Source organism: Sceloporus occidentalis, unplaced genomic scaffold (genome assembly GCF_023333645.1).
Source record: "Sceloporus occidentalis isolate IW3139 unplaced genomic scaffold, rSceOcc1.0.p SCAF_6, whole genome shotgun sequence".
In the NCBI taxonomy this organism is placed as follows: domain Eukaryota; kingdom Metazoa; phylum Chordata; class Lepidosauria; order Squamata; family Phrynosomatidae; genus Sceloporus; species Sceloporus occidentalis.
The window spans coordinates 136,571,091-136,715,269 of record NW_028316986.1 but is presented as its reverse complement, the minus strand read 5'-3'; the positions used below and the strand labels follow the sequence as shown (position 1 = coordinate 136,715,269).

At 41.0% G+C, this 144,179-nt stretch overlaps 3 protein-coding genes across 6 annotated transcripts; 1 reads left to right on the top strand and 2 right to left on the bottom strand.

Annotated features, from left to right (window-relative positions):
* Positions 1-53,448: 53,448 nt before the first annotated feature.
* Positions 53,449-94,223, bottom strand: LOC149311435 (SH3 domain-containing YSC84-like protein 1). 2 transcript variants are annotated; one of them, XM_089528573.1, is made up of 11 exons: positions 94,127-94,223; positions 85,336-85,446; positions 82,129-82,242; positions 80,832-80,896; positions 74,689-74,801; positions 73,483-73,611; positions 70,894-71,059; positions 67,297-67,357; positions 65,695-65,751; positions 54,485-54,582; positions 53,449-53,529 (listed from the first exon to the last, which is right to left on the bottom strand). In XM_089528573.1, coding segments are annotated over exons 1-11 (969 nt in total). In that variant the 5' UTR covers positions 94,128-94,223; the 3' UTR covers positions 53,449-53,475. The 2 variants fall into 2 exon arrangements, with proteins under 2 accessions (XP_089384699.1, XP_089384700.1); XM_089528574.1 differs by lacking the exons at positions 53,449-53,529; positions 82,129-82,242; positions 85,336-85,446; positions 94,127-94,223 and adding an exon at positions 81,414-81,521 and having other exon boundaries at positions 53,785-54,582.
* A 346-nt stretch (positions 94,224-94,569) lies between these two features.
* On the top strand, positions 94,570-135,954 carry LOC149311434 (low molecular weight phosphotyrosine protein phosphatase). Of its 3 annotated transcripts, XM_089531053.1 has the most exons (7): positions 94,570-94,714; positions 112,381-112,454; positions 112,529-112,642; positions 114,507-114,568; positions 118,284-118,389; positions 119,031-119,153; positions 135,713-135,954. In XM_089531053.1, exons 1-6 carry the CDS (start codon positions 94,672-94,674, stop codon positions 119,106-119,108), a joined length of 477 nt encoding a protein of 158 aa, XP_089387179.1. In that variant the 5' UTR covers positions 94,570-94,671; the 3' UTR covers positions 119,109-119,153; positions 135,713-135,954. The 3 variants fall into 3 exon arrangements, with proteins under 3 accessions (XP_089387179.1, XP_089387180.1, XP_089387178.1); XM_089531054.1 differs by lacking the exons at positions 112,529-112,642; positions 135,713-135,954 and adding an exon at positions 112,693-112,806 and having other exon boundaries at positions 119,031-119,333; XM_089531052.1 differs by lacking the exon at positions 135,713-135,954 and having other exon boundaries at positions 119,031-119,333.
* On the bottom strand, positions 125,555-141,212 carry ALKAL2 (ALK and LTK ligand 2). The gene is made up of 6 exons (XM_089531055.1): positions 140,972-141,212; positions 138,222-138,537; positions 130,616-130,669; positions 130,445-130,525; positions 127,152-127,217; positions 125,555-126,081 (listed from the first exon to the last, which is right to left on the bottom strand). The coding sequence occupies exons 2-5, from the start codon at positions 138,478-138,480 to the stop codon at positions 127,153-127,155; spliced, it is 459 nt and encodes a 152-aa protein (XP_089387181.1). The 5' UTR covers positions 138,481-138,537; positions 140,972-141,212; the 3' UTR covers positions 125,555-126,081; position 127,152.
* Positions 141,213-144,179: the final 2,967 nt, after the last annotated feature.

The following is a 144,179-nucleotide window of genomic DNA, read 5'->3' as shown; positions in this document are numbered from 1 at the left end:
TATAGACTGTTAAGGCAAGAAAGTATGAAACTTCTGGTGTGCTCTGTGTGTTGTATGTGAATGTCAGCAATGTGAACTGGAATACAGAAAATAACCATTCAAAACATTTACTGTACATTCTAGCCTTGAGCTTGGAATAGTTATGTTTTCTACTACAAGGCTCATGTCAGCTGAAAGGTTCTGGGAGTTACTGTTTTGGGAAGCGGTAGCCATGTTTAGTCAGTTACAGAGAAAACAACCAAAAGTCTTGTGCCATCTGAAAGATTATCATGTTTTATTTGGCAAAAAACTTTCACAAATTATAGCCCGTTTCATTGGACGCCTGGAGTTTAGTCTCACCTGGCAAATATTGATGCATATACTGTGGCCAAGGGAAGAGAATGTGGAAGAATGTAAATGCAAAAGTTGTTTTTCATGGTGGTTCCTGCTCCCCCCCCCAAAAAAAAAAGCTGTCTTAGGACTCTATCACAGAGCCAAAAGTGATGGGAGCAAAGTGGGATGCCTCCGTCACTATCGTTCAATTGCGTGAAAATTATCAGACGACGTTGTGTGACATCTCCATAATTACATCATTATCCGACAAATACAGAGTAATTCTAGCACCACTTTTCATTCACGGGAAAGTCCCATGAATGAAAAGTGGTGGTAGAATGACTCTTTATTCGCTGGATAATGACAAAATTATGGTGATGTTGTGTGACGTCCTCTGATATTCTTCGCACAATTTCGCAATAGTGATGGGAGCATCCCCCTATGTTCCCGTCACTTTTGGCTGTGTGATAAAGTCCTTGGACAGTTTGTGTGCATGTTATCAGTAGCTTAAGCAAAAATTAATATAGAGTGAAATTTGGAAACAGAGTAAGAGATCAGCAATTGAAACAGAAGGTTCACCATCAAGGCTCTCTTTACTGCTGTAGTAGAAACCACCAACCACTGTCAGTTTCTACCGACGTTGGGACAACTGCTACACTAAGTCTGGCACAGATTCCCTTCATTCTAAAACCTCCCAAGGGCTGTTCTGTAAAGCCTCCATCTTTGAAACAACCATTCTTTTCCTCAGACAGTAGGAATCCCCAACATAAAACCACTGCATTCTGTGGTCTCTTTACAAGATGCAGACCTCAAGCTGGTTATCTGAAGAATGGGTAACAGGTTTTCACAGAACTGAAGATTTTACTTTATTATATTCTTGAATAGCAAAAAGCAGCTCTCTGGAATCAATTTAATAATCTTGGCTTGTGTGCCCTAGTCTCTTAGTTGTTTTTACCACACCAGAATATCCTTTGCCATAGTTGAAGAGCTTTAGCTGATGTATTGAACAATCTCCACCCAATATAATGTTAGTTCAGGTACCAGCTTGGAGCCCATGTCTCTATTCATTCATCCTCAATTTGGGTGTGTTGTATTTTATTTTATTGTATTTTCCCTACCTAATCTCTCCTGTTTTTTAAAACCTAATCCCACAATAATTTGAGGAATACAAAATGTTGCCTACTATTTCCTGCTATCTTGAGGGTTGGCCATCCAGTGTGTATGTGTGTGTGTGATTGTGTGTGCGTCATATGGGCAGAATAAAGGGGAATTGCACATGCACGGCTTTCTACTGCACTATCACTGATGATTATGTGAATTCTGTTTATTCTTATTATTTTCAGGTGGTTGAAGGTTACAGTTTAGACAATTTATGTTTTGCTGCCTTGAGTCTCTGTACCAGGAGGAAGGTGGGATATAAATAAATTTGCAAGGTTTATAAACTCTTATTCTCTCTATGTTCTATTCTTCCTTTCTCTCTCCTCCTCCCTTTCTCTCTCTCCATTTACCACCTCTCTCCCAAATTCTCTCTCTCTCCAACAGACAATGAGATGGGATGTAAGGCACACTGAATAATAGTGGTAGGTGACACACTTGTCTAATGTACATTTAGCAGGAGATTCTTTACATTACTTGTCATAACCTTGTGAATTCTCACTTCATTAGTTTTAGAGACACTTGAGTGAGACAACACAAATGGTTGATGGCTCATCTAGACCCCTGCTGGGAATGACTGTTAAGTCTGGGACACTTACTTACTGACAGAGATAGTGAGTCTTTGTACAAATAATTAGCAGTTTTCACTTCTAAAAACACAGCAGTTACATATATAAAAACATTACAAACACACAACCTGTGAGTAGATACCCTGAGATAGTTTCTGAAATGTTATTAATAAATGTAACCCTAGCTGATTAAATACATCGGCATGGCCTTTTATAGCAAACTCCAGGGGGGGGGGGGGAACCATTGTTAGAAACAAAAGCAATTCCTTTCCAATGTCACCCAATGGGTTTCCATGATTGAGCAAAGAGTCAAACCCTGGTAGTTCAACACTTAAACCACTGTGTCATGCTAGTTCTCTTTTGCCTAAGTACAGTATATATTTGACTGTACAGTGTGATTATACCAACATCTGGATTCAAGTTAATAAGTGTCTTTTATCACCATGAGCAGGAATAGGCAAACTTGTTGGGACTGCAGCTTCAGTCCACCCTAGCCAACATCACCAATGCTGGGAGTTGCAGTCCAACATAATTTGAAGGAACATAATTTGCCTGACCTAGAGAGAAAGACTGATATAATGTTTGTAATTTTTGAACAAATCATTACATTATGAAAGCTATACAGGCTCAAGGATGGGATTTTCTATACTAGGACTGATGTGTCAAACATAATTGCCATTCATAATTCATGCAGGCTGGGGAATTCTGAGAATTATAGCCCAATTTTCTATGATTCTGGAGACCAGGGTTTGAATCCTGACTTGGCCATGTAAACCCAATGGGTCACCTTGGACAATTCACATACTTTCAGCCTCAGAGGATGGCAATGGCAAACTCCCTCTGAAGAAACTTGCCAAGAAAATCCTGTGGTAGGTTTCCCTTAGGGCATAAGTTGTAAATAACTTAAAGGCACACAACAACAACAAAACCACAGCAGTTACATATATAAAAACTGTGTGCTTGAGTCTTCCCAAGTCAAGGCAGCAAGATATGCATAGCGTGACAGACTATTTTGACCATTATGCCCATTGTAATGAATATTACATTCAAAGCCTCATATTCTCTGTGTTGCCTTTGCTAATGCAAAAATCATGTTACAGGCTTCAGGGAAAGCAATATATTTCTAAAGCCCATTCTATTACTTATGAATGATCATTCTGAAAAAAGCAGGGTCACCAAAAACGTAACACACACACACACACACACTCCAGTCTAAACTTTGTAACTGAATAAATGAAGCTCCTAAAATGCCAGTTGCCAATTTTTTTTAGAAAGCAAGCATATGAAATATTTAGATAAGTTCACTAAGCTCTGCTAACTGTTGGTCATGAACTTTTTCTATAATTTAAAATTTTGCGAACATGTTAATTATTAACAAAATTTAAAATGATGACCCAACTTCTAAAATTTCTGTTTGGGTGATGATGGTTTTGTTTGGTGAAAGAAGGTATAATTATTACTGTAGCACTTAGTCAACTGGAATGAAAACAGCTCATGCATCTTCAGGTACTGTATATTAGAAGCTGCCATGTACCAGGTCAGACTAATTGCCTCCCTATGAGACAGGTCTTGATATGTACACTCATGTTGTATTACCTATTTATTTATGAATACACAAACAGACTAGAAAAGAAAAGTGGGCACAAGGTCCACACAGAATAAATCTCTGCAAATATGCTCTGTGTTGAAAGAGAGAGCAAAAGAGAGAGAGAAAGGGAGAGAGAGAGGCTGTGTACAAGAGCTCCAGTTCAGTTCCTCAGTCTTATTTTATCTACATATTCCTATAAAATTAGGAGAAATAGTAGATGTTAAAGAAGGGATAAATCCTACCCACGTTAAGACAGGAGTTTTGTATGGAGTTTTGTGCTGGGCATCTGAAAATTTGCTGCTGTTCAAAAAAGCAAAAGCAGTTTTTAAATGCTGTTTGTTGGCTGTTCATTTCACACTGCTTTTGTCCTGAGCATCACTCAGTAAAATCTGTTAAAGTTTAGCATAGTTTAACATATGATAATGATAGTGATGACAGCATACATGAAGAGAGGATGATTTTTATTTTAATCTACCAGCAAAGCAATTGGTAGGATTCAGTGATGCAGCATAAGGAAGTAGGAGGGTGATGAGAGCATGCTTTCTTTATCATGACCTGCAGTCCAAGTACTGAAATTTCTCTCATGATCTTGTAGTTCCCCTTTAAGGCATTTGGTGATCTGGGCTAATTCCATCCCACCCTCCCATACTTGCCTATGTTAGCATCAGGACAAAGTGAGTCTGACTGCTGCTGCCATCACTTTTTGTTCCTGCCTTATGGGTCTTGCCCCTGTTGTCTGGCTGCCTTGATTTTTCTTTTCTTTTTGCCTTGAATAAGATTGCTTGGTGCTGTCTCTCAAGGTATTGCAACAGGCTCCTGGTGTTGTTCACCCAGGCTTATTTATGCCTATATTGAAGACAGATAACAATCATAAGAGCCTCTCTCAACTCAAAATGGTCCCTGAAAACACTCTGCTTTTCTTGGTGACTCAGACTGCCTGCTTTCCATCTAACACCTAAGTTATTGTTGTTGTTAGCTGCCCTTGAGTCAACCTCAACTCATGGCACCCAGTGGATGAGACATCTCCAGGAATCTCTATCCTCCACTTCCTTGCCTAGGTCCAGCAAGTCCTTGCCCATAGCCCCCTGATTGAGTCTATCCAGCTTGTCTGTGGTCTTCCTCTCATTCTTCTACCTTCTACCTTTCCTAGCATTACTGCTTTTTCTAGTGATCGTGCCTTCTCATTATGTAGCCAAAGTATGATAGTCTCAGTTTGATCATCTTTGTTTCCAAGGAGAGGTCTGGTTTGATTTGTTTGTCTTCCTGGCTGTCCACAGTATCCTAAGTACTCTTCTCTAGCACATCTCAAATGAGTTTATTTTCTTTCTGTCTGCTTCCTTTACTGTCCAGCTCTCACATCCATAGATTGTAATTGGGAATACAATGGCCTAAGTATAACAAAAACCAGTGACAACCGAAGTGGAGGAAAGAAGAGAGAATAAATTTTGCTACCTAAAACATACACAGACCAATTGAACTGATAATTTAACAAGAAAGCCAAACAGAAAATTAAGTTAGACTATTTAACAAAACAAAAGGAAATGAAAAGATTCAGGAAAACCAACTCAGTGACCACTAGCAACAACCCATCCTTCACCACAGTTCTTTCACTATCTGCTACTGACATCTAAATAATGATAATTGATTATATAAATTCAGTTATCTCACATAAACTTTCTCTATTAAGCTCTGTGATTATAGTGTGCTGTCCCAGTTCCCCTCCTTTCTACCCACATCATGCCACTTTGCTGTCTTCTCTATAAGGTCCAGTTAGAGACACACTCTTGCTTTTTACTGCTCATTTTTGGTGTCCAGATTTGCAGATTTGTCTAGGGTACTTTGGACTCTGCTATTCAATTCCAGAACCAAATCGGGCCAATACAATTTTCTCCAGAACTAGTATAAATTGGTCTGAATCAGTGCAATTCACTGGATATGACTGAAGCAACTGCACAGCCAAATTAAAATATACCAGAAACAGGAAATGACTTTGCATTGTATTTCTAGGGGAGCTGTTAAAAAATTTCACACATAATGTAATCCCCCCCCCCCCTTGTCAATGCATGATGTCAATCCATTGGGAACCTGGCCATACATAGTTTGGCAAAGTCATATTTGTTGAAGTTATGTTGGCTACAGAACTAAGTCTATCTTGGACTTCTGAGCCAACTCTGTATTGGATATTACAGAAAATCGCCTTGTGGCAGGTAAAAGAAGGGGATTAGCATATTTGAGCAAGGTGCTTAGCTGAGCATGCCAGGTGATTACATTACAGCTTGTTGGTGGAGTTTTGGGTTTTTTCCTTCATCCTTTGAATTAATATTCCCAATTTTTATATTCAAGAACCATGTGGTTCACGAACAAGCCAGGTGGTCTTGTAAAAGATAGCTGAGGAAGGATGCAGAAAAACACCATGATGAGGATTCTTCTCTGTTCACTTTCCAGCAAGACCAGGTGCTAGAGGGAAAACATGACATGAAGCTGCAATATTGTGAGGGGAAATGCCCAAGAATAGACCATAAATGATGGAACAAAGAAGATCTTGTATTACTCAGTAGGACTTGGTTTGAACCAGGGCATGGCTAGATTATGTTAACATTCAAACATCCATATCTTGTAATAGTGACAAAATCCCCCCCCCCCAGTAAACCTTGATTTTGCCAGGTTCTATAAGGGACACCATTTTACTATGCTATTGTATATAATAGGGTTTGACCATCCATAGATGTTTGTATTCATGGGGGTCCTGAAACCAAACCTCAGTGGATACTAAGGACCCATTGCATAATGATATATTATCATTATAATATTTTGACATATTTTCACTTTAGAGTGCCTTTGAATTCAGAATGCATTTCTTTACTTGCTAAGGAACCATGCCAATGCCAATGCCAGTATATGAATTGAGACCTGGCAACACCACTTGGCTTACTAAAAGTGAAAGGGGAATGGAGCCTGCCAGCTTCATGCAGTCCCTAGACCCTATCCTCACACCCTCCAGGTTCAAGCTCCCCAACCTTTCCCTGTTTAATTTTTTGGCCTATTTTTTGGGCAATACTATTCAGAAAGCATGCCAAAATACCCCAAATGCAAGTAAATGTGCAAAGGCATTTTCAACCCACCCTCTCAAATATCTCAATTTCCTCTACACTATGGTGACCAGAAGTGACAGAACATCATTTCCCATTGCCATTTGGGAGGCAATTGAGATATCTGGTAGTGTTCAGGGATCTGTGTGGTCCATGCAAAGATGTTGGAGTGGAAAATTGGACCCTGGCTCCAAGCAGCTGCCCAGCTCAGCATACTGGGATATTTACCAGGCACTATGCACCCTGAGAGGGATCATACCTCTACATATCTATCCGCCATTTTCTATCACCATTTGGGTCCCATAACTAGAGTATGGTTGCAGGCCACAGCCTTGTCCTTGTGAGCAATCTCATCTGGATATCTTGTCGTAGTGGCCCAGGATGCACACAGTCATCGACTCCCAGTTTGGAGCCTATTGGATGCCATATTTTACCAACCACAAAGTTGGTCCATTATAGCACCACTGTTTGGTTAGCTGACTCATTGTGGCAGCTACAACCCCACAAAGTGGCCTATGTATCCGAGAAAACAAATCTCACTGAAAATATACAAAAAGAAATACAATCTAGTTAATTGATTGTAACTGTGGCCCAATAATACCCAGAAACAGGGCAAACAATAATGGATCTGTGCAAGCAGAGTAACTGAATGACAAGGCAGGAGCTGGACAACAACCAGTCCTACACTGTCCCCCCCCCCCCCTTTCATGTCTAGCAATCTTTATTCATCTGTATGGGTCCATCTTTCTGGAGGAAATGAGGAGGGAAGAAAGGAAAGTTGGCACATCAGTATCTTGGGAAAGAATTAAAATATATTTTTCACGTATGTATACTTTTATGCAGGTAATAGAGAAAGAAATGGTGAAGGAAAATGGGAGACCAAGAAAAAAAGAAGCCTACATAGTACAGGAGGGGGAATGGTGGCAGGGTGTGTGTGTCTATGAAATAAACAATCATAAGTTACTATATTTATGGTGACTTTGTGCCTAAACTGCTGGAGGCTAACACAGAAAATGAACCTCTAGTCAGTACAGGCATACAATGCCTGCCAAACTCCAATAAAGTTCTAGAAGAACAGAGTGTTGAGCTCTGGGTAGAATCAAATGTGCAGAACCTGCTCAGGACCCCCCCCCCTCCCCCCAAAAAATCTGGAGGCAAGTCTCCATTAATCTCAGTGGGACTGAACAGGTATATGCTGGATTGCACTGAAAAGACAATACAGTATTTGCTATATATGTGATGCAGCATCCAGACAAGTCAAACCCTGTCCCTAATTTGTTTAAAAAGTAGTACTGTCATTTGGGAAAGTGAACTGAGAAGGAAATGTTAAAGAATTTCATAAAGGCTAGTCCAATAATTCTCATTTTACTAAGTAAGCACTTCCTTTTTATTGATTTCATGCTTGAGGAAGTTGATATTTGTGAATCGGGGACCTGACCTGACCTGATGCAGACCTCCTGAACTGAATGTGTCTACCAGAATGTAATTGTCTGTCAACATTTGCATTTCTTGAATGATCTGGTGCAATCCATAGAGTGTTTTTTTTTTAAAAAGGGTTTGGAAATGAGTTTTTAACTGAAAATGAATTTTTAAAATGATGGTTGGAATTCACTAAGGCAGTTATGAAAGTGTAACCCCGGGGTATGCACTCATGACTGGTTTGTATTCATCATCCATACGTATTTCCTACTGGATGCTGTGATCAGTGGCTGACTATGTTTTTGTTGTTGTGTGCCTTCAAGTCATTTCCAACTTACAGTGACTCTAAAGCAAAGCTATCACAAATGGGGTGGGGTTAGGGTTGCCATAAGTCAGGACCTCCAAACCGGGACAAATGTAGGAAAACATTTTCAAATGTAGGACACATTTTTTAAAATTGGAGGACACATGAAAAAAATTGATGATTTTTAAAAAATGTTAATATAAATGCATGTTTCTTAGGCATGATCAAAATGGAGGACATTTTGGCATTATTTCTAGACAGATAAAAATAATATAAAATAAAAAAGGTTATTTTTAATAATAAAAATAAATATAAAATATAAAGGAAGGGTTGTTTATTTTTAAGAATAAAAAATAATTAAAAAATAAAAGAAATAAGGCAGAGCCGAAGTGGCCACTCACCTCTCCACTTCCTCCTCCCCAGCGCCATTTGGAAATGGCGCTCTCCCCTCCCCCTGGCCCAGAGGCCTACCCTCATTGGTCCTCCTCTCTGCCTCCTCCTCCTCCTCCTCCTTGTCCTCCTCCTCCAAAGCTCTTTGGCACTGGCCAATGGCACACTGGGGCTGGAAACAGCCCCGCCCCTGCTCTTCAGCCATTGGCCAGCCAGCCAAAGGGGACGAGCTCCCCCTTTCCAGCCCCTTGCGCGGGCGCGCTAGCAGGGAAGCGTGTGCTGTTGCAGCCGCGCAGGGCTAGAAAAGAGGAGCTTGTCCCCTTTGGCTGACTGGCTGGCTGGCTGGCCAAAGAGGACTAGCTCCTCTTTTCTAGCCCCGCGCACAGGCGCGCTAGCGGGGCAAGCGCACGTTGTTGCCAGCCCAGGCAAGTGCCACGTGGCACTGTCAGGCAGAGGAGGGTGGCGCTGCCGAGGAGGAGGAGGTGGGTGGCTGCCAGCCGCACACATTAGCGGTTGCGGCAATGGCCGCACGCATTAGCGGTCGCGGCAATGGCACAAAGCCAGGATTTTGGCCAAACCGGGCCAGGGCGGGGCGGGGTCCTCCAAAAGCGGGATTGTCCCGGGGGCCGCCGGGATATGGCATCCCTAGGTGGGGTAGGGAGGTGAACAAATTCACTAGGGCCCAAACCACTTCTGGCAACCTTGGCTAGACTTCAAAGTAGTAATTTTTCTAAATTCTGGATGGTTCTCAACTTTCCCAGTTGCCAAGCTTGTGCTCCTATTTCCTCACGTAAGTGCCAGATCTTGAGCATGGGAAACTGATTTCTGGAGGCATCTGTCACACATGTGTATATGCACATTCTCTTTTGGGCCCTCAGGATTCAGATAAATAATCACTGAACCTTCATCTGCTTGGCCTGAAAAAAATTCCCAGTCCAAGGGTAAAATCAGTTAAGAGTTTGGAAAAGAGATGGTTCATCTCTGTGAGGTGAGCTGTTTTATTGCAAAAACAAACTTCAAAGCTACCCAGGGAAAGACGGAGAAAGCTTTGAGCAGCTCCATGTGTGTCCCTGACAAATGCTTCATGTTCTGGCAGCTTTTGTACCTTGTACCCCTCAAGGGATTAGCATTGTGTATCTACATGCTTCTGATGCTTTCTTTTGTTAAAGTTAGGCAATATATAGAGAGGGGAGGGTTGGGGAGAGGGCAAATACACCTTTCCTCAATTTTGTGACATGTAAGATATTTCCCAGCTCTGCATTTCTAAAGAATCTGGGCTGAGCAATCCTCTGCAGGTCCATTCAGAAGTCTTTGATACTGCATTCAATGAGACTTCCTCTCAAAAAAGGGTATTTCACCAACTGCAGCTTTAGCGTATGTCAACAATTCATTTTAGACCCCTCTGTTCAGCATGGATTAAAAATAACATCAGGGCAAGTTGGTTATTTTCAGTCAGGATATTTGGCAGCCCTAACTTTAATTAATGTGCAATTGATTATCTATCACATGATTTGGCTCTACATTGCCACAATGTCTTTGACACTGTTCTACATAATGTATTACATAAGAGACTCTAAAGGGCATATTTAAAGGAGCATTGTAAAGAAATATTCAGTCATAGAGATTAAAGTCTGTGACACAGATATTCAGTGTGTGTGTGTATGTGCGCATGCACATGCACCAGTGCAAATGCGAAAGTGGGCCATTCATAGAATCATAGAATCATAGAATCGTAGAGTTGGAAGAGACCACAAGGGCCATCCAATCCAACCCCCTGCCATGCAGGAAATCTCAATCAAAGCTTCCCTGACAGATGGCCATCCAGCCTCTGCTTAAAGACCTCCAAAAGACAGAGACCCCACTACACTCCGAGGAAGAAGTGTGTTCTACTGTCGGACAGCCCTTACTGTCAGGAAGTTCCTCCTAATGTTGAGGTGGAATCTCTTTTCCTGTAGCTTGCATCCATTGCTCCGGGTCCTAGTCTCTGGAGCAGCAGAAAACAAGTTTGCTCCCTCCTCAATATGACATCCCTTCAAATATTTAAACAGAGCTATCATATCACCTCTTAACCTTCTTTTCTCCAGGTTCTTCTTTTCAACAGCTCCCTAAGGTGTTCCTCATAGGGCGTGGTTTCCAGACCCTTCACCATTTTAGTCGCCCTCCTTTGGACACGCTCTATTTTCTCAATGTCCTTTTTGAATTGTGGTGCCCAGAACTGGACACAGTATTCCAGGTGGGGCCTGACCAGAACAGAACAGAGTGGCACTATTACTTCCTTTGATTTAGACACTATACTTCTATTGATGCAGCCTAAAATCGCATTGGCCTTGTTATCTGCCACATCGAACTGTTGACTCATGTTCAACTTGTGGTCTACTTGAACTCCTAGATCCCTTTCACATGTAGTTTCATTCAGCCAGGTGTCCCCCATCCTATATCTGTGCATTTCCTTTTTTCACCCTAAGTGCAGTACCTTACATTTCTCCCTGTTAAAGTTCATTTTGTTAGCTGTGGCCCAACTTTCTAGTTTATTCAGGTCATTCTGAATTTTGATCCTGTCATCTGGAGTATTAGCTCACATACAAACTACTATAAGCAATAAACCCCGTGAGATGCAATGCCAGTTTACAAATGGGGACTGAGGTAGAGCTTGGAATAGTACTTTAAAGAAATAATTAGATAAACCAAAAGCACATAAAGCTGTCTGACAAGTTAAAACAAGACATCGAAGATCAGTTAAATCAGTTAAAACAATTTAGAGCTGTAATATACGTGCAGATTTGGATAAAATCAATTATGCCCCAAAGGCTGTAATAAAAAGCCATGTTTTGACTTGGCACTGGAATGACACCAGCATTGGTGCTAATCAGGCCTCTAAGAAGAAGGCATTATTCCACAACCAGGATGCTATGCCAAAGAAGGCCTGCTTTCATGCCTTCTCAAAGTGTGTTGTAGCCACTGGTGGGACACAGAAACTTCAGTCAGCATCTTAGTCAAGTATATACTATAGGAAGAGGTGTTCCTTCAAGGACTGAAGGTCCAAGCTATTTAGAGTGTTGACTGTCATCACCAGCACATTGAATTCAGACTGAAAGAAGATTGTCAGCCAGTGAAGCTCCTTTAAAGTTTGATGTTAATGCCATACAGCATGGTGTAGTGATTTCCGCACTGGACTACGACTCTGGAGATCAGGGTTTGATTCCCTGCATGGAAACCCACTGGGTGACCTTGAGCAAGTCACACACTCTCAGCCTCATAGAAAGGCAAAGGCAAACCTCATCTGAACAAATCTTGCCAATAAAACCAAAGGCAAATCCCCAATGATAGGTTTGCCTTAGTGTCGATGTAAGTAGAAAACAGTTTGAAGGCACAAAACAACAACAAGAACATATGGTCTCCATATGATGTTCTGGTCAATAATTTACCTACTGTGGTTTGCATTAGCTACAGCTTATTGGAGAAAACTAATATTCAAAAATATTCAAAACATGGTAAAAAAACAACAACATAAACACCATTTTTTTCAAGTGTTGATAAACCCTTACAAGAAGACTCCTTCATTGACAAGAATCTTCACATTTTTGGGGCTTAGGCTGTATCTGCACTGCAAAATTAATGCAGTTTGACACAGTTTTAACTGTCATGGCTCCATCTTCTGGAATCTTGGGATTTGTAGTTTGTTGTGGCACCAGAGCTCTCTGACAGAGAAAGCTAAAGATCTCACAAAACTACAGATCCCAGGATTATAAAGAATTGAGCCATGGCAGCTAAAGCGCTGTGAAACTACACTAATTCTGCAGTGTAGCTGCAGCCCCAGTCACCTTCAGGTGCATTTCTACATAGATTGCCTTACAATAGTAGCTTAAAAAGAAGGTTACCAATGCATGGACTTCTGTGGTAAATTATGCTTGTCCAGGAAAGGCCATAACTGTTTATAATGATACTTTCATTGCTGGAAAATGTAATAAATTACATAACATAGTAATTGTAAGTTTATTCTTCATTAAAAGATGTTTTCCAAGTCCTGGACTCTAGATATCCCCTTTGGTTCAGGGGAAATACCTTTTCAATCCCATGGGAAGAGGGAGACTATATGGGGACAATTTGGAGGGGAAAACATTGCTGGAGAGGGAAGCAATACTCTTCTTTGGCTTTGCCTCAATCTTTTTGCTTTGAATTGTTGGTTGTTGTTGTTGTGTACCTTCAAGTCATTTCTGAGTTATGGCAAGCCTATCATAGAATTTTCTTGGTAAGATTTGCTCAGGTCTGCCATTGCCTTACCCTGAGACTGAGTGTATGTGATGTGCCCAAAGTCACCCAGTGGATTTTATGGACAAGCTGGGAATCGAACCCTGGTCTCCAGAGTCGTAGTCCAGGACTCAACACACTACACATGCTGGCTCTCTCTGCTTTGAATTACTGCTTCTGAAAACAGATTTACTCTGTAAAACACCAACAACAACTCATCATCCAAGCAGGGACTGATTCCACAGAACCCCATTTTGGCATGGCCTGGGCTGTGCCACCCCTGGGCATCCGTAGGCTTTTATATGCATTAATGAAAAACATAGAGCTCACCTCTAAGATGTAGCACAGGGGTAAGCAACCACAGCAACCAGGGTGAGGATCAATTCTCAACCTGTCTTCCCACAATACTCATTCCATCTGCTTCCAGTTTTGACTTGCCTTTTTGGCCGATTTTCAGCTGTTTTCAGGTGTTAGTGGGGCAGGAGTGTCTGAGAGCATTCAGGGATATCCAAGAGATATATGTAGGTAATATGGAGTGGTTTCTCCTGGAATTTTTTTTTTAATGGGTTTCCAGAAGCTTTAAGGATAAGCTGGTTGGAAGGGGCAAAAGGGGAAATGAGGTCCACAGGCCACCCACACTTTCCCTACTCCATTATAGCAATTTACACCTTATTCCAACAACTATTCTAACAAATATTATGCAGACAGAGGAAAAAGAAGGCTTTGACTTTGGGGAAGTCACACTCTCTCAGCTGCAGAAGAGGACAATGGCAACCCCCCTTCTGAAAAAAATGTGCCAAGAAAGCCCCATGACAGTTCATCTTAGGGTCACCAAAAGTTGGAAACGAAGGCACACAACAACAACAGCAGCAGCAGCAGCGGCAACAACAACAACAACACAACAGGTAGGGAGAAAGCTAATATCAAATGGCATGGGGAAACAAAACCAACATCTGTGTAGAATCCACACCTATGGACTGTATCCTGGGAACTGGAGGCAGGAGAGAAAATCGTGAAAAATGTTGAAAAGTTTCATGAGAAGTTTACTAGATATGTAAACCTTTGCTTATTATGATCTCTTTGCTGCCGTAATGAAAAATGTCAAATGATGTCATCCTGGTGGGCTTTGTTTTTTTATTTTTCTATGATTCTTCACAATTTCAAACTCTTTTGAGAAAGTTTCATGGGTTGTGTATATATGCAGACATGCAAACAAACTTTAGGCACAAACATTTTTACTGCAGCATCTACTGCTGACTGGAAAAGATATGCTGGACTTTTTGTATCCATGCAGGAGTGAAAAAAGAAAAAAAGAACTCCACTGGCACTGAGATGAGAGGACAGGCTGTCTTGGCATGGCAAGATACTGTTTCTCATCAAAAATGAGAACATTTGTGAGTATACTTTACATTCCTAATTTAAACCATTAACAATAGTCTTACAGTAATTTAAAATGCAAGACATACACAGAAAATTTTACACACACACACAGAGAAAGAGAAAGAGAGAAAGAGAGACAGACAAAATACTGGGAGGCAGTTAAAATCAAAAGCATAATTAAGGCCTGAAAACACCGTGCTGGCACTGAAATTAGGGTTCCAGGGTGCGTGGCAACTGCACGCTCTGGAACCCTAATACATATGGATGGCACCATCATTACATGGCACTGTCCATACATGGCGCGCATGCGTGATGCAAGCACAGCACCGCATCTGCACTGCCAGGCACCGTGCTTGCGTCTTGGACATGTCACAGTGTGGCAATGGCGCACTGGTGATGTCATCCCGGTGCGCCAAAAAGTTTGGCTGCTGTGGTGTCCCTCCAGAGAGAAACTGGGCGCCTCCAGCCCGTCCCTTTGGGTGGTCTGGATTGCCCCTAAAATAGCTTAAATGGCACATAAAGTGGTGTTTATCAAGTGACACATGAAAGAGCTAGGATTTAGTTCTGGTTGAGCATCTTTGGGGAGAGAATACCACAATTGTAGCACTACCATAAAAAAAACTCATTTCCTAACTTGCCACGCAATTTTCTAAACAGAGCTAGGAAAAGCTAATTTTAAAGTCTACAACCCCAATAATACCCCTAGGCAACATGGCTAGTGGTGATTTGGGCTCAGGGAATCTTGAAATTCTAGTCCACAGAGTAACTTTACCAAGCACTGCCCTACCCAGCAAAGGGCCTCTGTCCTCCATATTTGGACATAATCACACAATAGTGACTGATACTTACCTGTCTCCCAAGACATGTGCAGCTTTAAAAATAGATGTACTTGACAGTGGAGCAGCATCAGCTAGTGATTCTGCTTGGGAATAGACAAGATGTTTTCAATTATACCAGTCTTGGGGGTGCATTCACACTGGAAAATTGTAGCTTTTTGAGATCACTAACTTCCATACCTGGATCTCACAGAAACCTAGGATTTGTAGTTTGGTGAGTTCTTAGAATTCTACAATGCACTCCCTTGAACTACATCATCAGTGTTCTCTGGCAGAAAATTCTAAGACCTCACGAAACTACAAATTCCATGAGTCTGTAGAATAGAACCATGGCAATTAAAATAGTATGAAAGTGGTATATTGGTTAGTATAGATATACCCTTGGTCAACTTGTTGTCCTCCAACCATATTCAACCATTAACTCCCATAATCTCAAATGACAAATATATTGAGGGGGTACCAAATTGAGAATGATGACTTAATAGGTGTAGTTTTAGCCAAATGAATCATATTAGTAAGCTTCAAAGGCAGTCCCAATTACAGTGGACCCTTGGTACCTGCCGGGGTTTGGTTCCATAGGTTCCGGCCCCCTCTCCCCCCCCCACTCGGATACCAAAATCTGTGGATGCTCAAGTCTCATTAAATAAAGTGGAGTAGTAAAATGGTGGTTTTTTTTTTTTTAACATAAAATGGCAAAATCAAGGTTTGCTTTTTGTTTTTGTTGTAATAAAAATTCAAGCCATTAATGGTTGAATCTGTGGATGCAAAATCCGTGGATACAGAGGGCTGACTGTACAATGAGCCTCATTCATTTCTATAGTGATTCAGGACTTTACCTGTGGTTTAAACAAGTGCTTCTGCAATAATTTGTGGGAAAGCTCTGCCTAAGAAATAAATGCTGTTTACAAAACTAATAATAACCATTCTCTAAGACAGAGTACCTCTTGTCGACAACTGTGCAGTATTTGCTGGAAAGAAGGGTGACTGTTGTAAAATAAGAAAACAATGTTGTATTAGTTCAAGCCAAAATACTCCACTATGCAGTAAATGCTATGACAGACCAACTCTACTGTGCAATTGGGAGAGGAATTCCACCCTTGTTCATGCCTCTGAGAGACATGTTGTATTCTGTGTGTGTCATATGGAAGCTGTTGAGGGAGAGATGACACCACTGTTTTCATAGTGGCTTCTGGCAATGACTTTAGACTTCTTGTCAGCCTCTGTCTTGACATTTTGTTCCAAAGTAGTTGACTTTGGTTCTCTTCATTTTTCTTCATTTCCTCTTCCATTGTGGCCTACTCAATTTATGAGAATCCCGAAGCAAGAAGGAACATATAGTGCCTTCTTTTCCTTGGAAGCTTTCCTTTGTCAGTTGTGAGCATGGCTGGCAAACTGTCACTGAGCTGGTGAGACTTTCTTGGCATATCCTGAGTAACAGTTTAAAATCTCACGAGTGAAATAACACAGGCCTCTGAAATAAAACAGGATGGCTTTGGATAGATTTTAGGTAAAGAGAATGTCTGGGGCATTGTGAAAAGCTTGGCAGAGTATCATGAAGTAATCTATTTTAATTCATAAGGAAAGTGTCTATTTCTATGACTCCACTGTGATCCTATGCAGAGTGATCTGCAGCCCAAGCCAGAGTTTCCAGTCTAGTGACAACAAGGTGCAGGGCATGGGTGAAGGATCCCATTTGCACTTCTTAGATGATAGAGAGGAAATGAGGCAGCCTCAGAAAGTGACATCCCCATATCTTGAATACTATGATTACACCAGATCCCATTTGATCTTGGAAATTAAGGACTTTTATTACACCAGCCTTTTAGCTTGAAGGAATCACTTTGTTTATGGAAACAGAAACATACTGGTATGGAAACAACCAGGGAGCCAGTGTGGCACTGTGGTTTGAGTGTTGAACTACAGCTCTGGAGACCAGGGTTCAATTTCTAGCTTGGCCATGAAACCCACAGGGTGACTTTGGGCAAATCACATGCTCTCAACAGCAGGGGAAGACAATGGCAAACCACCTCTGAAGAAATCTTGCCAAGAAAACCCCATGATAACCCATCATCATTTGGAAACAACTTGAAGACACACAACACGCACACGCATGGAAACAATCCCAATCACACTTCTTTGCAATTGCATTATAGTGCCACTTTGCTTTGGTGATGCATGGTTGCACTGTCAGCCTTCTGCACGGCCTTGCTGACCCCACCTTCCTACCCATGACTGCCCTACTTAGTGCATGTGCTGTTTATTTTTTTATTGGACTGGCATTGCTTTTGTTATTATTATTTATTTATTATTATTTTTTAAAAAACAGAGCCATCGTTGAAACACAATACTCTTGTAAGAGAATAAGAATCAGCTTCATAAAACAATACCCTGCCACTTGAAAGGGAGGGAAGCTTGGGGAAGGGGCAGTGTGGAGAAACACTGATGGGTGGAATGGAGGACTGAGGGGGAAAGAGGCCTATTAGCTGCCTCTCTCATGATGTTCTAGGGAGCAGAAGCACAGCTTGGAGAAAACAACTTTTTGGAGGACTGCACCTCTCAGAATCCCCCAGCCAGTTGTAGCCCCCTCCAGTCACTTCCCCCATGCTCTCATGAGAAGTGTGCTAGTGCCCTTGATTTGCCTGCCCAGACCTTTGTAGCTATAGTCCAATGAACATGTTGCAGGGAGTCAGTCTGGTATCTGTAAGAGTTACTACTTTAAAAGAGATGAATGTATGATTGGGTCATGCCTATGTTGCTGTCATTTATAGGAAAGGCCTTTCATTCTAGGATTGCACAGCCCAGGTAAGCCTGTTGGAAAATTCACAAAGATGTTGTTGCTGTGACTCACCTAAGGTCACCCAGTGGCTTTCATAGCTGAGGGAAGAATCGAACCCTGGTCTCCAGGGTTGTAGTCCAACATTCAAACCACTGAACCACACTGGCTTATCCTGCTGCAATTGTAATTTACCAACCTGGTGTAATAAAGTCCTAAACAAAGTCAGGCCTGGTTAGTCATTTGATGGAGAAGCACAGAGGAATACCAGGTGCTGTTGTCTCTATTTCAAAGGAAGGAACTGGCAAAACTACTTCTGAGTATTCCTTGCCTCCGAAACCTGTATCAATTTAATGAGCTCACAATAAATCAACAGGCAGCTTGAAGGTATACACAAAGACACACACTCACATGTCATTAATCCCCTTAAATTGTGACTAATTATTGCATTACTTACAATACAATAAGGTGTTGTAGGGATAGGGTGTCAACAGTCATCCAGAAGTTGATGAACCACCATTTCCATCATTTGTCCCCATTGGCCAGACTGGTTGGGGCTTGTGGGAACAGAGGTTTAGCATCATTTGGAAGGCCAGTGCTCTCCCACCCAGAGACGTAGCCAGGATTTTAGGAAGGGGGGTCCAGACTAAGTGCCACCATTATAATGGGGCTTGAGCGCGGTGGTGCAGCAGCACGCACCATTCATTTTTCTAATGGAAGGGGTGTCTGGACCCCAAGAACCCCCCCCCTTGGCTACATCCCTGTCCCACCCCTGGCTTACTACTACATGTTGTGACTTACTTCACTTACCTATTTCATTGGTTGGCTCTGATAGAGGGGGAAATTTCAGGTGATATATAGGGGAAAAATCTTACACAGAGGCAGAACAAGGATCCAGTTTTAAGCAGTGGCCCATGTCTCATAATATATCATTCAACCCTTGCCCTAAAAAGCAAGGAAAGGGCCTAAATAAAGGCACCAGGTCCTGTCTGTTCTTGGGGGCTAAGCAGGTTCACCCCTGGTTAGTAATAGGATGGGAGATTGCTGACAAATACCAGCTGTTGTAGGCTACATTTCAGAGCAAGGAATGGACAAATCCACCTCTGAATATTTCTTGCCTAAGAAAACCTTATGAAATTCATGGGGACACCATAAGTCAACAAGTGATTTGAAGGCACACACACACACACACACACACACACACACAGATTGTCACTGGTCTTATTCACATGACAAATTTTGCCTTATTACCAACCAAGAAATAATTTACTGTGGTTCTCTTACCTTTTAATCAAACCTGCCAAAAACAATTGATTATGTTCTATGTTAACCCAAGAGTTTCCAAAGCTGGGAAGACAGAATCCAGTTGATTGTCCTCTCATAAATAAAGATGGAAACACATAATTATTTCATATTTTTAAGATTGAAATATTAAACACAGTTGTTGTTGTGTGCCTTTAAGTTATTTCATTTTATGGCAACCCTAAAGTGAAGCTATCATGGGATTTTCTTGGCAAGATTTGTTCATAGGGGTTTTTCCATTGCCTTCTCCTGAGGAGGTTGAGACAGTATGACTTTCCTAAGGTCACCCAGTGGGTTTCCATGGTTGAGCAGGAATTCAAACCTTGGTCTCCAGAGTTGTAGTCCAAGGCTCAAACAATTATACCACACTGTCTCTGAAATGCTGTTACTGGAAAGTAGGTCTGACTGAATGCAGCTGGACTCACTTCTGAGTAAACATGCTGAACTGTAAAAGCAACAACTTGAGGGGAACACAAATACAAAATATAGTTTTTCATATGACTTGTACTTAAAGAAATGCTGCATAGTTAATTCAGACAGTTGACCCACTGGATACAAATGCAACACTGGCCAGGCTCTGCCCAGCCCATATCCCTTAGACTAGAAAAGCCTTCCCCAGCCTGCTGCCTTCCAGATGTGTCATACAACATACAACAACCCCATCATCCACAGCCAACCTGACCATTGTCTTTGTCAGTTGGTGATGACAGAAGCTGCCCTTGAAGATTTTTGCCTAGCAAGCAGTGGATTTTGCATAAAATACAGTTTTATGCACAAAATGTTGGATTTTTGCACAAACCAACTTCCCCCCACAAACTGAATTTCTTACAAGCAGCAGTTATCCATTTTCTCTGAAACACTCTTTCTCATCAAGAATGGCAAATGTTTCATCTTTTATCCTTTATGGTCATCAACAACTGGGTGAAAACTGAATGAGACATTGAAGTCAACAGACTTCTTAGTTTCAGCCTACTTATTATTTCAGCACTGTGAATGCTACACCAAGCTGCTAACTCAAAAGGCTCTTTTACAAAGGAAAGTTGATTGAGGGTGCCACATTATGCCTGTTGGAACTTATATTCATCTGGGATGGATTCCTTTAATTTCTTTTAATTTTCCCTATCCCCAGCCCATTTTTCTATAGTCTGATCTTGCAAGGCCGCTTGTTGCCCTTGGAAATTAACAGTTGGATTATTAAGATTCACTTCTAAAAGCTTTAGTACTTTCCAGTACCTTACTGTGTGTAGGCAGCACGTATGCTCTTTGTTGAGTCTCTTTAAGATGTTAAGGTCTAGCAAATGTATTTATTTTGGGCTGGATTACTGTTTTAAATCAAAGATGGAGAAATTAGAAAAAGCGGTGTGAGATAATGCAGTTGCAGCAACTGTTGTGGAACAGAGTAAACAGAAAGGGAGGATATTTTTTTCCCCAGAGAAAGAAAGATTTCCACTTCTCAGAATTTAAATATCAGGCACAAGGTGTAAATCTACAGCACTATATAAATAAAATATAATAATAATAATAATAATAATAATAATAATGGTGGTGGCTGTGAAACCTTCATAACATATGTGGATGGCTGGAAGATTATCCTCACCCTCAAAATGAGGGATTTGTTCACATCTTCCACAATATGCTTCAGAGTTTCTTGTTAATATTTAAGTGTCTTGCATAATGACTTACTGTACGTTGTAATCTTTATAAACAAAGCCATTACTAGAACACATGTACACTAGTACACAAAAATGGATGTATGCTGACATGTATTCTGATATCAATGGGTCTTAATGTGCTTCAGTTCAGCTGGACTGTTGAAAACTAGTATTATGATAAAGACTTCTCCTGCTTTGCTTTGGTCTCCCCCCCCCTCTCCCTCAGCTATCTACTTTCTTTGTGCTGATTAATAACAACACAGTGTTAAGATCTCTGAAGAATTTGGAAAGCAGAGTCTCTTCATTCTTACTTTTAAATATGTCTGGTCTGTATGATAGCAAAGGTAAGTTTGAAAGCTGTTGTCACTTTTGGGAAACGGTATTTAGAAGAGCAAACTAGATAGTACAAGACTTTGTGCAGGAAAAGTGGGCAGGGAAAACACCCAGTTCACTATCTCATCTCATCTTGAAGTTGGTCAAGAAAATGTTGCACAAGTAAATACTGGACATGCCTTTGCACAATTGTGCTGTAATTTCTTATACTTGTGTAACTGCTGGCTACACAAACATAGGCCACAAAGAGGATTTTGGCCTCTTACTGTTGTTCCCTAGCTCCCTGCTGCTTGTGGTGACTGCCTTCTCTTGCATAACAGTAGTTTGTTGTTATTGTTAAGTGCCATGAAGTCTACTGCGACTTATGGTGACTTTATGAATGAGAGACCTCCAAGTCAACCCTGCTCAGGTCTTGCAGACTCAGGGCTTCATTGATCTGAAATGCCATCTTCTTCCTTTCCTTCTGCCTTCTACCTAGCCAGCCATTATTGACTATTCTAGTAAGTCATCTCAAGATATGGCCAAAGTATGACAGCCTCAGGTTAGTCATCTTGGCTTCTAGGGAGTTCAAATTGGGTTAGCTCTAGGAACCATTTGTTTGTCTTTTTAGCACTCCAGGGTATTCACAGAAGTCTGCTCCAGCACCCGATTTCAAATGCTTCATTTTTCTTCCTGTCAGCCTTTTGCACTGTTCACCTTTCACAATCATATGTAGATCTTAGAATTACAGTGGTATGGACAATCTTGACTTTGGTATTCAATGATATATTTTTACACCTCAGGATACAAATTCTTAAACTTAAGTTAACTATGTGTAGACATAGCTATTTACCTCAGCAGAATATTGGGATTGTTAATGGGATTAAACATCTGAGAGCTTTTACATACATAGATCAGAGAAGAAGACCAGAGGGAACAACGACCAGCACATTAAGCTGATGCAGATTCTTGGCAGTGAGCAAGGTAAAGTGAGGTGGAGTAGGGGGAAATTTTAAGTGGTATGATAAACAGGCTGAATAGACTTTTAAAAATGCATGTTTTAATAACCTAGCTTCTTGTCAGCAACTTATAAATCCCCTACTCAGGACAACCTTGAAATAGGCTGAGTGAATATAGTTTTGCAAAGCAAGCTGCATTGGAGATAGCCTTTCCTTTTTCTGGGCATTTGCAGGAAGATTTCTCTTAAAGTTATCATTCCAGCCTGACTCTGGAACTACATCTAGTGGTCTTCCTTGAATATTGCCACATGTCATGGAAGCCTGATCACTAGCAAAAAGAAAAGAAAAAGTACCCTTCAAGTCCTGGATCTGGAAAGGTATTTATCCCTTACACACATATCACACACACACACAAATGTGGTAAGGTATGAGCTTCAATGTATGTGCAAGTACATAAAATTTAGAACATTTGTTTCAAATTTTAGGAGATTCTTTAGCTGCACATGGATTTACTGGATTTATACCCCGACTTTACACTGCATAAAAATGTACCCTAATAATAACAATAAATCATTAAATAGTCTACATCAGCTACTTGGGTGTGTATGTGTAACTAAGTAACTTCTCTTGGCTTGGCCTTTCCAGCCCACCTTAACAGCCAACAGTCACATCAGTTGAATGAAATCTGTTCAGCAGGCAATTGGAGTGCAAGGAGGATGGTGCCTCCATCCCTTTCCCACCACCTAGCTCTGGTGCAATGAGGAATTGCAACAGAGGCCCTGCTTCTGATTGTCGCAGCCTTGCTTGCTGGTGGGAGGCAGTAGCATCACTGGGGGGGTGCTGTCTGCACCAGGTGACATCCTGGAAAGGGGTGACACCACCTGGTCAGCCTCCCCACCACCACCCCTGCTCCATTCAGCATGTGCACCACTTCTTCCCCTGCTTGTGCATGCTGCTCCATCCCCACCACATCACTCCATCCCCCCTGCATGTGCTATGCTAGTGTTGAGATGGCATAGCGCAGTGCTACTTGGAGTGGTGGGCCATGAGCTGTTGGCTGCTGGTTTGTGAAAAGGAAGTAACAGGATAGCAATAGTTGTAGTCTATGGGTGCAAATATGGTGCTGGTACCTGGCACATGGGGGGAGGAACCATGACTGTCCCTCACATCAGATAGCTTAAGAAACACTGGTGAAGTGGGGGGGGGGGAGATACACTCCATCCACTTCCACAATCCTCCCTTCTGGTAAGCTGTCAGTGGGAGTCTGCTTCTGCATATAGATGTTAGCCATCAAAGCAGTTCTGCTGGAAAATTTTTCTGTAAGCAGATCTCTTAAATCAGTCATTCCAAGGGGGTTCTTCTGGCAAAAAGATTTGTGCCTAATCCTAATGCCCTACACCTGGTACATCTTTAAATTAGGGTTATACTATCTGCTCCAAAAGTAATGCAATAAAAACTATGAATTTATTTGTGAAATTACATTTCATTCTGAAATAGTATAGGATTTATTTTAAAATGCCCCCCTGATGGAAGTAAACCAATAATATGAAGCAATTAGTTTTGCATTATTGGAGAATTTATGAACTATAGAAAATGTATTTTAATGGCAGAATATAGGTCAAGCATGTGCATGTTCCAGTGAACTTTGGAAAGAGAGATTATATAGACTTAAAAAAAAAAAACCCAACCCAAATCATGCAACCAGGCCTCTGGTTATGAGACACTTGGGACAATTTCAAATGGACTTTCTTTCTTTCTTTCTTTCTTTCTTTCTTTCTTTCTTCCGATGGATTTTTCATAGTGAAAAACAGAGGGGATGGAAGCATGGGGAAAATAAGGAAGGGCTATGAATGGAGGACAATGGTACCCAGAGGCCACAGAATGAAGTGGGGTAATGTAAAATAAAATAAAATCAAAATCTAGAACAGTTTTGTTTTTTTGAAGTCTGTTTAGGAGGGTCCTGACTGGTGACTTGAAGGAATTGGTTTTAGCTGCAGCCATACACACAGTGGTTGGTATTAGTTCCACTCATGTAACTATGGAATTTATACAGGGGGAAAGTGGGGAAAAGCCAAGATTAAAAAAGTATTTTCCTGGCAAATTCCCAAAATCATGGTGAAGATTTTCAGATGATGACATGATTACAGAGGATTTATGCCAGGAATAACCAGGGAATAACCAGAAACAAATCATTCAGGGGGAAATGCTTCTCCCAGCTGTGTCAGTCCCAGGAGAGACCTTTTTTCAAGCCAGGAAATAAAATGGAAGATAACTTCTGCTTTACTTCCTAGTTTAGAAAAAGCTTCTAGGCCTAAAACAGCCTTGCCCTGGTGTGTATGTGTTGTGCCTTCATGTTGTTTCCAATATATGGTGACCCTAAGGTGAACCTATCACAGGGTTTTCTTGGCAAGTTTCTTCAGAGGGAAGTTGTCAATGCCATCCTCAGGCTGAGAGAGTGTGACTTGGCCAAGGTTACCCAGTGTGTCTTCATGGCCGAGTGGAGATTCAAAGCCTGCTCTCCAGAGTCACAGTCTAACGCTTAGACCACTACATTCCCTTTCCAGAAAACATGGTGAAATTGCCCCCTAGATAGAATGAGTAGCACTTTTTGTGTTTGTTGTTTTGTGTTGCTTTTTAAATTCAGGATGGTGTGAGCCATAGGATCCCCCAAAATCATAGAATCATAGAATCATAGAGTTGGAAGAGACCGCAAGGGCCATCCAGTCTAACCCCCTGCCATGCAGGAAATCCAAATCAAAGCATCCCCGAGATATGACCTTATGGAAGACAGACCTCCAAGTCACTCTGTTTGCAAGACCCAACTCAGGCCTTGAGGGTCTGCATTCAGCTTTTGTGCTGTTCTTTGCCCACCCCTGCCCTAAAGGGTGGGCCCTTGATATCATCTGGGGTTTGGTTCCAGGACCCAAATTGAGGACAATGACCTAATTCCCAAAATTAAACAAATTCCATCTTTTGAATGCAAATAGTTCATCATGGCCACAGGTGATCAGGCTGCATGCATGACATATTTGAGTAGAACAAGATATTCTTAGAGATGAGTCAAGACAGATGTAGAGATAATTTCTTTTGTTGTATCTCCAAGATACTAAAATTTGTAGCATGTTTGAACTTGTGGCATTGGAGCTGAGGTCATACAGCACTCACTTCTTGAGAATATTAATGGATTTGCAAGCTAGAAGCCAAAGGATGTATATAAATGATAGATCGAGTCCTTAGCTGAGGATGTATATATGAACAAAACATGTATGTAGGTTTACAAACAGCATCTCCCTTGGGAAATTATAAACCAATCTAGAAAGAGAAATAATACTTGACTATTTTATATTTCTTACAAAAAAGCAACAAGTAGAGTGTAAGCATCTTTCTTGGATATGAATAATTATTCTCTGTGGAAAAGCAGGGAAAAAACATTCACCATTAGCAATTGAATGTATTACCTTTTTCTTAATATCTCTAATATTTCTAAAATTGTTTGAACTTCACTAATTGTATCGTATTATATAACGCAGTACTCAAGTGATAGCTCTTTTTCTACTGCCTCTATAACCCCCTGAAAACCTTCCCATAAATGTCAGTGCCCATCCTGAAAAACAGTGGGATGTATTCATTGGGACTGTAGTGCAAAAGAACCTATATTCAGCTGTTTTTGTTGCATGTGAACTCAACATACAAGAGAGGGAGCAAGGATGACTGTATGAGGACTTCAGCATGATTCTAATCACCACCTATAAGTGGGGAAAAGGGACTTTAAAAGCTCAAGGAGACCTTCCAAAAACAGAGGACCTCACCTTCTAGGTATAAAATGGTGAAGGAGGTAGCAGAACTGGATATTGTTCTATGCCTGCAAGCCTTTTTTGGCTTAGGACAACTCTGAGGTTGCTGCCCCACTGCAGAATTAATACACTTTGATACTGCTTTAACTGTCATGGCTCTGTCCTATGGAATCCTGGAATTTGTTGTGAGAGGAGGTTAAATATCTCAGATCCCAGAACCCATAGGATTGATCCATGGCAGTGAATGTGGTGTCAAACTGTATCGATTCTGCAATGCAGATATAGCCAAATGTGAACTTATCATGGATTTGTTTTATTGTTGTTGTTGTTGTTTTGGTAAAGTCTATTAAAAGAGGTTTGCCATTGAGTTCCTTTAAGTCTGAGAGAGTGAGGCTTACTTAAGGTTATTATTCTTACTCCACTCTCATTCGTCTAAGACTCTCACATTTTTAGTTTTTAAGGTGATGATATACTACAGAGTTGCTCTAGTAGTAGTACTAGTAGTGGTAGTGGTGAAACTACTACTGCTATTACTATTAATTAGTGTGGTAAGATAATTTAGTATAAGAATAGAAAAGGGTGGGGAACAGCTATCAGCCCTACAAAGCATAGCTAAAGGTGAAGAATGATTGGGACTCCAGTCCAGCAATATATAGAGGACTGTGCATTCTCCATCCCTGGTACATAAAGTTATGTTAGTCCTTAACAATTCCATAGCAAAGAATTTCTACCAGCTGCATATTATTTTTGGCTCAATCAGATATTGATCAATGAGATTTAAATGAAGGTTTGTATTTCAAAAGAGGAAGTTTGTAATTTTCTTTCCTCCATTGAGTCATGAAACTCTGCATGACTCAGAAGACCAAATTTGTGTGTGGGGGGGGGGGGGGCAGATTTTACTTTTAAACAAGCTAGTTTCACTGTTTATTGTTAATACATAATAGAGTTTTAAAAGTCTGCACTAGATACTACTAACTGGGGTGCATCTACACTGTAGAACTAATGCAGTTTGAGACTACTTCAACTGCCTTGGCTTCATCCTACAGAATTCTTGGATTTGTAGTTTGTCAAGCACCAGCATTCTTTGGCAAAGAAGGCTAAATACCTTGGAAAAGTACAAATCCCAGGATTTCATAGGATGGAGCTGAAGCATTTAAAGTGGCATCAAACTGCATTAGTTCTACACTATATGGAGCCTTAAGATTTCACAAGGGAAGATCCTTCCTTCCTTCCTTAACTATAGAATTAGCACATGTGAGTTACTTCTTGGCAGTATTTTGAAATTCAGTTCTTAGATTCTCTTCAGACATCCTGAAAGCTTGTCTTCCAGTTTAGAACAACTTGGATTGTCTACTCCTGTTGCAATGGTCATTAGTATTATCCTGCACTATGTCAGTCTATTCTAGTCTGACAAAGGAGTCGGTTTTATTTATATTTCCTTCCCAGAAGCTATGATGAGTTACTGCCATTTCTACATCAGTAGCCCACACTGCAGCTGCAAGACATTTTGTGTTCAAGCAGGTTTCCTGTTTGCGCTTTAGGTTTTAAACACTAATGCCTTTACTCCCCTAGGTCCAAGGTAAAGTTTACTTTTAAGATAATGATCACACCTCTATCCATCAATAAATGACGCAGTTATATGCAAAGAGATAGTAGGTATGGTATGGTACGAGTTTCATTTCCCACCCACTCCTTTGTGTGTTTCTTCTACTCATTCATCATGTTGGCCTGAGAAGATTCTGTTAAATTGATGACCCTGAATCTGGTATAATCCACTATCCTTAATAAATCTGGAGTTGTCTTTTGCAAATTCTCTCAGACTGTTCCCAGGTTGCCACTTACCTATTCCACAATCTTTGTGCATTAATATGGCATTCAGACAAAAGCAGTCTCTATTTTGCATCATGTGGCTATAGATGTATGTGGAGAAAGAGGAGGGCAAAAAGGAAGGTGAAAAAATGAGAAAGAGATTCATGGCTACAATCCTGGGACAGACACTGAGAAAACAATCCTATGTAGACATTCCAGAGATTGGAAAAGTTATTTATGGGCCATGATTGGGCATACTGCCTGTGGGATTCTGGGATTAACAGTACTAAAAATAAATTTCAACTTGCACTCAGATATCATCATCATCATCATCCATCATGAATCATCGTTTTCTTATATCCCGCCTTTCTCCCAATACAGGGACTCAAGGGGGCATAAATCACCTAGGACCAGTTTACACAAGGATAATTTCAATCAGGCCTCCTTCACATCTCTCTGCCATTTTGAATTGCAAATTAGGTGCAAGGATCACTTCTACAAATGGAAGTCATTAAATCTATCAGTCACATCCTTGCCAAGTCACAACCCCCCCCCCTCATTCTTGCATAACACTCAAGATAATTACACATACAGTCCATGGATTATTGAGTCAAAACATTACCAAATTTGCAGATGATATAAAAATCAATGAACAGACTGATATTCACAAGAGTCTGAAAAATATATTTGAAAAACAAATCTAATCAGGGTTTTTTTTTTTTTTAGAAATAGCAATTGATTACGATTTGTTGATAGCATTGTTCAGCTAAGTTTCCTAACAATTACTTCAATTTCCAGGCCATGGAAGTTCACTTTGTTTCAGTAAAAAGAAAAGGAGATCACACAATGCCCCTGTTGAAACAGCTCCACTAGTTGTCAGTTTGTTTCCGGGCTCAAGTCAAAGTGCTCATTATGACCCATAAAGCCCTATATGGCTCAGGTCCATGCTATTTGGTAGACCGTATCTCCCTGTATGAACCAGCCTGGGCTCTGAGATCCTCTGGAGAGGCCCTTCTCTCCATCTCACCACCATCACAAGCACGGTTGGTGGGGATGCGAGAGAGGGCCTTCTTGGTGGCTGCCCCTAGACTCTGAAACTCCCTTCGCAAGTAGACCAGAATGGCTCCCTCTTTGTTGGCCTTCTGCTGGCAGACTAAAACCTACCTGTTCAGACAGGCTTTTAAAATGGAATGTTTGTAAAGGACTGGCTTGGGATGTTGTTTCATTTTAAAGTGTTTTATACAGTTTTATCTTTTTAAAATGTATTTTAATTTTTTAATAGCTATCTATTTTAACATTGTAATAATTTACTTCCTTTTTAATGCACCTCTTTTCTATGTTTTTAATTGCATTGTTCTTTTAATATTGTGAAGCCACTCTGAGTCCCAGTTCTCGGGCAAGAGCTGGATACAAATAAATAAATATAACAACAACAATAATCATCATCATAATCCATGGATGTTTGAACCTGTGGAAAAAGCTGTGGATATGGAGGGCTGACTGTATACTGTACAGTGGATTAGATCCAGAGAAATAATAAGGTTATCGCATGGGGGCAAAACCGTCCCCCGATGTGTTCTAACGAGCACGAGCGCGGGCGCACACGGAGCGTGATGGGAACCCGATGGGAACCAGAACGCTAGTTTACCGCACGGTGGAACGCTGCTGCTGCCTCCGGCGTTCCCATTGGGTTCCCGATGTGTTCCAGGAGGCGCCATTTCTGGGAACAGTGCGTTCCCAGAAATGGCGCCTCCTGGAACACATCGGGAACCCGATGGGAACGCCGGTAGCAGCGGCGGCGTTCCACCATGCGTTCTGGTTCCCATCGGGTTCCCATCACGCTCCATGTGCGCCCGCGCTCGTGCTCGTTAGAACACATCGGGGGACGGTTTTGCCCCCATGCGATAACCTTCATAGTGAAAGCATCAGTGGAACCTTCCCACCTCCTGTTCCTCCTTCCATTCCCAGCACCATTTTCCAATGGTTAAAGGATCTATTGAAATAGGGCTATTGTGCACATACTCTCCAACATTTCACAGATGAAAAACAGGATATGTGTGGCCAAGAAACATCAAGTGTGGTCAAGATGACAAAATGTATTCATGAGAAAAAACAGACAAGCTTGGAGAGGCTGCAGCAGAATGCTTTTGTCTGAGCATACTGGGAAGGCCAAGACTGCCCTGTCCTCTGCTCTCTCCCTGTGAACTACTTTTGCACTTTAAACCCAGTTTCCATCGGTTAATAGAGCCAAGTACAAAGGGGAAAGTGGGAGGAGGAGAAAGAAACGGGAGATTTTAAAAGCATCTGAAGAAGAGAGATGACAGAGAAGTAGCTGGGACTGCCCCTGCCAAATTAGGTTGTACTGAGGGTGAAGACGATATCTCTGAAAACTGGTTGGCAGCACCCACTATCTTGAGGAATATGGGAGAAGGAACATAATTTTCATCCATCCATTCTGCTGACATTTATCTGGAATCAGCCCATTGATTTTTCACCAGCCATAGTTTGCAAGTGAAAATAGAGTTTTAAAAAATCCAGAAAATGTTTTTTATTCGAAGGTGGTAACACTGGTGAATAATTTGTGTCTCCTGACATGGCATTGACTGGAAGCATAGTAGGGTGAGAGTGATTTGGTTTACATGGTGGGAAACTGTTTAATGTTCACTGAAATGTGCTTTTATCTTGATTCAGGTGATTATTATATAGCGGTGTGAAGCAAACACATATCCCAGAAGGGCATTAAATGCACTTAGTATCTCTCCATCACTACTGCAAAGAGTTTAATCTGCTGAGTTCTAAGTAAAGACAATGATAGAAGAGGTCCTGTGGTACACACAAATTAAAGCTAATTAACAAATGACAGAGAACACAGAATAACGGTCTCCATCTCAGATTTAAAATATCTGATTGTTATGTACCCATAAATATCGTTATTTATTTATTTATATCAATATTGTTATTGAGAGTGTCTGCAGTTGGTTCTACTCATAGACACCAGAACGGGGGGGAGGGGGGAGGGGGGAGGAGAGTGCTTGAAACCCAAGACAAAACAAAGAAATGATCCCTGAAATGATCAGGCAACATTGGAATCCTTAGGATGGTCTCACCTCAGTTTTGTGAGTGATCTCCAGGGTGACAGGTAGAAACAGAATCCATGTTGCAATTCCCCCTCACACCAAAGATTGCTAGCTTGAGAGAATGGGGTGGGACAGTCAGCTATCTACTTTCTGATCGCCAGAGGACCCCCCCACCACAGTGGCTGCTTCCCATTAAGTGAAGATTAGGGGATTTTCACAATACCTACATAACCTCTGAACTAGGGACTATGTAGGGATTGTGAATAGAAAACAGTCACAAGAGCGTAACTAGTTACACAGTCATAACTGCCCAACAGAATTCTGGCCAAAGACTGCTATTATAGTTGAGCCCTCCCAGGAGAAAGGCCATAAAATAAAATTAAAATTAAACTATATTCTCCTAAGATTAACTAATGAAGAGAAGCTGCACCTGTTTGTTTTGGAGGAGCAGAAACACAAGAGAACATGAGCGCATGAGGCAATACAGGGACCCACAGCTCTTCACGGATAAGTGGAACTGCAAATAATGATACCACATATAATGCTATCTTAGTTTTTGTATTACAAAGATTTTTAAAACAGGAGGCAAAACCAGCTATATAGGAAAAGGTTGCTGCGGTGGCCTCGGAATATAATTTTTCTGCAGTCTTTAAGGTTTGAGTTTGCTATGTCCTGTTCATCCCAGCTTTAACAAAAGTATTTGAATCAATTTATAGAACAAGAACCAACACTTTATCATTTCTTGCATGCTTAAAAATGAGCAAAGTTTTATTCTGAAGATTAACATTATTGTGTTGACAAGGTAGCTCTGACAGATATTGTCCTGAATAATAATAATAATAATAATAATAATAATAATAATAATAATAAATTTTATTTTTATATCGCTATTCCAAAGATCACAGCGGTGAACAGCAAGAATAAAAACAGTTTGTTGATGTTCCTTCAGAAACAATACAGAAAAGAAGTGACAGCAAGAATCAAGATCAAGCCTAAACAGAAAATTATTTCAAAGCTATTTTGTTATGTCTTAGTGCTTACAATACTCCCTCTGCTGCATGTCTGGCCTTGGCTGATGTATGATTGGCTACAATTCAGAATATACTTATGAAATCAATGCCATTTGGAAATGCTAAGAAAATACACATTTCCTCCCTTAACCAGAACAGATTTTGTCCCATGAATGTTCAGGTACTTCCATCATATGGAATCCTGGGATTTGCAGTTTTGTTATGGAACCATAGCTCTCTGACATAGAAAGCTAATGATCTCACAAAAGTACAAATCCCAGAATTTCATAGGATAGAGCCATGGCAGATAGAGTGGTGTCACACTGCATTTATTCGGCATCCCCAGTCTTGTGAAAAACATGGAGTGAAAATAAAGAGATGGAAGCTAGACAGACAGACAGACAGACAGACAGACATGGGTTTAGACATTTTAGTCAAAAAATTGACCCAAAAAACATAGTTGACTTATCCATGGGTCAATGTAAGTAGTGTGCCTTGATTCTTATTTAAAAAGGAATCATTCCCTGGTGAAGGGCAAGAGTGCAATCTGTTCTGGAAGCACTGACACCCTCTACACAAACAGTTATGCCTGCTGGGATTTTTAAGTTCTTTGGCATTGCTTTCCTTTCCTTCATCCTTTAGATCCTTTGTTACATGCCCCTAAGTTTTAGCAACAACATTTACATTTCTATACTGTTTGTCAATGAACTCAGCACTCTCTAAGTGATTTACAATCTGTAAGCCAATTGCCCTCAACAAGCTGGGTACTCATTTTACTGACCTACAAAAGGATAGAAGGCCAAGTCAAGATGGGATCAAACTCACAATCTTGTGGCTGGCATTTAACCACTGCGCCACCAGGGCCCAAGTTTTACTCTTGACATCCATTTTGGCCCCCAAATCTGCCCTCGACTTATACATGAGGTCAACTTATAGTTGAGTATATACAGTAGATAGATAGATAGATAGATAGATAGATAGATAGATAGATAGATAGATAGATAGATACCAAATAATTTGGCAGTTTTTTCTTACTTTAACAATGACCAGTGTACCGTGCCCACACTGCCAAACCTCAGCAGACTAGTTTAGGGATGCAGGATAGATTGTGACATACACATCTCTGACTTTGAAGAGAGGCATGACTGGAAGGACGGCTGCAAATATGCCCCCAATACCTGGGATCTGCTGTTCCTCTATGCCTAATGGTAGGGCTGGCCTTGGGACAGGGATTGGGGTGCAACATTTCAAGGCAAAATAGCACAAAAGGAAGGGGGAAAGGCTCCACTCACCATCTACCCTGGCTTTGAAATCTTCCCCTGCCCCATCATTATATGGATTCAGTTTCTGACCAGGTTGAGCATATGTTGCCTGCTGCCTGTCACATCTACTTTGGCCTTTTCCTACACTGTTCTCCTGCATGAATAACTCTGGCCCAAGGCCTTAGGAAAACAAGTGTACATTCAGGTATTGTGACACAGTTTTCCACTTGAGAAGTTACAAGGTGACCTTGTTCTGCAACAATTGGTTTTCTGCCAGAGGAAACCAACAGTTTGACAAATACTACCTCTTCTTCCTTGTGCCCCCCCTCCCTTTTAACATATTGTGCTTTCTAGAGGCACAAAACATAGCAGATGATTGTTTGTTTCTTTTAAAAAATATTCCTAGGATTGTTGATTCTCCAGAGAGAAGAGTTGTTAATATTTTTATGTATTTTTTTAAAACCACACAAATAGCCGTCAGGCTAACACAGTAGGTGGCATTTCCAGAACATACTTCCAAACTTCCCTCCAGAGGATTGCTTTCATGACCTAGCTGGATTTTAAATCTGGGTTTATACATTACGATTTAGAAGTACCTAATGAACCCTGTAACAAATGTTCACTTTAAGCTCTATTTGTGATAAAGTATATAAAATTAAAATGAGACGATAATTCTGAAATGTCTTTGATATACCATGATGAAAGATAAAAGCAGAGGGACAAAACATTCCAAAGTAGCTTTGGAAAATTTGCATAAGACACAAACCTTTGTGATTATTCACAAAGGCATCACATTTCTCCACTCTGTCTGATGGCAAGTAAGCCGTGATAGTGACAGAACTTCACATGGAAGCATAGCCAATGCAATGTAGTATGAGAGAACTCTTAAGCTTTGGTTTCTGATTCATTTTTTAAATGTGTGTGTATGTTTTAAAACTGTGTGTACACCAACATGGTGTAGTGATTTGAGTTTACGACTAAGACTCTGAGGACCAGGATATGAACCCCTGCTCACCCACGGAAACCCATTGGATGACCTTGGGCCATCACACTCACTAAGCCTTAGAGCAAAGTAAAGGTAAACCATCTCTGAACAAATCTTGTCAAGAAAAGCCTGTGATAGGTCTCTTTAGGGTCTCCATAAATTGGAAATGACCTGAAGGCACAAAGCAACAAATTTTTAAATATATATTTCAGCACATTATAACATTAGAAAAAATATTAATGGTCATCCATTAAAATATTAATGGTTATCCTTCAGGGCTAGAGAAGACTCCTATGTTGAGTTATATTGAGATGTACACGATTTCTCTCCTAGGAAATTGTACTGTCCTGCTTCCTCTCATTTGTAGAAACATTTTCATATGAGGGCAGCATGGCATTAGGAGCACAGAAAAGCAACACATCACCTACCTGTTCCATATTTTAGGCAAATGCTTGCTACTTGATTTCCCTGTATGGGAAGCTACTACCATACATTTCAGAATAACATAGAGGGGGTCAGTTATAGAGAAAGTGGGGAGAAATGAAGTTCACCATCTCTTCTCATACCAGAAGAATCTTCTGCTAGATCCCAACGTTATTAGTATTCAGCTATTAGTATCACTTCTTGTGACCAATGACGCCATTATTACCTAGTCTGTTTCTGATGACCATATACAAGTTGAGTCTCTCTTATCCAGAATTCTGAAACCCCAAAACTAAAACTTTTTTCATGGGTGGCTGAGATAGTGATGCTTTCTGATGGTTCAATGTACAAATTTTTTTTTAAATGTATACAATTACCTTCAGACTATGTATATAAGATGTACATGAAACATACATGAATTTTAAGTTTAGACTTGGGTTCTCCATCTCCAAGATATTATTATTAACCTTTATTTATAAAGCGCTGTAAATTTACACAGCACTGTACATGCAATCTTTTTAACTGGACGGTTCCCTGCCCTCAGGCTTACAATCTAGAAAGACACGACACGAGATATCTCATTATGTATGTATATGCACATACAAGCATTTCAAAATCCAGAAAAATCCCAAATACTTCTGATCCTAGACATTTTGGGTAAGGGATACTCAACCTGTACAGTATTCCTGTCCAAAATGGCTTCCTCAGTACTACAGTCATAATAATCCTCAGTGTATCCAGTTTGTCTGGCTATTGTGCAACTGAAGTTGATTTAAGTATTTTTCTAACTGTATGACTTTGCATTCATTGCAGTGTGTGTGTGAGTGCATGTGCATGTGCCTGTGCGTGTTACTTAGAAACGAGAGCAGCTTTTCTGACAAGTTGGAAATGAAAGAGTGCTTCTTGAAGACTGAGTTGTAATTATTTCATGCTGAAGCCAGCCATGGTATTCAGTGACATCTAGGGACTAACATGCGATACTGCATTCTCAAACAACATTGAACAATGTAGTGGAACTCAGAAGAAACAAAGGCTTGAACCCAAGTCCATAACCAATATTAAATAGGATGTCAGATGGGTTTTGCTTGTAAGTACCTTAGGCTGCGTCTACACTACAGAATTAGTGCAGTTTGAAACCGCTTTAACTGCCATAGCTCACTATAGGATTCTGAAATCTGTAGTTTTGTGAGATATTTAGCCTTTTCTGTCAGAGAGCTCTGGTATCACAACAAACCACAAATGATTCCTGGGTGGAGGCTGCATAGGATGGAGCCATGACAATGAAAGCACTATCAAAATGTATTAATCCTGCAGCGTCTCTTCTTGGTGATTGAGAAACAGGCTAGAGCATACAGAATGGGAAAATAGATATCAATGAATATAAAAATAAATTATGCCTCAGGGCATATGTTACCAACAGAGTTCTAGAGCCTATGGGTCTATTTTAGTATTTAGCGTGAGCCCTTGCTTACAATACAATTGCTATCTTTATCAAAACAACAATGAGAAATACTAGCTACCAGCAATCACACCTCTTTAAGTGTTGCTCCTAATGCAGCCAAACTAGTATCATCCAGGCACAAGAGGAACATAGCAACAGGCACAGAAAAAGAAGCAGATTTTTTATATATAGAAAAAAAATGGGGGGAGTCATTACTGCTACGGATGGGGAGAGGTACTTGTGGGATTTTCTGCCTCATGTGCCAAGACAATTTGGCTGGCAGCTGTCATTTGTTAATCTACATTATTGCATTTCCTCTCTTCATCTCCTTGGCTTAGCAATGAAGAGAAGGCAGTAGTGTAGTAGCAAGAGAGAAAGGACCAAAAAATGAAATGTGTGTGTGGGGAAGAAAGATTATGGTAAGAGTAGCATCCAGTTCATTTGCATGCACATCTGACAGTGCAGTTGTGGTGGCAGGCACTTGGGCAGCATTGTACATTGTGTCAACATTCTGTGTTTCCTCTTTTGTTGCAACATCTGCCAAATTCAGCCTTACCATTCCACCTCCCACATCCCATCCCCAACATCAGTATATATGCGTTTAACTTTCAGGACAGTTGATTGTTGAAATAATTTACAAAACAGCTAAGAGTGCTTCAGTAACCATTCGAAAATTCCAGGTTATATACAAGCATGTTCCGATAACACACTTCAGTCATCAATTTAAAACGTTACAGCTTGCCCATAAACTTAATTCAATATTCCAACCTAAGGATCCTGGTTGCCTTTGTCCAGGACTTCAATTTATAAACAGCAGTTCCATTGTTCATGCTATCATTACAAGCCTCTGGAGGAACCAGAGTATGGGAAATATTGTCTTTTGAACTGTCGTTTCCGGAATCCCCTAGCCATCATGGCCACTGGCTGAGGTATTATGAAAATTGTGGTCCAGTCAGTAATCATTTCCCAAGTTCTGAGAGGAATATGCAGGTTAGATCAACTGCTAATTGTATGAAGTTGACATACAGCAACACAGATGGTTGGTTTGTCTAGCCAAGTGTATACTCTGGCAATGGCTCTCCTATCTCCTGCTGGTCTTTCTAGGCCTAATAGCTGAGATTCTTTTAATTAGATATGACTGGAGATTCAATGTGATGCTGTCAAGGCAGGTGATCTATCACTGAATTTTGGTGTATCCAAGGTGGGTTGAAAACTTTGATAGGAAAGTGTTAGGCAGGTAGTAAACAGGGATGGTTGAGAACCTCAGAAAGGTTTATCCAGTGGGATGGTTTGTACTACTCGGCAAAGCCAGAAGAAAAGTGTTCTTAATGCTAGTTACAATATTTTTGTGATTCTAACATTGGTTATCTTGTTTAATAACAAAGAAGGGTGCACCCTGCACTTATTTCTGGGTGCAGGAGATAGGAGTCAAAGTCAGGAAAATGATTTGCTTCACTTGGAGTCTGTTCAGTGTGCCAAGCTCTCATTCATCACTCTAAGGATGTGCAAAACATTTTCTCTTGCACTTCTTCAAAATCACACAGGGTTTAAACATAAAACATATCTATCTTTATTTAGTCAACTGCTACTGTGTTTATAACTGTTCCCCCAAAGTTTTCCTTTCTGACCTTTCCATGCATAACTCTTAGACTTGACATACATTTATATTAGGATTCTCCTGTTTTTACTTGGAAGTAAAGTTGGTCGATGAACTTACTTGCATTGCAGTATATGTAGTATGGCAGCCAAACACAAACTCGAAAGCTATAAAAGGTGTTTAATATATCATTCACTCTCATGTGTGCGCATGTGTGTGTAGGAATGACAGACACACAAAAAGAGGCAATCCCACTGCAATCTTGGCAGAACATTTTACTGGCTAAGTGATTTACATGTTCAGATAACCAAGAAAGATATGCAAGAGTGGTGTTGAATTCCTGCTTTTGAAAGGAAGTAACTCCAAAATGAGGCATCTGTCTAAAGAGTTATTAGAATCAAATAATTTAATTATAGAATCTTAGAGCTGGAAGGTCCCACAAGGGCCATCCAGTCCGAGTCTCTGTTATGCAGATCCCTAAAGCACTCAGGAGTATTCACCACCCTCACAGGCAGTCTATTTCCACTGCTGATCAGTTCTTACAACAAAGATGTTCTTACTAATGACTTGCCTTAGGGTCACCATAAGTCAGAAATGACTTGAAGGCACACAACAACGACATCTTTAGTTGGGACTACCAGTTGAATTTAGGCACATAGTATTGTAAAGCTAGAAGATACCCTAGATCCACAGCTGATGCCTGCCTGACAGGTGATCCAGCTACTGTTTAAAGAACCTCCAATGAAGGTGAGCCCACAACCTTCCTTGACCTAACAACTCATACTATCCAGAAGTTCTTGTTAATCTTTAAGTGGAATTTCCTTTCTTGTGAAACAATAATTTTAAAATGCAGGCACACTGGCAAAATTTATTGTGTTAAATGAAACATGACTTGCAGTTTCACTAGTGTCATACATGTGAGTGAATGCTAGCATCTCAGATGCAACATGTTGGAAAAATGTTCCCTGATTTTCACATAAGATTCAGAAACTACACATCAGCGGCCACATTGAAAAAGCTAGGAAAACTGGCTGCAAAATATTCTGATGGGCACAGCCTTTTCAATATGGTCATATTTCCAGTAGAGAAAGCCTGTGATCCATTAATGCTTGAAAAGAGATAAAACTTACGGATCTACAGACTTGACATTGTACGGTCCTAATTTAAGGACAAAATCACCTTGCTTCCAGCACCATCTTTTGAATTCCAAATACTCTGAAATTCTAAAACTGTCCTTGGATGTTTTCAGCCCTCATTCCAATTGGTATCACCAAGAAAGCCAAATTGTCTGATGCTTTCTATGAACACCTTTATTTATTCATTTTATTAAACATATTTCAGTTTTATAGTATCTTTCTGGGATCCTTCTCTGTGGCTACTCATGGGCTGTGGAACTCCAACCCACAGGAGGCTAAGTTGGCCACATCTCTTTTCTCTTTCAGCCAGCAGGTAGAGATCTTTCGATTTAGGCAGGCCTTTGGCCCTAACTCATGTGACAGCAAGATCTTTTAATTTGGTTTGTTGTGCCTTTATCTGTTTTATTCTGCTTTAAATGTGTTGTAAACTGTTTTAACTTTGGTGCGTTACAGACCGCCTCTTTGGGGCGGCCTGTAGGCGCTCCTTTCCCTGCCACATCGGAGTCTCAGCTGCCAGAGTGGCAGCCTCCGAGGCCCCAATCCGCCGCTTTCCAGGCCGCAGGGAAGCGGCAAAAGGCTGCTTCCCTGCGACCTGGAAAGGGGTGTTCTTGGGGCTTCATGCCCCAAGGACAAACAACGGCAGCAGGGAAGAGGAGAAAGGGGCCGCTCAGCCCCTTTCTCCCTTGCGTCGCTGGTGCAGCCGTCTAAAGGCTGTGCCCGCGATGCAAATTGTGGAAGGAGCTCCGTTTCGGAGCTCCTTCTAGCGCCGCGCAAAGGGCGCTCTATGCGCCCTCGCGCAGCACAAAGACGTCACATCGATGCCACCCCATTTGTGTATAGGGCACCGCCATTTTGTACATCTTGGGGACATACTAGGGTTAGGTGTGTGCGTAAGGCACGCACTTTCCCTAACACTAGTACGTCCCCAGGACGTATTTTACGCCCGTGCGGAACGGGCCTTTGTGCCTTCAACAGAATTTTTTATTTAATTGTTTTTTACAAAACTTTTGTGTAATAAGATTTTAGTTGTACATCACCTCCAGTCCTGTGTTGGGAGAAAGGCAGGATATCAATCGATCACTCACTCACTCACTCACTCACTCACTCACTCACTCACTCAATCAATCAAAAACAATTTAATTGAAAAGTAATTAAAATAAATAACTCAGGTTCTACCTGAAAATAATGCTGGTAAATTTCTTTTATCCTCAACTACACATACAGACATTCACACACTTTCTCTGCACATATACGTCAATAGTGTGTGAGGGATGGTTTTTTAAAAAAAATAAAAGAAATATACTCACTGTTGTTTCCAGAAATATTTCTGCCAGTATGCTGTTCAAATAAATCTTGGTCCTCTTACTGAATTTCTAAACAACGTAAGAGCCTTTTATCTACAGCCATTGCACTTTCAGAACACCTCCTGGAGAATACTGAATCCTTCCCAACCCCCATGGATGTAAAATCAGACCCAATATGGACTCAGTGTCTCTACGAACTAGGTCACTTGAGTTAGGGGAGTATAAACCACGCAGGGCCTTCTGTTATTTATTTGTTTATAGCATTCCTTTGGTGTTAACTTACAAATGGCTAAGGCCTATTTTTATCAAGCTTAATAACAGTCTCTCCTGGTCTGAGAAGTTTGGGGAGGCCAAGTTTCTGCCTGGATGGAATCCACAGAGCTGAACTACAGAAAAATGCAGGTTTGCTATGTAAACCATGTAGAGATGTTTTAACTTCAGCAGCCCAAACTGCTATTGCTACACTCTTGGTTATAATAGTTTGGGGAGGGAGTTCTTTTAAAGTCTTAAAAAATAAATAAATGGATAAGTGCAGCAGAGCTTCTCTTTCACTAATATGCTCTTATCTCCGTGTAAAGGAGTAAACAGTGTCTTCCTGTTGGAAAATAATGCTGTGACTCTCCAACCATAAAAATTGCCTGAAAAGCTTGAAAAGCTGGGCTACGGTTCTCAAAGTCTCCCAGTTGGCACTGCCCATGGCACGTGTATGAGCAAGTATAAAGATGTACTAGGCTCATGGTATGTCTTTAGCAGTGGATACTGGTGGCTGTGAGGTCAGTGCATGGATAGATCTGTTCTGGACTTTACTTTGAACTTTAAAGGTGGGGATCCTATTTTGGAGATGAGGTTTGGCACCTTGGGGGACTCATTTCAAGTTCAATCTAAAGACTTGAGTGGACACATTGCCCCTCTGACATCAAAGTCACCAGACTCTACTGGTCCTCAGAAATTCTGCACTGCCGCTTCAACATTTATTATTAAACAGATGAGATCTGAACAACATCTCTCTCACAACCCACACTCTCTCCCCTGCCTTTTTTCTAGCCCTGGGACTCAAGGTAGCTTGTTGTTGTGTGCCTTCATGTCATTTCTGATTTATGGCAACCCTAAGGCAAACCTATCATGGGGTTTTCTGGGGCAAAAACAGTGTGACTCACATAAAGTCACCCGGTCTGTTACCATGGCTGAGTGAGGAACAGAACTCCAGTCTCCAGAGTTGTAGTCCAACACTCAAACCACTACACCACACTGACTCTCGCCAAGGCAGCTTACAAACAGAGAAAGATAAAAGACCACATCAATAAAAACATGTTGTTGTTGTTGAGTGCCTTCAAGTCATTGCCCACTTATGGTGACCCTATCATGGGTTTTCTTGGCAAGATTTGTCCAAAGGTTTGCCATTGCCTTTCTTTGAGACTCAGAGTTTGCGACTTGCCCAAAGTAACCCAGGGGGTTTCAAGGCCGAGCTGAGAATCGAACCCTCGTCTTCAGAGTCATAACCAGTATGCCACACTAGCTCTCCATAAAAACATACAAAAGTTAAAATATACATAAACTATTCATAGAATTCAGGGCAGTTTTTAAACATCCATTTGAAAGCAACAAATATAGACAATACAAGCACATTATTGAAAACCCTTTCACTTTAAACAGTCTGCTTTTTTCCCTTATGGATGAAGAAATGCAACTGGATGCTCATACCTTACCTTCCCCAGCTACTAAATGATCATGGTGTGTGTGTTGGTGCTAAAGAACTACGTACATTGCAAGGAGCAGTGGGGGAGAGGGGAGAGATATTGCATAGGGAACTACTGAATACCTCCTTCATTAGTAAGTACCCATAAAAATTACATAGCACACTAACAGGATTGTGGCCATTGTCACTTGAAAACAGTTAAGAGCAACTTGAAAACTACTTATGTTTAATTGCATATAATTGCATATTTTTGCATTTAATTTCATATTTCTATTACGAGGTCTAGGTGACCAGACTTTAAAGTCATTTTCTTCTGCTCCAGTTCTGCTCACCTTGGTGTTCATCTCCCTGGCTGGAAACCCAGAACACAGCACTGAAACTTCAGCCAGTGCCTTATTGACAACTTGACTATCCTTCATGACAGAAGTGAGAAAGGCTTTTGATGCCAATGATAATGTGGTTGATTTAGGTGAAAGGCAGTCCTTCAGGCAGCTTGGATACAAAATATTTAACATGATTAAAGATCAAAAAACGTAACTGTAAGCCATTGTCTAACTTAAAGTTTTGATAGTCGCCACAGCTATACACTACAGCTGAATAGTAAAGGTGAATTTCAGTGTGGTGTAGTGGTTTGAGCATTGGACTAGGACTCTGGAGACCAGGGTTTAATTCCTAGCTCAGCTATGTAAAAATCCACTGGGTGACCTTGGGCAAGTCACACTCTCTCAGTCTCAGAGAATGGCAATGTCAAACCCCTTCGTAAAAAACATGCCAAGAATATCCTGTGATCTTAGGGTCGTCGTAAGTCAGAAACAACTTGGAGGCACAAAACAACAACAACACATAACTGATCACCTGGCCCTCACAGATACCTGGATGGATGTATTTTAAAGTTTCTAAATTGTCTTCTAAGGCTATGCCATGTAGAGCACAATATAATGATCCATCCTGGATAACACTATGAATGAATAACTAGTGTGATCTTTCCAGAAAGGGTCACATGCTGGCGTACAAATGTAAATCCGTAAACAGCATTCCTGGCCACCGGTGCTGCCTAAGATTCCCACAGTGCTAAGCGCAAGAGCATTCCCAAGTTGTGTACTAGGTCTTTCTGAGGCAGCTCATCCCTATCTAAGATCTGGTAAGAATATGACAGATTTCATAAAAAGAAGTGTGCATGGGGAATAACTCTGCACAGGAAACAAGCACATTCATAAGATGTTTCTTCAAATCTGCTGTAATTGTAAGGACTTCTTTTCCAGCATGTGCTTAAAGTTTTATTAGGTCAGTTCAGCAGTCTCTGTGGAGCTGCAACAGATTAAAAATGAAACCAGGCAAAATTGTTTTATTAGTGAAGAAAGATATGGACTTGAAGTGGTACCACTTACCATGGGAAAACTTTCTTACCATCTGCTATTTGCCACTGACAAATCGCAGTGCAGAGGACCTGATAACAATTATCTCACAGAAGCATTTGGATTTTACATTCTTGAATCCCAGCCAAATTGGGAATGGGAATTCATTTAATTCTGGGAGTCTTTCTTTTGTAGATTCTGCAGTGTTATAACAGAGGAAACAGATAAGGTTTACATTTAAAAGGGTACTAGGTTACATAATTTATACAGAAAATATGGAACACCTTCCCAAACTGAACCCAATTTTCTAGAGGTCAAGTTTCCTGTTGTAATTTCCAAACAAACAAAGATGACAAGAATAAAAGGGGAAATAAAGGAAACATAACAGATTTTCTCACGTCTGGGCTTATTTTTAAGAATATGCAAAATGCCACCATGATCTAATTTATAAAGGTATGGGGCTCTTGTGGACAGGTTCCAAAGTCTCCTGAACCATTTCTTGTTGCATCCATTGTTTCCTACTGTTTTCCCATCTAAATGCTCCCCCTTCTGCTCCTTCCCAATGCCTCTTTTTGCTTAAAATGTTTTCTGTTTTTACCCACTCTAAAGCCTTGATACAAAAGTGCTGAGTTCAGAACTTGTCGTAGGTGGAATGGGTTCATCTGGGTTTTCCAAGGTTCTTTCATCCAGGTACCATTCATTGCAGCCCTAGGAAGAGGAAGAGGAGGAAGAGATGACTGGGAAGAGGCAGCTCCCTGTTATACTAAAAGAAAGCATCTTGTGGCACACCTTCATTTCACCACCACAAGATGCCTTCTTTTTGTATAACAGACTGCTGCCACCACCAGCATGACCCCAAACATCCAAATATCAGGAAGTGAGGCCAAGGGGCCTTAGCTGGCCACTCAGTTCTGTGTATGTGAAAGGATAGGAGTAATCTTTCAAGCCCAAAGAGCTCAATGCTGAACAGCTAAGGCTTTAGGTTCTAGAAACAAATATGTAAAATGCACACGTGATAAGCATAGATAGCTAGATAGACAGTACACACACACACATAAATAGTAGAAGTTATTCTTGGAGTAAGACAGGGACAAAATACTTTGAAATGTTTCCGAATGGAAGGAGAAAGACTCATAAAATCCCATTTGGTCAGGGGGGAAAAGAGGAAGTATAGGAACCAGTATTGCCATGTTCCAGCACACATGCCCTGTCAGAATAACCCCTGTTATTTATTTACATGCCTATAAGGCTTTCATAAGTATATAGTGTCAGGTGCCTCCCTAATTTTTTAAAGGTTCCAGTATTCCATTATAACACTGAACACTAAAGTTAGGATCATTCATACCATGGCATTTCCCATCACTATGTACAGGTGTGAGAGATGGACTGTGAAGGAAACTCATAGAAAGAAGATAAACTCATTTGAGATGTGCTAGAGAAGAGTACTGACGATGCTGTGGATGTCTAAAATACCAAACTAATGGGTTCTAGAACAGATCAAGCCTGAACTACTCCTGGAAGCCAAGATGACTAAATTGATGCTGTCATACTTTGGTCACATCATGAGAAGGCATGACTCACTAGAAAAGGCAATAAAGGTAGGAAAGGTGGAAGATGGTAGAAAGCAAAGAAGACCACATGCCAGATAGTTAGACTAAATCGGGGAGGTCACGGGCCTAAACCTGCAGGACTTGACCAGAAAGGTTGAGAATAGGGGGACTTGGAGATGTCTCATCCACAGAGTCACCCTGAGTTGAGGTCAACTCAAAGGCACTTAACAACAACATTCCATTTTAGTTTGATAGGGTAAACTGTGTATAGTCTATGAGCATTTTACTTTGTTTTTCTTTTAAAAATGTAGTAGGCTGATGCTCTTTGTGCAATTTAGACCCCTGCCACTCTTCAAAGTTACAGTGCCATGATTCCACTTTAACTGTCACAAGAAATCCTGAGATTTGCAGTTTAGGGATGGGCTACAGCTGTGCAGTGTGTAAGGGTCCTTAGTACCCAGCTGCTCTTCTAGACTGGCCAGATATATTAGGAGATCATGGTTTTTATTTCAGTAATTATTTCTTTTGTTTCCAAAATCAAGATGATGCATTGAAAATTTCAGAACATTTCAGAATTCCCCCCTTCTTTCCTTTTTGTTCCTACCAGCAGTATTGTAGTTTTCTGAAAAACAATTGCCCATCTCCATTTCCATCTGGTTTACCTCCTTTCAGTATAGATGTACAGCAGATATTTCATTCATCTCTAGAGTGAGGTGCATCTGTTCACCCACCGCTTAAAACAACAGTGACTTAAATCCAAATATCTCATGAGGGAAGTTCCATTCTGTAGTAATTCCAGGATTCAATACTGGGTTGAGTTTGGGAGCCAATTTTCCCTGCTTCAACTTGCAATCACCATGCCTCTAAAAATTTGTTCAGAATATTGTGGGAGGTGCTATAAGAAGGAGAAAATCAGCAAAAATACATTCCCATTTCTGGTGGATCAAAAAAACCTTGGAAAAGCAGAAGAAATACCTTTCTGGGGAACAAAATGTCTGGATTCAAACTAAAAATTAATAATTTAAACATATAGCAAAGGTAACCAAGAATTCAGCAATAAATGAAAGAAAAAGAAAAAATTTGAATAGAAAAGTAAACTTGGACGAAAATTAGGGAGATCAAAATATTCAATACAGAAATTGGGGCTATTTTTTAAAAAAAATCCATCATTATGATTAATCAAATGTTGTTTCTGTAAGAATATTAGATAATCTGCCTTCATCCTTTACCTTACATAAGTGAACGGAACATTTTAACAAAGAGTGGAGGGAGGGGAAGGACAGTAGGGCAAGATACATGAGATCATCTGGATAGGGTAAGTTATGCAGACAAATCAAATCCAGATTGACAGATCAAATCCATCTCTCCCAGTTAATAATTAATTATTGGTCTGGATTAGCATGAAAACCAAGGAGAGTTTCTAGCGTTGCACAAGGACCTGAGTGAACTTTCAGGGCTCTATTTTGGAAAGATGTTTATTTTTATTGTATTTTTTAGCACAAGGGACCTAAGTGCCCACGCTATGGGTGCCCCTATAATTAGAATGCACTATATAAACAATTGGGCCTTTATAGACTTTTGCATTGTTGCAGCAGAGTTCCCTGTTGGTCATTTCCCATCTTAGATTCCCACAGATTCTACTTGACAAAACATTTTCCGTTCCCATGTTCTTGAGTCTTTTCAATAACATACATTTAATTATGAAAATACAAGAGGGCCAAGGGGTTGCTTTGAGACTGATGGGTGTTTTGGACAGCTGGGGTTTGCGAGAAATGGCAATTCTACTCTTTTTGTGGGAATATAGTAGAACTATGATATTTTCTGACATTGAGGCCTGCAGTCATACGATAAAGGATTCTGGCTTTGTTTAGGACCCTTCCTGTCCTTTTGCATCTTCTAAATTGGGCATCATGTTTCAATGCAAAAAACCAACCAACCAACCAACAAAACCCCACAGAGACTGTATATAAAATAGGGATGCTCTAACAGGCCAAAAGTTTTTAACTCTCCTTGACTTTGGTCAGGAATGAGAGAGCTCAAAATCTTGTACAATGTGACAAACCATTGGCCGTGTCATGTAACTTCAAGCAAAAATATTTGTGTTTGTTTGATTGATAAAAGGTATTACAATGAGTAATAATATGCAAACCCAGAGAACTAGATAAGTCTGTAACAGCAAAGGAGCAAAGTAGATACAGACAAGAGTCTCAGACAAGTGCAATGTAAAAAGCTTTTAATATGAAACTGCTGCAGCTAAAGATGACCCTATAAAACACACCCACATGCAGCAAACAGGGATGTACAAATCCCATCCCTTGTGAGATGCCTCTTTTCAATTCATATGAGTTGAACAGGCTCCTGTGGTCACTGGATTCAGTAAGTTTCTCTCTGCAGATGAAAGGCCTCTGTTGTTGGAGGGATAGATGACACCTCAACAGAGAGACCAATAATTCTACAGTTCAAGCTATGGGTGCATCGAGGCATTCTATAATCCTACTCGTTAGAAAGAATGTTGAATTGTTGAACTCTTAAGGATGTGGACAAAAATACTTGGAATGGTTTGGTTACTCCCTGGTTTGCTCAACCCTCGTTCCTTTTAGGTTGTAAGTTCTAGCAGGAGAGGATGGCAATCCATCAAGGACATTACTAGTATTGCTTAGACAAAGGTTTCTGTGTGTGTCCTTGGTAGACTGTTCCTTCTTCATCTTTCTTTCTTTCTTTCTTTCTTAAAATACACTGTTGGCCTTCAGGTTTGCAAAAACGATTAGCCAGTTGGCAAGTATTTTCATTCCTGGACAAGGTGGTCCAGTCATGAATTTGCCATGTTAACTTTTAGGATTGGCATTTCTGGGGAAAACACACAGGAGGTTTTGCAAATGTCCAGCCCTTGCATTCTAAATCTGCTTATATTTATGGAACATTTTGAATGGTCCTAAGGATCCAGGTAATTGAGCTAAATCCAAGATTGCAATGAATTGCAATGAATAAATCCACTTACCACTAAGAACCACTGATTTCCAAGTGCCCCTGATTGCAGACTAACTCTGAGCCATCTTCTGTTTTGGGCAATGAAAATAAATTATTTCCTTGAAACAACCTCTCACTCCGCACCACTTTTGCTACTGGTCCCACTGAATTCATCCCTACTTGTGGTGACAGCTGGCATTCTCTTTAAGAAGCTGTTATAAATAAACAAACCTGGAAGAATGTTGCAACGGAGTGGCAAATGACTCCCATCCTTCCGTAACAACAGAATCTCTTTCTCCTGCGAAGAAACAGCCTAGGGTTATCAGTTGAAGGAGGAAATTTTTAGCGTTGTGACAAAAATTGTGTTTGACAACCCTGTTTATGTTGCAGGAAATGATGAATGCTGACAATTTCGAGGACCACCCACTGGAATATTTACTTTCTAAGTCAACTCTGTTTAGATAATGTTTCAGTTTTGCATCTGGTATGCCTGCCCATGTTACTTAAACGCTGCATTTCAGTTACCGCAACGCACCCGGAGTATAATCAATAATATGTACGTGTCATGTTGTCAAGCAAGAGCTATTAATATCACACTCTTGAGGCTCACATTAAACATTTTGTTCACTTAGAGGCCGAGAGCCCATTAATGGAATCTTCTTGTGCACAATGAGTTGTGTGTGTTCGCACTGGTAGGGTGGCATGTATGTAATGGGGGTGCTGGTGGTTTTAGGATTTCTTTCTTATCCTTTTAAAAGGCCATTTACATTTGAATTAATGTCATGAAGACTACTTAGTTCTTGTTTCAAGGATCAGATGTGCTGTTTTGACCCTTTTAGTTTTGGCAGTACACAGAAAGGAAAGGGGATTAATTGTACTCTGATCAGCGGAGCCATTATGAAATGATTAATTTTATTCAACATTTCTTGCTTAATTTTAGGCTTGTTTTAGCCAATGCTGTTTGAGATTGAGCTATTTCACATATTTGTTACTGTTCTTGATTTCCATTTCATAAGCCACTTAGTGAGGACTTTGTCCTAGGTGATGGGAATGGAAATACTTGCCTTTTAAAAATATCATTGTATGAATGGGATGTCCCTTTCTCCATGCATTATTTACCTCAGGGATGGGATGCATCTAGTCTTCCAGATATTGCTAGACTGCAGCTCCCTATGATCCCTCAGTATTGCTTGTGCTAGGTAGAGCTGATAGGAATTGCAGTCCAGCAGTTGGAAGGGCTCCATGTCCCCCTACACCTGATACACATGGCTACATATATACAATACCAGACCAGGCATACTAGAAGTTGCCAGGAAGGTGTGTTTTGGAAGTTTATATACCCTGCAAAAGTGATGCCCAATGAGTGAAGCCAATGGTATTTACGTTACCAATGAGCAGCTTGTCCAATCAATTTCAGTAGGACTAAATTATGATTAATTTAGTTTCACTCAGACTGACAAAAAGTTGGGGGTGGAGAAGCTGTGAAGCACCTACAAGCCATTAGAGAAAGAAGCTGCTCAGATTTGGCCTACTTTCCCTTGCTACCACAGTGCAATCTTGGAAAAGTGCTAACCATTAGTGCACCAGGATTCTGGCCAAGAGGGAGCTTTTATGTAAGTTGTCCATTACATGCACCCATTTTCTACTTTGTGACATGAAACCACTTAAGAGCTTTTTTTTAAACATCAGTAAGGGGATAAAATTATGATCCATTTCATGAAAAAAATCATGCCCCTCTTCATGAAATACACAGAAACCTCTGGCCATTTGCTGCAATTTCAAAGAGCAGCATGGAAAACGACAACATGATCTTTCTCAAAGGCTGCAACACACATACACCCTCACACACCTCGTCTCCTCCAATCACCCATGGGGCTGGGATAGTATTTTGCTTGCTTTATCTTCCTTGGATGGGAAGGCATTAGAAGAAAGCAATGGCATTATGAACAGCCCTTTTAATAATTCCATGCAGATGAGGCCGATGAAAGTTTGCAGCTTACAAAAACTGTTCTCTTCTCTTGAACGTTATTTTCAGTGCTAATACTTCTATCAAGGACAACATGCTCTGGATTGGAGCATCATTCATTTATACCTAGTCTGTGTTCAAATGAATTGTAAGAAAGCAATGCATACACTTTCAGGTATAACTCTTCTAGTATGTCTGTCTCATAGCACATCTCTTTTGTGGGAAATATGTACTCTATCTATCTATCTATCTATCTATCTATCTATCTATCTATCTATCTATCTATCCATCCATCCATCTATCTTTGGACCCATTAGTTTTAACAGTAATATAAATATCATCTTAGGCCCATCCAATTTAAAATAATGGTATGTAGAAGTGTTCAATTCTGGTTTGAGAGAATGGGGAATTATGTTGTAAAGGAGAAAGATACTAATATTTTTGTTCTTAGTTTTAGAACTATATTGTGATACTCAGTTTTTAGGGCTTATCATGAAAGAGGACTAAATAATTTTTGAATGAGGAATTTGTTTGCAAGCCTTATTCTGAAGGGACTGCAGTAGCCAAATTGAGCTACAAACACTTGTAAAAACGGTTAAAATGTCATTCAAGCTGACAAGGGCTCAATTACATTGTATACTTGATGAGAAAGTACTGAGACGTTTGAAAGTGTCACTCGCTGCTCTTGGTGCATGTAGACTTTTTTTTAAACCCACCAGTTCAAAGTTGAACAAGACCAATACAAAGACTTTAGAAGTCCCCTAAGGACTGTGGAGCCATGGCATCCTGTTTATATCCTCAGGCAAACTTTTCTAGTTGTAATACATGGGATATTTGCTGGCCCAACAGTTGACGTTAATTAAAAACTCATATACAAAGCAAGTGACCCTCAACATTCAAGTGACCCACAACACTTTGCTGAGTTTTTATATGCACATTTGTCAGAATCTGGTGGATGACAAGCAACCAATTAGTCAGAATGATGGCTTGGATTTGTAACTCGTGTGTGTGTGTGTGTGTGTGTGTGTATATGCAAGAATGTATATGCAAGGGGTTGGTTTAAAAATCAAGTATGACAGAAACAGATTAGGTCCATTAATACACAATATAATGTGCTAAAGAAAAGTACAGGCTAAGGTAATGTGAGTGTTTTTTAAAAAAGAAGGTGTCATGTGTTGTGGACTATATTTCATTTGACTAAGATTAATACTGACAAAGAACATGCAGCTAGGATTTTAAATTCTGAACAACCTGGACCAAGCAGTGTGACCCCTTAATTAGAATTTATTCAGACATAATTGTGGATGAGGGATTTGCTGACTAATCTCGCAAGTCAAAAACTGACAATTCTGGCCACAAGCTATGATGATGTCATCAATATAACTGGTAATAGAAAAATGATCTATTCTCCTTTTCTTGACCTTAATGCTCAGTTTTCTGTTACTGTAAATCATTCAAATCATGTCTACAAACCCTGGACCTGCCAAAATATTTGCCCAGAGGCTAGACTGGGGATGAGGTGATAGGGTCTAATTCTAAAGCAATTCTAAAGAGAGCTTAGGATTCAACTTTTCAATAGCATGGGGCATACTTCTCACGCTGTTATTTCCATTATATTTGTATGTAAGGCAGAAGGATTCCAAGTTTGTTTCTTCAGACACATTATGCATCAGTGTGCATTAAGAAAAATGAATAGAAAGACGTACATATACAGGCAGGAAAAACATGTATTCAAACCTGTAAAGATCCTATCTGTGTACCTGTTCTGTGTATTGTGTATTTCCTCCTCTCCGGGGCATTATTTATTAATTAAAATATTTATATTCTGTCCTATATCACACGATCAGGCTGAGGCAAGAGAAAGAAAGGGAAGGCCGCCATTCCCATTGGATCCCCTAAGAGACCAGCTTTTGTTTCTTGCTCTCTTTCAGCTGCTTCTATTCCTCCTGATAGCAATACTTTTGTAACTTTTATAAATAAAATGTAGTTTCTACATTTGCTCCTACCCTTCTGCCCTCCCTGGGGCCAGCAATTCTGGCTGAAGAAACAAGCTGAACATTCCTTCAAATGAATATAAATTAATATATAAAACATATGAGCAAACTAAACTTGTATTCTGCAGGCACAGACCGTACATTTGTAGACTGCTACAGGATTCATCCTTCCTCCCCAAATCTGATGCTGAAAATAACAGTGTTCGTAAAAAATTGTATTGGTTTGCTCCCCAGTATATTAAGAGTTATTTTTAAAAAACAAAACCAAGAATCCAAGTTTGATTGCACTGCCTAGAAAAAATAGTTTTCAAACATTTCTATTAATTAGCATGCCTTGGACTGATTGCAAGCTAAGCTTCAGCTTCCCTTGGGTGGCTTGGGATACTTTAAAAGTTAGAATATTATTTATTTGAAAAATTTATAAGTTGTGTCTTCACCCAAAAGAGGATTTCAGGGTGGTCCACACAGAAGTTAGGCATTTACTACAATAAAAAGTAAGACATAAATATTGTAAGCTTGGGAGGCATAAATAACCAGCTAAAAATACAAATTTAAGATGTAAAATGCTTGAGAGAGCTGGTGCAGACTATGTACAACACTGGGGTGAGATTTACCTCTCACTGGAAAGTTCCAAAGCTGGTGTGCTACCACAGAGACTGACTTCCATTTATAGCCAATAAGTGTGCCACCATCATAGGTAGAACATAGAGAAGGGCATTAGGGAGGCTGATAGTTTGTTGTGTCTTAACATGGTTCCAAATGCATTACAGCTAAGGTGAACCACAATGTGATACTGTGGTATATGGTGATACAAGAGGTGAGAGAACCAGACTCATAGATAATATCTGAGCAGATCCTTTCCAAACAAAATAGTTTCACATTGGTGGCCACCATACATTAAAGATAATTCCCCTGAAGCCGTGAATAGTAAAATAAACTGCAACTGACAGGTTGACTCTGAACATGCATATTAAAAGGAATACATAATTCTTACCATCCTCCTCTGAGAATTTCCCAGCAAAATATGATTAACAGTTGTTTCAGATTGGCAAACTGATAAGAACATACAAATGCCAGAAATACCGCAAAAGCAAAAAGGACAATATTGTATAGAAGTTGTGTGTGTGTGCGTGTGTGTGTGTGTGTGTGAAAGGGAGAGGTGAAGTAGGGGGGGAATAAATAAGACAGTCATATAAGTTACTCTTATTCAGATACCAAAGGGGCGAGTTCCATGTGCAGAAAATGTCACACATTTAATGATAGTAATCAAACTACATTAGCCTGTGCTTTAGTCCCGTTAAAATAAACAGCATTTAAGCCATTCATTACTGACTAAACAAATCACAACCCATTATCTTTCATTTGTGACATAATCTTTTGGCTATATGAGGTTATGGTCAAATTTGGACAGTATAATATAAAATAATTCAGAAGGCCCAACTGGACCTTTACTCTTCTAGGACAAGTTCACGCATGGATTTTTGAATGCATCTTATGGTGTCTAGATGAGCAAGCCATCTCTGTCACCCAAGGAAACATCTACCTTTATGAGAATTGCAAGACAAGGTCTAAATGCAACTGTTAGTCTCAACTACTAAAGTGAACAAGTTCAACTGGTCTACTGTAGTTGGGCTAAACATTAGATTTGGGCTCCAGATTTCCAATTCACTCCTTCAAATTGGGAGCCCAGAACTTTAATTTTCATATTTTGATTTCAAAAAACAAAACAATTGATTATTCAAATTGTCATTATAAGTTCTACAAATCATAGAAGACAGATAATTAATTGTCTTTGGTTCTGCAGAGATCCACTGAGAGCTCCTAGTGGAAAATGCAGGAAAAGCATCTGTTCCTTGATGTCAGTCTGAGGAGAGCCTGGTCACAAAGAATGATAAAAATAAGTCAAGGCTCATCATGACTCTCATGAACACAAGAAATATAAACAATAATAAGGCAACAACCAAACGTTTAAAACAAGTCATTTATAGGCCTTAACAGTAAACAGAGTATCTAAATGCTCATCTTAGAGCTTTTAGATAGCTGTTTGCAGGGAACAAAAAAGAAACCAAATTGGCAACAAATAAACAAAATAAGATTTTATTATGCATTATTAGTGGAAAATGTTAGATACAAAACACACAATATATTAATTTTAGCATCTCTTGTACAGCTTAATCTGATTTGTTTTTCATGATTTTGTTCATAATCAAGTATTAAGTTAGAGAAAAGATTAAACAAAAACATTTGAAATATTATTTTAATTTTGTTTTAAAAATCTATCTATCTATATCTCAATATAAGGTTTGACTCAGAAAAAGGCACACAGTGTCTACACAGGGAGGCAATGATTCAAACTCAACAGAATCTTGTTGGTTTGCTCCCTCCACCAACATTAGCATAAGGCAGTTCTTCAAGAAATGGTGAGTCCGTGTGTATTCCCTCTGCCCTTACTCCTTATCTCACCTTTGATTACTTCACAGGAGAAATGGATGGAGCATATGGGAAGCACATGTGAAGATCACATTCTCTGTAATGCCTTCACAAGTTTGTTCTGCATGTATCGATGTATTTGTTGGGAGAGGGTAGCTAAGGTTAGGAAAACAAAGCTCTAAAGAGCTCCATGGGACTTCCTGCCTTGCCCATTGACCCACACTCAGAGTAATCAAGGTACATCATTTTCTACACATATAAGAAAAAGGATTTTGGCAAAGCAGAAAGGCCATTTAAAATGTGTTTAGTTTATAGTAACATAATTAGCAGGAAAAATGCCGGTCCTGCCATGTAAACATCCTTCCCACCAGTCAAACTGGGAATCTGTTTTTGTTGTGACCTTGATTTTGTCTCCAACTTTGAAAGTCAAATCCCCCGGCTGTTGCCCTTCAAATGGATATATTGCTGTCACAATTGTAGAACTGGTCTGAGAGTTGCCTAAAAAGAAAAGACAGTTTCAGTTCAAAACATCTTGTTACACTTTACCGTGAACTGTAAATTTCACATAGTGCCAACTTCTTTCTATGAAGAAATTGGAAGAATCTGAATGGAATTTGCTTTTGTTGTTGTTCGTGGCCAAAGGTAAACCTCTTAAGATACGCTGTTGAGTCTCCCAACATTCCAGTGTGGATTTACATTAAAAATCCACAGAACGAAAGGAAAGACTTAGAGGGAGAATAGATAGTTCAGATTTCATGGTACATCAACTACATTTTAAGGGATGCGTGCGTTTTACTTTTGAATATCTGAACAGCAGTTTCAGAGCAGGGTCTTTTTCCTTTCTGCCTTGCTGTGGGTTGGCCATTGTTAGGAACTGAACACTCGGTGTTCACTTTATCATGAGCCAGCAGCAGTCTTCTGCTCTCAGCATCCGGTAATGTTTGGGCATGAAAACATTTACCATGAACAAATTTGTTAAAATATTTTCTATGGCCAGGCTTTGAATAATATAGAAAAATAAAAGGACAGCACTTGCAGAACAGAACTAGGAATAAACCTGGGTGTTGTATTTTTCAACTACAACACCCAGAATTCCCCAGCCAGCATGGGCAAGAGAGTAGTAATCTAGTAGCTCATTGTTAAATTACTGGTAAAGAAGCTCAGCAACTGTTGAAAAACTGAGCAACTAGAATACTGAAATATCAAGTCTTTCAGGGTTTGCCGGTGACAGTAGGCCAGCAGAAGGTGTCTTTCAGGGTTTGCCGGAGAGGTCTTTAGATTGTCTTTCCCTGCCAGCTCAAACTGAATCAAATCACCTTAACATACAACAAATTGCATTTTTAAAACTCTTATAGGTCAGACAAGAATCATTCATCTGACTCCCTACAAGCAGTTTACCATAATTGACCACTGATGATGAAACAACAGTGAAGGTGGAAAGTAATTTAAAACAGCAGCATGACTGGAAGATAGGTGAGCCTTCGAATGGTAGGCCTTTCTCTTAAACCCAAAGTTAGTAAATTCTACAGTAGAGCTTGTATTGGACTTGTTTAAATGAGAACAAATTAACACTTTAAAAAAAATGGATTGCAAAGCCATACATGTTAGAAAAGGTAAACTCAGCACTCTTACAAAATCTACTGAAAATCTGCAGGGAACCTTTGTTTGTATGGAGATAGTTGAAGATTGGGCAATGCACAAGTAAGTAAACTGTTACATAAGTTGTTATGTTTCAACAATCTTTCTTTGGATTTCAAAAATCATCAGCTAAGAATTATTCAACTCACACAAGATGGTGCTACAGTGCTACATTCAACAAAACATTATCTGTGCTGTTGAGCCCTCTTGATCAGTTCATATGAAACCCACAGAAAAAAGCACATTGTGATTTTAATTGTTTGCTGTTGTTTTTGTTATGTTGCATCTGTTTAGAATGGGGAAGGGATTCACTACTAGCGCCACTTATATCAAATGAAAACAAGGTCTTCTGCGCATCTAGTTTTATTGAGGAAACTACCCAATGCTCAGAGATGGGCAGCCTTTCAACACCAGGGCTGTTGTAGCTTTGTTTTATTGAAGAGGAAATTCCAGCAGGTTTAGGTAGTTATGTAAGGCAGCCAAAGAGGCATTTGCCCAATATTGCTGCACTGGGAGATAATCTGTGCGTTGAGTCCAGATGAACCGAGCAATCCTACCTGACCCAGACTTCTAAGGGCCAGGTGTGGTGACACTAGGCCAGCTGAAGGTGTGCTGAATCCAAAGGACCCCCCCCCCCCCCCTCAGCCTAGAGGTGGTGAAGTTACTCCACAGGACTGTCCTTACCATTGCCAAATTTGTGGTGGCTTTGCAGCCGCATCCTGGGCTGAAGAGGCTTGGAACTAGCTTAAACCAACTCCTTCCTCTCCACACCATTTACATATCGCTTTTTCCACATTCTTCTGCTGGTTGATCTTAGCCAGCAGAGAGAATCTGCCAGAAGAATACTCTGCTGGTAAGTCTCTGGGCATTTCTGTTGGCAGATGAGTATTGTTCCTAATTCTAAACAGTTTAGGCCTAATCCTAACCCCTTAGATCTGGTCATCTTTCCATAAGGATTATCCTATAAATCAGAACATTGGTACTTACCATGAAGGTTCTGCTGTTGTGGAGAGGGAATCCTTCATGCTGGGAGGTAATTCGTCTTGCTGGGTCAGGCTTCTCCCTTGCATTTCCCAGGCAGGGCTTTTGATTTGTCAATCATCATCACCACCCTAAGAGGGAGAACCAGTCCCACTTTCCCAGTGATGATATGACAAAGCACCAGGCAAACAAGAGATATACCATCAGCGGCTTAAAACAGACCAACTCCACTGTCCCCATTAGGGTGGTACAGCTCAATACAAATTAAGGTCTGACCCACAAGCCAGAAAAATTATCTTCAGAAACTAGACCCCAAAGCCAAAGTTGCAAAAGAACAAAAAGCCCTGTCTTATAATAAAATTCTGCCAGAGCATGAAAAGCCTGATTTACAAGAAAATCAACTTAAAACAATAAATTGAGTCGAGATGAATGGAGTAACCAGGCTTCAAGTGCAGCTACCTCTCCCTTTTCAGGTGGTAAGAATGTTTGAGAGATCAGAACCCCTGACTGTGAAGCAAAAGGGAGAACCCAGACCCAGAATGATGGATGCCCTCCCCATAACTGCAGAAAAGGAACCTTCATGATAATAATAATAAAAAATAATAAAATCTTTATTTATAGCCCGCCTTTCCTTGGTAGATCAAGGCGGGTTACAAAGTACATAAATGTACAATTCCACAATAAACAAATACAACAATAAAACAGCAATAAAAACAAGTTAAAAATTACAGATGAAAAAACTCACATATCTAGCTTAAAGTGCAAGTGCGATGGAGGGGGAGCAGATACTACATCGATTAGGGGAAAGCTTGTTGAAAAAGGAAGGTTTTTAACCTCTTCCTGAATAGGTCAAGGGAGGCGGCCGAGCGGAGCTCGCCGGAAAGAGGGTTCCAGAGCTGCGGGGCCGAGATGGAGAATGCCCTCTGTGCTGTCGCAGAATATTTTGCATCTGGAACTTTCAACAGTTTTGATTTATAGGATGATCCTTATACAAGGATGCACCAGATCTAAGGGGTTAGAATTAGGCCTAAACTGTTTAGGACCAATCCTCTTCTGCCAACAGAAATGCCCACTGACTTCACAGCAGAGCAGTCTCTCTCCACACTGCAAGAAAACACTTATTTTAATGGAACCTAGGTGCAACAATCAGCCTGAACCCACCTCACTTTGAAAGCAAATGGGGATAACCATAACTCCCCAAGCCATAGTAGTACCTAATACACAGTACGCATTACATTTATTTTCTTTCTTCCAACAAGCTCATGGCAGTATACATTATTGTCCCCTCCCCATTTTTTCCACACAACAATCCTATAAAGCAGGTTAAACTGAGAAGCTACATTTGTTCTAAAGTTATGTGGTAAGCTATGGTTTGAGTGAGGGTTTCATACTGGGTCTCCCCTGTGTCAGGCTGGCATCCTATTTATTCATTTAAATGTTTACATCCTGCCTCTTATCTAAAGATGTCAGGGCAGCTTCCAATAAAATCAACTTAAAACAATAAATAATTACAAAAGTATAAAATATTTAAAATATATTTTCAATTTAAAAATCATTAAAACAATATTAAATAATATGACTATAAAACTTGTACAGCCTACATAAAATTACTTTGGCCCGAAACCTCTAATAAAAAACAGGTTTTAATTAGGTGCCAAAATGATTTGGTGTCAATCAGGCCTCCAGAAGGAGGGAATTGTGCAAGTGAGGTGCCACCACAAAAAAGGCCCTCTCCCATGTCCTCCCTTAATGTATTTCCCTTATTGATGGGATATGGAGGAGGTTCCTCCTCTAACAGAGCTTAATTTTTAGGCAGACGTATATAGAGAGAAGTGCTCTCTTGAGGTCCCAAGCCATTTAGGACTTTAAATGTTATTGCCAGCACCTTAAATCCAGAAAGGAAGCATACTGGGAGCCAGTATAGTTCCTTCAGAACAGGTGTTATATGACACCTGAATGGAATCCTAGTGAGCAGCCTAGCTGTTGTATTTTGTACTGGGTGCAGTTTTCTGAGTCATCCTCAAGGGCAGCCCCACATATAATCGGGAAGTTACCAGTGCATGGAATACTGTGGCTAGGTTATCCCTGTCCAGGAAAGGCAGTTGTTGGATGGCCAGTCAAAGTTGGCCCCAGCACTCTGAGTCATTGAGTCTATCTGAGCCTCCGGTGACAAGGATGGATCTATGAATACTCCCAGATTATGCACTTGCCTCTTCAGGGAGGGTGCAACCCCATCCATAGCAGGCAATCTGGGCTTGAGAACCACCAGTCAAATTCCTGGATTCAAGAACCACCAATCTACAGAGTCTCCATTTTACTCAGCTTCAGCTTCAGTTTATTTACCATCCTCCAGCCCATTACAGCATCCAGGCACTGTTCAAGCAGCTCCATAGCCCTGATGACATGGAGAAGTAGAGTTGAGTGTCATCAGCATCCTAACCACTACAGACAGTACACATGAAGCATATGAAGGAACTTCCATGCATACAAGGCACTGTGCAACCAGCCCTGTCCCCAACAATGCACTGCTTCTTCAGATCCCCGTCTGACCATGTGGGTGGGGAAGTGGGTGCCTGTAGACATCAATGCAACCAGGAACTCTGCTTTTTCACAACTCACTCCTCCCCCCTTTTACATCACCAAGACAGCATCTCTGTGCCTGCTACACTCACTGATTGACCTTTTCAGTGAAGCTCTGAAAACATTCTTAAGACAAGGCTGCACGAGCAAAGGAGATGCACAGTTGTACAGATCAAAACATGCAAAACTGCCAGTAAGGACTTTGAAATTGGAACCTCAATGAATTAAAACCCCTAATGTTGCTTATCAGTCAGCTTTATACAGAAAATATGCCCATATTTTTATTGCCTATTCTACACTATCAACCAGCTCAGTCACAAAATGTTTTTATGTGCAATAACCACACTTTCCTGATAGCTAAATCTGCTTTGAGTACATTGCAGTTGTTAACATTTTGAAAGGAATAGATGTGTTTCTCACAAGGAGGATAACATTATCCAGGCAAACAATGGCCAGGAGCTTCTATGTACCACCATGGATTTTTAATACTGCAAAACAGATTCTGCAAACCAGATGTTGATTAAACCCATTTCAGTTCAGCAGTGACCTATAGTAAACCCATAATGCTGACAAAGCCGAAGACAACATTTCTTTCCCTTGTACTTTCATAGAACAGATGTTGGGATAGAATTAAATGGCCAACGAGAATGACCTGGCATCTCCATGACTATTAATCCAATTCATATACAAAAGTATCATTTTTATTTTTGTTATCTGTACTGGGAGAGACTTATAGCTTCTGCCATAACTGATCTGTCACAAGCTCCAATTACGCTCCTCCTGGGATAGGATGGGGGGGAAGCAGCACAGTGCTCTGATCATCTCCCACAGAGTGTTTCTTCTGCAACAAGACTGAACCTGTCCCAAAGGTCAAGTTTACATTTGAACAGTTAATATACATCAGGCTGCTAAAAACCAAAACAAAGGAAAAAAGAAAAAGAAGTAATAGTAGGAATCCTACTTTCGTCCCCCATCATCAAAACTGCCTTCTCAAAAAGGAAGAGTAAGAAAATCAACACATTCCATGTTGAGATGGGGGACAGATAATGTTATTATTTTATATGTTATTTTTTTTTCAACATAATGTTTGTTTCACAAGCAAAAGGAGATCTATATTTAATATGACAGCTATCTGCTTTTCAATGGCTTATGATTGTTAGGGATGGATTACTAAGAAGGAGAGCCAGTACGGGGTAGTGGTTTGAGTGTTGGACTAGGACGCTGAGACCAGGGTTTGAATCCCCCTCTCTACCATGGAAACCCACTTGGGCAAATTACATTTTCTCAGCCTCAGAGGAAGGCAAAAGCAAACTCCCTCTGAACAAAACTAGTCAAAAAAACCCCATGGCAGAGTTGCCTTAGGGCAGGTGTCAGCAACCCCCGGCCCGCGGGCCTGATGCAGCCCGCGAAGGTGGCAGGACCGGCCCCAGCCCGGTCCTGCCGCCGCCTACTCCACCTCCTCCTCCCCACGCCGCGCGGCCGTCCTCCTCCTCCGCCACGCGGGGGAGGAAGAGGAGGGCCGCGCAGCCTGGGGCAGAGGAGGCAAAAGGGGAAGCCCCGCGCCGCCCTCCCTGCCTCCCAGCGCCGCCCACCTCCTTCTCCTCTGCCTCCTCCGCCCCGCTCCCAGGCCGTGCAGGAAGAGGAGGAGAAGGAAGAGGAGGCAAAGGGGGAAGCCCCACAGGGCCCCGCGCCGTCCTCCCTGCCTCCCAGCACCGCCCACCTCCTCCTCCTCTGCCTTCTCCCTACCTCCCCAGGCCGCGCGGTGCATGGAGGAGGGGGGAGGAGGAAGAGGAAGGAGGAAGAGGAGGAGCGGGCAGCATAAGGAGGAAGAGGAGGAAGAGGAAGAAAAGGAGGTGGGGGCAGGAGAAGGAGGAAGAGGAGGAAGAGGAAGAAAAGGAGGAGGGAGCAGCAGAAGGAGGAAGAGGAGGAAGAGGAAGAAAAGGAGGTGGGGGCAGTAGAAGGAGGAAGATGAAGAAAAGGAGGTGGGGGCAGCAGAAGGAGGAAGAGGAGGAAGAGGAAGAAAAGGAGGTGGTGGCAGCAGAAGGAGGAAGAGGAGGAAGAAAAGGAGGTGGGGGCAGCAGAAGGAGGAAGAGGAAGAAAAAGAGGTGGGGGCAGCAGAAGGAGGAAGAGGAGGAAGAGGAAGAAAAGGAGGAGGGGGCATCAGAAGGAGGAAGAGGAGGAAGAGGAAGAAAAGGAGGAGGGGAAGCAGAAGGAGGAAGAGGAGGAAGAGGAAGAAAAGGAGGTGGGGGCAGCGGAGGGAGGAAGAGGAGGAGGGGGCAGCAGAAGGAGGAAGAGGAGGTGGGGGCAGCAGAAGGAGGAAGAGGAAGAAAAGGAGGTGGAGGCAGCAGGAGGAGGAAGAGGAGGGAGGAAGAGGAGGAGGGGGCAGCAGGAGGAGGAAGAGGAGGAAGAAAGAGGTGGTGAGTGGCCAGAGGCCTCAAGGTTTTTTTTAATTTTATTTTGTGTGCTTTTAATGCTAACAAGTCTCCCATGCTTTGACAATGATAGTGTGATGATGATGATGATGATGATGATGATGATGATGATGATAATATGAGTCAGCTTCAGAGGCATGCAAGCACTGTTTCAGAAGCCGAGAGAGTGTCACCTTCCAAAGTGTGTTTTGGGTGCTTTTAATGCTAACAAGTCTCCCTTGCTTTGACAATGATAGTGTGATGATGATGATGATATGAGTCAGCTTCAGAGGCATGCAAGCACTGTTTCAGAAGCCAAGAGAGTGTCACCTTCCAAAGTGTGTTTTGTGTGCTTTTAATGCCAACAAGTCTCCCTTGCTTTGACAATGATAGTGTGATGATGATGATGATGATGATGATATGAGTCAGCTTCAGAGGCATGCAAGCACTGTTTCAGAAGCCAAGAGAGTGTCACCTTCCAAAGTGTGTTTTGTGTGCTTTTAATGCCAACAAGTCTCCCTTGCTTTGACAGTGATAGTGTGGTGGTGGTGATAATAATGATGATGATGATATGAGTCAGCTTGAGAGGCATGCACGCACTGTTTCTGAAGCCAAGAGAGTGTGACTTTTCAAGGTGCCTTTTCTGTGTGTTTTTGGTTCTTTAATGGTGATATTGCTATCCACTTCTGATACTGGGTTTGGATGGTGGGCACAGGGGAAAGCCTGGACATTGGACTGTGGGGATGTAAGAAAAGAAAGTGTTTGACCTCCTTGACCCATACAGCCACCACTTTCATTGTTGAAATTGGCCACTACCCCAATCCCATGCCTTACATGCGAACAAACTACTGTATCTTCCCTTGCAATGATACCGAGATTTGCTCCCAGACTACATTTACTAATAAATTAAGGCCTTCTCCTAGAGATAAATAAATCTCTATTTTCTCCCATACTTAAATTCTTTAAATCTAAGAGGGTTTTTCTGCCTGGTTTATTACAAAATTGTAGAGTTTAGTCTGTTTTTATAAAAATAAATGAAATTCTTAACCCTTCCTAGCCAGCCCTGCTAACTCCTAAAGGTTTTGCACCAATTTGTTCTATTATCTATTTATTTCAACTTTTGGGGCCAAAATGTGAATTTACATATGACCCGTGGATACATCGAGGGTCAGACTGAAGGGGGCAGCCCAGCTGGGGAGAGACTGATGGCGATCGCACGCCCTTACAGGCCTTTCCCCAACTGAGCTTTCTCCTGAGGAGGCAGCCCAGCTGAGGAGAGACTCCAGGGCGAACGCGCGCCCTTGCAAGGCTTTCCCCAACTGAGCTTTCTCCTGAGGAGGCAGCCCAGCTGAGGAGAGACTCCAGGGCGAATGCGCACCCTTGCAAGCCTTTCCCCAACTGAGCTTTCTCCTGAAGAGGCAGCCCAGCTGAGGAGAGACTCCAGGGCGAACGCGCACCCTTGCAAGCCTTTCCCCAACTGAGCTTTCTCCTGAAGAGGCAGCCCAGCTGAGGAGAGACTCCAGGGCGAATGCGCACCCTTGCAAGCCTTTCCCCAACTGAGCTTTCTCCTGAGGAGGCAGCCCAGCTGAGGAGAGACTCCAGGGCGAATGCACACCCTTGCAAGCCTTTCCCCAACTGAGCTTTCTCCTGAAGAGGCAGCCCAGCTGAGGAGAGACTCCAGGGCGAACGCGCACCCTTGCAAGCCTTTCCCCAACTGAGCTTTCTCCTGAAGAGGCAGCCCAGCTGAGGAGAGACTCCAGGGCGAACGCGCACCCTTGCAAGCCTTTCCCCAACTGAGCTTTCTCCTGAGGAGGCGGCCCAGCTGAGGAGAGACTCCAGGGCGAATGCGCACCCTTGCAAGCCTTTCCCCAACTGAGCTTTCTCCTGAGGAGGCGGCCCAGCTGAGGAGAGACTCCAGGGCGAATGCACACCCTTGCAAGCCTTTCCCCAACTGAGCTTTCTCCTGAAGAGGCAGCCCAGCTGAGGAGAGACTCCAGGGCGAACGCGCGCCCTTGCAAGTCTTTCCCCAACTGAGCTTTCTCCTGAGGAGGCAGCCCAGCTGAGGAGAGACTCCAGGGTGAACGCGCAACCTTTCCAGTGTCTCCCCAGCTGGGTTGTCCCTTGTGGAGGCAGCCCGGGGGGGGGGGGGAAGAGGCTTGGTCGAAGGACGTTTTGCTCCGTGGATAAGTCTACTCAGGATTTTGGAGGCTATTTTGGGGCAAAAAGTTCTCGACTTATAGTTGAGTATATACAGTATATCCTGCCTTTCTCCCACAATGGGACTCAAGGAGGATTTCAACACCTATCAAGACCTCTGCAACCAACTCTGTACTGGTCCAGCAATTTTCATTCATGTACTGTATATATAGCACTTTATGCCTTCACAGCCTTCTATGCTTTCTATGCCTTTATATCTTTCCTCAAATCTTGTGTTACTGCAGATGTTTTTTTTTAAAAACCCTTTTAATTACTTCTGAAAACCAACATTGTACACTAAGTATTTGTTTCATCTTGAACAACTGCACATTTGCCAAGCTAAGGATATGAAAAAGTACAGGTTCTTAGTGTCTGCCTGTTACTCAATAAGTGTAACAAAATGGCATTGACCCAAAACACACATAAAACAAAGACCTCAATTTTCTAGTCCTAGCATGCACTGACCTCAATCTCTATGTGCCTTTGTAATCAGCTGGCTCAGCAATGGCATGGATTTTCAAGGCTTCCTCCCTGCCCTCATGATCAAAATTCCACATGTTACATTTTTTGCTCATTTCATGACAATACAAACAAAGGATGCTCAAATTAAAATGACTGCAGAAATGCCAGAAATAACAGTATTTTACCAGATCAAAAACAGTGTTAGAAATTATTTCCTGGGATTTTCTGTTTTATGATCAGTACTAAGACAGTTTATATTAGTAACAACAGAGAGAGAAAAGCTACTAGATGGATGTTTATTTTAGTTGAAATAAGCTAGAAGTCTTACTAGGGAAACACTGAAGCACAAAAATAGACTTTGCTGACATAAACCCCGTTAAAAGGGAGAAAGGATTCACTGTTTAATATTTGCTAAAGATGTGTATGTCACCATGGCTTATAAACAGATACACACACATTATCCGTCTGCTTAAGGATCTTCTGACACAAATATCCATTAGTCACTCTGATCTGTCTTGCTGCTTTTACAGTTTATACCGTAATCTCCTGAAGATGGCCTACTAGAAATTATTACAAACATATTGTAACTGAGCTTCTGTGCTTCAGTTCTTTCTGCCATGACATGATTCAACTGACACAGATTTCTCTTACTTAGGAAAAGAAAAATACCTCTGAGTCTGAGGCCCCATTCACACTATGAAAATAACAAGGTGTGAAACTGGGTTATTTTTGTGGTGTTCACACTTGCCCTGACGGCACTTGGTGCAGTTTGCGGGGGGGGGGGCTACCAAAACCCCCACTTAACACGGTACATTCAGTAACTGTTTTTCCCTCATGTCTTTTTTTAAAAGCCGCAACGATCTGCAATTTCAGTAGTGTGAGTAAGCTTCCAAATCAATTCGGATTGCGCTGCATCATTGCTGAAAATGGAGGCGCCCCCATTTTAAACCAAAATAGTGGCAAGTGTGAATGGCAACAAGGTTAAAATGCACAGAGAGATTCAGAAACGGAAAATGTAGTGGGAATACTAATCCGGTATTGCATCACCGCAGAGATCCGCATCTCCTTGGGACAAAAATGTAAATGTGAATGCCCCCTGAGAGAGAGAGAGAAAGTGACTTGCTCAAGGTCACCCCATGGGTTTGCATAGCCAAGCAAAGATTTAAATCTTGTTCTCCCGAGTTGTAGTCCAACACTCAAATAACTAAACCATGCTGGCCATACTGTAAACAGTTTTTTGAGGAACAATTCCAAACATGCAGTGGTAGCCAAATCTGGATAGCAAACATTTCAATCACATTTCGTATTATTTTCTGAAATTTCAAACCTTGTAAACACTCACCCATCGAAGCTGAGTAACTGGGAAGCTCAGGGTAAAGCCTGTTTGGGGCTCGCATGTCTGTGGAAAATCCAGAATATATTATATTCATTATTATGGCCCAGGTAATCTTGTATGGTAGTTTGATACTGTGAAGTTAGAACTGCTGTTCTAGAATGTACCATAAAAACTAAGTGGGGCAAATGAATGTCAACTGAAGATGGGAAAAGGATAAAACATTCAGGAAACAGTAGAAGAAAGAGCTCAGCCTTAATAGCTTCCTTTTGCTGATGACACAAGAGGCACAATTTTGGGAGGGGGGGCTTACTCAGAAGATTCAAAGAGGTTTTTTTTAAAAAAATGGAAATTCTACATCTTTATAGGAAAGAAATAACAGTGGTAAGACTAGATTTCAAGTGTCTTGTAAAGATAGCATTTTTTCCACCACCTACATTAGGATAAACACTAAAAAGAGTTTTCTTTAAAGGAAATTTGTTGCACAAAGATGTACCTGTTGCTTGCGCAAAAGGCAGTGAACTAAGTCCTAAAAGAACATTCTTATAAAAACACACTAATTTGTTTTATTAAAAAAATGAAAATGTGGATGCTCATTCTGAAATGTTATCTTATTATCCTGTTCATAAATCCATCTCTATGCAGTAGTGTGCGTACACTAAGACTATCATTTGCTGATAGAAATCTTGTTGAATACTTAGTTTAGAAGAGAAATTTAAAAGACTTAAGGGGAAGAGAATATTATTTAAGAAACCAGACAGAGAAAAAGTGAGAAGTCTTTTAAAAGGGAAGTTGAAGGAGGAAGATGGGGATTGTTGAATTGTGGATAAAGAATCTGGGGATATGGAGGGCCAACTGCACCTTGCCTCTTATCAAAAAAGGAACCATCCCCTTTTCTGTATACAATGGTAAAAGGTAAGAGCTCAGTCTGTCCCGGGAGAAACTAAAAGACGCACTGACTCCCCCTCCTCTTTCCTCTGTAGCACTGCTTCTAGCCTTTTTAAATGCTTGGGCAGGAAAATGGCAGAAGTGGTAGCTCTTTGGCATTTCCCTTCAGAGGAAGAGAGAATAGGGTCTGTGCTTCCTTTAGACTCTCCTGGGGTGGACTAAGCTCTTGCCCTTTGCCACTCCACTCAGAGAAGGGGATGGTTTCTTTTTGAGAAGAGTTTATACTATACCTTAACTGTTGCCTTTACATCCTTTTTGACATGTTCACATTTTCTTATTACCAGTTGCACCTGGTTGTCTCCCCACACACAAATCACAGCCACCATTCTCCGTATTTCCATCCTCATTAGGGTGAGCACAAACACTTATGCCTGCTGGAATCTTGTAAGTTGTTTGTCATCGTTTTCCTTTACTTTGTCTTTTACAGCCTTTGTTTCATACCCTATGTTTTACTCTCAGGTTATCATACAAAATCCGTACTTTTGGCACCCAAACCTGCCCTCGACTTATACATGAGGTCATGCATATATGGTAATATAGACTGTAACAGAAGAAGGCTGTTAAATATATAGTATATTGTTCATAATAACTGCATACTTGTAAACCTCCCCCAAGCATTTACTAGTCAGATGTTCTATCAATTTAATTAATACAATACTATACCTTCTGGTGTAAAATTTTCAGACATTCTACGTGATTGTTGCCTTGAGGAGTATTCATTAACCTAGGGAGAAGGGGTGGAAAGTATACAGCTAAAAATTTTAGTTTCAGTAAGTAAGATGTCCAAAAAGGGCATTAAAGAACTTTCAGATTTACAGAGACAAGTATGTAACTACCATGTATACTCAACTATAAGTGAAGAAATTTATGTCCAAGATTTGAGAAATTTACCCCCAAACTTAGGTCGATGTATACACAGGTCAATGTGGGGACAGCTGGGCTGGAGAGAAGTAGAAAAGATGGGCTTTGCTTCCTTAAACCTCTCCTTTGACCCTGGGTTGAGAGAACGAGAAAGGGTAGGCTCTCCTCCAACCCGGCAATCTCCCTAGGATTTACGCTCAATTTATCTATGGGTCATGTCACAATCCATAATTTAGGCCCTCAAACATGACTTCCACTTATACAAGAGGATAACTTATACTTGAGTATATTCAGTAATTATACAATTTAAAATAAAAATAAATCTTAATAATTTTAAAATGAACCAGACCAGCAAAATGAATGTCTCTTCCCTTTCACACCACCCAAATGAGCTCTGAAAGGCTGAGGAAGAGGAAAAGAAGTCTTGTTATGGGAGTCAAACTAGGCTCACACAATTCTGTAGGGAATGAAGAGGGCACTCTCCTCCATTTCTCTTGTTTATCAAATTCATATGAAGCTATAGAAGTACTGAATCATTGCCTGCAACTGTATGATGGGCAAGAAATTGAAGCTCATTCCAAAAAAGATGAAATGCTTTGACTGACTGCTTTACATAGGCAGCTGAATAAAGGTCCAATGGACCCTTGCCTTATGCGGGGGATCCGTTCCAGACCCCCCCCCCCCCGGTGTAAGGCTAATTCTGCGTATGCTTGAGCCCATTCATTTGACTGGGACTTGTGAGTGCGGCGGCATGGCGGCGTAGGAGTGCGCGGGGCGCCACAGGCGCACGTCCCATTCATTTGAATGGGACATGCCACCCCTTGAGCCCCGCACGCTGCCTGCAGCTTGAGCGTGTACACTCAAGTCCATGTATAGTGCGCCCGCATATAACGTGGTCGCACTGTATTCAGCTTGTTTGGGTTGGAGTTGCACTTCCCCTGAAAAGTCAGGTTCACAGGCTTCAAGTGCTACTACTTTGGGCACTATATCTAGAAGCGCGGGGTAATTCCTGAGATAGGACACATTTTTCACCAACTGATATATTATGTGCAGCCTTCCAGACCTCCTTGATGAAGATAGCCTGGCCACAATTATGCATACACTATTAGATTCTATGAGACAACTGCTATACATAGAATGTAGGCCTGCCTTAAGGGCTGTTTGCAAATTAAAGTGAGCACAAAATTCAGCATCATGTTTATTAACTAGAACCATGCACACAAACATCTCTAACTGATCTGAGGACAGCCACTGTTGTTTTATTTTCAAGCCCATTCTGGAAATCTCTAAATAGTCTGATGAAGGATAGTTTTATTCTTCTAGATATTAAAATCAGCCTCGAAGGCCCTTCCTGAAGTCTTTTCACTGTCTGAAACACGGCGGGTGCTGAATGGAGAGCCTTTTCAGCATAAACAGGAAGCTGCATATGGTGCGCCCGTGTATGGAGCGGGCGCACTGTATTTACCTTGCTGAATTATATTATATTGTATTATATTATATTGTGAATACATGTTTCAGATTGGAAATAGCCCGCCTGGTTTTCCTCACACATATACCAAGCTACTACTTTAGAAGGGAAGTAAGAGATTTTATTAGAAATGGATGGGGTAGTGAAAAATAACAGCTAATACAAGCAGGTATGTTAAGCCCACAGGCACACATAGTAGTGAGAGCTGTTTAAAATAAATAAATAAATAAATAAATAAATAAATAAAAGTACTATATATATATATATATATATATATATATATATCTGATGGTACAGTGAGGTCCATCTTGATGCTGGATTGGCAATCCACATTCTTTCCTAGGAATGTTAGTTCTTGAGATTTATTGTCCTGGAATTTCAGTGATGATTCCATTTTGAAACAAGTCACTGTTGTTTTATTGTCTAATTGTGTGGAGTTGCTCCGAAAGCCTCAGTTGAAGACCAGAGAATAAATATTTTAAATCAGTAAGCAGCAAAGAATTACTGTTAAGTTGCTGCCCTTCGGGAAAACCACAAGGACTAACAGGGTGACCTGCACTTTAAACAATCAACATTTGAGCAGAAGTTGAAATTGTTTCTACCCCAAGATCTCTAATCATTAATTTTGCCAAATGAAATAATGGAAGAGGTTTTTGCCAGCACCAATAGCAATAGCATTTCTATACCGCTTATCAGTGTTCTTAAGCACTCCCTAAGCGGTTTACAAAGTGTAAGCTAATTGCCCCCAACAATCTGGGTACTCATTTTAGCGACCACCTTGGAAGAATGCAAGCCTGAGTTGAGCTTGAGCCCTTTTGCTGGTACTGAACTCACAACCTTATGGTTTGTGAGTGAGTGGCTGCAGTACAGGCATTTAACCACTGTGTCACCAGGGCTCCACCAGCTATCCTGAGGGAAACTTTGGTGAGAACCAGTTTGTACTGAACACAGTTCAATAAACTTTTGGCCACTATACATATGTATGCTTTGCATGGATACTAGCCAACGTGTAGCATGGATCCACGTGTAGCATGGACACTAGCGAATAGGTAGCAATACAGTGTCCCTCATCCCCATGCCTCAAAGTTTTGGAAATGGTTTTAGAGTATTTATGCAGGAATTGTGAAAAGGACTTGATTAAATCATTTACAGTATGCAAAATAATGAGTGCTGCAGATCCAGGTAAGTGCTCAGGCTGCCTGTTAAAAATCAAGCAGAGAGGCTCAAGACTACTGTCACTTTACTAATGCCTCCCATTTCAAGAAAACTTTTGGCTGGAATCCTGTTGGCAAATATCCACTGGTAAAGACCCATTAAATCAATTGCTGAATGGTGAATCAACAGATAAATAAATTCCACTAATTCAATAGACCTAGCCAGGAGCAACAACAGGATTCAAGCCTATAATTGTTCTCATGGGAAGCAACATCTCACAGATGAACTGACTTTAGGGTGGAAGCAGTTCCATGCCAGCATTGTGTTCAACAGGACTGGGAAACTGCCTGTAAACAAGTCAGGATTAATTTCCCTTTCCTTCCATTTCATCTGCAAATGTAAAGTTACAAATGCATATTTGTTTATCATAGCAGCATTGGCAGAAGATGGAGATTTATGGTCACTGGTCCACAAAATAGTAGAAGGTAGTGGTGTCAAAGAAGAAATAATCTGTCTTGGTAAAAACAAAACAAAACAAAAGAACCCCACCCAAAAAACAAAAAGCAACACCACCACCATAATAAGTAGTAAGCAGCTATGGTGCAGACAAACCTTTCTATCTTCCCTAACCTTATCAAACTTCAGATTCCCTTCACTCACCATCTATTCACATACTCTTACCTTCAAACACTTTCTTACTCTACAGTTATTCCTTACTTCCTTTCTACCCTTTGCCAATTTGTTTTCCCCTCTAATATCTAATATAAAGGCCAAACCTTTCTTGGTTCTCTTTGTACAGGTGTCCACACATGGTTCCTTCCCTCATAACAGTCATACTGGAGTGTAAAAGACTCAAGGATGTCATAAAGGTCCTGTGCCTGAAGAGGAGGAGGTAGATCACCAAACAAAATGGCACTGGCACGAATATCCTGACCATAGAACCTGGAAAAAGAATATTTCATGATAGTTGTTGAGGAAAGGGGATTAGATAGCACCTTCTTCTGCTTGTCACTCAGTTTGTATATTTTGAACACAACAAACATTTGATTGTCTTTGTGGCTCACTTGCCAATAAATTTATGTGGCTGGTTGCTATAAAAAAAACTTTAATTGTAGTATAAATGGCTCCTGAAACAAACTGTTGCAGCATGTTGTGCTTCTGACCCATTTTTTATGCAATAGCTATAGCAGCTTCATTTATATACTACTTCATACCACTTCAGCAGTCTCTAAGTGGTTTACAACTGTAAGCTAATTTCCCCAACAAGTTAGGTACTCATTTTAGGAACCTTGGAAGGATGCAAGCCTGAGTCGAGCCTGAGCCCTGACTGGCACTGAACTCACCACCTTAACCTCTTTCAAGGTACTCTATTTTATTTTATTTTCATGAATGTTTCCTATTCTTTCCCCCCTCAAAGAAGCTGTCAGCACTCTGTGCTCTTAAACCTGTTCAGTCCGGATGGAGCTATTCTTGGTTGTTGTTGTCCCCTCCCCCCCTTTAAAAACCTATACTTTTGAAAACCTTGAGATTCCACAGTTCTGCTGATACTATTCTTGGGTGCATGAATATTGCCTTTTTGGATACATAAGAATAGGTACTGGCAGTTTGTTGCTTAAGTATCGATGATACTTGGGAAATCCTTGTATTTAAATTAAGCTATCTTATTAATGCTGTCTTCCTACTGAGATACAAAATGCTGAAAGAGTGCATTTAAGTGAAATGTTCAAGCAATTATAACCAGAAGCTCAGGTGAAACTCAGGCTGACTTCATGTGTTTGTTCAGTATTTAAAGATTACAGAATCTTCTCTTTCCAAAGGATCTCATGCTACATTTTGATTACTGGCAAGTATTTTGTCTACACTCAAGTCTCAAGCTTGAAGATGTGCTTTTTTTTTTGTTATTCTGTAAAGGATTATTGCCCTGATGCAGAAGTTCTTTGTGTGCCTCCTGCATGTACAGAGATCTCCCGAGTAAAAGAATTTTCAAATTTACAGTAGTTATCAAGAACAGCTTAAGAACTTAACTAGCATTATAGTAAATACTGAAACACGAACACAAAAGGCTGCTTCATACAGAACCTTATGATGGGATAAGAACTGTAGTGACAAAGGAAGGATAGGCAATCATTCCTGCCCCATTTTAGGTCCCTCCAAACTCCCACAGGCTGGCTTGAGTCATTTTCACCAAACCAGAAGTGATGTCCTAGTTACGTCCAATTTCTTTTCTTTCTGCTCCTGCTCCTTTTCTTTGTTATTTTGTGCTTCTTTCATGAGTGTGTGTGTGGAGAATTATGCCTTCTAGTGCACCAGAGGCAAAGCTTTCAATTCTAAATCTTAGGGTGGAGTGGTTTAAGGGGTGCATACAATGCCTTGTGACCCTTGGGCCTCACAATTCTCAACCTGTATCAGAGAATGTAAATAGATTACTTAGCACTTCAAACCCCAGCACAACCAAGTTGTCTAGGCACAACTTTTAGCACTTGATATGCTCACTACACTATATTATGCTCTCATGAGGTTCTGGCTGTAAAGATTAGGATGATTTCATCTTTAGCTCCATTCACACAGAAAGTAGGACTATAAACTAAAGGGTGAAGCAGATGGATCAAAAAGAGTGGCCAGAGACTGCTCTGGCCATGATTGTCTGGGGACCACTCTCAAAGCAGGCTGCTGCTGTGGTCCTGAACAGGCCACCAGCAGGAGCGGACCTAATCCGCTCCTGAAAAGGCTGGCTTTGCTGCCTCGGTGTGCTCTTGGAGCAGCTTTAGGCTGCTTTGGGGGTGTGCATCATCCAAATGCCATGCTCCTAAAGCAGCTGGAAGCCGCATTATTTGGTCTGTGTGTTTCAGGCCTATGAAGTACAATGTGCTGCAAAAATGAGGAAGATATACCTTTCTTCACTGTGGCTGCTACATATATACTGTCAGTAGCAAAGAATACGCTCACATACATACCCAAAATTGCTTTGCACAAAGGTAACATAACTGTCTACACTACTGGATTTATCCAATACAACAAAATAAATATATTTAGAAGCAATATTATATTATATTATAAATGTGTAATATATTTTTTTCTTCATATACCAACCGCATGCAACATTTTAAAGACAGAATTGGAAAACAATAAAACACAGTTGTTTACACTGTTTACAACAGTGCTTTTCAGGTGATCTGATATGAGGGATGCCCCCACTGGCTATAATCCTTTCTTTCTTTCCCATAAATTTTCCATGAACCATCAGTCAATGGCTTAGAGATTGTCACCAGTCTAGAGACCATCAATTTGAGTAGCAGAGGTTTACAAGATTCCTACCACAGGAATCAAATTTTGAACAGAACAGTCTGATCTGTCAAACAACTTACTTGCTATTTGTTTCCTTTCTTTCAATTAAGTAACTCCCTTCTAAAGAGACCCCTGCAAATAGCCCTCGAGATTTACAGTAGGTATAGACAGCCGCAGAGCTTCTCAAGGCTACGTCACCTTCTAGATTTCTAAGAGAAGAGGAGAGGTTTTATCATCAATTGTCAACTTTATTGGCTTATAATTATTTTCATGTTCATTAATACAGAAATGTTACTCCAAGTGCAGTAAATTCCCAAAGGAACCAATGCAGTAGTTACATATAGTCACAATATTTGGTTTAAAATCAGAATACTCAATTAACAGTCGTTTGTGCATAAAATTTCAAATCTGATCAGTTGTTAATAATTCTCTACCTACCACCACTTCTTTATCAAAAGAAATATTCAATTTGTTCCTATTCAAGTTCTGTCTAAGCACACTATTACATGAAAAAGTACTTTGCAAATTATTTGTATACAAATAGCTTTACTAGCATCTTCACAAATTGATATAATATACCATAAAAAGTTCCTAATTAGGAAGTGTTCCCTTTGTCTGATTGGAAGACCTGTCTAGGAAGACCTGAAGGAAGAACAGAATGGCTATCTGGTGAATACTCTGTATTTCCTGTAATGTCTAGACCCTGCTGAATGCTAGTCAATGTCTATACTTCAAGTTCTCCTTCCTGGGAACTAAAGGAGAGAAATGAATCAAAAAAGGAAAACAGAAATAAATTAGCCAAGCAAATGGGTAAAAGCAACGTCTTATCTACCTGATGGTAGAGAACAGTGAATGGATCTGGTCCAACATATTGCATAGGTAAAGGGTTATGAAGACAAAAGAACAATTCAAGGAAAAAATGATTTTTTTTAAAATCAAGCTATTATCAAGGACAAAATGGTATATAAAAAAACAGTACAGGTAATAGTTGCCTTATACTATTCCTGCCTTTTAACATAGTATTAGGCTGATCTGAAAGCCTTTTTCTGGGCATGCCTTCTGCAGGCAATGACTTTGACACAAAGAAGGCTTTCAGTCAAGTAAACTCCTCTAAGTATTGTCCATTGGTTGAAGTTCCAAGACAACTATATTACATGCTTTGTCTATGTTCAGCTTTTACAGCAATAACAATGCAGATTTCAGTTAACTACAAATAAATTAATTAACAAATGAGTAAGTTAACAGCCTCATCAATTCTGGTAATTCAAAGTGTCAGTGATACTCACCTCCCCAAAGGTCCAATTGCTACTGTAAAGTTTCCTCCCAGAGTAAGATTTCCACCTTTTGCAAAAGCTTCAACTGCTCTTTCGTGATTCAGTATTATTACAAGGTCTGACACCTGGGTGGCCAATGGAGAATGAAGGTGGGTGGGTGGGAGGAACACAGCCAAGTTACTTATGGGTAGAATGAATAACTCTCCCAAAGAGCACAACCCTATGCAAGCACCACTGAACAAATTAGGATTTGCTTCTGTATAAATCAGAGTAACTGAAATCCTTATGAGCAATCGCTTAAACAATAAAGAACAAAATTAAACCATTTACTCCATATAAAAAAAATCCTTACAATTGTTTATAAAATCAAAATGTTCAACTATTGCTGCAGGAAATTACAGGTTACAGCATTGATGAGTAACTTGTAGCCCTCCAGATGTTGTTGAGCTTTATAGCTCATCACTAGCCATGTTGGCTAGGGATGATGGGCATTGCAGTCCAACAGGATTTAAAAGTCAACACATCTCCTACTGCAGATTGCAATCACACCTTCTTTTGCCAGAAAGAAAAAAGATACTTGGAAATCACCAATTCATGTACATATGTTGTATCAAAAAGGACTGTATTCTACTTTTAAAGAAGATACAGCTCAGAAAAGAAACAACAAAAACAAAGAACTACCATATAAAGATGCTGAGGTGGGAGAAGTCTAGCACAGGCCACCTGAAGCATAAAAGAAGAAATGTAGTGGAAGAGGCAGTATGTAGTACAGTATATTCAGAAGTTCTCTGTCTGTGCTTTTTATGAGCTCTACTCTTAAGTTTAGCTTAGAAAAACTCTTGATCATTCAGGAGAGTGACACAGGTTAAGTAGCTGTCATCCCAGAAGTGGTGAAAATGTAAACAAGCCTTAAATTAAAATTGGGATACGGCTGTTCATGCTGAACATATTCCATTGTCACCTTTGCCTGCCTTAGCACAAATAGAAATTAATTAAATGCACTGATACCAAACAATTCCTTAGAAATGTAGCATGTGTTTGAGCAAAAGAAATCAATTTTAAAAACAACTGGGGGGGGGGAGCCAAGAGATATACATATGTATACATACGTACATACATACATACACACACATTTGGCCCTTCTTTTTTACAGATTCTTTATCCGTGGATTCAATCATCCATGCCTTGAAAATGTTCCAAAAATATAAATTCCAAAAAACAAACTATGATTTCACTATTTTATATAAGGGCACCTTTTCACTACACCACTGTATTTAATGGGACTTGAGGATCCACAGATTTTGGTATCCACAGAGGGTCCTGGAACCAAACTCCAGGGCCTACTGTGTGTATGTATAAAATGTGTGTATGTGTATGCATAAACACATACAGACACACAGACACACATATATATAGAGAGAAGTCATGGTATGCAAGTTTTCTGGAACTGCTACAACTCTTATTATTTGAACTGTTGGTTAGGAGTGGGTGGGAAGAAACCATAAAAGTATACATTTACTACAAGTGTAAATGGGGGTGGGAGGAGGGAGTGAAGGAGATAAGATCCAGCACATAGTTTAATATTTGCTCTGCCATTGTGCCATATGCTTATCAACAACAACATGACATGATTGAAAGAATTATCAAGACAATGAAACTGGAGGTTCAAGTTACAATATTTCCCCAGGTTCTAGGTGGGATGAACTGGTCAAATGCCATTGTTCCACTGGCATTGCTGCAAAAGCGGAACCAGGTATGTGTGTGTGAGCACCTGTACCTTCCACTACAGGCCCTCGCATGAGATCTGAAACCCCCCCTGGAGCTCGTTTTCAAGACGTGTAGAGAACTAAAGACAAGAAGCGGGGGGGGGGGGGGGGGAGACATTCCCATTGTGCTAATAGATGTCTATGAACAAAAGTTGGATTTAGGCTTCTCTTCTGTATTTGTACTATGCTGGCATGGTTCCTGGTTCCATATAAGTTTGTGTAGGCACAAGAGATTTTATCCTTTAGCTTTCCTGTAATTGCCCCTTTGTATGATAGCTACTTCCCACTTCCTTTGAAGCAGGAGGACAGACCTGACAGAAACAGACAACACAGCACTTGCAATAAGGGAGTAGCTGTGCCATTTCCACCAAGTTTCTTAATTTACAGTATTTGGTATTGACCAATAAGGAAATGATAGGCCCGTTACAAACGGGCCTAAAAGTGCACGCTCTGCGCGTGCTAGGATTAGAAAGGGCCGTCCTTTCCGGATGCTCCCAACCCTTGCACGCGCAGAGCGCACACAAAATGGTGGCGGCCGTTCCACACGGCCGCCACCATTACGACATCACGACCGTGCCGCCTCTATACGGGGCGGCGCGGACGTGTCATCGTCATGCCGCGCCAGGGCGCATAGTGCGCCCCTTCCCTGGCCACAAAAGGAGCTCCGAAACGGAGCTCCTTTTGCCGTTTGCGTCGCTGGGCGCAGCTTTCAGACTGCTGCGCCCAGCGACGCAGAGGAGAAAGGAGCCAAGCGGCCCCTTTCTCCTCCTCCCCGCCGCCGCAGGGTGTCCTTGGTGCTTGAAGCCCCAAGGACACCCCTTTCCAGGCTGCGGGGAAGGGGCCTTTTGCTGCTTCCCCGCAACCTGGAAAACGGCGGATCAGGGCCTCAGCAGCTGCCGCTCTGGCCACTGAGGCCCCAATCTGGCTGGGAAAGGGGCGGGTGCAGGCCGCCGCTTTTCGGCGGTCTGTAACCCGCCATAGACATATACAGAAAGGATGTGGGTTACATTATAGTCTCTGGAACCATCTCAGGATTCTCAGCCATGCTGATCAAACTTCCTCGTGAATAAGCAGTGTCTTACTTACTTTATCTATAAATTGCATGTTTGCTACTTGCTGAGAGTGAGTCTCAATGGATGCATTACATTGGAATTTCAGGTAGTACTAACATAACTGTGCAGCTTTGTTTGGATTAATTTCTGGGGGCATCCAACAGTCTAACTGGATCATGGAGTTTTCTTTATTCATGAGCGATACCAGAAACACCGCAGAGTAGCAGACTAACAAGTTCTAACTGGACCCCCTTAAAGTGGAAGTTGCATGGGCCACTCTTTCTCAAAACATAACATTCAGATTTGGCGACTTTGTCCATCTGTTTTCAAGGGAATTAATATAGTCTCCCACCATGGACCCCTGCAGAAGATTCTGTGTAAGGCACATAGCTTATATTGTATGTTGGACCATCCAAACTATAAACTTTAAATCTGGTACCAATTTAGCTGTCATGTGGGGTACACCATCAGATCTTCCCAGGTCTTAAGGCAGACCGTCCCAAATATATGGTCAAAATTTCGCGTGATTCGGTAACAAGCAAGTGGACAGACGTATTTTTATTTATATAGATATTCTAGTTTGGTAGGCAATGTTCACTGTAGGAGAGGACATTCTGACCTGCCTGCCCTAAGGCCAAGAAGCCAGAGGAGCCAGGATCATTTCAACAGCCTCTTTATTTAGAAACAACAGATACCAAGAATAAGCACAGTAGCAGACTAACCAGTTCTAAACGAATCATGGAGCCTTCTCTGCTCATGAACAACAGATATCGACTATGTAACACATGCGGACTAACCAGTTCTAACTGGATCAATTCTTATTGGATCACAACAATGGGGATGCTAACACAACTCAGGAATGTCATTCCAATATACAGTGGTCCCCCGGGTTACGAAATTAATTCGTTCCGCTGCCCTTTTCGTAACCCGGAAGACTTTCGCAAGCCGAATTGCCATAGGCGCTAATGGGGAAAAGCCGCGATTTGGTGTGAAATCGCGCCGAAAAGCACCAAAAAATTTTTCGTAACCCGAAAAAACTTTCGTAACGCGGAACAGTTTTTTTAAATTATTTTTTTTCGTAACCCGGGAATTTCGTAAGGCGGTGCTTTCGTATCCCGGGGTACCACTGTACATAGTACACTTTAATTTGGTATGTGAGTGTACAGACAGGATATTGGTTGGTAACTAGCCATTAAAAACACCAACCAACCAAGGACACAAATGCAAGCTAGAACATTCTCTGAAGATGCCAGCCACAGATGCAAGCGAAATGTCAGGAATAAATTCTTCCAGAACACAGCCACATACCCTGAAAACTCCACAAAAAACAAGCTAGAATACCTAGTAAACTACAGTATCAAGAGTATAGGTCTAGAGCTTCTTCAAGGTAATAGGTTAGCCTCTTATTTCTAGAATGATGTATTAAGTACAGTCGACCCTTCTTATACATGGATTTTTTATACACGGATTCAAGCATACACGGTTTGAAAATGTTCCAAAAAAGTATAAATTTACCTTGATTTCCCATTTTTTATAAGGGACACCATTTTGCTATGTCATTATATTTAATGGGACTTGAGCATACACGGATTTTGTTATACACGGGGGATCTTGGAACCAAACCCCAGCGTATAACAAGGGTCCACTGTAATATTAAGAAGATAAATGCTAAAATAGCAAGATGTAGAGCTGAAACAAATTTAAAGACATTTTATTTAATTAATGACATGCATTTTAGTCAATTAATCAATGAATCAGCTCTGCATGGGTTTGCATATCAGAAATAATAATAGCTATAGAGAAGAAAGTCATAGGTCCGAAACACACTGCAGAAATAATCCAGTTTGAGATTGCTTTAACTGCTCTGGCTCAGTGGTAGGGAATCCTGGGAAATGTAGTATATTATGGCACTAAAGCTCTCTGACACAGAAGGATAAATGTCTCACAAAACTATAGTTCCCACAATTCCCTAGCATTGTGCCAGGGCAGTTAAAGCAGTCTCAAACTGGATTATTTTGGCAGTGTGGTTTGGATCTTTGTCATAGAATCCTAGAGTTGGAAGAGACCTCAAGGGGCATCCAGTCCAACCCCTTGCAGGAACTTACAATCAAAGCACCCCCGACAGAGGGCCATCCAGCCTCTGTTTAAAAATCACCAAACAAGGATACTCCTTTGGAAGTTTTTAAACAGAGGCTGGATGACCATCTGTTGGGGATGCTTTGATTAAAGTCACACTTGATTACTGAATGATATACACAGAAAGCAGTAGGCATCATCTTCAGAGTGGCATTATTATATCTTCCATGTAGGTTAGTATTGGCTTTTTTAAAAGAAAAACCCTTAAGTATTTGTGTTATGTAAAATTAAGAAATACAGTCGACCCTTCGTATTCGCAGGGGTTGTGTTCCAGACCCTCCTGTGACAGTCTTTGTTTTAAAAGGCTTTTTAATGGTAATGTGGATGTAATTCAAAATGTAGACAAGCTTTGAATAAATGTAAATAAACAACTGTTGTTACAGGCACTTGTATTTCTTATTTTAGATGGTAAAGTTTCTTCTTAGTTATGATTTCCTTATACAAATCTCCACAGAATCTCAATGTTCCAATCTTTCAGGACACTCACATCATCCTTATAAAGCATATTTTCTTAAGTCAAACTAATATAAATAAATAAATATTACTATTATTATATTATCATATCTCTGCCATGCAGGCTAACTATATCCCTCAGGATATCTCTTTCATAAAACCCTTTCACTTAGAGTTCTACACAGGAACTTAGGAGCTAGTGTACAGTGCCGTTTATGTGCTGTGCACAATGAGCATCATCAGTCTGTAGAGCTCCTAAGTCCTTCTTCTCTGGACTATAGTCCTAAGATTCCTACCCTGGAACCCTCAAAATCACTCTGAAAACCAAACCCAATCTAACATCTAACTGACACTGGTGGGGTTTTTATCTCCCCCCTAGCCATCATTTAATTGGCGACTGTCTGCTAGGTCATGATTGGCTGTTGCTAGCCTAACCCACACCTGCCTTTTCTCTACACCTCCCCCCACGGATGACAAAATATGCAAGACCTCGTCCCATTCTTCCTAATGGCAACACGCACGACCACTGCATGCATGACTGTGCTGGTGTGGCTGGGTGCATGTGCTGCCATTGGGGAGAATGGGGTGATACCGTCCGTGGAGGCTCCAATCCACTGATGGCAAGTCTGTGATTGGGGAGGGTAGACTGTACAAATATGCTCATTGATGAATTGGGGTTTTTTTTTAGTCCACCAAAACTGTCTTTTAGCCAATCAATTAACTGAAGATTGTAATTGTAAACACTTACCTCAATTCCAATTTCAAATCCACCACCCAGGCCAGCTATCCCTATTGCAGATGGAGCCGACCAGCCTGGACACATAAAGGGAGACATACAGTGACCATGTAGAGTGCTCACTTTAAAATTAATAACAGGCACATTGGTGCAGCTGGGAGAAGAGACACCTACCACATCCATCACTTTTACTGAAAGTTCATTTGCAAATAATCCCTTGCCATTCTGCTAGCTATATGTCAAAGAAAAACAGCTTTAAAGGAGAACATACAGTTAAGATATTTCTGTGATTAAACGCTGGAAAATGTTATTCCAGTATTGATTGCAAACTGTTAAAAGATCACTGTATTTAGCAAGATCCAAATTATTCCAAGGGTGGGTTTGAAAAACACAACCTATGTTCCGTAATGTTGGTATGCAGCCCCTAGGTGTACAGGCCCTTTAACAGCAAAACACAGAATTAGTCATCTTACATGATGAGAGTTAACTGAGCAACAGATTTTTCCTTATTAAAATGTAGATTATTTAATCCAAAATATTTTTACAATATAGTGGATTGTTTTAGATAGCAGTTAGCAGTTATACAATACTTACTTGCCAGTAAGTACTGACTCAGAACAAAGAGACAATTCATTTCTAAACTCTTCAGAGCAATTGTAGCAGTTGGCAGTTAAGTGCATGCCAGCAAAAGAACACAGATGGTTTTTCAAAATATGTGGCTGCATCAGTAACACAACTCTGTCTCAGTTCCAGGATTTTAGGAGATTCTTCACATATAGACGTGCCAGAGGGCAGAGGGTGTGTTAAAATATTTTTAGTGCTATAGTCCAAAGAACAGCATTATTGCTCTCACAGGCACTCTCTTCATTTCTTTTAAGGTTAGTTATCTTTTTGTACACCAGAACTCCAATAGGACAATCTGACTTTCTCTACCACCCCTGCCACTTGCTTAATTTTTCACTTCACTTTTATAAATACTGTATGTAAAATTAGTTTTATATTCCAAACACATTAACAAAAGCACCCATATCATAGGATCTGAGAATTTTTGTCTGCATCAAGCATGAAGTGGACATTCCACATACATAATTTGGAAAAGTCAGCTCAGAGCTATACCTCAATATTCCTTGCTTTACTGTTTTATCCTGCTCTAATATCCTATTTAAATTTAAAATATTAGGCACACATTTTAGTTTGGGTCCCATGGACCTTTTGTATTTTGCTTTGCTGAGCGATAGTAGAACAATGAAGCAAACACATACGGTTTTCTATGCTACTATTGTTTTTAAATGAAAGGGCACAAACTTACCTCCATTTGGCAGGCGAGCTAATACAATCCCACTGCCTCCTCGAGCAGTTACCAAAAATCCAGCCTTTATGACAGACAAGATTGCAAGGCCTTTCGCTTTGGCAATTACGTGGGCTATAAAAAAAATTAACTAGTTAATGATGGTAAAGATAAGAGAATAATAACTAATACAGAAAAAGCAATTCAGAAACTAAGGAATATCAAATGTAATTACCCTACCCCACACACTCTCTCCACATTATATCCCTGGTACAAACCTGTGAAAGCTTCATTTTAAGAAGCAGATTTTTATGCTGTATCATGAAATGCTGTGCAACTCCCTGAGTTTTGATACCATGCAAATTCAACATTTTCATAAGCTTAATCAAGGTATTTTTGGGATCCCATGGAGTCAAGAATATGACACTGATGAATTTAATGGGAGGAATGTCCAAACTGTATTAAAATGTTATATCTATTGTAAACAGACTATCAACCTCCACACTAGCAGACAGTAACAGTTACAATTTGTCTTGTTTCTAGAAGGTTCTATCCTTCCACCCTTCCAAAGTCAAAATACCCTTTACAAGACAGTGTTATTTTTAATATGATAATTTTTTTAAAAGAGAGAAGATTCATTAGCAGGAACCCATAAAGAATGGAAATAAAGTGAAGCAATGTTAAGAGGGAGGCATCCTTCCAAAGGTCCTCTGGAGACAGTTTGATTATTATTGCTCTTATGAGTTTGAGAACTCTTCTTTGTTCCCGTTTCCTAAGGAAGAACTACATCATACAGCAGTAAGCAATTTATCACAGACCAGATAGCTGTCAGTTTACACTGATTCATTTTGATGGGGGAATGTTTAGAAATTAATATACTCAAGACAGGGCCAGGCAGATTTCATGTTTGTAGGATCTTGTTGGTTTGTCTGTTTACTAGAGTCCTGAGATTTACCAACTGGAACCTACTGCAAAAGAAATACATTCCCTTCCAAAAAAAGTAATAATAATAATTTTAAAAAATGCTAGATCTAGGAATTTATTTTTAGTACCAGAACTGAATGGAACTCATAGTGTTTCAACATAAAAACCTATACTTGGCCACTTTAAACTTTATATATTTCAGCTGAATAATTTGAGGTCAGGGCATTGATGCTGCTACAGTTAATCAGTCAGACATCCCAACAGATGGTCTAGAGGTCACCCAGAATTCTAACAATGGCTGTAGATCTACCTTCCTGATGCACAACACTGGTTGAAAATAGACAGTTAGCCAAAATTTTGTGTGAATAATCAGGAAAATACCATAGGCTTGCACATTGACCACACCTTCTCTATTATGCATGGATTATGTCCTCTGTTTTCATGTGTGGCTTCCCCTTTGGTTTTGGGGTTGCCAAACCAAAGAACTTCCCAAAGTTCAAAGATGACATTCATAATTAGTTTTGAGCCAGACTACATTATTCTAACATTATGATCTATCATAGTTTGCTTGGTTCATATATCACAGCAAACCACCGTTATTACAAATCAGAAAAACAAGAAAAGGAGTTTGGAAGTCTATGGGAGGACATCAGAACCAGGCCATTATCACCTAGCTGATAACACCATCCAAGGTTCTACCATGGGTGCATCTACACTGCAGAAATAATGCAGTTTGATATCATTTTTAAGTGCTTCATCTCCATCCTATGGAATAATGGGATCTGTAGTTTTATAAGGTCGTTAGACTTCTCTGTCAAAAAAACGGTGATGCCTCAGAAAACTACAAATCCCAGAATTATGTGAGATGGAGCCATGACAATTTAAATGGTGTCATTCTGCACAGCTTCTACAATGTAGATGCACCCCATGATATAGATTCTGATATACAGTATAACGTTTTGGAGTGATGCAACATGCTATCCTTTTGACAGAATATCTTGCAAGTTCTGATTAAGATCTTCCTCTAGAATTCACCAGGGTTTTCTGAAAACCATTAAGCCACATGGACAGGTTGTACTCCAAACAGGATTACCTTTTGAGGGGATGTACAAAAGAGTATAGCCTTCAGACCCTCTCACTCTCCAATAGAGGGAGGGAGAAAAAGATAGAAAGACAGAGAGAGAGAGAAAAGAGAAGACAAAAGTGAAGGGAAATGACACTGAGTAAATGAATGTAGATTAAGGCTTCATCCCCACTGCAGAAATAATCCACTTTGACATCATTTTAACTGCCATGGTTCAATGCACTGGCAATCTGGGAATTGTAGTCTTTTGTGGCACCAGAGCTCCCTGACCAGAAGTCTAAGTTCTTCACAAAACTACAATTCCCTGAACTCCATAGTATTGAGCCATGACAGTGAAAGTGGTGTCAAACCGGACTGTTTCTGCAGTGGGGAAATGCAACCTAAACCAATTTAATTAAATCTGGGGGAACAGCATGGAGAGGGTGAAATAATACACTTCATTTTAAAAAGAAGCTGAAACAACAGCAACAAAATTCTAACATCTAAACTTGGGTATGTTTGCTGACCTGACCTCAAATTTAGTGAGAAGAAATTAGTATCATTACTCAATCCGAACTGGAAGGGCAACCTTTGCCCCCCCCCCCTCCCCCCCGTCTACAAGAAATGTCCATCTTTCTCTTAAATTGACTTGGGGTGGGTGAATCCAAGAAAGAAATCCTGAGACACACTCAGTACCTTACCACTTTGTGATTTTTAGCCAGTAGTGTGGAAAATACTGTTTAAATCTTTTCCCTGTAAGATACCTAGGGGTAAAATGTTGTATTAACACTCTTGGCTAATGCGGCCTGAATATGGAATTACTTCCACATGTATCCACCAGCCAGAAGGTGTCAGCTTTGAAGCTCACCCTTCCAAATGAATTATTCCAAAGTGCAAATAGGGAAGGAATTGAGTAAATCAATATTCCTTAAATTATCACTGAATTAGAATCCATTTTAAAATACATTGTAAATGAGAGTAAAGGAAACCTCCTGAGTCACTGTTGTTTTCTTGGATGTGACACCAGCTCTTCTAATGGAAATAATCTACAGAAATCTGGGATTTTGAAATGTAACTAAGCTTCTTAATCATAGGATCCATTTCATGGTACCAATATTTAAGCAAATATAGCAAATATTAAGCAAATATTCTTCACTATGATAAACTCAAAGGCAAGACCTGAGTTGGAGGAAAGACAAATTAAAATTTTCAACAACAACAAAAGCCATTTTTTAACTAACCAGGTATGATCTTGTCAGGACCACTTCTGGAAGTTATTTCTGTAAACTCTCTTAAAATCTTAGCTGCTTTTTTAGCTTCTGACTTCAGATTGGAAGGTATAGGATTATTCACTGTAAATGAAAAAGAGAGAGATATATAAATATATTATAGTAACTTTTATTCTAATTGGGACAACAAGTATGTGTCTCTTTCTTAGAGGCTCCTAACATTTGTTTGTACCAGCTCATGCTATGTTCCTAAAAATCTGGCATAAATGTTTTGGCTAGTAATACCATAGAATACTAGTAAGATATCATACAATATGAGCACAAAAGGAAATCTCTGTAGCACCACACTGATACAATGAACAATTCTGACACCCAAGTATTGTGTCTATGAACAAATTCTTTCAATGTTCCAATTTCATTCAGCTCATGGCCAAGGGAAAGAAAGAGATGTATTGGGAAATATAAAAGCAGTTAAGCTTCAAAAAAGGGTTAACTAGTTCATGGATACTCAAAACATCAGTCTGTGTGAAACAGTGCTAGTCTGCAAGCTATTGGCAGCTGGTATGCAGCATGTTTCCAGAAACAAAACCATCAGTTGTTAGTCAGTGGGCAGAAATATGGTGCCAGTCCATAGCACATGGGAAGGGATGCCAGTCCCTTATATCAGACAGCTAGAGATACACAAAGCTAGTTGATGGCTCTGAGATTCTTATTCTATAGTTATTAAAGAGAAATACTGCACCTTGTGTGAGTCAACAAAGCATACCATTGAGCCTGAAACTATGCAGCTTTCTAAGAGAGGTGTGTCAAGCCATGATTAGCATTCTGAATAACAACTGTCTGGCTATGACCTGAAAGAAGAGAACTATTTCTTAAAAGTCTTCTGTATTGGGGTAAATACAAAGGGATTCACTGTATTCTTTGACAGCATGGTTGCAGTCTAAAAAGAAGTCACAACGTTTTATAGTTCTTTTAAGAAACTATATGAAAAGCTTATGACTCAAGGTGAGATTGCCATAAGACATGAACAAACATTTGCAACACAATGCCTATAGACCATAAAACCCATGTTAAGTAGGCCAGGGGTGTATAAAAGTTATAGCCCATGTTCCACCTGCATCAGGTCCAAATATTATCATGGCAGCTTGCAGCTACAAAAATGAGGCCAGTTAGTCTGGTTGTAACCCTCTTAGTGCTTTGCTGGTATCACTAGAGTTTGAAAGTATCTGAGCAAAGGTAAATATTAGTATAGCTTATGTGAGAAAACAATGAGCTCTTGGTTTTCCTCATGACATAATGCGCCGAAATACTTTTACCCACAGAACAGCAGAGGAGAGTTTTATTTAAAGGTTACTTTTAGCCTGCCTTTAAAGGGTAGGGCACTATTTTTTATTGTATGTATTTATATATATTAGAAAGCAAAGGGATTTTGTAGCTCCTCTGCAGCAGTAAAACTGAGTGAGCAGAAAAACAGGACCACTTGAGGATTATATAATTCAGGATTTCATAAAAAATAAACAGTAGCCAGCTGCCTTATTCTGTGCAGCAGAGGGAAACTGTTATGGTGAGCTGGACACTAGTCAACAAGGATGCAGACCCCTGTACCCACTCCTCATTGTTCACACAGGCATCCTGATCTCAGCAGAAATTACAGGCTCTTGTAGGGAGCTGTTTGGTCAGTTATGCAGCGGTGGCGGCTCTAAACAAGATCCATCACCTTCCCTGTGCTGCCCCGGATTGGGCCAAATTGAACTTAATTCAGCTGTCCAGAAAGCCAAGTGAACTGGAGGCACTCCAGAGTTTCCCGGAAACTCCACAGTATACTGCAGGTTCTCTTATACTAAATTAATGGCTTAAAATAATGGTTTTGCTGCAGATGTAGCCATATGTCATCTGGACAGATTGAATCGGGATTGGGATGAGGTCAGGGTATATTGTTAGTGTAGAAAACACCCCCCAAAAAACTGCTATTGCCTCAGGTACAAGTGCCTAACAATGGCAAGCCTGATGTCATCGCCAACAATTCCTTTGCTTGGGTCCTTCCAAGTTACACCACTTCCATCATCCCCAGCCAACTGACTGTACAATTTGGCAACCACCTCAAACCGAAATTTTAGATACCATGAAAAGGCAAAAGATTCCTAGTTCTGAATTTATTATTGCTGTATTTATACTCCATGGTGTCCTTCCACTTGAGATATTTGGGAACTAACTGCTGATAAGTTCTTTGCGATGGCAGAACAAAAGCATGATTGAAATGGTTGTTGGAATTTCTTTCCTCTCAAGAAAAACTATTGTGGGAAGAGAAGACCAAAACTCCTCCACTGGAATTGTTACTACAATCTCTTTTCACTTTACATCCTGATCCATGAAAAGTAACATTTGCCTTGCTTTCCTCCTCTTCTCCATTAATAGTGACTCCCTTAAAGCAGTTTTTATATGGAAATATAGAAAAGCCCCATTCAGTGCCACAAACAATGTCTCTTCTGGACTATTTAGCATGTTACCTATCTGAATGTCTGTGGTTTTTAAAAGCCTGCAGCTATAGTATGTATTTACTTCATGTGTATCTTTGTGTGTACCTTCAAGCTGCCTGCCAAGTTATGGTGACCCCATGAATTTCACAGGGTTTTCTTATGTAAGGAATACTAGGAGGAACCACCTTCTTCCTCTGAAATATAGACAATATATTACCTCTGCAAAATTTTTGCTGCATAAAGAAAAAACAAATATTGGATATTATAGGAAGTCATTCATACAAACTCCCTTGTGCCATTTTGCTATTTCTTCGTTTCAGCCAGTTTGCCTGTAAGGAGGCAATAAACACACACACATCACATACACACATCACACTGCACTGTCTCAAAACTAGATGTTATTATAAAATGTTCCCTCTAGCAACATTTTAGAAATATACACACATGGAGAAAATATTAAAATGCACACATTCATGGTTGTCTGCAGGACAGGGGATTCTCCCCTCCCGAATTTTAAATGTAGTTAAATGTTGCAATGCCCACAGACAAATGCAAACCCAGTTAGTCAGCAAGGGGTTTAGTGTGTTCTCTAAGTCCACTTCTATTAAAAATCCAGCAGCCATACTCTAGACAAAATCTCGGCCGCAGAGAAATGCTGCTTGTTTTCACCTATTATGGAACTTTTGCAAAAGTTTCCAAGAATGGACACTTTAAAAAAATACAGTGATAATACAAACCCCACAAAATACAAGTCTGCATATATAAGATCAGAATTTCAATATAATAATAATAATAATAATAATAATACATTTTATTTATAGACCGCTATTCCGCAATGATCATAGCGGTGTACAGTACAAAAATGCAATACGATACAATACAATACAATACAATACAATACAATCTCTCTCCCTCAAGATGGTGGCTGAAGGGAGGGCTTGTCTTCTTCCAGGCAGGCCTGGTGGAGCTAGCCTGCCTCTCTCTCCTTCAAGATGGTGGCTGAAGGGAGGGCTTGTCTTCTTCCAGGCAGCCCTGGTGGAGCTAGCCTGCCTCTCTCTCCTTCAAGATGGTGGATGAAGGGAGGGCTTGTCTTCTTCCAGGCAGGCCTGGTGGAGCTAGCCTGCCTCTCTCTCCTTCAAGATGGTGGATGAAGGGAGGGCTTGTCTTCTTCCAGGCAGCCCTGGTGGAGCTAGCCTGCCTCTCTCTCCTTCAAGATGGTGGATGAAGGGAGGGCTTGTCTTCTTCCAGGCAGCCCTTGTGGAGCTAGCCTGCCTCTCTCTCCTTCAAGATGGTGGCTGAAGGGAGGGCTTGTCTTCTTCCAGGCAGCCCTGGTGGAGCTAGCCTGCCTCTCTCTCCTTCAAGATGGTGGATGAAGGGAGGGCTTGTCTTCTTCCAGGCAGGCCTGGTGGAGCTAGCCTGCCTCTCTCTCCTTCAAGATGGTGGCTGAAGGGAGGGCTTGTCTTCTTCCAGGCAGCCCTGGTGGAGCTAGCCTGCCTCTCTCTCCTTCAAGATGGTGGCTGAAGGGAGGGCTTGTCTTCTTCCAGGCAGCCCTGGTGGAGCTAGCTTGCCTCTCTCTCCTTCAAGATGGTGGATGAAGGGAGGGCTTGTCTTCTTCCAGGCAGCCCTGGTGGAGCTAGCCTGCCTCTCTCTCCTTCAAGATGGTGGATGAAGGGAGGGCTTGTCTTCTTCCAGGCAGGCCTGGTGGAGCTAGCCTGCCTCTCTCCCCCTCAAGATGGTGGCTGAAGAGAGGGCTTGTCTTCTTCCAGGCAGGCCTGGTGGAGCTAGCCTGCCTCTCTCTCCCTCAAGATGGTGGCTGAAGAGAGGGCTTGTCTTCTTCCAGGCAGCCCTGGTGGAGCTAGCCTGCCTCTCTCTCCTTCAAGATGGTGGCTGAAGGGAGGGCTTGTCTTCTTCATGATCATTATATCCACATTTCATGATGTAGAGTTGTGGCTAAGGGAGCCAACCCTATAAAGTAGCCCAGTATTGTTATATGCACTAGGTACTCTATGATAGCTGTATATTGTAGTCCATTTTTATTTTCCTGTGTGTTGGCATTGTTTATAATGGTATATAAAAGGAAATTTGGAAGTAGGCAGGGGGGCGGTGAAGTTAATTATAGGGAATGAGAGATAAACTGAGAATATCAGCTATATCACATTCTGAACACTAGATTTACTAATTGGGAAACAACAAAGAAGTAAACCTAGGTTCTTCAGACACCAGTTCTATTTGTCTGGATAGACATGCTGCCCACACTATCAATCTTCCAGATATGGTACCCCCATCCTCTTAGAAGAACAGGGATTGTTCACACAAAATAATGTCAAATGCCCATACAATTCAGAATTCAAGTATTGCAAAGGATCCTTTAGGGCAGGGGATGTAAAAAGTGGCTGATAATGTGGAAAGTAAGATACTGTAGTCTACACTTTTCTATGGCGGGTTATAGACCGCCGCTTTGAGGCGGTCTGCCCCCGCTGCCTTTTGCTCCGTGCGTGAGCCGCAGCAGCCACACAGCGCGGCTCTCGCGCGGAGCAAAAAAGGAGCTCCAAAATGGAGCTCCTTCTTGCGGCGCCTCTGTGATGTCGCGAGGCGCCGCTGGCGCATTTGCGACGTCATAGGCGCCGCGACATGTCTGGACGCTATGCGTCCGATACGTAAACATGGCGGCCCCCATGTGGAAGGGGCGCCGCCATGTTGTACGTATGGAATACGTACTAGGGTTAGGGGGGTCCGGAAGCACCGCCCCTTCCTAACCCTAATACGTATTCCATACGTATTTTTTGGCGGTCTGTAACCCGCCTATATATCTCAGCCCTGATCAGGTATAGCCATTTCTCTTACCACAGCCTCACTTACAGATCCTGAGAAACTACAGTATGATGATTTTATTTATTAAAATATTGTGATCCTCTTTCTTATGGAAAAAAGGCAGCACAAATCTTTCAAAAATGACCATGGACACTGTTTTCCTGACAAGACTTGCAAAGGTATCAACGTTATGAGCCAAAAAATGCCTAATACATCCTTATGTACTGTACTTGTTCATTTGTACTTTTCTCTTTCTTCTTCCATTTGTTTTTCAATGTCCCCCACAGCAGATAAACTCTTGTTAGAGGTTCATGATGTGTTCTGAATTGGTGCTGGCATATTCCAAGTTCTGAGGATATTCTTCTGACTGTTTACAACTGTCTAAATGTCACTGAACATGAAGAGGATTATTGCTTTTGCAAACCCACACAAGAAAATGCACAGGTATGTTGGAGCAGCATATGAGAATTATGCTCACATACTACTCTGCCTTTCCCTGGAAAAAAATTCCTGTAGATGCCCTGCCAAAGAGCAAACAAGTCATAGTTAATATTTGAGGTGAAAGCTTTGTTGTAATCAAGGACAGGAATAAAAGCCAGGTATTTGAATGTTAGATGGGTGTGAAAGCTGGTTAAACACACAATATTAGATTGCCTCTCAAAGTGGCTTTGCACATGTAGAAAGCTGTCCTGGTCTTGTTTTTCATTATTTTTTCCCACTGGGCTCCTTAAAAAGCTGTCCCTGGGGGTTAGGAGACTTTCAAAAATAGCATGGGGTATCAGAGCCAACCCAGTGCAACACTACTACCTACTCATGACTCCCTCTGCCTTTTCCTTTTTAATTTTCCATTTCTTTCCCTGTTGCTTTCTACCTCCATTCCTGTTTGTCATCTATCTGTGTGTTCTATTTATAATGGACATCTTGCAATTCTATTACTACACCAGAGAGTACTTCCAGTTACAACTTCTAGTTAGGCCATCTTTGTTTGCTTGTTTGTTTGTTTTCAGGGGCTAGCAAGAGCATTGTGGCGAGACTAAGGATAAATAGCCCCCCCCCCAGAAATAGTTGTGTGCCATTTTCCAGGCGTTGTGAATCATGTAGATTTAAAAAAATAGGTGTATGTGGATGGCTTTGGGGAAACCTTAGTGTTGCATATGGCTCACAGGCTGCAGTTTTCCTTCCCGATGTTACACACTGAATATTGAAATAGTCTGAATATTGTACCACTGTTATCATATCTTTGCAGAACATTACATATAGGTGTGTGTGTGTGTGTGTGTGTGTGTGTAATATGATTACAAAGAAAGAGAAAAAAGCAACAGCAAAAAAGGGATGGGAGGAGTATGCAGGATATGAAAATAGGCAAGGCATATACATAAATATGAGTTGACCATATTTCTCAAAACGCATCTTCTTAAAGTTGGCATTTATAAAATACATGTTCATGAGCAACTCACACTATGAGCGCTTTTGATCACTGAACAATAGGTGGGGAATATTTATCGTTCCAGCCTTGCAGTACAAGCCTTTTGGCAACAGTACAACTACACAGGATCCTACTACACTGAGCTTCACTTAAATTCCACAGCTCAGGGATATGTGTGTCTACAAATATCAAAGACCCCCCCCCCATACAAAAGTGAAACATGGTAGTACATCCATCCTATGCAAAACATTGAATAAAAAGTAGAAAAACAATAGAAGAAACTGACCAAATGGTTCCCATGGAGAAAGCAACCCCCGCAAAGGAGTTTCACTGGTCCTTGTCCTAAAGCCTTAAAGGTAAATAATCCAAAGCCTCTCCAGCAAACCTGAGAAGCTGAGAATGTGACAAAAGCTACTGTAGTTACTTAGGATCTTAAAAACTAGCAATGCAAACTGGGATCAGACATTGACTGGAATCCAATGTAGTCAAGAAAAGTTAAGAGTAATAACTTGCCAGTCCCCTGAATTACATGACATCAGCTCTAATGTCTATGGTCCAAAACACAGAGCAGAAATAATCCAGTTTGAAACTGCTTTAACTGCCCTAGCTCAATGCTAGAGAATTCTGGGAATGGTAGTTTTGTGAGACATTAAGCCTCTGTTTTTGGCACCAGAGCTCTCAGACAGACAGAGAAGGCGTAATGTCTCACAAAATTACAGTTCCCAGAATTCTCTAGCATTGAGCCAGGGCAGTTAAAGCAGTTTCAAGCTGGATTATTTTTGCAGCATGCTTTGGGCATGTGTTGAGCAAAGCTTCCATGTCATAATTGCCAAAAACCTATATAACATATGAGCAAGACTCCACCACATCAAGATATTGGTGACAGCGGGGACCATCACTTGGAAAATGTGCTAAGCTTTAAACATTAGAGCCAATCACCATGAAAATATGAAGTACACTCAATAACAACAAAAAGGAACAATCCATGAAGAGGAACAGATGGAGAAGGATAACAACCTCAAGGATTCCTTCTGTGGTTGCATCCACATTGCAGAAATAATCCAGGTTGACACCACTTTAACTACTATGGCTCACTGCTGTGGAGTCCTGGGAACTATAGCTTTGGGAGATATTTAGCCTTCTCTGTCAAAAACCTCTGGAGCCACAATAAACTACAAATCCCAGGATTCCCTAGCATTGAGCCAGGGCAGTTAAAGTGGTCCCAAACTGGATTATATCTGCACGATGTGTTTTGTATTTAGGTTGAGAGAGAGAGATAGAGCAGACAGCCAATCCAGTTTTTGTATGCGTGAGTTGTAACTGTTTATTAAATACCAGAAAGGGAATAATGCAGAAACTCACATTTATTAATATTTTACAGTCTCACAAGTATGCCTTGTCATTATTATTATTTTGTTTTCTTTTTTATTGATTATCTTCTCATCCAACAAACATACAGTCACAACACAACAAAACTACAACACCAAACAACAACAACAACAAAACAAACCACTTATAAGCAACAGAGTCATCTCAGTGGAATACAAGGACAAACAATGACACTTTAATTCTAAATAAAACACTTCAAATAGTGTCACAGATCTTAGCATCAGATTATCATCTGGATCATCTCTGGTTCACTTATTAAAACAATAATCATAATAATACATTTATTTCTATCCCGCCTCTCCAAGAACATCGAGGTGGCTTGCAACAATAAAATCCATACAATATAATAAAATAAACCCCACTATCCCCTCCTCCTTAAAACAAATTACTTTCTTAGTCTATAACAAATAACAAAATTACTTTCTTGGTCTATAACAAAATAACAAATTACTTTCTTGTTCTGTAACAAACAACAAATTACTTTTTTGGTCAAATAACAAAATTAGTTTTTTGGTCTATAACAAATAGCAAAATAACAAATTACTTTTCTTGGTCTATAATAAATAAATTACTTTCTTGGTCTAGAACAAATGACAGAACATATTACTTTCTTGGTCTATATGCCTTGCCATTATTCCCTGCAGTGTGTTTTGTGAGTCTCAAAACAGACCCACAAAAAAGAGGCACATATAGTACTCACTCCTTCCAAGAAGACTCCAGAGGAAAACAAGCTGGGGAAAGCCAAGCAGCCTCGGTCACTCCCAAGAAGAGCTGCACCTGCTGCAATGGAGGGAATGGTGCCCCATCACAAATAGCAGCAGCAGCACAGACCCGCCTTCGCAGAAGAGGAGGCGGCGGCGGCCAGTGCTGCTGCTCACCTGGGACAGGTGCATAGAGAAGCATAGCTGTCTACCCAAGTGCCTGATTCTTTTTCTTGCCCCGGGAAAACCCCCACACAGGGACCGAGTGCGGCTGACCACTTGAGGATATCACCCCCGGGGCCGGATTAATTTTTAAAGCTTTAATTTATTCCTAAATTTTAAAAAAATGTGGTTTATTATCATACAGGCAAGAATGATAGACGCCCCTTCCTCCCCCCCACACTCCAAGGTCCCCTCCGTTGTCGCAAAACAGCGCAGCCAGGGTGTGCTGCTTTACGGCCGTTCGTAAGCGGTTTGGCTTCATTTCTAAGGCGGCTCGTCGTCACCGTTACTTTTCCTTTGGGTTCTTTGGGGGCCACACAAAATGGCGGCCGCGGAAGCCAAGTCTGTGCTGTTTGTCTGCCTCGGTGAGTGAAGGGAGGGAAGGGCTGGTCGGGAAGGGGCCCCGAGGAAGGAAGGAAGGAAGGAAGGAAGGGGGGAGAGGTTGTTTATCCCCTCTGCTGCTCTCCTTTCCCCTCCTTTCCTTTCCAGCACAATTCTTTATGTAATATATAACATATATGTTATATTTATGTTAATGGTAATGATAATAATAATAATAATAACAATATATATTTAATATATGGTGTTTATATATTATATAAGTGATATTTCTTATATATTGTACATATTATATATATATATATATACTGTAATGTATAGACTATTTATATAATATATGCATTATATATATTATACATATAATAATATATTATATATATAATATAATAAACAATATATAATATTGTTTAATATATATATTATATATATATATATACTATATATTGTTATATGTATCACATACACAGTGCATATATTATATTATATTATATTATATATATAATATTATATATATTATATGTAATTATGTAATACATATATTATATGTAAAATATATACATATAATATGTTGTATTAACATACATATTATTATATTATATGTGTATGTATATATATTTATCATATTTATATATATATGTTGATATATTATATAATATATATGTTAACATGTATATATATATATATAATGTGATATATATTATATATAAAAATGTATAGAATATATATTACTTATAATATATGTTTATAGGTATATATGTAACATGATATATATATATATATATATATATATAACTTATATAATTTATATGCTTACATATATAAAAATATATATAAATATAAACATAAAATTTATAATATAATTGTATAACTTGTATAATATATATTAATATTTTTATATAATTATATATATAATATGCACATATGATAAATATTACTTGCATAATATATGTTTTATATATAAAATATATAATGTATATAATATACATATAATATATAAAATATATAATATATTACTTATATAATATATATGTTAATATATATATATGAGTGTGTGTGTGTGTGTTAATAATAATAATAATAATAATAATATTTATTTATATCCCGCCTCCCTACAGATCAAGGCGGGTACGAGACAAAAAACAAAAACAACAATAGAATACATTGAATATGTAAAATTCAGCACAATCCCCCTACCCCCAACCCTCCCTCCCTCCCTTAAAAACATAAGAAGATAAAAACAACAACAATATAAAATAGTAATTACAATTAATTAATTAAAAATGAAAGTGCTTGAGGCGAGACGTCTTTTGTGGGGTTGACAGGACCTATCAATAATCATTGAAAGGAGGGAGGGAGGGGAGTTAATCTGGAAAGGCCTGCCGGAAGAGATCCGTTTTAGCAGCCGTTTTAAAGGCTTCAGGAGTGGGAATCTGATGGATCTCCTCTGGCAGGCTGTTCCATAGTCCCTCTGGGAGACCACAGCCAACCTGGTCTTCCTAGGCTGCAGTAGATTGTTTCCAAAGGACCTGAGTCTATATGTTGTTGCTGTTATTGTGTGTGCCTTCAAGGTAAGGAGCCTGTCATGGGTTTTTCTTCTTGGCATGTTTCTTCAGAGAGGGTTTTTGTCTGTGTGCCATTGCCTTCCATTGAGGCTGAGAGAGTGTGACTTGACCCCCAGTTGGTTTGAATGCTTGGACGCTACCCTATGTTTTATTCTGCATTTCAGAATTTCACACACGACTCTGTGTATAATAATGCTGTGTGCCTTTGAGTTGTTTCATGGCAACCCTATCATGGGGTTTTCTTCTTGGCATGTTTATTCGAGGTGTGGGTAGCTTGCCGTTGCCTTGCTTTGAGGCTGAGAGAGTGTGACTTGACCCCCAGTTGGTTTTAATGCTTGAATACTACCCTATGTTTTATTCTCCGTTTCTGAATTTCACACACAACTTGCCCAAGGCCACCCCCAGTGGGTTTCCGTGGCTCAGCAGGGAATTGAACCCTGCTTTCCAAAGTTGCCAAGAACTTACTAAGTTAAAAAAAGACATGGGTCACCATAATAAGCCTTAGGAGATCTTGCAGCACCTTTAAGACTCACTGAAAGAAAGAAGTTGGCAGCATGCGCTTTCTCAGACTAAAGTCTACTTCCTCCAAAAGCATTTGAGAAAGTACAGTTTGGCCCAAAACAGACTGCAGAAATAATCTGGTTTGAGACCACTGCCCTGGCTCAGTGCTATAGAATCCTGGGAATTGTAGTTTATTGTGACACCAGAGCTGTCTGACAAAGAAGGCTAAATGTCTCACAAACACTACAGCTCCCAGAATTCCCTAGCACTGGGCCAGGGCAGTTGAAGCGATCTCAAACTGGATTATTTCTGCAGTGTGTTTTACACCTAGGAAAGCTCATGCTGCCAACTTCTTTCTTTCAGTTAGTCTCAAAGGAGCTACAAGATCCTTCTGCATACTGATTCTGTAAACTAACACAGCTATATCTTTGAGTAAGCCTTCAGGTCATCATAAGTTAGAAATGACTTAAACACGCATGACAGCAGCAACAAAAGCAACAGGAAACATATCCAGGAGTAGCTGTGTTGGCCAAAGTACAATAACATCCCAAATCCACAAAACTGACACCTTTATTGGGTCAACCAAAATGCATAAAGTGTACGTTACAAACTTTCAAAGCACCACTGGCTTCTTCATCAGGCAAAGGTGTTAGAAATAATATCCCTCCACAATCAGCCTTTCTTATGTCAGCAGCTGTTCCATGTTTTTATAATAACGCACTACACTGTTATAGTGTTATTATTCCACTTTTACAGCTAGGGCTGCCTCCTGTTGAATCCTGGGATTTGCAGTAAAGGGAGAGGCATTTAGCATTCTCAACCAGAGACACCTTATGCCTCACTAAACTATAAACCCCAGAATGCCACAGGAGGCAAACATAGCAGTTTAAAGTGGGATGATAGTGCTGTAACAGTATGGCATGGTATTGTCACCAGGCATTATAATGGTTTGTTGAGAGTTTCAGATTAGTCTCTAAAACCATACTTCCTTTCCAAGGGAAGAATGACAAGGTGACAGGGCACTGTTTTGTTTTGATCAGTTTCTAATGGTGTGGTTGAGTGGAAAAGATAGGCTACTGTTTTTGACTGCAAAACACTATGGTGGCTGGGGAAGTTAAGCCTGATACATTTGCTGTTTAGGTGAGTGACATCTGTAGGGGGAGCAACTGGAGGCAGGACTGGCTGGTGTAAAAGGGGAAAGTCATTAATAATTGCAATGGCCTTTAAAGTTTTAAATCAAAGAAATCTAGTCCCCTCCCCAAATCTTTCCATTTATTTTGTAGTGCTCGTTACAATAATAACAAGTGATCATTTTGGAGTTTCAGATAAACTCTCTTGTATGCCATTCGTACAATACAGCTCCCTGTATCAAAGTTGATGAAGGCAAGTAAAATTACATTTGTGCAATGATACTTACGTATCCCCCCCCCCTTTTTTTTTCCTTGCTGCATTCAGTGCCCCTGAAAAGTTGTTCCCAGATTCAGAAATCTCAAAACAGTGTAGGGTGATATCCAGGGAGCTGCATCTGGAGAAAGAGAATTGATAGAGTTTCCCCCCTTCCCTTGTATGAGCAAAAATGGATCATATCTTATTTTTTCATTATTTGTTTGCCTCTTTCACTTATTGTGAATACCAGCCAGCCTGCCTCCTGAGAGGAACCTCTCCTGAATGCTGACCTTCCCTCCCTCTTCCCATTGTTCTGGGACTCCTTGGAAGTAGCAGCAGCACCTTCAGCTCAGCAGAGAGAGAGGTGGGGCCTGCCTTTCCCCTTAAAAGGGCACTGTTTCAGCCCCCTCCTCCCTTGTGAATTCCAGCCAGCCTGCCTCCTGAGAGGAACCACCCTTAGAACCTGGGACGTCCAGAGACTCTTATAGCTACCCTTCTCCTCTGTCAACTCCCTCATGTCTTGGGATTGTCAGCCCATCCCATCCAGCACTGTTGGACTGCACCTTTATTTTTCTGCTTTTCTCTTTTCTACATTTTCTCCTGCCATCTGTTTGTCACCCAAACCTCTCTTCTCCATGGCTCCTCGCACCTCTCCTTCTCCCTATCTCATCCCTATCCGCCCCTTCCCTATCTCTCAACTCCCATTCTCTTGCGCTCTCTGGAACTGCCGCTCCACTGCCCCAAAAGCAGCGGCAATCCATGATCTTTTTCTGTCGCAATCATTCAATCTTCTCACCCTCACTGAAACTTGGCTTCTGGCCCACAATACCGCTACCTCTGCTGCCCTTTCTCTTGGCGGTCTCTCCTTTACCCACACTGGCCACCCTGAGGGTCGCGGAGGAGGGGTCGGCATCTTATTATCAAAGTCCTGCCAGTTTCAGGTTCTCTCTCCTCCCCCCAGCTATTCTTTCTCCTCATTTGAATTACACTCCATTAGACTCTTTTTTCCTCTGCAACTTCGGGTTGCCATCATCTATTGTCCTCCTGGTTCAGTGTCTCAGTTTTTCACAGATTTCGAGTCTTGGTTGACATTTTTTCTTTCAGATACTGTCCCCTCCCTGATCTTAGGTGACTTTAACATCCACCTCGACGATCCCAAGAATTCCTCAACCTCTCGCTTCAGCTCTCTTTTAGCTTCCTTCGGTCTCCAACCACATTCCAACTCTCCAACCCATTCCCTTGGTCACTGTCTTGACTTAGTTCTCCCTTCCAAGTGTGTCATGTCCGACTACTCAGCTTCTGACTTTCCACTATCTGACCATCACCTACTTTCCTTTACTCTTACCTACATCCCACCTCCCCATCATACCGTCCTCCGCCAGTTCCGCGATCTTCATTCTCTTAACCATCTCACTCACTCCTTGGACTCATCCTTAGCTTCTCTCAATCTTGGGGACTCTGCTGATTCAGCTATGTCTTTACTGAATTCTACTCTCTCTTCAACTCTTGACAGCTTTGCCCCAGTATCTATGCGCGTGTCCTCCTCTTCCTCTACGACTAGGCCTCAGCCCTGGATCACTCCCATTGTTAGATTTCTCCGGTCCTGCTCCTGAGCAGCCGAACGTCTCTGGAGAAAGTCCAGGGAGTGGGCCGACTTTATCCATTTTAAGTTCGTTCTTTTATCCTTTTCACGCGCCCTGTCGATGGCAAAACAAGACTACTTCAAATCATTGATCTGCGCCAACGAAAGGCGCCCGCAGCGCTTGTTCTCCTGTTTCAACACACTGTTAAAACCCTCTCCTCCCTCCGTCTCTCCATTATTTTCTCCCTCCGACTTTGCCAATTATTTCATTACAAAGATCACTACCATTCGTTCTGAGTTAACTCCTCATGATTTGGCTCCCACCATTAATCTCCTCGCCCCTCCTACTAATAAACTCTCTGTGTTTCCTCCTGTTTCTTTGGAAGAACTCTCTTCGCTGCTGAACTCATCAAAACCCACCACCTGCTCTCTTGACCCACTTCCTTCTCGTCTTCTAACCTCTATAGCCCCCTCTTTGTTACCCTCCCTCCTCTACATCTTTAATCTCTCTCCCTCCTCAGGTTCCTTCCCCTCAGTCTTCAAACATGCCTTAGTTTCCCCTATCCTGAAAAAACCCTCTCTCAACCCCTCTTCCTTGGCTAGCTATCGTCCAATCTCTCTTCTTCCTTTTCTGTCTAAGGTGTTGGAACGAGTTGTCTATTCACGCTGTCTTGAGTTTCTTGAAACCAACTCCATTCTGGATCCCTTCCAGTCTGGTTTTCGCCCACGGCACTCCACAGAGACGGCCCTTACTAAGATCTCGAATGATCTTTTGCGGGCCAAGGCAAATGGCCTTTATTCTATCCTTGTCCTACTCGATCTGTCTGCGGCCTTCGACACCGTGGACCACTGTCTCCTAATAGATGTACTCTCTGACCTTGGTTTCTCGGGCCTTGTTCTCGATTGGTTCACATCTTACTTGTCAGATCGATCTTTTTCAGTGGTCTCGGGTGGTCAGACCTCGTCTTCTGTCCCCTTATCTGTTGGAGTTCCTCAGGGCTCTGTTTTGGGTCCCCTTCTGTTCTCTTTATACACACTCTCCCTTGGCAAACTTATCAGTTCTTTTGGTTTCTCCTACCATCTGTACGCCGATGATACCCAATTGTACCTTTCCACCGCTAATCTTTCGCCAGAGCTAGAGCAGCAAGTGTCATCCTGTTTAACAGCTCCCACTGGATGCACCATCGGCGTCTGAAGCTCAATATGTCCAAGACAGAGCTTCTTGTTTTCCCTCCTAAGCCCACCCTTCACTACTCCTTTTCTATTTCTGTCAATAACATCTCTATCCAGCCGGTCCAGGAAGCCCGCAGTCTTGGTTTCATCTTTGACTCCTCTTTGTCATTTATCCCTCAGATCCAGACTACAGCCAAAGTCTGCAGATTTTTTCTCTATAATATCGCCAAAATCCGTCCATATCTCTCAGCTTCTACCGCAAAGACACTGGTCCATGCCCTAGTGGTCTCACGACTAGACTACTGTAACCTCCTCTTGGCAGGGCTTCCCCTCTCTCATCTCCACCCATTAATTTCTGTTCAGCATTCAGCTGCACACGTTATTTCACTCGCTCGCCGTTATGATCATGTCTCCCCTCTGTTGTCCTCCCTTCACTGGCTCCCTTTTCCTTTCCGCATCAGGTACAAACTTTTGCTACTCACCTTTAAAGCCCTGCATGGGCTGGCCCCTCTTTATTTAACCGATCTTCTCTCTCCCTACATCCCTACTCGCACTCTCCGCTCTGGTAGCCAAAGTCTCCTCTCCCAACCCAGGGTCTTCTCTGCCCCATCCCGGATCCTTCCCTTCTCTCTTGCTGCCCCTCATTCCTGGAACCTTCTTCCTCTGCATGCACGGCTCATCACTTCCCTAACCAGCTTTAAGGCTGAGCTGAAAACCATATTGTTTAGGGAAGCGTTCTCAGGGAATTTGTGATTGTCATCTGGCTGTCTGATAATATTTGATGTGATGTGATTTGTTTTATATTTGATGTTTTTAATTTGTTTTTCTTTTCTATATGTAATTTTATCTATTCCTCTTTTAATTGTTATTATCTTAGAATGTACGCCTTGGGCAGGCTTTTGTATACTCTTTAATTTTACTGACTTTGTACAGCGCTGTGTATAATTACAGTGCTTTAGAAATAAAGTTTAATAATAATAATAATAATTGTGGCAGATCTCATGCCTTTAGTTGTATGATGTCCGTGTCACTAGTTTTTTTTTAAAAAAAATAAAGAAACAAACTGCATTCGGATTTGAACGCTGCCAAAAGACCATTAATTAGAATTCCCATAGGAATTTCCCATAGGAAAAGATAATTTATTGCACAGATCAGCTTTCGAAAACCATACTTTTCAAGACCAAAAGATAGAATGGAATGTACATTAGTAAAATGTATTTCATATATTTTATCCCACTTTTTGATTTTCTTTCTTAAAAGGTTGCTTGCAGTTGAATACAATTTAAAAACATAATCATTGAAATTAAAAAGAGAAGAATCACATTAAACAATTGTGGCCAGCAAAAACATTAACATGGCTGTCAATACAACTACTAGAGCAGAGTTTCTCAACTGTTGACTGTTTTGTACTCCCAGAAGCCCCTGCCAATATGGCCAATGGTGTGTGATTCTGGGAGCTGATGAAGTCCTGTAATAATGAAGCCTGTTTTATTCCATCTGGAATTGAGTTTCACAAATGTGGAGTTGCTGCCAAAAATACCTTGTCCCTATGTTTGCCAATCTAATTGTTTTCAAATACAGGCACACAAGTTGAGCCTTGAGAGCAGATTTCAAGAGGCTAACTGATGTGATTGTAGATGCTATTTCAAGCATTCTCTGCCTCTCTGGAATAAAAATAGATGGAAAGTGAGGTAATAGTCAGTACTGTCCATATCATGATGGTCCAAAACTCTGGATAATTTCCTTAAGAGAACTTACTCCGTATTATCACTTTCATTCAGCATGGAATTAATTGTTACAGAATGGTATATTTGTGAGTCCTCAGGATGCTGATTTATAACTTTGGTCATCTGTCTGCTTTGCAGACACCCTCGCAATTGCACTTTTTGGTTCAGTTTTCTTTGTGGCACAATATGATTTACATGAATTGTGGTTTCGATCTAGAAGTAAATAAGGAGGTTCATGTCACCTTTGTCACTAGTCTCAGTAGGATTAATTCCTAGGAAAGCCTGCAAACAATTGTAGCTCCATTTTAAAATCTGTGGAATAGAGGTTACTATCTTAAGTTATAGGTTTTTCAACAGAGCAAGCTCAACTTGCTTTTTCTAAACTTTGAGTTCAAGATGCAACAGTGATATGATGGCCCTTGCATCTCTGTACATTTATTTTTGATTTGCTTGTGGGAGGGAAAATGAGTCAGTAGAGTGTCTTAAAATGTTAATATACCCTTTAAAAGAAAAAAATTAGTATGCAAAAATGTGGAATTCTTCCTTCTCTCCTGGTTCAATATCTTGAAATAAAGTACAATTGGCTCTCTGTTTTTGTGGGGGATCCTTCCAGACCACCACCTCCTGGCAAAAATGAAGGCTCGCGCATTTTCAAGCCCCATAGGTTTGAATGGGGCACGCCATTAAAAAGAGCAGAAGTCGCCCCCTGCAGATATTCAAGGGCATGGATATCAGATCCATGCATTAGGAGAGGTGACTGTATTTGAAGCCTTAGGAGATACAAGAAGAAATCATGTTACTGTGTGTGTGTACACTTGAAAGTCTGTGTGGAAGACATATCACTGGGGAAAGAAGGGGAAGAGTATCCAGAAACCTTTACCTTGGAGTGGCTCCTGTAGTTAAAATCTCTTCCTTTTCCTGTCCATGCCAGTCTCTAGTCCAGAGCATGTGGCCTCTGTAAACCTGCTACACATGCACCAGCTGTGCCCATCTTTGCCCCAACGAAGAAGGATTGAGAGTCCTTCCTTACCAGGAAGAAGCGTCTCCCATTCCACCTGGTCAGCTTGGGAGTAGGAACTGAGCAGCTGGCTGAAGAGCAGCTAAGAGGCTCTTTTCCCACACTGGCCTTTGCTTTTCTTGATTGCTGAGCAGCCAGCTGCTCAGTTGCTGCTCCCAGGGTGACCATGGCAAAGAGAGTAGCAATTGAACAGCAGTTGAGAAGTGACTAAGAAACCTCTTACCCAGGCTAGCCTTGCTGCAAGGCCTGCATAGGCAAGAGACTTCTCAGTTGTTACTCAGCCAGTTGCTCCGATGCGGTTCCCAAGGTGACTGGGTGCAAAGGAAACGGTGACCTTGATTGATTGTTTTGAATTTGCAGTAGAACAGCAGACCTACTATCAAGAAATAAGAATGTGGGCTCCAAGATCCAAGAGGAAAGGGGGCAGTAGCCAGAAAAAGGTTGGGGACCACTGATCTAGAGGTTAAATGTTATATGTGTGTGAGTTGTAGGTGCTCTATAATACATACAATTAGATTGCTTGAAACTCATTCTTTAAAGCAAAAAGATTGATCTTCAGATTCAACCCATGGTGGATGTGTTTGAGGTGATGAGGAAGATCTTTCACAAGGCAGAAGCAGGCAGGTGGCAGGGCTTGCTGCTTCTGCCCTGCACCATTTTTAATAGGGACTTACAAGCCTCACCGCACATTCACAGTCTCTTGAAGTCTCTCTCAGTCTTGTGAGGGTACTCGAAAAATTGCAGTGTGGCAGTTCTTTGGTGCTTCCCCACCTTAGCTCTTGCCTTAGTCTGTTCCATGACAACTTGAAAAAAGCCTAGATTCCCTCCATTCTCCTCACTGTTCTCCTCACCAAAATTGCAGTGGAGGCCCTTTGATGCCTCCCTTTGGGGTGCAGAGATTAGAAGGAGTCAGGATAACCTGAAAGAAATACCAGTTCCTTCCATTCTTCTCAGCACTGCTTCCCTGCCAGTATGGGGAGAGCAGAAGAGATTGGGATAACCTGAAAGAATCCCTCATTTCCTCCACAACAGTGGAAAACCACCTCTTCCATTGAAGCCTCCACACAATGGGGCTCAGTTGGATATCGGAATATCAAAAGGGGTGGGTGAATGCGGTAGTGAAGGAGTTGACAAATGGAAGCAGGTGAACACATTAATAACATCAGTTGCAAAGGCAAGACTCTTTCAAATGGGAGGCTGCCAAGGGAAGGGAGAGGGAGCTGGCAGTTGACTGGCAGTAATGAAGGGAAAATAAAGCATTAAATGCAAAACTGGTGTTATTAATCTGATTCCATTAGAAAATCTCCTTCACTACCACTCACCTTCCTTTCCCCTACCCTTCTGTCTTTATAATCTGGTGAATGCAGCCCATTTAACTTTGCAGAAGGAGGAAAGGGCCTGAAACATTTCCTTTAATTATTGCATGGAGGCTCTTGTGAGAACAAAAAATTAGATGAAAACCTGCCCATGCCTGCCTCCACCAGCACCCCCTTTTGCAGCCTAGGACCTCCTTATGTAAAATATCACTGGGAAAGTAGAGCCAACCTCATAAACAACCAAGAATACACACAAAAAAGTTTTAGAAAGCTAAACTTAACTCATCGCTAAATTATAACACCACAGCAGTGGAAACCCATCTCATCCATTGGAGCCTCCAAACAAGGGGAAGGAGGGTGAGCGGGGCAGTGAAGAAGATTTTCTAATGAATGCCAGTAAACACGTTAATAACACTGGAAAGGAAAGAAAGCTCAAACTCTGTAGAAAGTGGGAGATTGCCAATGGAAGGGGGAGGGAACTAGCAGTGACTGACAGGAGTAATGGGGAAGTAAAGCATAAAATGCAAGACCCACAGCACTCAGGTGACCCACTAAGTTACATAGACACAGCACTTGCTTTCCCACCCAGCAAATACAACCCCCTGTCTTTAGACTGGGGGAAAGTATGGTATGGCTTCACTGCTTGCTCCTATCAGTCTCCATCCAGAAGGCAAGAAGTGACACATCCCCCAGACGCACATCTCAGTAGACTGCCAGCTAAAAACTTCCACTACTGAAGGGATAGGCAGAGCCCCCTCCCCACCAACTCTATTCTCTCTTTCCTTCAGCTTGCAATCAAGACTCCTTAGATCCTGGCTGAACACCACAACAGCTTAGCAAAATTGAACAACTGATGCTGAGCATTGAGCCAAAGACCTGTGCCTGCCTACGTTTGGCTTTGCTGATTGCTTTTCCAAGGGGGAGCAGAGAGGGGGAACAAAAAGGATGGCCCTTCAGGGGTTAATGATGTACCCAGTGCTAAGCACTCATTGTATCTGCCTTTCCTTTCTTCCAAGTCAGACTCAGGTATATGTAGGTCTTGTTCTTCTGTTTTAATTTCGGGTGAGGCTCCTGTAAGCTGCAAAAGAGCATTCACTGGGAGTCCTTTGTCCTCCCGAGTTCAGCTCAGAAGGCCAGCCAGGCAAGGGAAGAGGTGAGAGTGTCTCACATCTTTAAAAGAATCCCAAAAGGTGGCTACGACCCAGTATCAGCCCCCCCCCCCCCCATCAGCACCATTGGGCCTCCTCACCAGCTGTCCATACTTCCAGGAGTATATGCTCCTTTCCGTGTGTCTTCTACCAGCCTGGCCAGCAAGCGAGGGATGCCACCTATGGGAAAGCCACGATGACATGTGAATTCCTGGCTCCAAATGCTGGAAGAGAGGGAGGGGGTGGCAGCTGAGAAGTGGAAGTGGTGGTGGAGTGGAAGTGAGCAGGAGAAAGGCAAGGGTAGTGGGGGTTGCTTAGGAGCATGGCACTGTGGTACCAAGGCAGAAATGGGTCTGGAAAAGAGATGGAGAAGAGCACAGAGAAGGACAGATCCTGCTGAAGTTTTTGTTTGTTTGTTTTTTAAACAGTGTGGTCATTCTAGGAGGTGGCAATGCTTGTAGTTTGGCATTGAAAGTATCTACAAAACTGAATAATCAGATCTGAAAAGAAAACCTACAATAGTTAAGGGTTTACTGTAATAAAATCGTATACAGGCTAAAGTCATTATATATAAAATAGCTGAACACTGCTGCCCTACGCCATTTTTACTATCTGTGGTGTGTCATGAAACAAAACCTCCACAGATAACATCAGGCCTGCTCTGCTCCCTCCGCCACATTGCCACTTCTGGCCATTTTTAAATGCCTGGGTGGGAAAATGGCAATGGGGGACCCAGGGGCAACTGACCCCCTGAGGTGGTACTCATGCTTTCACCTCTCCTTGGAATGGATCTGAGGAACCTTGTGCTGAGCCCCCTTCCCCTAAGATTTACCCTAGGCGTATCCACTAGTCATATTAAAATCCATAATTTTGGCCCAAGACCTGACCTTGACTTATACAGTTGGCCCTCCATATCCACGAATTTAAACCATCCACAGATTTAAAATATTCCAAAAAGATATAATTTCCAAAAAAGCAAACCTTGATTTTGGCATTTAATATAACGGATATCATTTTACTACACCAATGTATTTAATGGAGTTTGATCACTCATAGTTTTTGGTTTCCACAGGGGATCCTGGACCCAAACCCCAGTGGATATGGAGGGCCCACTGTACTTCAGGTTGAATATGTGGGTATATATGGTCCTTTTTTAGTCGGTTCTGCTTGCAAGAGGAGCCAATTAATGTCAGCCAAGAATCATGCAGGCTCATGTTGCTTCTTCCCCCTTTGTAATGCCATAATTTTCAACACTTATGGATCAGGCTTTTGTGTGAACCTGGCCTGCGTTATGGACACCTGCAACACTGGGATGTTCAGGTTGGGCTATAATTCTTAGGATGAGGATATGGCTGTTGCAAAAACATCCCTCCTTTTTGTCTATGAAATATAGAAGGGTATATGTTGTACCTTCTTAATTTTATGCTGGTTTCAAAGTATGATGCTGGTCAAATATCACTGTACCATCTGCTTTCAGTTTGTAACAGTAGTAGTAGGTATTCTTTACATAGGAGACTATATGCTACTTAATACTTGACAAATTATGTCTGTGAATTTCTTGTGCTATTCACAGTAAATAGCATACATTACATGTAAAGAAGAAATGGGAAATATTTAACAGCAGTAAGGGACCCAGAAATGTTCTGCTTGGTGTTATACATTGTACACATTATGCTAGGGTATCATTTCTAATATAATGGGGTGTTCTTCTATTTCCTATCCTCCCCACATCCCTTTGTGCCTCTCAAAGAACGGATGTTCCCTAGTCCCTGGGGTAGCTTTTGAGGGTGAAAGGAGGAGGGAAAATTGTCCCTTCTTGATACTTCTGACTAAAGAGGTTCTGTTAGTGGAACTACATTATTGGATCCTGTCTGGTGAAAGGACCCCACCCTCTAATGTAGTTAAACACTCTGATCAGGTTCGAAAGCTGTATGTTATGGTAGTTGTCATAGAGTTATTTGAAGAACCATGATCTGTAGAAAGTTATTGAGGTTCTCTGATAAGATGTTTAGTAATGGCTGACCAGCTGCAATAAAGGCGGCTTGTCCCTAAATACCCTAAAGGCACCAGATTCTGTCTGATAATGGAAGATAAGCAAGGTCAGCTCTGGTTAGTACTTGGATGTCAGACTTGCCAGTGAATACTAGGTGCTGTAGGCTATATTTCAGATGAAAAAACTAGAAAAACCACCTCTTCAGTGCTCCTTGCCTAAGTCAGCAGGAACTTGAAGGTATACACACACGCACACACACACACACACCTGGGGTGTGTGTGTGTGACTAACTAGCTGTTCCAAGCAGCAGTTTTGTTTCACATAGCATATAGCAGTTTATCGCACGGGGGGAAATTGAGGGTTTAAACAGGCATTTTCCCAGGACAGTCACACAGTTGCACCGAAGATTTTCACACACATTGCACTTAGAGAGGACTTATCCCGGGAAGAACCAGGAATGCTCCACCAACAAATTGTTCCCAGGATTCATGCAACTGTCCTGGGAAAGTGCCTGTTTAAAGCCCTGATTTTCCCCATGTGATAAACTCCATAGAGGGGCAAACCTCAACTCTGCTCTCTCATGGTTCAGTAGTGTAGCCCAAAATCTTTTGCAAAAGGAGTGGCTTTATGAATAAATGGCTTTAATTTGAAAAAGATGATCTTTTGGGGCATTTTGTGATTTGCAATGTCTGTTGAGGGAACCTGTCAAAAATAATCACTTACCATCCTTAAAAAGTGCTACAATCCCTATTCTGTGCACATTCTAACGGGCAGTAAATACCACTAATTTCACTGGAATTTGTATCTAGTTCTGAATCCTCAAGACTGCAGGTCTTGAACAAGACATTGAAGTTATATGGCAACAATTACCTTTCCTTGAAGGAAAGTATTTGTTGCCTGTCTTATTGCCACTAGGATTATTGTACAATATTATGTATAATAGAATAGAATATGTTATTATGCTATGTTTATTCCAAAGTGCATCCCACGATTACCACAGCATCCGGGAAGAAATAGATGAAATTGCCCAGCAAAATGGAACTTGGACTGAAATTTAGAGCAAGACTAAAGTCCCTCAGCCTAATGGAGCTAGAGCTGAACGAGAGAAATTTCTTTCTGTCAACACCAGAGTAAAACTGGTTGACAACATATCAATATGGGCTGAAGAAAGTACTTTGCACAACTTGTAATTACAAGACTTGGTATCACAAGACATTATTAAAGGGGGATTCAACACATTGATGCAGGATTGGTCCCAGAGTTTTTCCCCAAGACTGAACATGGAGGTTGAATTTAGCTAAATCAGTGTACTTTGAAGGGATTAACTTTATTTGGTATTTAAAAGACTGGTCCTACTATTTCTCACTCAGTTTCATTGATTAGGACAAATGATGTGACAGGAAAATAGTCACATATACTAATTGGGAAATGAATGTAAGGCGGTTGTTTTTTATTTATTGAATCTTTGAATTCACACTTGAAATCTAACTTGAAGGGAAGGGGACAGAGAAGGAAGGCTTTATATCTCCCTCCAAATTGCTTTCATCTCTTGATTGAGGCCTAGCCTATATTTTACTCACATGGCATTAGAAAAATGCATAACTTTTTTTTTTAGATAAATTAAATTGTAGCTGAAGTCGGAAGCTGATATTCGTCAGTAGAAATCTTTGTAATTTTACTTTGAGTGAAATTATTTTAGTTTTTTTGTTTGTGTGTTTTTGTGTTAGTGATTATAGTGATATGATTTGGTAAAATTGTCTCCCTCTGACACATAAGGATGGGAGTCATGTGTCCCTTAGGACTGTCTCTAACTCCCCACACCCAGAATTCCTTCAATTTTTTTGGCTGGGGGAAAAAACCTTTTATATTTTATAAAATGTTTCTTTCAGAGGAATCCTACATCCCTGAGACAATAATAACTCTCCCAAAACTTTGATCAGAGGTGATGAACCATGGCAAAATTCTGGCTGCAACAATGCAATGTGACTCTTGGGGAGGAGCTGGAAGTTAGCTGGTGTGGGGCTCTGGCTCCAAACCATGCTCACCCTCAGATGCGTCATGCCAGTAAAGCACATGACTTCCTCAGTAGTTCTACTGAAAACCAATAAAAGCCTTGAGATTATTGGTGTGTCCTCACTTCTAATTTTAAGGCTGAATTCATTTGTCCTGTAAGACAGCCATGATTCTTAGTAGCTAGCTACTGCCTTTCTTTTTTACACTACCAGTTTGTGTAGCCAGTGCAATGCACAGGGATTTTGTCAACAGTTGTGGTATACAAAACATTGTGGAACTGCAGATAACTACTTGAGAGGCTTTTTGTGCAATAAACAGGAGATATAGGGCATAGGGATATAGTTATTTAAGAGCTTGGAGGTACACTTAACATTATTATTATTATTATTATTATTATTAACCTTTATTTATGAAGCGCTGTAAATTTACACAGCGCTGTACATGCAATCTTTTTAGACGGTTCCCTGCCCTCGGGCTTACAATCTAAAAAGACATGACACAGAAGGAGAAGAGAGTGGTGGCGGGAAAGGGTAAGAGGTCCAGCAGTTCCTCTCTACCTCCGAGGCCTGGACCAAGGCAGATGGACTGGAGGGAGGGCTTGGATTCATAATGGAAGGTTAATCTTCATCTAGGGAAAATACATACTCTCAAGTAGGATAATACATATACAATACATAGCAATACAGGAAATGGTTCGATAAACAGGCAACAAAAGAACATCAGATAGTAAGCGACAATTATGCAATGCCTGGGAAGGCTTCTCTGAACAGGATGGTTTTCAACTCCGTTTTGAAGCTAGTTAAAGAAGTGATGGCTCTTGCTTGTGGGGGAAGAAGGTTCCAGGAGTGAGGGGCAGCAAGTGAAAAGGGGCGAATCTGGGATGGGGCAGAGGAAATCCTGGGCTGAGACAGTAGGCCTTGACTACCAGAACGGAGGGCCCTGGTTGGAAGGTGAGGAGAAAGAAGGTCTGATAAGTAAGGAGGGGCCAGTCCATGGAGGGCTTTAAATGTTGACAGCAGGAGCTTATACTGAATGCGGAAAGGGAGGGGGAGCCAGTGAAGGGATGCCAACACAGGAGAGATATGGTCAGAGCGGTGGGTGGAAGTGATAATGCGTGCAGCTGAATGCTGGACAGAGATTAAAGGACGGAGGTGAGAAAGAGGAAGCCCAGCCAGGAGGACGTTACAGTAATCCAGTCGTGAGACCACTAGGGCATGGACCAGGATCTTGGCTGTAGAGGCAGAGAATATGGTCGGATTTTGGCAATGTTGTATAAAAAGAATCTACAAGCCTTGGCTGTGGTCTGGATCTGAAGGATACACGACAGAGAAGAATCAAAGAAAAAACCAAGACTGCGGGCTTGCTGGACTGGTTGAATAGAAATGTTGTCCACAGTGGCAGGAAATACCGTTGTTATTGAAGATAGCACTCCTGAAGCCAGAGCCTAATATAGCTCTGTGGTGTGGTTGGTTAGTAGTTTCTTTAAGAGTGTGGTGTGAAAATATACTGAAATTCAAGTTATTGCAGTGTCTGTTCACTTGAGGACAGCAATCTATGTACCATCTTTATTTCTTCATTTAAGCAGTAGGTGGCTTTTTTATTTTAAATCCAGTTTTGATTTGTGGACATCTTAAAACATAGGATTAGGGATGTTGCAAAGGAGAGTAGGCTGAATTCTACCACTGTAATTTCCTAGTGATGATGTTGCACTTTGCTTCTGAGTCCCTGAACTTGTTATGTTGTGTGACTGTGTGTGGGGCCGCATGCCATCATTTCAGTCTACTGTGGCTAACGAATAACAGCACTAAAAATCCTTTATATTTTGTGTTGTGGGGTTAGGTGAGGTTCAGAGCAGCAGTGCTTCCTTGCCAAAGCCCTTAACAGAGGTGGAGTCATTACAGGATTGGAAAGAGGCAAAGCATTGGTGAGGAGGAAGAGCTGTGGAAAAGAGCTGCAATAAGATGTTAGCTCCTTCAGGTGACTGAGTCAGGAGACATTATTGTGAACAAAAAGCTGATAGGTCCATGCATGGAAAGAGAGTGGGAAGCAGGCATGTTTGGGGAAACTGCATGGAAGAGTAAGCAACATCTAATCAGATAGAAAACTGGAAGCCAAAGCTGGTGAAGGCTTACTCCCTCCCTCCCCCCCCCCCCCGCCCTCATTCCTTGCACCTATCTGTACAGGTTATGTGTGTACCTACAGCTTTTTAGATAGGAGCACATATGTGTGAGATTGTATTGTGAAGTCACTGGACTGAATCTTTATTTCTACAGGGAACATTTGCCGGTCTCCCATAGCAGAAGCTGTTTTTAGAAAACTTGTAACTGAGGAAAACATTGAAAAGCAGGTAAAATTTATTTTAGTCACTAAACCTTTCTTTTTGTTAGTATTATGTAAATATTTTACTTTGTTTTTCTGTAGTGGAGGATAGACAGTGCAGCAACATCTACGTATGAAATAGGAAATCCACCAGATTATCGGGGCCAGAATTGCGTGAGGAAACATGGCATTACCATGAATCATATTGCCAGGCAGGTACTGTACCATATTCCTTTAAACATGTATGCATATGTTCTTATTCACAGTGGATGATAGACAGCGGTGCTGTTTCTGACTGGAATGTGGGACGCTCCCCTGATGCAAGGGCCTTAAGCTGTCTAAGAAATCATGACATTATGACGGCCCATAAAGCACGACAGGTAGAAAGAATCTGCTGTTTTGTCTTCCAGAAACCATGAGAGTGTGTCATGTCTTATCCCCCCCGTTCCCACCACCACCTTTAATAACAACTATGTTTGGTGTATGTGTTAAGAGAGTTATCAGCATTAGAATCTTCAGTGCTCTCTTTTGGAAGGGGCAAAGGGGCGATCTGGTAAGGAACACAAACATGGTTGGGGCCCTCTGTAAGTCATAGGCCATATACACAGCATCTTTGTGAGAAGTTAGGGGAAGCCTGGTTTCAGTGCCTCTTAACCGTGTAATCTTGACTCAGATCGTTTCTGTCTACATGGTTATTATTCCTCACTTTGAACCTAATTACAGTGAGTTGTAGTGCTGCCTATTCTCACCTTGGAGAGAACCGTTTGAATAATACTTTGCTTAGCTTTCCACATAATGAAGAATTTGGTGTTCTCTGCTGCCTTGGCCATATGGCTACTTAACCCTTATTCCAGATAATTTAAAAACAAGCTGTATTCCATTAGTGAACAAGAAATCCTTGGATGATCCTGCTGCTTGCTTCCTTCCAATGTGTGTGTGTGTGTATACCCTGTTATTCACAGCTGTAGAATGTAAGCTATAGCTCAGGATCTGCTGTCTAGGACAACTTGGGTTTGACCGGAAAAGATAGAAACTAGAAAGGATATTGATATGAATCTCTTCGTTATTAAAATAAGTGTTCAACAGAATTAATCTAATGTTTTTAAAGCCAGATTGTGACTTCCATATCAGAGAACGAATGTATCACATTATGCATTCAGACTTTTGCTGTACCTTTTCATTTAAGCATTTTGTTTGTTATTATTGTTGGTTTTTTATGTATGACAACCCTAAGGTGAACCTATCATAGGGTTTTCTTGGCAAGTTTCTTCAGAGTGGGTTTGCTATTGCCTTCCTCTGAGGCTGAGAGTGTGGATGGGGGTTATGCTCAAGAAGGGAATTGAACCCTTATTTATTTTATGTCCCACTTTTCTCCTAACACATGAACTAGTGTGGCTGTACAAGGTTAAAACAAGAGACAGCCCAAAACCTGATGATACCAACATTTTTTAAAAATACATATACTCTCATTTTAAAACAACCACTAATTTAAAAGCATGTAAAAACATTTCAGAAACAAAAAAATTGAAACAAAAGTACAACAATATTTACCTGCTGGTAGAAAGCAGAGAAGGGAGCCTTAAGGAAGTCATGGTTTGTTTTTGTTTTAATTTACGGAGAGTGCACAACATTTTCAATAATGTTCCTTTAATTACTTTTACTAACCTTAATCTCATTCTGGCCTATATAAAATTGTTAGAACTGACAGATATCCATTTCTTTCAGTAGTCCAACAATTCTATCTGTCTTGGAGTGAAGACTAGTATTCTGTCCTTTTTAATAAGTTGAAGTTTTCACTGTTTCAGTATGTACAATTTTAACTACAATAAAATGATACAGAGATCATTTTTTTCAACATTTAAAATATTCTCTGTGAATATAGAGCTGTATCCAGCTGGTGTGCTTTTGAAGCGCCTATAATTTAAAAAAAAATATGAAAGGTTTTTAATGCTTTAGAGTCAGTTATATTTCTGCTTTAGAATCTAATATCTACTTACAATTATGCAACTGTCACAGTAGAATTCTTATTTAACAATTTATTAGAATTGCATACAGATTAAACATATTTGTTGAATTTCAGGTTACAAAAGATGATTTCCTGACATTTGATTATATACTTTGCATGGATGAAAGCAACCTACGGTAAGTTGTGGGAAAAGGTCCTTTTTGCTTTTACAGCATTTCTCTTTCTCCCTGTATTCTTTTCCCAGTACTGGTTCCCATGGCAGCTTAAAAACAGATAGCTCTAAAACATGATCACATTAATCTTTATCTGTTTGGGTTGACTGTTGAGTGACTTCTGGGGCATTTTCTGACCCCATGGGAATTCTGGTGCATTGTCATTCCTGACTAAAAACAAGCAAACCAAAAAATCTTATTGTGAACTTCCAAAATTAAGAAACAGCCATAAACCATGAAAGGTATGGCTCTTCTTTTATGTTTTATTTTCTTCTTCTTTTTTGCAGGAAATCTAGTGTGAAGGGTGGCGTTGTGCATTAATTTTCATACTTTGTAAGGGAAGAGTCTCTGTTGAGGGAAATGTGCCCCAGTAAAGGCTCATTCTTTGTGCCAGCTGTTCTGCAAACAACCAGAACATGTCACTTGGATGTTGCAACAGTCCTTGAAACAGATTTGCCACATGTGATGCAATGATTGCTTGCTTTCTTGTTATTACTCTGTAGCAGAAGTGAGTGGGATGTATGGGTTATTCTGTCAAAGGTGCCAGCAAATGTTACAGCTTAGTTTAGCAAAACTTCTGCCACTTTTCAAGCTGTTTCAAAAATTGCTTTGCCATCACACTGCAAACAAGCTGGGCTTTCTGGTGATACAGTACACCAGGCTGCTTACCTTGGTTAATACATTCCATTCCTACCTCTCGGGTAGATTCCAGATGGTGCAGCTGGGGGACTCTTGTTCCGATAAGAGGGAACTTACATTGGGTGTCCCTCAAGGAGCTATTTTGTCCCCCATGCTATTTAACATTTACATGAAACCGCTGGGCGAGATCATCCGGAGACACGGGCCGCGGTGTTATCAATATGCTGATGACACCCAGATATGCTTCTCTGTGTTTCCGACTGATGCAGTGACTAGGGAAGGCATCTCTCCGCTAAATCCCTGCTTGGAGTCGGTAATGGGCTGGATGAGGGAAAACAAACTCAGTCTGAATCCAGAGAAAACGGAAGTACTAGTGATAGGCTCCCCAGGCCCCAGTAGTGAAATTTTTCCACCTGTCCTAAATGGGGTCACGCTCCCCCTGAAGGACTCTATTCGCAGCTTGGGGGTGCTTCTGGACTCGTCGCTCCAATTGACATCTCAAGTGGATGCGACGGTCAGAGGCGCCTGTTATCAGCTTCGGTTGATACGCCAGCTGCGACCCTACCTGGGCCGGGGGGACCTTGAAACCGTGGTACATGCTCTGGTAACCTCTCGGTTAGATTTCTGTAATGCGCTCTACATGGGGCAACCCTTGTACCAAACCCGGAAGCTTCAATTAGTGCAGAATATGGCTGCGAGATTGGTCACTGGTTGTTCCAGGGCTGACAACATAACACCCATCTTACAAGACCTCCATTGGCTGCCCATTTGCTTCGGGGCACAATACAAGGTGTTGGTAATTGCCTATAAAGTCCTAAATGGCTTGGGCCCAGGTTACTTGGAGGACCGCCTCTCCCCTTATAATCCACCCCGCACACTCAGGTCAGCCGGGAAGAACCTGTTGAGGGTTCCGACTGCGAAATATGCATCGACTTCGCAAAGGGCCTTTTCTATCTCGGCCCCCAAAATTTGGAACACCCTTCCCGATGAGCTCCGCTTCATCACCTCCCTGGATCTCTTTAAAAAGAAACTTAAGACCTTTTTCTTCCATCAAGCTTTCCCCCATGTGCTTTGATATCATGTGGTTCCCCCCCCATATGTATTTTGCATCATGGATCGTTAGCTCAGCTGGCTTTGATTTGGTTTAATAGGCTTTTTTATGGAGCCCTGGTGGCGCAGTGGTTAAATACCTGTACTGCAGCCATTCACTCAAGACCACAAGGTTGCGAGTTCAAGCCCAGCAAAAGGGCCCAAGCTCGACTCAGGCTTGCATCCTTCCGAGGTCGCTAAAATGAGTACCCAGACTGTTGGGGGCTAATTAGCTTACTTGCTGTTCACCGCTATGATCTTTGGAATAGCGGTATATAAATAAAACAAATTATTATTATTATTATTTTAATTGTATTTGTAATTTTTTACACAGTTTTATTGTTATGTATATATTGTAATTTTATCTTGCATTGCTGTATTGTTGTATTCTTTTATTTTGTACACCGCTTTGATCAATGTGGAAAAGCGGTATAGAAATAAATTTTATTATTATTATTATTATTATTAATACTTCCTGCAAATGGTAAGATATGTCGGCATTGCAGCATCACCATACTTTTATAATGTATTTTAATGCCATATTTTCCTTGATTACTATATGTTTACTGCCAGAATGGACATTTTCCTCTGAACATAGCTAATAGCATAGTGGTTAGAGCTGTCCCTCCAGTATATCATATACACAAGTCATTCAACAAACATAGCACACATGTCCTAAATGTTAGCAGTGATTCTGCACATCATTCTTGCTTCCCAGTTCTCAAACCTCAAGTAACTTGTAGTGTATAAAATCTCTTCAGGCTCAACCCAATACATAACAGATGGCTGAAACCTGAGGACATTGTCACCTGAAGATTTGTTTACAAATTTTATAGCCAGTTTGCCCTATAAAGGTAAAGGTTTCCCATTTGACAAGTTTGTCTGGTCGTGTCCAACTATACTCAGGTTTTATCTGAATTTGGCAACATTGCTTGTCTGGGTGGAGGGGACATCACTGTAAGGAAGTAATTTATAACAACTCAATTAAAAACAGAAACATCAAAAAAAAAAAAGGGGGGGGGTAATACAAAACCCCAATTAAAATCCCTACATCAGCATTTATTCAGTTGCCAAAAGTCTGTTTCAATTTTAAAGGGGATTTTGTCTGGTTAAGAGAAGAAGAACAGGGAGGGGACCATTTTACCCTCTCTTAAAAGAAGATTACTAGATGAAATGAAATGAAATGAAATGAAAATTTATTTATATCTCTTCTGATTTTGAGGATCGAGGCGGGTAACAGCAGTCTAAGAGCAGTCACCAGTAACCCTCATATCCTCACCCATGGTGATGGGAATGATAAGCTGGGAAAGTTTATATGGGAAATTAGCAGTTCTGCATATAGTTTGGATGCAAATCATATTGGGCTGTATACATCATAAAGAAGCTGGTGGGAAATAAAGCCAGCATAACAAGGCACTTAGGTGCTGCCTAAATTGAGACCCAGTCCACAGTGTAGGCACAGCATTTTTGCTCTAGTGAAGGTTCCAGATATTTTCAGAGTCGGTTCTATGTAGTGTGTGTTGCAGTATGGTATGTGATGAAGGGATGTGGTCTTGTGGCCAAATCAGATTTTTCAGGAATGAGCCCAGCTGACACATTAACTGTGTACATACGCTATTTGCCTCTGGTGAATCCTGGGCATCCACGCTTGGAACTGAATCCAGGAACACACCTCAGGCTGTGAATCTGAGTTTTCAGGGGTAGTGTTAACTTCATCTAGTCAATAGAAGAAAAAGAATTTGCAAGTTCACTGACAAAACTGATTTAGTTTTATTGTCAATACATTGTTTGCATATTTCCCTGAAGTAGGCTGCTATTTTTTTCTACAACAAATGTCCATACTATAGTTTCCTTTTACAGTGTAAAATGTATATGCTGATGCCAAATAAATGAATACTTTCATACACACATATACTCACGATTAAAAGTTGCTTATTATTTTGTGTTGCAGAGATCTGAAAAGAAAAAGCAATCAGATTCAGAACTGCAAAGCTCACATTGAGCTCCTTGGAAGTTATGATCCACAGAAACAACTAATTATTGAGGATCCATACTACGTAAGCATCCTAGACTATATACCGTAGTCCTTTCCTACTCAAAATAAATGTTGTCCAGTCCACCCTCTGTATCTGCGGACTTGCTATCCATGGATTTGAGCATCTGCAGATGGCAAACCTATGGGGGGGCAGCAGAGGAGGAAGAGGCAAGGAAGATGAGAAGGAGGATTAAGGAGGGAGGTGGCGGCAGGGCAAAGAAGAGGAAGGAGGTGGCGGCAGCAGCAACAGAGGAAGAGGCAGGGCAAGGAGGAGGAAGAGGCAGGAAGAGGAGGGGGAAAGTGCGGGAGGAAGAGGGCAAAGGAGGCAGGAGGACGGAGGAGGATGAGGGAGGAAGCTGTGGAGGAGGAGATGAGGAGGGTGAAGAAGGAGTGGGAGGAGGTGGTCCCTTGCCGCCTGCCGCCTCAGGTGAAAGCAGGGAGGGAGGGAGGATGCATGAGGTGAAGTCCCATTGTCCCCAATGCTGGCATGGCCGCACCACCATTGAGGACAATGGGACTTGAGCATCCACAGATTTTGGTATCCATGGGAGGGGGGTGGTCTGGAATAGATCCCCCATGGATACCAAGGGCCCACTGTAGTCCATAACAAACATTGTTTCCAAATTCAGTTGGTATATTTGATCTTTTTTTCTTTTTTTCTAGGGAAATGATGACGATTTTGAAACTGTTTATCAGCAGTGTCTTAGGTGTTGTAAAGAATTCTTGGAGAAATCTCATTAACAGGGCTCAGTGTTTCTAAAAGTAATGTCTAGCCATTCTGTAAAGGTATTAATTAAAATCTCTATTGACATAAAATTGTAATATTGTACCTCTAAAATAGATCCCATTTGAACATTCTTGATTTTAGTTTTGTACTGCATCTACTGTTTCTGTTCTCCTTGAGAGTTATTAGTTTGTTAGAATGAATATTGATTATGGCCAATGTCAACATATTGGGGGGGGGGGGGGGCAAAATTTACAGAACAAATGTAGGCGATTCCTGGTATACATGTTCTACATATTACGTATAATAATTTCTGTGTATACCCTCTAAATACAATACACTAATGTCAATTTTTTAAAAAATTTAACCCTAATCGTTTTTCTTAAAAGTATACATATATTTTGAACCTCCATAAAAACCTCATTCATAAGGTTTTAATGTTTTGTCAGATAACTACTAAAGAGTAACATCATGCTCTATTTTTACAACATTTCTGTATAGGTTAACATACAAAAGTTACGGTGGGGGGATAGACAAGTGCATAAATAATTATGTATACATTAAAATTTCCAGACCTCTAGAGTAGCTGTGATGTGTGAATTTGCCTATGCTACATAAATGTAGGAGAAACTCAAAGTTTATGCACAGCTAGATGTATACTATTCAGATACTTTATTTTTTAAAAATAATCTAGTGCTGATAACTGCTAAAATGATGTTAGAAGTGCTACTCTGTGAAGTGATCTGATCAGCTTTTTGGTCCTGGCCAGGGGTAGCAGAATCAGAATAAATTACATCAATGTAAAAAAAAAGTTATGCTGTTTAAATGACACATGCATCTTAAGAGGCCAGAAGCTGCCCCAAAGCTGCATTCCAGTCCTTAGGACTGGAGTGTGCCTTTGGCATGGTTTCCAACCTCTTAGGACACATGCATCATTTAAACAGCATACTTCCAAAGTGACCCGAAGCAGCTTTATTTTGGCCTGTCTGTTCAGGGCCAAAGTCATCCTTATTACTGTCATGCTCCCAAAAGGTACACCAGTTATTGATGATCTTCAGAGCTTAGCTTCCTGCTCTGCTTGTAGGGTGTTTTAATATTATTTTCCAGTTGTCTTTCTTCTAATTAGAACATCAGGCAGGACTGGGTCTCTTCTGTACAAATTCCTAGAGTTTTAGAGAGCAATGAGAAGCACATGAATAGAATCTTTCTACATTATGCCATGCTATTGCCCACATTGATTTAACCTGGCTCATTACATAAAACATGATTTTGGGAAGAGATCAAGCCCTTGGTCTCTTGCTTAACGTGTTTGAGTTTGATTATCAGTTACTCTGTAGCATGACATCCTCCCAGCTTGGCATCTGTATTCGCATCGTGCCCTTCCTTGAGGAGTAATCCTACACTGCTGCTTCAGAACTGAACCAAAGAAAAACATCTGTTGCACAGAGACATGAAGGAAATGCCATAAGGTACTGCAAATAACAACAAACTTGTAAACAGTGAAGGATACAAGGTATATCCTGGTAAAGGTGTGATTTGATTAAATTGCCCTATATTACAAATAGCTAGAGACAAAGCAATACACAGCATATGCTGAAAGATGTTGACATGAATGATAATTTGTAAATAGGCAGTGCATGAGCCTACTGATTATTTTCACCCCATGTAGTTTAATACTGCTTGACTGGCTGTTGCAAAGATGAGACAGCCTTCTACAAAAATGTTTGCCAAGATCTGTATCTTCTACTAGATGGTATCAATAAAGTCATACTGTAGACATGAAAACAAATGGTGATAAACCCCTCTGGCTGGGAGTAGTAGCAATTGCTGTTTAAGGGAGTATTCCTCATGATGAATACATGGTTGAACACTTTTTCTCCACCCCTTGGCTGCTACTCTTTAAACTCCAGACATTCTGTGGTATGCCCAGATGTTGCCTTCCATAGAAAAGTGTGATTTTGACTTTTGCTGAGCAGCATAGCTGCACTTTCTTTGAGGCCTATGGACTGGTCTCCTGCAGTATGCCTGACTAAGCAATAGTGTGCTAGAGGAGAAAAGATGTATTTCTAAGCATAAATTCATTTGTTAATCCTAGGTTAAGGTGATCCATTGAATCAGTGTAATTTCTTTTGGTCATTGTACTTGGGACTAGCAGTTGAATTTAAGCTATAGTAGATACACACAAGTATCTACTATTGTAGATAGTATCTACTACTATTGGTAAGCTTTCTGAGAAGCAGGAATACTCTTTGAAATGAGGTTCATATTTTGTGTGTTTTCATAGAATTACACAGTTGGAAGAGACTTCAAGGGCCAAACAGTCCAACCCCCTGCCATGCAGGAATACACAATCAAAGTACCCTGACAGATGGCCATCCAGCCTTTGTTTAAAAACCTCCAAAGTAGACTACCACACTGAGGGAGTGTGTTCCACTGTCAAACAGGGCTTACTGTCAAGAAGTTCCTCCTAATGTTTAGGTGGAATGTCTTTTCCTGTAGCTTGCATCCATTGTTCCATTGTTTAAACAGGGCTGTCATATCACCTCTTACCCTTCTCTTCTCCAGGCTAAACATACCCAGTTCCCTAAGTCTCTCCTCATAGGGCAGGGTTTCCAGACTCTTCACCATTTTGGTCACCCTCTTCTGGACATGCTCCATCTTGTCCACATCCTTTTTGAATTGTGGTGCTCAAAATTGGACACAGTATTCCAGGTGAGGCATGACCAAAGTGGAATAGAGTGGTGCTATTACTTCCCTTGATCTAGACACTATATTTATGTTGATACAGCCTAAAATTTCATTTTTTGAAACAGTGGTTTTTAACATGCTTGGATCACAGATCCCTTTGGGAAATCTAATGAAAGCTTTGGACCCCTTCCCGAGAAAAATGCACATCAGCACAATTTTCAAAGTGACAGAAAGCAAATCAAGGGAGAGAAGAATTGCCTGTAGTTCAAACTCATTGAAATCCATCCATGGAGCCTTAGAAGTCTCTAGTTTGAAATGCATCAAGGCATGCATTTAAATAGAAGCTGTAGCTCACTGGGTGGGATACATGCTTTTGCTATAGAGAGGGTCCCAAGTTCAATCTCTTGCATTTCCTGATAGTACTATAGAAAACTATGTTTATGGCCTTAGAAGCCTGGTGCTAATCAGTTTCAACGATACTGAGGTAGGTGGACCAGTGATCGAATTTGATATAAGGCAGGGCAGAGCTCTATAAATACTGTTGTAGCTTTATCTTGGAATTCTCCCTGATAGATTTAAACAGTCATAATTTAATATGATATTGTACTGAAGTGTTGCTTAAATATACCCTATTATGTTTTAATAAAGATGTCAAATTTTATTTCCATAAAGTTTACAGCTCCAGTAAGTAAATAAACTAGTAATTAGCTTCCAGGCCTGTGATTTGACAGTTCAAGACCAAATAAAACAGTGAAAAGATTAGTTTACGTATATTGGTCCTTGTAATGTTTTCATTTTATGATGCGGCCACTTATTTCTGAGTACATCTAAATAAACAGTGCATGAAATACTGATGCACATTTAAATCCCTCATAAACAGAATGCCTTTCTGTGAATGCTGTTAAATTTATACACTTGTCCCTCCACATTCACTAGGATTAGGGGCACAGGACCCCGTGAATGTGGAAAAATCACAAAAAACCAAAACACTATGTTCTTATCTGAGAGAACCTCTCTCTGGGAATCTCTAGATCCTTCAGTGCAACTCTGGTCAATATCTGCCAGATGCTGACCATAGAATTGCGCTGGAGGAGCTACAAATGCCTAGTGGAGTGTTCTCCCTAGGAATCTCTAGGTCCTTCAGTGCAACTTTTGGTTAAAGTTGTACATAGAGTTGCGCTGGAGGACCTAGATATTCCTAGAGAACATATTAATAAAATCTGTGAATAATCAAATCCACAAAAGTCAAATAAGCAAATATGGAGGGATGAGTGTATTTACAAAAAAAGGCCTTACCATCTCAAATCTCCATCTTAAACTATTTAAAGTGGGTGTTTCATATGGTTATGTTTCTGTCCCTTAACTGGGCTCTGTAACAACAGTAAACACTTGGAAAAGGGGGGGGGGGTACAAATAAGGCTTGTCTTCATGAGTTACATCTTCACAGTTGAGCTCAATAAAAATCAGCTGTTCTGGTAAGCTATGACAGCATGTTTCAGCCAATCGAGTTTGTGAAATTTTACTCTAATTTTTAGCACGGATATAGTTACTGGGATGTAAGTAGCTTTTTATTTTTAACAGCTGAAAGATTCTGATGGTTGTGATATTAATGAGTAAGTAAATTCTTCCTTAGGGATACTTGAATACAGTTATATTTTCTATATAGGGATCTAACTAAGCTGTATAGTGGTTTGAGTGTTGGACTCATGGATATCAGGGTTCAAATCCCCATTTGGCCATGTAAACGCTTGGGGCAAGTCACACTCTCTCAGCCTCAGAGGGCAATGGTGGATTAATCTTGCCAAGAACACCTTGTGATAAGGTTGACAGTGACTTCAGAGCACAGAATAACAACAACCTGTAATGAGCTTACCAGTAGTCTATACATGCAGGAAAGGTCCAGCTCTTTTGAGACCCAGAATTACTATTACCAGCCTGAGCATGCAAGGCTGTAGCAAATATATGTGACATGGGTTCTCTCATAGCCTACTTTAAAAGAGAGAGAGAGAGAGAGAGAGAGAGAGAGCTTCAACTGTGCTTGCCTTAGGTACAACCCTGCCCAGAACCAGGTGTGTGTTGGGTATGTGTGGGAAACATTTGGTGGGAAAATTGTAGTGAAGAATTAATAGAGGTGTCAGGCAGTAGAACTCTTGCCAAACCTCAGCTGAGATTAACTGATAGAAAATATTATTAAAGCATGTGTTATGTAGCATATAGAAAACAAGGCTACTTAATGAAGAGTTGGTTTCAGCAAGAGGAAGCTATCTTATCAAATAGTGCTACAAAGTTCTTTTCAGAAATGAAGATAGGAATAATCTAGCAGACATAGTTTGTGTGGTTTCCCAAATAGGTTTGATGTTGTCCTTAATGAAGGACCCTGAGAAAATATAGTCATGGATACAAAAACAGGTACTATTCATTCACAAAATAATGTGATGCTATAATTAATTGATTTCAGTACAAACTAAATGGAGAACTATTCATTCACAAAATAATGTGATGCTATAATTAATTGATTTCAATACAAAACTAAATGGAGAAAGTAAGCAGTAGGATAAAGTGAGGGTCTTTATTACAACCAATGCTGAGATATGATCATCCTCTGGAAGTGATCAATGGTAGATTTAGGATAGATACTCTTTATAACAACATAATTACTTCTTTTAATTTATTACCATGAGATGTAATGCTCCCTAACTTTAAATGAGTTTAGTCAACTCATAAAGGATGGTTTACCACAGTTATTATCAAAAGCAGTCTACCATTCACTTCCAGTACTTTACAGTTTATAGCAGGGGAGAAGTTTTGCTCCCAGTGAACTTGGCAGAAATGTCTAGCTGAACACTTCATTAGCTACATTTATATTCCTCCTTTCCTTTAAGAAGCTCAAAACTGCCTGTTTTTGTCTTCAGAACAATTTTCTGAGGTGGTTTAGTGTGAGAGTGTCTTCCCCAAAGTCCCTTAAAGGACTTTGTTGTTGAGTGGGAATTTGACTGACTATTCCTAGTCCAAACACATTAGTTACTATACCAAGGTGTTGTACTATACTATACTAATACATGTCCTTCCCCTTCTCTGCCACAAATAGCTTTTCCCTACTCAAGGATGACATAGGTGGTATATACTGTTTTGGCGTGTTCTTCAAGTCTGTGGGTCCTTTCCCCTTGGAGGGGAAGATTAAGCAGAACCATTTGTGCGCAAAAGTTGGCAAAATGACACAAAGCTATTTAGCAGGCAGACGAGGAAAATGATAGCATGAATGATTGGTGTTTGGTGTAATGAAAGAACTATTTTCAAAGATGCTTTTGAACTTTTGTTATCTTCCATTATGTGAAGTGACACTTCACCTTTTAAAAATTAACTTTACTTTTCAATGAATTGCATAATTCTTTGATGTTGTTGTGTGCCTTCAAGTCATTTCTGACTTATGGTGACTCTAAGGCAAACCTGTCATGGGGTTTTCTTGGCAAGATTTGTTCAGAGGGGGTTTGCTATTGCCATCACTTAGGTTGAGAGAATGTGACTTACCCAAGGTCACCCAGTGGGTTTCATGGCCAAACTGGGAATCAAACCCTGGAATGCTGGTCTCCAGAATCTTAGTCCAGCACTGAAGCCACTACACCACATTGCCGCTCATATTTCTATTCCTATTTCATATTCTCAAAAGTGCAGTTAGGAAATGTGAAAAAATATTCAAGAAGAACCAGCTTATATACCAAACACTTTATTCTGTATGTATGTTATTTACAGTATTTACATATTGCACATTTAACTGGAATGTTTATACCTCTATTGTACAGAAAACAGATGGCATTTTAGAGTGAATGCAGAATCCAAGGTTTACTTAAACATGTTTCTCTTGCACATGGCATACAGTTTTCATTCAGTGAGTCCAACATTTAGGAAAAGGCTGGAATGAAACAGTTTCACCTGCATAAGCAAAAAAGATAACCTCCTTCACTGGAAAGTTTTCTTGACAGTGTCCCATGGTGTCTCTGAATGAAATATATTCATACTCAGAAGGCTGATACTCACTGTTTTTTTGGCAATGCAACACTTCTCTTGTAAGGAGTATGAAACATTTTAAATTGTTTTGATAATGTTTCCACCATAAGGAATGTGTATCTGTAAACAGTAGTGACAGTATACAAAACACATGTTTAAAGATTTATGGGAAGTAGTCCATCAACTTGCAAAAATAAATCTCTTCACAATGGAATATGTTACAAAGATGTTTTTTAAATTTCCCTGTTGGTTTCCAAGGCACTTCTCTTGGCGCTATTCCTTTGATGATAGTGGCATCTGAAACAGAACAAAACAGACACATAATACATGATTAATTTCTCACTTTTCATGAGAGGGAAAATATTTCACTTTAATTTTCAACGCGCAATCCAACACATACAATAACTCCAGATAGGTTTACAGATTCTACTAGAGGATATGGGCATCAGTTGTTGATAAAAACCCTTCATTTATGGATCTAGATTTTGGATGACCAAAGATTATGCTACGTTTTGCACTCCTTTTGTAGAATAAGACGGACCTACTTCAAAATGTTGCAATATGGAATGTATGAAAAACTCAGTTCCATACCATAACAGTTGACATTCTGTGATCTTTGAGCATGTTCAGTCTTCATTACACTATTTTTGAAGCTTTTTCCCCTTTATGCTATTCATGCAATTTCTCTCCTTTTTTGAAATGTTACTTGTACTTCCCCTGCAGTGCAATTTTGGCTATATAAGCAAAGCCACTTGGAGCTGAAAGAGTAAGCGATAAAAGGAATAATGTTGAGCTCCTTTATTGCACTTTAATTTTGTGTGATGTTTTGTGATATTAGGTGAGAACCCCTTTTCACTAGAACATGAACATACTACATTGCTGTGGGTTTCAGGAGAAAAGGAGCTGGGTATTTGGGGATGCAGGGTAACAGTGTGGTTAAGCAAAATATGTTATTGAAAAACAAGTTTCCACTTCAGAAAAAATTGCAACTGAATTTGCATAGTGTCTGTTATGGTTTGAGTTTATTATATAATCAGCTCCTCATATCCACAGGGGTTGCTGAAAAATTGGCTGTGCCAAGTGAGCTTTGTTTTAAAAGCAAAATCACTATCTGCTAACTACATACTGCTACAAGTTATTAATGGTTGGAGTTTCAGAGTCAGTGTTGCTTTCTAGTAGGGGATATTCCTTTTATTTATTGTCAGTATTTTGCCAAAGGAACAGTCTTGAGTCACTCTCTCTGGCTAAAGTGTCCCCCTTTCAAAGAGCTATTATTCTACCACCAATATATTTATCATAGCTAGTACAACTGAGATATTACTATGCATATATAAGACAGCCTGTAATTGCTTCTTTCAAAAGCTCACCTTATCCTTCTGTGCACATTGGACTTACTGCCAACCGAGTAAGAAGCCTGGCACACCTTTTATAGTCTACAGTGAAAAGATCATAAATATATGTTAAGAAAGACCCAATTTTGACATGTAGTTTTAAAATGAAGAACTTGATTTAACTTAAGTTGTTGTCTTTTTTAAAATGATGAGCTTGTACAAAGCAATATAAATCTACTGCAATTCATTTTGAAACAATTTATTTTGAAATACATCAGAACCTGTGTACTTTTGAAACTGACTGTGTATAAATAGATGTTTATATGTATATTTTTAGGATGCTTATATGCAGTTGCATATATAATCCTATCCAGACTTGTCTGTGGGTAGAAAAAGCACCCTTGAGCTTGGACTTACATCTGAGTAAATATGCATAAGATCAGTAGGCATGTCTTTACTAAAAGAAACTATGTGTATTTGAAAACATACAAGGGAACAGTGATTTAGGTATGCAACCAACGTGCCTGCAAACACACTCTTGAAGAAGAATTTCCAATACCTGTATAGGCAAGTTAGGTATGCAGATTTGCAAGTATGGTTTTTTGAAATTAAATCCTTAGTTGAACAGTGGAATAAAACAAATGTTCTGATTACTCTTAAAAATGAACAAAAAAGTAGAAATAACATGATATTGAAAGGGGGGGGGGATATACTGTCCATCTCTTTGTGGAGGATCTGTGTAGTTAGAGCAGAGAGACCCTGGTTGATTTAGTAGTTAGGGTATGGATTGGAACCTGGGAAATGCAGGTTCTAGTTCACACTATGTATTCTACCTTGAGCTTAAGGGCAGGATATAGATGTAATGAATAAATATTCAAAGCCCAATAAATTATATTTTTATTGTGTACATAAATAATGTGAATGTTGCCAACTTTCATTCAATATATATATACTTTTGCGGATTTGATTATTCATGGATTTTATTAATATGTTCTCTCTAGCAATATCTAGATCCCCCAGCACAAATCTGTGGTCAATTTTAATCTAAAGTCTCACTGAAGGACCTAGAGATTCCTAGAGAGAACATTCACTCCACTAGGCATTTGTAATTCCTCCAGCACAATTCTATGGTCAATGTCTGGCAAATGTTGACCACAGAGTTGCATTGAAGGACCTACAGATTCCCAAAGAGGTGTTCTCTCAGGTAAAAACATAGTGTTTTCATTATTTGTGGTTTTTCCACATTCACAGGGGCCCTGTGCCCCTAACCCCAGTGAATGTGGAGGGTCTAGTGTATATTTGCAACATATAGGTACACTGAGGGAGTTGCCATTAGTTATGATTCATGTCAAATACAAATTTGGTACAAAAACCTGGGTGAGGGACCAGAAAATGTGAAACTTCCTCTAGTTTATTATATGCAGAATAATATACACTATAACAGGGACTATAATATGCAGCAACTTATGGTACATAACTTCCAACTTATGCAATACTTTCTGTACAAAATTCATTCAGATATTATTATGTGAACTTTAATATAAGGAGATATACATATGGGGTCTCCATGTTTTTAGTTAAAACCTGCAACCTAATTCAAATGTGAAGGATTAATATGGTTCTCCATGTTCAAAGGCAGTAAAACAAGTCATCCCCCCTCCCCCAATGTGGTAAATGACTTACATTCAACTTGAAAATGTAAGTAGTTTTAATAAGCAGGTGGCAAGAATGGATAGAGAAACCTAATTTAAAATCCAAATATGAGAAAAGCTGTTTGACTGACTGCCAAGTCAGGCTAAGGTTACTGGGGGAAGAGAAGTTAAAGATGCTCCATTAAGTACCTTGATGAATGTGCCACTGTTATGTATGCTATCCATTTGCTATTTTGTCAGATGGGAGTAAACATTGTGAAAGACTCATAGGCACCCTAACTTGTATTGTGGAGTAGATGGAAATAGATTTTGTGAATGAAAGATTCATCCAATTGGCATAAATTACTATATGAAGCACATGGTTGTTCATCTGTTTACAGCCTGTAAGAAACTTATTTTGCTTCTTAGGCAATCGTTTTTACTTTTGTACAGATGCCTATGTACAAAATCCCCAGATTGTTTTATGTGTGAATGTATGTAATAATCTGAAGTCTCATTTCCTTCCTTCTAGTCCCTTCTATCTTTTGCAAGAGCAAGGGCATTGTCATGTAGAATTAGTACAGGTTACATGAATTTTGTACTTGGATGGTGAGATCCATGATGGGAGGGAGGAGCAAAATCCACCATTAGACAATACCTTTATTATGTGTTGCTCAACTAGATACCAGAAAAGCATGCAAGTATTCAGGTTTTCTACTACTGTTCATCACCCTAAGAGGTACAAAAAGCAGGAGATAGCTGGAAAAACATCAAAGTCCCAAAACTTGGCCAGATGTTGTATCTTAAATTTAGTTTTGCAGGCTAAATGGATACAACTGATCCCTATTTCTGAAAGTAGAATGGTAGCAGGCATACCTGTTCCTGATTATTCATAGAGCAGAAGTATAGATGAAAATGATTTCACTACTTCATTTGTATGGACTACCTTTTCAGAATGTTGTACTCGGTAAAAAGAAAAAGTGACAAGACTTATCAGTGTGTAAAAGATCCTGGATTATGACTGGCGCAAAATGCATCATATTATTCATCCTGATTTTAGCGCCATCTCTGATTCTTGCCAACTATAGTGCTAGGAAACAATTGTTCAACTTTTTTTTTATCCCAGTGTTGAAAAGCCAAAACAGATTTGATTCATTAATGTGTGTTATCTGATGAATTAGTAAGTTCCAAGCAATTCCACTGTAAACCTAAAGAGTTGACATATAATTGGACTACAAATTGGCTGCTCACAAAAAGTACTTTTTAAGGGATAGTTTATGAAATTAGAGCCATTAGACCTCTCAGAGGAATTGTAGCAAGAGCTATTTAAAATAGCTTCCCATGGAATGCAACTATGATTAGTAAATGTGGGTTGACATTTTATAGTCCAAACGGACAGGTACTATTTATCCACATTTGAACTTCATTATGTCTAGCAGTGGTTCATTTGATTTTTCTCTACAGACTCCTTAAATTAGCCTGCTTCTCCCCCCAATTCTGCTTTCCTCCAGATGTGTTGGACTATAATTCCCCTCACCACTAGTAGTAAGTTAAAGATGATGGGAAGTTTAGTTTAATTCATCCAAAGTGTGCCAGGCTGGATGTAGCTGCTCTAATGAAATTAATGAAAATCTCACAGCCTCAAAAAACGCATTCAGTGACTAGCTACTGGTTCTAGTTTCAGATAACAGCACTTACATGCAGGTATAGTACAGTCTCTTGTATGGTGGTAAAGTCTGTGAAAGTGTTTAGTGCATTTTGGACCAAAATAAAGATGTCCTGGGGAAAGAAGAGAAGCAGTAGATCAGTTGAATTGGTACCATAAGAAAGATAGTGACTAAAACATATAAATGTTTCGATTCTTCTTACCTGTTAAATGGTTTAAAAACTTGTCTTTCATTCTCAGATCTCTTGGAACTATTTCTGTTGAAAAGGAATAAAAGATGCCTATTACAAGAATCACCTTCCAAGTTCTTTACTAAGTTTCTAGATATTTCAATACAGGAGAAAATTTAAATCTTTGGGAAAGGTAGTGATGTTTTCATTGATCTTAGAATCAGTATTATGTTATTGTGTGCCTTCAAGTAATTTCTGACTTCGGGGAGACTAAAATCAACCTATCATGGGGTTTCCGTGGCAAGATTTGTTCAGAGGAAATTTGCCACTGTCTTCCCCAGAGGCTGAGAACATGAACTGGGAAGTGAAAAGATCAAGTTGATCTCAGTAGGACTTATTGTTCAACAGGCACATATAGAATTACACTGTGTGCTTATTTGTCACAACTCTATGAGTTAGCCAGACTCTCTTCATGAAGGGTGGGCAATTGGGACCTACCTGATATTTTTTGGCTTTCAGTTTCCACCAGCCTTTGACAACATAGTCAGTGGTGAGGAATTATGGGAATTGCAGTCCAAAAACCATCTGACAGTCACTGTTGCCCACTTCTGCCCTACATTTTACTTTATGATTACTATCATATCCATAGACCAATTTCCCCTAAGTATTCAGCTTCACAATATATTCAGTATTCCGGGAGACAGGGAGAGCTGAAGACTTTTTAGCTGAAAATTTGGGGAAGAATCAAATTCTTCATTGTAATAAGTACTACAAATATAAATAAACATTACATTCAGAAGTGAAAGTGGAAAAACTAGACAAATACAAAAAACATGAAACTAGGTCCAGCAAAATATCTAAAACATATTCACCAGGAAAATGTCAATGCCTAGAACAGAAATTTAGACAGTCATTTTACAGTCAAGGATTGTAGGGATGAGCATGGTAGAAGACAGCGACAAACCCAATGTATAAATAAGTTAAGAACCTTCTCTCCCTGAATGGTTTTGTTTATTGCTGTCAGCCCTTGACATCTGCAACCTTTACTTTTGTGGATTTATTTCTGGATTTGATTTATATGTTCTCTCTAGAAACCTCTAGGTTGTCCCATGCAACTTTGCTAGAAGTTGACTAGAAAGTTGTGTTGAATGACCTAGAGATTCTAGAGAAAACACTTCTGTAATCATTTATAGGTCCTCCAGTACAATTCTGTGATGGACTTCTGATGGATGATGACCACAGAATTGTGCTGGATGACCTAGAGATTCCTAGAGAGGTTTTAAAAAAGTGTTTTTTTTATTATTTGTGGTGTTTCCACTTTCACAGGAGCCCTGCACCCCTACCACAGCAAATCTGGAGGGCCCAATTTACATTTATGACCCCTTAGCTTCAAGCTATACATGCTTCTTTCCCCCATCACATTTTATTGTCAGAGCAACCCTGAAAAGTAGATCAGATTAGATTTGGCTGACCTCAAGTGGATTTGATCTTCAGTCTCCCAATAAATCAGTCCATCACACAAATTCTCACTTTCTTTTCTTACTTTATTATATGTCTTATTTCTTTTGCAAAAGTCATGGCCATTCTAGGTACTCCTGGCTATGTTGTTCTGATGGGGGGGTGGAGGATGCTGGTTGGCTGAAAGCAATGTGACTAATAAAGAATGTGGGAACTATTCTTGAACTGCACAGTCCATCCAAGTTTTGTTAAACTGCATAATACTGTTTGCATGCTGTGGGCTTCAAATGACACTGTTCATGCCTGTCAGTTGAGCCGTTTCACAGTATGTCAGTGAAAACATAGATGTTGTTGCTTAGGTATCTCTTGATTAATGGAAGTGTCAGCAAAACATGTAAATCCACTTTCTTCTCAGATGCTAGCTGTTGGTCCATAGTTGTGCTTTCAGTTCACATAACAATCTGTATCTCTACAGATCCTTACTTGCACAGAAGGGTAGATGGTGATAATAAACCAATATAATCTGGATTCTGATATAATTCTTTATGCTGCCATTATTTCTCTGATTCAGTTCCTCAGCCTTATTACCTAATATTCAGGACAGGCAAATATTTCCTTTACAGGAAATGTAACCACAGTCTTGAACAGAACATTGGGAGTGGGGAGACACGCAGCAAACTGCTTTGTTCTTTAGTGGCTTGCTTTCCCACATCTTGTATTTAATGGAGGGGAATATAACAAGTTTATTGAAATTGTCTTTAGCTGCTTGTGTCTGCCTCCTTGAGTTAGTGTCATATTTTACTGCTTTTATGGTTACTTATATTGATGTCTTAATGTTGATTGCACATGGAGCACTGTAGTGTATTTATTTTACCATAAATGAATGCCTAAGTGGCCTTTGAATTCCCTTGGAACCTCTTTATCGCAGATCTGATTCACTGGCAAGTTTAAACATTTCTCGAAATTCAACATGTATTTATTTTATGTAAAGCCAGACTCATTTAAATTGACCTTATCCTATTTGACCTAATTGTGTCATGCTTCATATTAAATGCTTAGATGTTTCTCTCAAAAGTGTCCCAGGAGACAGTAAGATGCCTTAGAAAACTTATTAAGGAGTTGTTCCTTTCAGTGGTAACAAGACAGTGAAGGAAAGTTCTTGGGTCCAGCAATGTTACTTTTATTAGTATTAGCATTTTATTAGTGTTACTTTTATTAGAACAAGTTCACCAGTATACCTCAGTAGTTCTGTTCTAATGAACTTCTACAGTGTGGTAAGACATCAAGATCAGCCTATTAGTTAAGCTATTCTGTACATATAGCCTGAGGTTGTAGACCAAAGATGGCAAACACATGGCCTTCCCGTTGATGTTGGATTGTAGTTCATCACCCCTCACGACTGATTATGGTGCTTAGTTAGGGGTGATGGAAGTTGTAGTCCAACAATATCAGAAAAGCCACACATTTCTCACTCTGATGTAGATTGAGAAATGTATTCCTTCAGATTGAAGTTGGGAGGGAGGTACATTTTTGAATGCTCTTTAAATTGTCAGTCATTATCACCTCCATCATCTCCCAGCATGTAGGACTAGCAAACTAAGCCAAAAGTTCTGGATATTAATTTCCTTCTTATGTCAATCTCTGGGAATGGTGGACAGTTGTGGCCTTCCAGATTTTGTTAGAATGCAACTTCCAGCATCCTTCACAATTGGCTATGCTGTCTAGGCTTGATGAGCACTCCTAATAAGCCTAGCCAGTACAATCCATTTTAAGGGATGCTGTGAACGGTAGTGCAACAACTTCTGAATGTGCCCATATCTGATATCTCTGCAGCAGTATTTTTCATGTAGAAAAATAGTCAACTTTATAAACTGTGCCCTGTACTCTGAAGCAATAGAGTCTCAAATACTACACCCTTATTCTATGTGGTGGTAGAACAGGAGCAGAATAAATTATGCTAAATAGGGTCATTTATCAAATTCAGCAGTTTAGGCACATGATTTGGATTGCCTGAGTTGAGTGCTATTCTTTGTATTGTTTACTTGTCATGTAGAATGTATACTACACTGTAAATAGTCAAAGTCTGCCATCACACTGGCTTCAGTGAAACTTGATACCAGATAGACATGTTTAGAAACAAGATGCAAATTATATTAAATGGTAGAACGTTGACTGACATTGAAACAGGCAGCATTCATGGGGGAGTGGGCCTGCATTTTATGGAAATAACCACAAACCTAATTAATCTACACAGACACCTTGCAGTCCCTTGGCTCTTTCAGTGTCAGGAACAGAGGACTGGTTTTGCTCATAGCAATGTTGTACCTACTGCTGTGTTTGCATGTGCTTATAGAGAGAACTCTTACTGAAGCTCTGTTAATTCAGAGTATCCTGAGAGGCTGGGTTGGAGAATCCATGAGAGAGTGTTTTTTCTATACTAGCACATCAACTGTCCAACTCCTTCCCAAAATATGTCAGGCTAGCTCCATCCATCCTGCACTTCTGGCAAGTGACCAAGGTATACTATTCTTTTAAGACTGCCCACCCCTGGCCTGAATGATCTCCTGTCCCTGTCATGTCCAGTGTCTGTAGTGAGGGACAGATTCTACTTTCAGCTGTGTTCCGGATTTACTCTACAACAGAAAGTTCAACAGGACCGCACACGCTGGCTCACTTTTTAAGCTGCATCATTCCCTCTATAATGTAGCTTCTAAATAGATCTATATTAAGTGATATTCTATGCAAATGTTAGGATGCGGTTACATAAAGAAGTTTGCTCTTACTGTTACTGATTCACATTTATGATAAGTAAAAATTCCTGTTTGATTTTAATGATATTTACTCCCATGGAAATAATAATGGAATCATATGGTAAGTTTCTAAAGATGGATTTCTAAAATGATTTTCTATAGCATTATCCCACTGAAGTAAAATAAAATTATTTCAGAATAATTAACTACCAGCTAAGCCTTACTCTGATCTAAGAATTAATTCAAATGAAACTTTATACTGTAGTTAAATAGGGCTTGAACTAGATAAAAGTCTAGTTTGCCTTTATGTCATTGGTGGGAAATGTTCGGGGCAAAACAGACCGCCCCAACAGAGCAGTGTCCCAGCGTCGGATCGGGGCAACAGCAACTGCATGCCATGGCCCTGATCTGGCAGTTTGTTGCTCCTTTTTAGAGTGGCAAAAAATTGTGCTTGCTGTGGCAGCTTTTTGCTGATTCTTTGACGTAGTGCACCTAAACGCTGTACCAAAAAATGGCATGATGCCACACTCCATGCGGTTGGGTGTGTGGCGTGACAGCGTCATCAGGGAGGAGTCAAGACGGCCAGTGCTGGTGTTTAGTGCCGGTCTGTTTAGCCCCTTTGTCCCTTCAGATGTTTTAGATAACAACTTACTGTCCTTGCTGTTGGGCATACTGCCTGTAGACTTTAGCAGTTGAGAGTTTGCATACTTTCTAGTTTCACAGGTGAAAACCAGAACACATGTGACCAGCAACATCAGGGTGTGGTCAAGATGGCAAGAGTAATTAATGAGAAAACACCCAAGCTATGAGAGGCTGCAGCAGTTTGCTTTTGCCTGAGCTTACTGATTCTGTCCAATTCTCTTCCTCCCCCAACCTCATTAATTGAGTGTGAACTTTTTTTGCATTTTGAACTCTGTTTCAGCAATTGAACTAACCTGAGGACAAAGGGAGGAGAACGAAAAAGGGACATTTTAAAAGCGGCTGAGAAATAGGACAACAGAAGATTATCCAGAACTCTCCCTGCCAGATTTGGACAATTTGTGGACATGGATTTGACATTCAAAACATCTTGAAATCCAAAGCCCTTTTCTCTCTTATAGCTCCTGAAGCTCCTGCTTAACTCTCCTATTAAAATCTGTAGAATATAAAGATACCTTTTTTTAAAATCTAGGAGAAAAAGAATAAAGAAAGTGAACTATATGACCTATGAGCAAGTAATGTGGTGACCAAACATGCATTTTCCATTCAAAATAAGATTTACAGGCAAGAGATGAAGAATTGTCAAGTGAAACTGGAGCTATTGAACTGGAGCCACACGTACAATATTCCCATTAAAATCAACAGCATAGCAATGACTAATTTAGGTCCTTTTGATTTCAGTTCTCTCCTCTTAAGTCTAAGACTAGATCCATCTCTGAAATTTTAGTGAGATTACAGCTGAAGGTTAACTATGTAACTAAAATTCACTAGAATTGCACAGAAAACCCGAGTGGAAGCCAGAAATCCACTTGTCATACATGAAAAGTTTCAAATAGGCACTGGAATGCTGTTGGACTGTGCTAGAAGATACCATCAAACTTCTCAAAAGTTACAACAGAGCAAACTGAAGTCACGGTTTACAGACAAAGAAGTACTGATGGGGAGATGCAGAAAAACCACAAGTATTGGAAACAATACATGCTTGAAAGGCTGTGGCCCTATAGGACTTAGTCCCACTCCTGCAACTGAGCTAAATGGGACTTAGCCACTGAGTTCCAAGGGTTCCATATACAGTGGTCCCTTGATATTTGGGTTCCAGGACCACCACCCCCTCCCTACCAAAATATGGGGATGCTCAAGTCCCATTAAGCACAGTGGCATGGTAAAACAGAGTCCCTCATATAAAATGGAACATTCAAAGTTTCTTTTTTGGAGATATCTATGTACACACACACACAAATTGTAGTTGCTTGAATCTGGATAAAGGATCTGTGGATGTACACACAGGAATGCACTGTAAAAGCACACTGGATGGAAGAGGAAAGCACACTACAATAACCGGACTACCACTGTTACGGAAAGGATGGAGTGGAAGAGTTTGTTATGGGCGACTTTTGGAAGGGTGTTGGAATGAGGGACACTCAGGGTGACTAGTCCCAACGGCAAAGGAGGACAAGGCACTGCCACATGTAGGACATTTAAGAAAAATGGAGGACATTACCAAAAGAAAAGCTCAAAAACACTCATATAAATGTAAACCCATGCTTTCAGTCCTGCTCCAAATGGAGGCCATTACCAAAAGAAAAGCACAAAACACTCATATAAAAAAAAATGTGAATCCATGCTACTTAAGTCCTGCTCCAAATAGAGCATATAATCATATCACATATAATATAATTATGCTGCATCATATAAATATAAATCCATGCTTCTTAGTCCTGCTCCAAATGGAGGACATTTGGGAATTCCTCCTGGGCAGAAGATTGAAATGCAAGACTCTTGTTAGAGTCTGGCATACCCAGGATGACCAGATCTTTTTCTCCTTTTCCCAGGATGCTAGACTGTAAAACAGTTAAGAAGTTGGGAGGAGCATTCCCACGGCTAAACTTTATGCCAGGCTTTCTCAGGTTGCAACCCAGTTGGAGGGAGACACCTGCCCCCCACCCCAGGCATGGGAGCAATGGCACCAGCTGACCCCCTGGGGGGGGGTGACACCACCTCTGCTCAAATAGTTATATTTTGGCAGAAATATTGTAGCATTTGCCTGTATCTCAGTGGGAGGAGAAAGGAGGGGCCCCAGAATTTTTTTAAAAAATTAAAATTTCAATTTTTAATTTTTAAAAATGATTTTTTAAAAAAATATTCTTTTTAAATTTTCTTTAAAACATTACATTTTAACCCAATCTTCACTATATATAAATAAATACATATAGGTTAGGTGTACAGAGATAAGGGGGTTTGTGTGCTGATTTATGCATTTATTTATGTATTTTATTTATTTATTTTATTTTATGCTGTAACCTGCCTCGATCCTTTTTGGAGAGGTGGGATATAAATTAAACTTATTATTATTTGTGATTTGAAGAATTCAAAGATATAGCCGTATTAATCTGTAGAATCGGTATGTAGAGAGATCTTGTAGCACCTTTGAAACTAACAGAAAAGAAGAAAGTTGTGATTTTGAAGGTGTAGTTTTCATTTTGCTAGTTGTTTAGGTCACAACTATTTGCACGGACATTGGGCGGCATGTGGGAATTATGATTTGCAAGTAACATTAGTGCCAAATAAATTACTAAGGATTCTGTATGGTGTGAAATGGGAAGAGGAGGAGGTCAATGAATAGGGATGACACCAACCCTAGGGATGCCACTGCATGGGAGCCCTCTCTGGTGTTGTGGCAACCCATTTGTTAAAAGAAGAAAGCCCAAGGCGGGTGGGCTGTGCCGACTTACCGACCCTCTGTTCCTCTGAGTTGGCTCCATAGTCAGGGACTTCCCTTCGTCCCAGGAGGTCTGCTTGCTTGTCCTGGACTCCATTCTCCTCATCCTCCTCTGGGTGGTACTTCTTCAGTTCTTGGATGATCTCCATGATGAGGTCGAGGAGGTTCTGGCGGTCCTTCAGGGCTGGGTGCCTCTCCTTGCAATGTCCCCCGGCCACCAAAAGCATCACCATCAGCGCCACCAAGGGAGCCCACAGGAGCCGGCTGGACATGGCCCTTGGCCAGGTGAAGGGCAGGAGAGCAGGGTGACCCTCGCCTGGGCCCTGGCACTGCAAGGGAGGAAAGAAAATGGGGTGAGAGTGAATGGCACTAGTCCAGAGCCAAGTTGGAATGGGAAGGAAAGGCAAGGGCATCAGCTCCTCCTAAGAGTGGCTTAGTGGCACTAAGTAGGAGAGGCTGCACAGGGCTCATCCCTGCTCTCTCTTCCCTCTCTTAGTCACAAACTAACACACAACAACACATCTGAGGAAGTAGAGTGAAGTCTAGGAAAGCTCATGCTGCCAACTTCTATAGTCTCAAAAGTGCTACAAGTTCTCTCTACCCATGGAGAGAGATCCTCCTCAGTTACACACGGGCATGGGGCTCTTTGGCCAAGGAGTTCTGCCAGTGGCAAGTGCCAAAAAAAAAAAAAAAAAAAAAAGGAAGGCATCCAGCCAGCCAGCCCTGCCCTTGGCACTCTGGAGTGCTACCATTTTCAGGGGCACTTTGTTGTTGTTGTGTGTGCCTTCAAGTCGTTTCTAACTTATGGCGACCCTAAGGCAAACCTAGCATGGCTTTTTCTGGGCAAGATTTGTTCAGAGGCGGTTTGCCCTTGCCTTCCCCTGAGCAGGCTGAGAGAGTGTGACTTCTTGCCCAAAGTCTCCTAGTAGGTCTTATGGCTGAGCTGGCAATTGAGCCCTGGTCTCCAGAGTCAGGGCATCCCATTGTTTTTATACACACATTTGCAAGCTGAAATACATAAAGGAGTAAAGTTGCTGGTGGTAGTGGTGATAAAAAGAACAACCCCTCCTAGAAACACCAGAGACAGCCGAGTTGGACTAGGGCTGTGACTGGAGAGCAGGGGTTGACCCTCTGCATGGAGACCCACTGAGAGTCACACACTCTCAGCCTCAACCTCTTCTGAAGAAACCTTGGCAAGAAAACCCCATGAATGGTAAAGGACTTGAAGACACACAGCAACAAGAACCCACCACCACAACAGGCAACGAAACCAAGTTTTGCAAACTTTTCTCCTAGTTGGGAACTGGCCAAGGGCTAGGTGTGAAAAGAGTTGGATAAAGCAGGGTAGCCGAGCCCGTCCTCCTTTTCCAGGACCTGCCCTCCAATTCAAGCCTCCTCTCCAGGAGGGATTCCCCAAGGGTCCTCCATTTGGAGCATGAGGAGGCATGGGTTTACGTTTACAGTGTTTAGCTTTGGTTTGGTCATAGCTCCATATTTTTCCCCTTCAAGGTCTGACATGTCCTCCTTTCCCTCCAGGGGATCCTCACCGAAAAAAGGAGGACAACAGTTCAAGTAAAATGGAGGACAGGACCCAAAGCTAAAAAAACAAAACCCCATACTCCTAGAAAGAGAAAGCGAGGCTCCCTGGTGCCTGCTCCAAAGGGAGGACCTTTGGGAATGCCTCCTGGGCAGAGCTTTGAAATGGAGGACAGGTCCTGGAAAAGGAAAAGGAGTGGGGGCTGAGGAAGGCTCCCTTGGGCGGGAAGGGGACAGACAGCCCCTCTTATTCGGCGCCAGGCAGCGGTCCCCAGCTCTGCCCTTTCAGGGACTTTGGACTGCAGCTCCCAGAAGTCTCAGCCATGTTGGCCAATAGCCTGGGATTCTGGGAGCTGAAGTCCAAAATTACTTTAAAGGGTCCAGTTTGGGGGATCACTGGGCTTTGAGGGTTGTCCTACTAGACAACCTGGGTGGCCTTGGACAAGTCACATTCTCTCAGCCTCGAAGGAGGGTCGGGGGGGGAACCTCCTCTGAAGAAACCTGTCCAGAAAACCCCACCAGATTCAAAGATATAACCATAGAGGACGTAGAGAGACCTTGCAGCCCCTTTGAGACTCACTGAAAGAAAGAAGTTGGCAGCATGAGCTTTCCTAGACTTCAGCCGACTTCCTCAGATGCATCTGTTTCCTTCTGCCTTTGCTTGGCTCCAAAATGCATCGGAGGAAGTCGGCTGAAGTCTAGGAAAGCTCAGGCTGCCAACTTCTTTCTTTCAGTGAGTCTCAAAGGGGCTGCAAGGTCTCTCTATAGGAGGCTAAGTCCACGGGAACCCATCACACAACACACAACCACCATCACCACCAGCCCCGTCCCCCTCTCCTCTCCAGGCTCCCCAGCTGCGTCCTCACAAGCAAAAGGGAGGACCTTCAAACAAAAAGGAGTACAAAAAATAGCTCAAGACGCTTCGTCTGAATGCTCAACGCCTGCTTCTTCGCTGATGCTCCAAATGGAGGACGTTTATAGGGAGAGAAGGCTTGGAATGGAGGACAGGTCTTGAAGGTGGAGGAGAGGCGGGGAAATAAAGGAGGACGCCTGGTCTTCTCTGGAGGAGAAACAGATCCAAGCCTGTTTGTAAAAACACTTGATAGGAATGTAAATGCATGCATCTTCGTCGTGGCCCCCAATGGAGGACATTTGGGAGAAGCAGGCTGGAGTGGAGGACAGGTCCTGGAAAAGGAGGAGAGCTGAAGGGGAGAAGCAACGCTTTACCTGCTGCTTCTGCTGCTTCCAAGAAGATGTGGAGTTTCCTTCTGCCTTTGCTTGGCTCCAAAAGAGATGCGCTGCTTGGTCCCTTCTTTCTCTCTCTCTCTCTCTCTCTTCTTTCTTGGCTGGGGCTTCAAAAGGGTCTCCTCCAGCTGCTGCTGCTGCTGCTGCTACTACTACTACTACTCCATGGCTGGGCTTTATATAGGCTCCTGGGGGAATCCATGAGGGGGCCGAGGAGAGTCAGGCTTCTCGCAAGGAAGGAAGGCAGGCAGGAAGGGGCTCCGGATCCTCTGCGCCCTGGACGCCCTCCTCCTCCTCCTCCTCCTCCTCCTCTGCCCTCCGCAGCCATCCCTCCTCTTATGCTGCTGCTGCTGCTGCTGCTGCTGCTGCAGGCGGGCTGGGCTCCGGTGGAAGGGGGCTGGACAGCAGCAGCAGCAGCAGCCCCAGGGCTTGGCAACACCAGCACCACCACCACCACCACCAGCAGCAGCAGCAGCACTTGGGGCTCTCTCCATTCCCCCCTTGTCCTGCCTTCCTCTTCAGCCTGGGCTGTTTCTTCCCAGCAGCAACTTGCCTCTGGAGGGGACCCGGCAGGGAAGGGAGGATGTGGGGGAATGGGGAGACACAGTGGCCCAAGAGGAGATACCCTTCCTGAGCCAGAAGCTGAGGGGCAGCAACACAAATGGCACGATTTGCCCAGAGGGATGCCTAAAACAATACCTGCCCATAGGGAGACACAAGACAGGGCTTAGAATCATAGGGTTGGAAGAGACCCCAAGGGCCACCCAGTCCAACCCCATTCTGCCATGCAGGAACTCTCAATCAAAGCATCCCCACAGATGGCCATCCAGCCTCTGTTTAAAGACCTCCAAGGAATGAGACCCCACTATACTCCGAGGGAGTTTGTTCCACTGTCGAACAGCCCTTACTGTCAGGAAGTTCCTCCTAATGTTGAGCTGGAATCCCTTTTCCTGTAGTTTGCATCCATTGTTCCGCGTTCTAGTCTCTGGAGCAGCAGAAAACAAGCTTGCTCCCTCCTGAATATGACATCCCTTCAAATATTTAATCAGGGCTATCATATCACCTCTTAACCTTCTTTTCTCCAGGCTAAACATCCCCAGATCCCTAAGTCGTTCCTTGTAGGGCATGCTTTCCAGACCCTTCACCATTTTCGTCGCCCTCCTCTGGACACGCTCCAGTTTCTCAATGGCCTGTTATAGACAACCAAAATAAAGCTGCTTCGAGTCACAGTGGAGGTACGGTGTTTCAATGATGCATGCGTCCTAAGAGTCCAGAAGTTGCACCAAAGCCACGCTCCAGCCCTAAAGACTGGAGCGTGGCTTTGGTGAGGCTTCTGGACTCTTAGGACGCATGAATAATTGAAACACCATACCTCCACTGTGACTCGAAGCAGCTTTATTTTGGCTGTCTGTAACAGGCCATAGTCCTTTTTGACTTGTGGTGCCCAGAACTGGACACAATATTCAGGTTTCGCCTGACCAAAGCAGATTGCCCATAGGGATACATAGGGCAACACTTGTCCATAGAGAAACACAGGACAACATTGAGGAGGGAGCAAGCTTGTTTTCTGCTGCTCCAGAGAACAGGACCCAGAACAATGGATGCAAGCTGCAGGAAAAGAAATTCCACCTCAACATTAGGAAGAGCTTCCTGACAATAAGGGCTGTTCAACAGTGGAACAAACTCCCTCAGAGTGTAGCGGAGTCTCCTTCCTTAGATGCCTTTAAACAGAGGCTGGATGGCCATCTGCCAGGGATGCTTCGATAGAGAGTTCCTGCATGGCAGGGGGTTGGACTGGATGGCCCTTGGGCTCTCTTCCTACTCTACGATCCTATGAACACTTGCCCATAGAGATACATAGAAGAATATTTGTCCATAGAGAGACACAAGACAATACTTGCCCATAGGGATATACAAGCAGCGATCGCCAAACTGTGCCCTTTAAGGGATTTTGGACTTCAGCTCCCAGAATTCCAGACTAGTGGCCAACATGGCTGAGGCTTCTGGGAAGTAAAGTCCCAAGTCCCTGAAAGGGCACAGTATGGGGATCACTGATTGCCACAGGGAAACGTTGGAGAATACTTGCCCATGGGAGAACATTGGGCAAGTAATGTTTCCCTATGGGCAAGTAATTCCTCCATGTTTCCGTATGGCCAGGTATTCTCCAGTGTCTATCTATGGGCAAGTATGGGTTCCCTATGGACAAGTACTGTCATTCAATGGGAGGCCGTCCCCCCCTCCCTAGCCCTAAATGGGATGGAGGAAGAGGCTGCTTCCTCATGAGGCTTTTAGGCAGGGGTAGGCAACCTGCGGCCCGCGGGCCGGATGCGGCCCAGCGAGGCCTTGGGACCGGCCCCAGCCCGGTCCTGCCACCGATTGCCGCCGGGGCCTTTGGCCTCTCGCGCGCAGAGGCAAGGGGGCAATTGTCTATAGAAACCTCAGAAACATGCATTTATATTAACATTTTTGAAAAAATCAGCAAATTTTTTTGCGTGTCCTCCACTTGAAAGTGTCCACCATTTGAAAATTTTGTCCTACATTTGTCCCAGTTTATTTATTTATTTAAATTTTTAAAAATTATTTAATTATTTATTTTTTGGCTTCGGCCCCCCAGTTGTCTGAGGGACAGCAACCCGGCCCCCGGCTCAAAAAGGTTGCCTACCCCTGCTTTTAGGGCTTCTGTTGAACCCAGGCCCCGGTGGGGTTGGGGGAGAAGGCCAGCTCTGCTCCCAGACGACAAGGAGACCAGGCTTTTCCTCCTTTCCCAGGACTTCTCCTCCACTTCAACCTTCTTCTCTCCAGGAGGAAGGCCCAAATGTCCCCCCATTTGGAGCAGGACTAATTGAGAAGCATGGATTTACATTTCCAGGGCTGTTTCTGGCTTTTATATGGTCATGTCCTCCATTCTCCGTCCCCCCCCAAAGGTCCTACATTTTTGTCCTCCTTTGTGGCAAGGACACCTGCTCACCCTGGAAATAATAGCACTATAACAGTGTAGTGTACTATTAACTGTGTGGAAGAATTCACATTTGCTTTTAATTGTGTAAGCCGCCCTGAGTCCCAGTGGGGATATAAATAAAGATAAAATAATAACAACAATAGCAATAATAATGGCATAGCCATGTTAGTTTGGAAAACTAGTCTGTGAAGAGATTGTGTAGTGCCTTTGAGACTCACTGGGCAAAAGAAG

Excerpts from the sequence above, each read along its gene's own strand:
- LOC149311435 (XM_089528573.1), bottom strand. Across the intron at positions 80,897-82,128 it reads AGCTCGCCTGCCAAATGGAG|GCTGGTCGGCTCCATCTGCA; the intron begins GTAAGTTTGTGC and ends TTATGTGTCCAG. Across the intron at positions 67,358-70,893 it reads TACAAAGAGAACCAAGAAAG|GTTAATGAATACTCCTCAAG; the intron begins GTTTGGCCTTTA and ends CCTTCTCCCTAG.
- LOC149311434 (XM_089531053.1), top strand. The coding sequence starts at position 94,672 with ATGGCGGCCGCGGAAGCCAAGTCTGTGCTGTTTGTCTGCCTCG. Across the intron at positions 94,715-112,380 it reads TGTGCTGTTTGTCTGCCTCG|GGAACATTTGCCGGTCTCCC; the intron begins GTGAGTGAAGGG and ends TTATTTCTACAG. Across the intron at positions 112,455-112,528 it reads AGGAAAACATTGAAAAGCAG|TGGAGGATAGACAGTGCAGC; the intron begins GTAAAATTTATT and ends GTTTTTCTGTAG.
- ALKAL2 (XM_089531055.1), bottom strand. The coding sequence starts at position 138,480 with ATGTCCAGCCGGCTCCTGTGGGCTCCCTTGGTGGCGCTGATGGTGATG. Across the intron at positions 130,670-138,221 it reads CTCAGAGGAACAGAGGGTCG|AAATAGTTCCAAGAGATCTG; the intron begins GTAAGTCGGCAC and ends CCTTTTCAACAG. Across the intron at positions 127,218-130,444 it reads AGACTGTACTATACCTGCAT|ACTATAAAAGGTGTGCCAGG; the intron begins GTAAGTGCTGTT and ends TTTTCACTGTAG.